Below are 144,179 nucleotides of genomic sequence, written 5' to 3' on the forward strand. Positions count from 1 at the left end.
TATGACATGCTGAAAGCAGAGGATGAAATCTTGGTTCCACCGATGTCCATGGGAACTCTGCCATGGATTTCAGTGCAGTCAGGTTTTCACCGAAGGGGCTCAAACAATCTGAGCATGACATGAAAGATTCCCAAGTTAATATGTGGCAGAGTTCCTGGAAATGTCCTTACTTCAGAATCTAGAGTCTCATTGAGGCTTCATTTATTCACAGTCTAAAATAATAGGTTTTTCTCATGAACCTTTGTGGGACAGATGATTTTTTTTGGCATCACAATTGAGAAACGCTAAGAAAAAAAATCACAGGGAATACTTTTTTGACTAATTTCTGCACTTTATCTGCCTACAAGGAATTTACAGTTTCCTCATACTCATACTGAAACTTATAATTTTCTTACATTGTTCAAACATTATTCAAAGTGTGTGTGGGTGTGTGGTTGGGATCTGTAGCAAGCAGTTCAATGAGAATATAGAGCTGATTCACAGCTTTAAGAATTGCTAGGTAAGTTAGGCTCAGACACAGCATTCACTTCATGCAGCTGAATGCAAGCTCCTAAATCTCTGCAAAAAGGAAATAGACCACACAGGACAAGGCCTATATCAAGAAGAGTGGTGGTTCTGGAAAGGAGAAAGGATCATAGTTGGCACATCTACATGTGTATTATTAATATGCCATAATTACCTTGCATCATGTTTAATACCTGTAATAAAAGGTACTAACTTTTAATGCCCTGTAATATATACTACTGCCCAGTAGCACTGGCACGCATCTTTTACGTGACACTAATGCACGATAGACTCCTTCTACTGTGCATTAGTACATTACCATGGTTTTCTCCACGATGTGCTAATGCACAGTAGAATGAGTCTCCTGCGATTTTAGGGTCTCATGTAGGTGCGCCCAGTAGGTACCACCTAACCAGGAGCTCCCAGTGTGCTGATGAACCTTGTGTGATGTATAATCAGAAGACTAGGAAAGAAAGGAGATCATATTATACTTGTACGAAATGTTGATGTAAACATTACTGGAATACTGAGTCAAATCCTGGAATCACCAAAGCCAGCTTGAGTTCTACCACTTACATCAATGGATCTATGATTTTACTTACTGTCTAGGTTTGGGGTCAATAAAAGGATGCTGAACAGTTAAAGGTTTAGAGAGTAGCTGCAAGAATTATTTGTGGCCAGGAAAGGACAACTGACAATGACAGACTAAAGGAACACACTCTTCAGGCTAATGAAGAGAAATTTAAGAGGCAATTTGATAGCAGTCTGCACATCCCTCTGACAGAAGAGGTCTCTTTAATTTTTCAAACAAAGACAGAAGAAGATCCAAAGTTGAGATATGAAGTCAGAAAAACTGAAAGAAGGTAACAAAACTGGACTGAAAATAAAATTGAACAGCAAAAGTAGTAAAACACGGAGAGTTACCCAAAATAGTGAAAAAGTAAAGTCTATAAATCAACATCATTTCACAAAACATGCTGTTGGTCATCCAGGAATTACTAGGGTGTATGTACAGATCACTGAGTGAGAACCTCTGCCTGCATGATGCAGGAAGTTGTGCTGGATGATCATACTGGTCTTTTCTGACCTCATATCTACACATCTATGTACGTACTTGCTGAATTACTTCTGCAATTTTGCCTTGGTCTGTAGACTATGCATCATTATCTAACTGAGAAGTCACTGCTTATGAAAAGGAGGGTTTTTTGTTTTTGTTTTGTTTTTTAATTTGAATAGTGCTGGCTCTTTTTAAGTGGACAGTGAAATCATATGCTTTGCTCCTGCCCAATGACTAGATCAGTATCTCCTGGAATCAGTGAAGATATTCATAATTGTATTTAATCTGAGAAAAAGGATCTGCATGAGAACAAAGAGCCATTAAGTTTCACAAGCTGTGCACATAACCTTGTCCTGGCTCTTTTCACAAGAATAAGCTTCAGCCTTAAATGAATTCCCTTTTTTTTTACTGTTAATTCTATTCCTCCCAAATTATTTGTTTCTGTAAACATTCCATCAGCAAACCCACTGTGAAAGGTGAATTCAAAAGCACTGCTGTCACTGCTCAGGTGGGTTCAATTTTTATTTGAGCAACTATGCATGGAAGCTGTTTTGAATTATTCTCCTAGCTCAAGCACTCATGCCCAGCAAGACCTGAAAGCAGTCATCCATAACTCAGCCTTTTACTAGCTTTTTACATGCTAGAATCTGGGTAAACAGCTCACATTGTTTCTCATTAGTTCATATGATCAGGACAGTGTCTCAAATAAGGATTTAATCAACAATTAATATGATGGCTCTTATAAAATGAAATATTAATTGGAAAAATAAAGTTTCAGATTTGTTGAGAGGAGAGAAATCTATCCATTACACATTTAACTTAATTACACAAGTGCTTTCCAATTCCTGGATTGTTTAATATATACAAATCATAAGGAACTGACATTTAACAAGGGAACTCTGGCAAATTAATTCCATTCAGTGCTAAAAATGCATCTTGACATTTGGTAGCTGGTATGTTAACCAGTGTCTCCTCATCAGAATTGCATGTTTAGCTATGTGCTAATTAAATGCCCTGTTATTCCATTTCAAGAGGATTAAAAAAAAAAAACAATTGGGATTTAATGTATTACTAATAAGTGGCATAGTGCCAACTAGGCAGTGTGCCTGATTCCAGACAGAGGGCAGAGCACCCACCTATATCCTCTGCATTTTGTTTCAGGTTAAATGAAATAGTTCAGGGTGGACCCAAAAAGATTCTCTCAGTTCAGGGTTTTTCTGGCAAAAAGTCTCATATTTTTGCTTTGATTCAAACAATTTTTTGTCTAAATTTTGTTGGCATCAAACCTAATAATCCACTATTTGTCCTCTTCTACTCTCAGCATCACAAGAGACATCTGGAAACTGGTATCACGTTCCCCACATACCATCAAGCTTGGGGAAAAGCAACTCCTCAGAGAATTTGTAACAAGCTGCTCAAGTTAATGGAGTCCTCCAAAGGCAATTCAGTCCTCAGGGTTTTACTCTATGCCCCCTAAATTGAAATAGTGGGCTTTTAATTGAAACTCACCATATCAATTTTTCTGTCACGTTACAGCAAGGGACCTGATCCTTTTTTTTTTTCGGTCAGAGCTGGAGCCTGCCTGCAGCCGGGGGGCGAACTGCCAACAGGCCATGCAGCCTCTGAGCTGCAGGGGCCCCGGGCCTCCCATCTGCAGCAGCAGCACCCCCTGGGGCCTCCCGCGTGGCCTTCTAGCAGGCTGGGTGCTGCTTCAGATCAGAGGCAGCACCTCGCCCAATCCAACTGTTCCCCGAGCCTCCCCCTATCTGGGGAGCAGCACTCAGCAAGTTTCCAGTGGGCAGGCTCAGGGAACAGTTGGATTGGGCTAGATGCTGCCTCTGAGCTGGGGAAGCACTCGGCCTGCTAGCAACCTGTCTGGGCAGCCTCAGGGGGCATCACCACCATGGAGGGACAGACTGAGCCCCCGTCACAGCTCAGGGGCTGCTCCCCCCCCCCAACTATGGGAGATGCAGGCAGGCTCTCCCTAAAAAAAAAAACAAGAAAAAAAGGCAGATGCAGCGATGGGCCTGATACTTTTTTTTATTTATTTTTTTTGGCAGAGCCTGCCTGCATCTTCCATGGCTGGGCGCCGAGGTGACAGCTCTATCATTGCAGTTTGCAACCATGCAAACTCATCTAAAACCCCCAAAACTGGTGCATGTGTAATGTGTGATGCCATTAAGCCACACAGATAACATTTTCGTCATGTGTACATCATGATGACAGTCATGTGTAGAAGCACCCCAAGAGCTTAAAGCCTGGCTGAGTCCATGAGTTTCTGAGCTCTGTGTGGGACTCTCATGCTTCATGTGTGATACAGGTTGTAGAGCCTGTGCTGTTAACAAGCTGTCTTGGGGAGGAGACTGAAACAGCTGGTGGCAGTTGCAAGAGTTGGTCACTGGAAAAATCTGAGGCTGTTCTCATGAAAATGCCATGGAAGACATAGGCTACTGTATTTGTCTTACAGATCCCTATTCCTTATCCACCAACTTCTGAGCCCCTTTAACTTCATCTCTGCAACCTCTACCCCAAGTGTTCAGCTGTTATTTTCTCCATTGTCTGGAGAGTTCTAGTGAATGTAACGGGGTAGCTTCTCTCTTCTTGAGCTGGGGGATGAGGAAAGGGGAGGGGTTGAAGCAACCAGTCCTGTTTGGCTATCTGGCTCAGAAGACAGTCTTTCCCTTGAACAACATGGAGTGCAGGAGTCCCAGGGGCCTTCATCCTGCACTTCAATTATCTCCATTGGATTCAGTCACAAGCAAACCTCCCTCCTCCAGCCAAGTCTCTCAATCCTGTGTAGGCATTTCCCATATGTGTTTGATAACTGAGTAGGCTGGCTGGTCTGTGAAGGGGCAAGGGACATTGTTACAGAGATCTGTACAGGCAGAATTAACTGCCAACCATCAGGCTGTTTTTTCTGATATAAGCTAGGCCTTGGTGCCCCTGGAAGATAGATGGGCAGTGCTCTTAAGTCCTGCTTCAGTTGGGGCTGTGGGAAACATGGTACTGGCAATAAAAAGCAACATCTCAGGATTTGAGTCTGGCCATCAGGCCTAATTGAAGAAGGCCCTCTAGTTTCACCCAGTCCTATCATTAGCAGACCATTAGAGCAGACCAGGAATGATCCAAGGCCCATCTGGGGGTTTGCTCACACACCATTTTTGCAACTACCACTGCCACCATTCCTGACTGATATGGGCACGGGGAAGCCCCAGAGACACTCCTGCCTTGCTCCAACCATGGGCTGTGGATACACAGGGTGCCAGGATGAGTAGGGGACAGTGGCACCAGTGGGTGAGTTTCTTCTTTCAGCATCTGCTGCCTGCCACTCCCCCAAGTCCCCCCCACTGTCCAGGAGCAGGCACTGGAAGGAGGAACTCACCCACTGCCATTGTTGTGCTTTCCTCAGCACAGCTGAGGGGGATCCCCAGAGCTGCTCATTCCCTGCTCCAGCTGAGTGGTGAAGGGAGCAGCTGTGCATGTAACCAGATAGGGACAGCAGAAACAGCACACAGGTTCTTCCTTCTGAGTGGGAGGAGGCACTAATGGAGGACAATTGGAGGAGGAAGGTGGGCAGGGACCAGGCTCTCAAAGTAGGAACCTGTGCACAGACATCACTGTCCTCAGCTAAGCTTGGCCTCCTGCACTGGTGCTTCCTCACAGCCACCAGCTGGAATGGGGCAGGAGTTTCTTTAGAGCTCCCCCCATGTCCAGGTCAGCAAGGGAAAGTGCTAGGCAGTGGATGATGGGTGGATTCCCACCCCCTTCATACACCCCCTTCATATGCCTGCTTCTTGCCCAGCTCCCTTTTGTCTGCACTCAGCCCAGGGGCTCCAACCATGCCTTACTCCCATCCCCTGTGGTTTGAGGAGCAGTGTGCTGCACCCCAGAAATCCTAAATCTGCCCATGAAAACAGACAGATAGGAAGTAAGGCACATTGTAGTGTCCATTTACACTTCTAGCACATAGACATCTGCAGTAGCCAAGATCAGGAAGACTCAATTTCTGGGGGACATGACATTGCTCCCATCCCATCTATCTAAAGAGGCTAGCCCTTTCTCACACACTGTCACTGACCTGCTCACTATCAATGTTAAAAATGAGCTCTTTGCCCTGATCTTTAGGACTCGGCATACCTTAGTCACTGCTTTTGGTTCTGCATTTATCCCTTACTCCTCCCCTTTCCCTCCCCTCACCTTCTCCAGAGGGCTGAAGTAAGACTTAGGCCTCCTGCTGGCACTGTATAGTGGTGTACATTTCACCCTAATGTGAGTGTCTATCTCCTGCATCCAGAGACAGCCTCTGCTGTACCTTTCTTCCCCACCTGTACAAGTCATCCCCTGGGCACACTCCTTCATGGCTATGCCAAAGCTGAATGAAAGGAGAATTCTGTAATGTGCTTACCAGCCAATTGCTTTAAAGACAGGAAACTAGTAGAAGTGCTGCTTGTGAAGTTGTGAGCTCGGCATGTATGCACTGCACATCATAGCTTGTGCGCATTTAGGGAATTACAGCACACTCGCTCTGTTCATCAGAAAGCACCGGGTGGTGTGTGGGCCAAAGATTAAGAGCATTCCAGTGCTTATAATTTAATTTCTGTTCAGCACTTTCCTTCAGCTACAGAGTGCCTTGCCTCTGAGATGCATCCAGCTGCATTCTAATGGGGCCAGAGAAACTGGTGGAGTTTTGCAGTACATGCATGGGGCTGTTAACCTGAGTGCCTCCACCTTGAGCTCAGAGCCAGCAGCCATCTAGCAACTCCCAGCCCTTTTGTCTCCAAACCCTCATGCTTTTGTTAGCACTATTGCTGGGATTCTGAAGGAGGTTTTCATTCAAATTAATCAGAAAACAATTATGCCTTGTGCAGTCTGGATGTTACTGGCTACTCAGGTTTTCAAAGTGTTCTGGGTGATATCACTGAACCCCTACTGTTCCACCAGGCTCTTCCTTTACCCTCATTGCACCTGTTTTCCCACACAAAGGCAGAAGTGGCTACTGCTCCTGCTGTCATCACTACTGTGGCTACTGTAGCTGCACAGGCTCCCTGCACACAGGTGGCTGTTTCCTGCTCCCCAACCCTAGCTACATTACTGCTGGACCTCAGCATGTAAAAAGCACTTGCCACCTGCCACATCATTGTTGTCTATGCTGATCTTGTTGTCCACAGCCATACTTTGATTGGAGACTTCCAAGGAAAGTACATGTTTTGGAGGGACTATATTTCAAAGGAGAAATAGAACAGAGCCTCTATATTAAATGTACTACTTCATATCTATTGGGACTGTACTTAAAAATCAGATGTTTACCTGAGTGGTCTTCAAAAATCTTCATCAATACATAAGGCCAAAATGTCTTTTCTGTTTCCTTGTTGCCCCACAACTTTGTGACATCAGAAGCAGATCAGATAATTACCTCTCCCCTTTCTCGTTGCTTGAACTCACCAGTGGCACTGTGACATCAGAGGAAAAAAAGCAGCCAGTTAAGACACTGTGTCCTATGTTTCCACATCTCTACCTGATCTGGTTACAATCAATCATTCACCTCTTTGAGTGTCCTTGGTGCTGTAGAAAAATCACATTGCCTGGCTCAAGGAGTTCATGATCTTAGGTTCCTGCAAACACTTTCTCCTGTGAATGTTTTGTACATGTAGGTAGAGATTAGTTATGCAAAACATTGGTATATCTGTGATTGCTTGTACATGGAATCAGAGATGATTCAATCACCGTGCAAAGCCTAGGGCAAATGAGTCTGTGTGGGGCCCCACCACTGGACGCAAGGAACCTGGCAGCAGATTTGGCAGTGGTGGCAAGCGGCCAAACATGAAGCCGGTGGCAGCACAGGGTCACCGCAGCTTCTCCACCCAGCTCTGCAGGACCCCCCCCCAAAGTGTGGGGCCTGGGGCAGTCACCCCGATTCACCCCCCACCCCTCCCTAGGGATGACCCTGCATGGAATTATACTTGCAACAAAAAGAAACATACGGCATATTTTCATAGTCAACAACCACTTGTCTGATTACAGGTGTCCATATATTCAGTCATGATAGCAAAGGAGCTGTGCAACTACACAGAAAATCTACAGTTACAAGAAAGTACTTGTAAGAAAGGACTTAGTTCAATAGCAGACAGTAGTTATGGAAGTTCTTGCAAAAATTGATTGTTTAAAGCTTTCAGAAGGACTCTACCAATTAAAATCTTGGCCATACTAAAACCAGTCCCTTCTGTCACCAAACATTACTCATAATTAGCATTAAAGTTCTAACCAAAACCACTCTCAGAATGTCATATTTTAGAATAGGAGTAGTTACATTTTCACTTTGTCACTCAGAATCTTAACAGCAACATAGTGAACAGTAACACTGCAAATTACTATCCTATTCCTCCACAGCTCTTTTCTAGTTATTGATTGGAGTTGGTTGAATTGATTAGTATGAATATCCTTCCAGATTAATCAGGTCTTTACCTTTGTGAATTGTTCTCAAGCAGTGAAGTGGTTTGGAGGGCGTTTATAGGAAGCTCTTTCCAAACATGAGTACAAAGCACAATATACATTTGAAAATTTAGCCAATGGACAGTAAGGATGGCAATGCTGGCAAAGTGGAGAGGAGAATCAACAGCTTGAGTGCCTGTACATGAGTGTGGGGGCTGCTCCAATGTACTCCAGTGCATCTGAGCAGACTCAATTAATCAAGTGTGCTGGAGCATGGTAATTACTGTGCTCCAGCAGCTGCCTGCATCTTGTGTATCAGCATCCCCTTGCTTCAAAATGGTATCAGGGGCACCTGAACTAAAGGTCATGGAATGAGCTTTAGTCCAAGTGCCCCACTGCCATTTTGAATCACAGGAACACTGATACACGAGATGCTGCAACACTTTAATTAGAATTACTCTTGGAGCCACGCTAATTAAAGCTCCACCCCCGGCCCCTGGAGCATGTCTAAAAGTGCCCCTGATAATACATCTGGTATAACCCTATTGCACCGGTTACTGTGCAGACTGCCAGGACAGAATCTTATTTCTTTATGGGCACCTATTCACGTGCCAGATGTCTGCTCCAATGTGTACTAGTTAGTAGGGCTGTGCGAAATGGCACCCTTCCATTTCGCCTTGAGTTTTGACAGTTCGGCAGAACAGTGTTTCGTCTCAAATTTAATTTTGAGTCGAAACAGCTGTTCTATTCCATTCCGTCAAAACAGAAATTCTGTTTCAATGTTATTTCAAGTTTCGCTGGGGATGGGGAGTCAGACCAGCTGGGCTGCCTCCCCATTCCCAGAGCTGGATCATACCAGGGTTGAGAGGCAGCCCACCTGGACTGCTTCCTTGTCTCCCATGCTAGATCACACTGGGGGTGGGAGACATCCCAGCTAGGCTGCTTTCCCATCCCCTGTGCTAAATCATGCTGGGGTCAGAAAGCAGCCCAGCTGGGTGGCTTTCCACCCCCGGTGCGATCTAGCATAGGGGATGGGAAAGCAACCCAGCTGGGCTGCCTCACCACTCCAGGTGCGATCTAGCACCCCATCCCCTAGGCTGTAATTACTCATTACTAATTAGCACATTCCAGCAGTCTCTACATCATATGTATTCAGCATCTCTGCACTTCAAAATGGTGATGGGGGTGCTTTAACTGAAGCTCATCAAATGAGCTAGGACCCCACTATCATTTTAAAGCATGGAATGCTGAATACACATGACACAGTCGGTGCTTTAATTAGAGTAGCTCTTGGAGCAACTCTAAATTAAAGCACCCTCCCACACCCCACACATTTAAAGATGTCCGATATGCCCAAGTGTCACTTACCCACCCATGTAATTACTGGCTTTAGCACTTTGGCACTTTGCAATCCTCCTCCACATGCATCATACATATGCAAGCATTCACTTAGCTATTGTACGCACACAGTAGCCAGGCAGGTACACAGGTCCATAGCTTCATACAGGGGTGAGCATTAGGCCTGAAATTGTAGTTGGGCAAAAACCCATGACTTGGAAATATTAGACAGAGGATGATGGCCCTTCTACACAATAGTTGAGTAGGCACTTGCTCAGAAAGTAGGAATCCAGAAGTCTGGGTTTAGGGTCACTAAACCAAACAGGATTTGAACCTATATTTTCTCTCATTGTATAGCACATGATTTTAACCACCAGTACACTGGCACAGGATTAGGCAGACCTGCCAGCAGTCCTCTTCTTTAAGGTGAGCCACTGCACCTTGCATTTAATAGTCATTAGACAGAGGCATGAAAAAGCTCCATTAGGAGTAAGATTACCAGCTAAAGCAAAAGGCCACTCTCTCTTCTAGGGCCCAGCCGAACTGAGCCACACATTTTAGCTTAGATTCTTCCCCCTAGCTCCATATACCTCCCTCTCTTTGCTGCCAGGAAGACATGTTCCACCCTAAGAGAGTGTGCTGCATCAACAAGCTATTTTCCTATTGGAGGGGTGGGCAATTATTTTGCCTGGATGGCTGCTTAATGGTTTTTGGTGAATTGTTGAGGGAGGATGGGGGGGGGCTGTGGGGACCCACATGCTCCCCCCATGGTGCACAGCCCCTGCTACTGGCAGCAGCAGGAGGCAGGAGCCCTTGGGTTGCTCATGGCGCTGCTGCCTGGTGGTGCATGGATCCAGCCAGAGCACATGGCAGCAAGGAGCACAGCCAGGCTGGGCTGCCTGTATTATGTGGGCCTCCGCATGGCACACGTGCAGCTCCTGGCACTCGTGCACCACAAGGGGATGCCCTGCGCAATGCAGCCAGCTGCCACCATAGGAGCAGGGGGCAGGGCTCCTCATCATTTCCAGTGGAGTCCCAGAAACTGCATGTGGCAGGGAAGGCAGCCAGCTCCATCACACAGGGCTCCCCTCAGTAGCACACGAGTGCCTGGAGCTGTACATGCATCACAGGGAGCCCTGTGTCGTAGAAGCAGGCCAGCCTGGCTGCACTCCCTGTCGTCATGTGCAGTTCTGGCTGGAGCTGTGCACCACCAGCCAGCAGCTCCACAAGTACCCCTGCCTGCTTCTGTCGCCAGCAGCAGGAGCCGTGTGCTGTGAGGGGAGTGTGGGGAGTCCTCACAACCCCCCCACCCTCCCTCAAACCCACACCCTTCCCATTTGAACTCCACGTTCCCACCACTCCCCTGGGCATGGGCTCTGCATTCCCACCAGCTCCAGTATCATGCTCCTGGCTACTGCCCAGTTGCAACTACTTCCCCTGCTCCTGCTGCAGCTACCCCCACCCCCGTCGCTTCTCTACCTGCTCCCCAGTGTCAGAGCTGCAGCAGGGATACAAAGAGGAGCTGCTGTAGGCCGGAGAAGTGGAGCAGGTACCCCAGTGGCTGCAGCAGTGGCAGCAGCAGTCCCACCTTCAAGTTGTGTGCTGGCTGGGCTGGGCCCTTCCACACACCAGGGTGGGAGTGAAGCATGCAGACTGGGTGCAGTAGAATTAATTGGTGGACACCCGTGGGCCAGATGGAGTTGCCTGGTGGGCCAGATTTGGCCCCTGGGCCATATTTTGCCTGCCCTGGTCTAACAGATAAGACAAAAGGATGGGAGAAATGAGGCTCCAAACTATTTATTTTAGCTCTTTGCTGTTCATTTGGTGTTGCATGCAACTGATCACTAAAATCTGGTTTTGTTTTTGCTTACTATTTAGATAACTGGATCTTTGCCAAAAAGAACCTAAGAAATATCAGTTGGGAAATAGAAAAATGCTCTTCACTGGGGGAGATTCAGCTCTGTTTAGAGAGGCCAGAATCAATAGCTCAGGTCTATGCACCACTTCATCCACAAAGCACAGCCATTCCACATATATTCAAGCACTCAAAATGTCATTCACCTGTATGCTTATTAATGGAGCCAAACATGAATGAATATTGACACTTTTATAAAGTGCTTATCCAGCCTTGGTCTTGATCTAAACAGGCTGTCATGCATTGAATGCCTCCAATGCACAGTACTTAGTGAGTCTCTTTAATTCTAAATCTTACAGCTACCTTCTTGCCAAGGACTCTAATGCTGTTTTCACCAGTACGTAATGGTGACTTTTTCCAAGTCTGGTTTGAAAGCTGCTACCTTCCACCACATCTCTAACAGAATCTTGTTTATCTTCCACTTGCTACCTCTTCTTCTTCTGCTACCCTGCTACAATCCAATTCCCTTATTAGCCTCATTGAACAAGAAAATATCAAGAGGGAAAAATAAGATACCAAACTACAATGTCAATAGTTAGAGAAGGAAGGATCAAAATCTGTCATATACTTAGAACAATACTTATCAGCATTGTCCTTGTTATTGCATCTGACAACAATGCATAATGTACACATCCATAGTGTACACATGATGCATGCAAATTGTCCCATATTGTATTAAAATGGGCCCTGAATGAAACAGAAACACATTTAAAATGCTTTGTTGTGAAGGACTTCATACTATGCGTGGATTAACTTCATAGTGTCCTTGGCATCCCACAGCGTTCTGCTTCCCACGCTCCCACAGCCTTGGTGGCCCTTCTGTGACTCACAATTCTACCACTCAGAGGACACAGGATGTGCCATGCATGTGACCACACCTTTTTAAAGACAAGCATGAAGGTACATCATTGCAGCCATTTTCTGTACCATCAACCTAGGAACTTAACTCCTAAAATGGAGTGAATTCTAGAGCACCCTCTCACCCATCACACTCCTCCACCTCTCCTCAAAAAAAATGTCTGTGAAGAACTCCATCAAGTAGACACAAGCAGATATCTTAGATCTTCTCCCATCTGAGGCAAAGAGAACACCTATAAAAAACCTTAAGAAAGGCCATCAGAACCAGGCCCTGCATGACAGCATTACAGCAGAGATGGCAGATTATGGGCAGTCATGACTGGTATCAATGCTAGGCCCAGAAGAAGGTACAAGGGTATCCATGATGTTAACTGTTTTAGATGTTCAGCAGCTGACATGTCTATATTATGAGAAGCTCTCCCAGGAACTTTTCAGGAAGGACCCATCAAGCCACAACTTCAGCTCTGGTTCTGATGGACTCAGAGCTGTCTGATGACAATGATGGAATAGACCTAAATCACCATGAGGAGGTTCCAGATCAAGCACCAGCTGAAATATAGTCTAGGGAAGTGCAGGACCATTCTAGTGAATCTCTTCTTCTGGGGACCACCAAACAGTTGTATCAAGCTTAAGACAGGAGAGCTGTGATGGCACCAATCTCTATGGCACTACCTTGCAGGTTTTGCACCCTCTTCTTCCCTTCTGCTCCTTCTCCCCAATGGCACCATAGCATCTCCTTCTCCAACTCCCCTTCTCTTTCCTTAGAGTATCAGATCACATCCCCTCATTGCCAGTTTCTCATTCCTGCTGAGTCATTAGGTGTCCTCACTCTAATTCACTCCACATTCCTAAATGTGTCCATTACCATTGCATGCTTATATTCTGAGCTGTGAAAGTACAGTGGAGTAACTGCAACCCCTCTATTCTCCTTCAGTAAACTTCCCCTCCTTCTCTCACAGGTTCATTTGCCATTGGAGAAATGGCACACATCCCTTTCTCATCTACCTTCTAGCTGAAGTCCCCCCTACACTATCCACAAAACCATCAAAGCATCACAAGATATAGAACCAAGGATGAAACTACACAGAATTTTGGCCAAAGACATGTTTATATTTGCCCATGTAAATAAGTAAAAGCAAAGTGAATCCTTTGAACCATAGGAGAATACTCACTAAGGCAGTGTTAACCTGAGAATCTGTAAACAACCTGGCCAATTGCCCCTTGCTCCCTGGCATTCAGATTTTCCCCACAGTTTCTTCCTTTCTGGAAATGTTAGCAACAGCATACATCACAACAGCTCAGAGAGAAGAGCAGTGGAGAGTGACTTCCCTTGGGAACAACTGTGCTAGCAGCAATCGTAGCCCTCATTTCTAAGGGGAATCACCAGTGGACCAGGATGCTCTGCAGTTCTGTTGTGCATGGCTGAAGCCAGCAGTCAGGCCATTCAGTTATAGAATCCTTTTTGTTGCACTTCCAAATGCCCCAGGAAGTTTGTCAGCTGTTGCTTGAGAAGGTCAGCATGCACCCAGGATGGCCATTTCCAGGCGCTCTGGTGACAATAGTGTGTATTTGGCAGGGGCTGGGCGGGGGGAAGAGGAGAGGAGGTGGGGGTGTTGGTTATATTCCAGGTTCTGGCACAGACATCTCCATGTGGCCCTCAGTGATGCATTAGCACAGATTTTCCATAAAGGAGGGAAGGCAAACTGCAAAGGATACACCTTGCAACAGGTGTGCCAGTGTTCCTTGGGAGGCAGTGCTGGAGGCCATCGGAGAGTGTATGGTGTTCTGAAACCCTTTCATTCTAGCAACAGTCTACAGTGCATGGCATTGTCATCCCATCCTAAAGGGGCAATACTGTACTTTGTCATAACACTGAACTGGGAATTGATTTGGACTTTACCTGTGCTTTGGGTATCTAACCACTAGACCAGGCTGCCCACTCTGGTGCCTAACACTGGGGGGTTAGAAACCAAGCAGGATGGTGTTTCCTTTCCCAATCCCACAAAGGACTTTTTGTTACAGCAGACACAGCCCTTTCCCCAGTAGCATATTTGGGGTGGGTGCAATGAATGGGGCACAAAGTACGGTTCCTTTGGAACCAACACCATGGGGCTGCAGATGTCTAAGCTGATCCTGCTACAGCAGCTGCCTTTACTCTTACCTGTACAGGCTTTCTAAAGATGTTCCTGCTTTTCATTCTGTTCTTTCCTTCCTCTCCCCCCACCCCACCCCCTTTCCCCCAACCCTTTACAAATGGCCAGCATACTGTCTTGCTCCTCTCTAGATGTTGAATGAGCTCGCTATGCCTCTGCTCTTCCTGTCCCACATCCAAGAATATTTCCAGGTGATTGTGACAGAGTGAAAGGTGCACTGGGATTTCTGCTCACCAGCCCCTTAGCTCTAGAGCACCACAGCAGCACCAGTTTTGGTACATCATACTTTAGTATATGGGTAGGGGACACTGTACTTGTGTATAGTGTTAAACCCTTCCAGATTAGAAACAGAATTTGGACAGGATTTGAAGCATTTTACATGTTAATTTGCCCATACCCTCTGGGGCCTCTACATTTTAAAGAAGCATATATGAAATAACATATTCAGCACTGAGTTCTGTAAGAGTTATGATTTCAGTTCAATGCATAACACTTTCCCTAGTATTTGTGGAAGCCAAACAGTGTTTTATTTTCCTGAAGCCATCATTCACATATAACTTTATAACAAGGTGGCAAACACAGAATGGTTGCCACAATGATCTTGACAATACCTCCCTTTGTGAAATAGCTTCCCAAGGATTCTGGCTAGGATCTACATTTTTTTAATAGAACACAGCTCACTTACCCCACTTCCTCTTGGCCTGTGCAGTAAGCGCGGCTGCAGGTAAAAGTCTTTCTTTTATAAAATTAGGTTCAACTGGGCGGTTTAATAACATCACACACCAATAATAGATGTTCTGACATTCAGTGCTACACTCTCTTATCCAGTCTCCTTACCATTCACTTCAGCTAGGTCACCCCTGTGCTATTCATCTCAATAAAGCAAGGGTAGCTTGTCTTAAACTATTATATAGAAATGTGTAAGTCAAACAAGTTGTTTGGCTCTTGGATGGGGTGTAACTGGGAGAAATTCTCTGGCTTATGTTAACAGGTAGCCTTACTCAATGGTCTAATGTCCTGCCCCACCCTGGCCCCCTCCAGCCATGCCATCTATGAATGTATAAATTACTTTCTTTACATACATTTTTCAGAATTCTCATTTGAGCAGAGATGGAAACAACTGTTATCTGAAGCCTGCAACCCTCTGGCCTGTCCCGTCTCCCATTATGTAGAGCGATCTTTGTAACCTTTACAGCCAAAGCCCACATGCTCATTCCGCTGAACTCTATTATTTCCTTCCCCGAGTCACTTCACTTATTTTGCACTGTGATATTCATTGTATTTGAACTTCTTGCCCTTTGTTTTAAAGGCCCAGGTCTGTCTGTGAGCCCTTCCCTCTATTAAAAAATGAAACAGTAACACATCAAATTTTCTATGCTGACCTTATGGGAAAGTGAAGTTCAGCATCCTTCTGTAAGAAATCCCTCTGGGTGCAGTTACACAAGACACTTTACTGCTCATTAATCTAATGAGCAGTAATGCATCACTGTCTACACATGTGCAGGACTTAATGCACATTAGAGTAGTCTAATGAGCCATTTTCTAGTACCAATACATACAGGTACTAGATAAACACTGCATTAGCTAATGCGTTGTGGCACATGTGTAGATGCTGATCAGGAAATTGCTCCCAGTCATCCCAGGCAGCAGGGGACCCACTGCTACCTGGCTAAGCCCTGATGCAGGGTGATCTGTTCCAGCTGCAGTGGCAGCTGTCTCCCTGCCATGTGGGGATTGGTCTGGACTGGGCTACTCCTGTCAGGTGCAATTTGCCCCTGACAGGAGCACATGTGTAGATGTGCCCCCAGAAGCACATTAATGAGCCTGAATTGTCTGCACAGAAAATTCAGGTGCATTAGCAGTCACTTTAAATATGTTAATAGCCATTAGTGGCATGAACATGAGCCATCCTCTCCATATGACATCTTCATACCCTTTCACAGTGCGTAAAGCCTGAGCCAGTATAAACAACCTTTTCACTGTAATGATCAAAGTCAAAGAACCTTGAAAACTGAATGTCTTCCCAAACAGACCTTTCCAGCTACCTTGTAGAAATCTAAATAAAAACATAAATAAAGTAGTAGAAATCAGTTTAGAACTAGTTTATAACAACCTCTAGCAACAGATAGCACTCCTCTTCTGAACCTGCAGTTATCCAGCTGAAGAACAGGTATGATGCCCTGGAACTGAAGAAGAAGAAACCTACTCCGGCGGTAAGAGAAGCCAAGTCATGTACTCCCTGGGGTAGGAGAACTGATACCAATGCCTCCAAGAGGAACCAACACAGGAAGCAGTCCTTAGAAAGTCACAGTATATAAAGAGGTCTGCTGGAACCATAACAAAGGTTATATCATACTATTACACAGCAGATCCAGTCATGGGCAGTACATTTTTATGAATAAACAGGAAGAATTGAAGATCCTAGTACAATGGTAGAATTATGACATAATTGGGATCATGGAGATGTGGTGGGATACTTTGCATAACTGGAGTACTGTCATGGATGTGTATAACTTGTTCAGGGAATAAAGGCAAGGGGGGAAAAAAGGAGGTGTCACCCTATTTATGTAAAGGAGATGTATGCATGTCCTGAGATGCAGTACAAAGGGGAAGGAGGGCCTATTGAAAGGTTCTGAGTGAAGGTCAGAGAGGAGAGCAGCAGGTGGGGTGTCATAGTGGGCATCTTCTATAGGCTACCAAACCAGGAGGAAGATATGGAGTTTCCAAATCACAGGACCTCGTTCTCATGGGGGACCCCAATTGCTGTGACATATGCTGGGAGGGAAACACAGAATTGCACAGGGAGTCCAGCAAGTTCCTGGAGTATGTGAAGGAAGGGGTGGATCAAGAGGGGGGTACAGTGATACCGTCCCATCCCATCCCCTGCCCTTTCAGACCACACTGCAGTGGCAACTTTAAGTCCCTGAAGTAGGTAAGACTGCTTCCTTTCCTTCCCCTTTGCACTCAATGGCATATTCCCTCCCCAGCTCACTGCTGCCATTGCCCCAGCTGAGCTGGGAGTGAGGAGAGATCTTCTTGCACAACTGCTCCCTGAAGCCCTGGATAGAGTGGGACAGGAGTGACCAGGATAGATGTACTGGAAGGTGGATCTCCTTGACCCCTTCCTATGACCAGAGGCATAAGTAGAGAGGGTGATGAGGGTTATTGTGGGGGAGAGTGGGACGTTTGGAGATGTGCTGTTGAGTACAGTGGGGAAGGGAAGGTGTGCTGAGAGCAGTGGGTAGGGATTCTTATCTGAATCAGGGTCTTAAAGAAAAAAAAGTGGCTGGCTGCTGTTCCCATGATGTGGTCTGCTCTCCCAGGTAGGAGGCTGAGCATGGGGGATGCAGCTACCTCTGAAGTGTTGATTGCTGCTCCTGCATTCCCCTCTTTCAAAAATCCTGTATCTGCCCATGTGTGGGTGATCTCTTCTTGGTAGAGGTGGTGAAGAGGCCAGCTAGAGAAGAAGCTCTTTTTGATTTGTTCACTAGAAGAGAGGAAATGGTTGAAAAGGTGAAGTGACCACAAAACAATAGAGCTGTAAAGCAAAGAAAGAAGCAGAGCAGCAGAATACTGGAACTGAACTTCAAAAAAGCAGACTTCAGAAAACTCAGGGAACTCCTTGGCTATATCCATGGGGAGACAAGTCTGAGAGGGAAAGGAGTCCAGCTGTACTTTAAGGAGGCTGTTTTACAGATTCAAGGAGAAGCTATCCCAAGGTTACAGAAGAGTGGGAAGTACAACAGGAAGCTGGCCTGGTTAGACAGCATTCTCTTTAAGGAGCTGAAACTCACAAAGGAACCCCAGAACTAGTGGGAAATTGGTCATAGTACTAGGGAAGAGTATAAATGTATCACATGGGCATGCAAGGAAAAACTTGGGAAAGCCAGGGCATGATTTGAGATGCTGCTGACAAGGGACATAAAATGCAATAAACAGGGATTTAATGCTTTAAAAATATATATATTTCATTTCTAACCAACTTAATTTCCTTCTATGAACAGATGACAGGCTTTGTGCATGCAGGGAAAGCAATAGATGTGATATACCTTGACTTCAGCAAGGTTTTTGACATTGGGCATGTCTACACATGCACTTTCAATGCGCAGTAGCCAATTTGAATTTACGTTAGAGCATCATGACAAAAACCATGCTAATGAGCAGTACAATTAGGCTACTGCATATTAAGCATCACTAAAAAATGTGCGCTTTTGCTACTGCGCATTAGAGCAGTCTAATGCACATTTAGTTAATACCTCACATCAGAGGTACTAATCTTAATGCGCAGTAGCAAACACACATTAATGAATGTGTAGATACATCCACTGTTTCCCATGACATTATCATTAACAAACTAAGGATATACAGACTATATAAAAGTACTGGAAGGTGGGCCATCAGCTGAATATTAATGAACACTGAACTCTTGTTTTTTGGGGGGGGGTTGTTTTGTTTTGTTTTGTTTTAATAAATGGTAGGATCATCATGCTCAACAAGTAGTCATCAGTGGCTCAATGTCTAGTTGGGAGGAGATATCAAGTGGGAGCCCTCAAGATTCTGAACTTGGTCTAGTATTGTTTAACAACTTAATAAAAGATTTGGATTTTGGGACTGAGTGCATGCTTAGCAAATCTGTGGATGACAGCAAGTTGGGTGAAGTTGCAGACTCTCTGGAGGATAGAGTAGAATCCAGAATGCCCCATATAAACTGGAAAAATGGGCTGAAATCATTGCATGAAATTCTGAAGTTGGGACAGGATAACTCCATGCACAACTACAGAATGATTGACTAGGCTACAGTACTGCAGAGAAGGGCCTTGGAGTTACAGTGGACTATCAGCTGAATATGAGCTAACAATGTGCTCTTTTTTTTTAAAGCAGACTGGGTTGTTTCTTGCAAATCAAAGGAACCTGGTGTTTCACTCTATTCAGCAAGGATGTGGACAGATTGGAAAGGGTTTATTGCAGAGAGACAAAGAATGATTAGGGATCTGGGTAGCAAGATTTAAGAGGAAAAGCAGAAAGCATTAAGCTTATGGATGCAGTCTGAAGAAAAGAAGACTGGGGTTAGATTTGATAAGTCTTCAAAGACTTGAAGGCTGATTATAAAAGGGGATGGAGATAAACTTTTCTCTTTGGCTTTAGGAGACAGGACTTGGAACAATGGCCTCAAACTGCAACAGAGGAAATTTAGGTTGGAGATTAGCAGGAATTGTCTCAATATATGAGGGTGGTCAAGCACTGGAACAGGTTACCTAGAGAAGTTGCAGACATCTGTAAATTTCCAAGAGTGGGTTAGACACTTGGCTGAATAATTTAGTTAGGGACAACCCTGCCTTGAGCAGAGGGCAGGACTAGATGACCTCTTCCACTCCTACTTTCCTTTCATCCTATGAACTTTAACTTTGTATACAAAGTTGATCACAAAGATGGCTGTCCCAGGACTTGACTAGGTAGGGAATCTGTACCTGAGGAGAGTATAATTCTTCTTCTATTCCTACATTACTCAGAAGGGTGGCATGGAGAACAATACCATCTGTAGTCTGAAGCAATTCCATTATTTATGGACTTGCAAGGTTCTCTCTCTTAGCATGGGAAATAGATTACATGAATTATGTATTTCTTTGGTATAATCCCATTCATTTACAAATAAAGTCTTTAAGCTCGTCTTCCCTTGAACATAGGAGGAAAAAACAACACTAATCAGTTTCATAATTACTAACAATCCAAGCCAACACACACATGTACGCACCTCTTCATGTCCAGCAGGCAATACCCCAACTACTTCATTTGTAATTGCCCCACTGAAACTGTGGGCAAATCATGTTAGTTCTCCCTGGGTGTGTCTATATGTGTGCTTTAATGTTCAGTAGACTATTTTACTGCCCATTAAAGCATAACATTTAAACAAAAACAGTGGCATTACACTAATGGGCAGTAAAATAGTCTACTGTGCGTTACACATCACTTGAAAACCATGCAAATGTGCTAATGAGCCTTAGGGCAGCCTAATGCACATTCATGTAGACAGTCCCCCTCAGAATTTCTAATGGTGTCCAGGGCTTTAACAGCAGCAGCTTCAAGGTGTTCAGCTGTCCCTAAAATAAGAAATTATTTAATTGCTCACTCATTTAAACTGGTGGGAAGGTTTCTAATACACACTTACATATACTTTTACACATGCTTCAGAGAGGTCTATGCTTGCCTCTAAATGCAGCACGCCTTTTTTCATGACCCCTACCAGTCTCTAAAATAGCAGTAAGTTAATGCACCCTCATACCCACCCTTCCTGCAGCTGCTCTCCATTTGCCAGTGCATTGGGCTGTGGGTAGCTTTGCAAAGGCTGACCTCACTTCTTACCCACTCTCCATCTACATCCAACACTGGCCCTGAACAACCTGCCCAAACCCACATGGTCTCAGCAGCTGCTCATACAAGATTTGGGTTGGAGTTTATGGCTCCTTTACTCCCCTGCAAAATTTGCACTAAATTAGTTAATATCTCTATATCCTTTCCATTACATCACTGGACAAAGCCCCTATTAGATGCAATAAAATCTACACTGTAAGAAAAATGTTTGAAAATGGGACTTGAAGTCATAATTCACCTCAATGCTTGTGATCACTTTATTCCAGCACATCTCAGGCTATGTAAGAATTTCTGAAAATATACTTTAAAACACTAGGCAAAATGAATCCCATTTCTGCATGAAAGCACCATTGATTTCAGTGGAGTAACTCCCAGTAGGAATAGTATTCCACTGAGGAATGGGAGGGAGCTGCACAATTCCTACAGATCATTTCAGCTACTTCCACTTAAAACCATCAGTTTTGTGTTGATACTCTGCATGTGGGGAATGCTACCCCTGCTGATTAAAATCAATAAAGCTTAGCCCTGCTGTAGATGGAAGGATCAGAAGAACCATAAAAAACAACCCAACCCAGCTTCTCAGTACACTTTATCTCACCCTTGTTTCACTGAGCCAACACTTTCCACTTGCTGCAATGGCTCATTTTGGTGAGAGGATAACAATATGAACTGTACGTAATAACTAGGCCTGGTATGAATGTGCTCCTTTGAAACTTTCCCTAGCTACTGGGTGCATCTACATGAGATGATAATTGTGCAGTAGCCCAATAACACTGCACAGTAGCATACGGGGCACAACCTGTGCCAATACACTACTGTGCAGTAGTATTAGTCTACTGTGCAGTTAGCACCTGTAAACACCTGTGTGCCAGTGCTATTACGCAGTAGCACCAGTTACTGCACATTGATTTAGTGCTTGGTTATGTAAGTAATAAACAACATGCAGTAACTACAGTGCACTAATGAACATGTAGATGCACCCTCTATGTATTTATTTGAGCCACCCAAGTTTTGCCTCTTTGTTTATTGTTCAGCAGGAGACCATTACCTAAGCAGGAATATGATTATGACACCAGTCACAGTTATGCTGGTAATGATCAGCATTCTTCCAAATTTTAATGAGGGATGGCTATTCCCAAAGTGGACACATAGGGGTTCAGTAGTTGACAAATTCCATTCCTGCAACCTGTTTGTTACTTCAATTTATGCATCCAAATATTTGAGATGTCAGGTGAGTTTAGGATGCTTCCTCCCTTCTGCTTTTCCCATCAGGAATGGGGCCTGCCAAGTATATATCTCAGGGTGTGAGAAGGTTCATAGAGCACACACCAACTGCTGCAGCTTCCTTAGCCTGACGAAGGGTTTTTGAAACCAAAAGCTTGCTTAATAACTATTCTCCAACCATTTAGGTTGGTCTAATAAAAGATATCAAATTCACCCAAGGAACCTTGTCTGCCTATATCCTTAGACCAACACAGCTACAACCTAAACCCCTGCATAGATTTCATAGACATTAGGGCTGGAAGGGACCTCAGAAGATCATTGAGTCCAGCCACCTGCCCGAGGGGCAGGAAGTCCTCTGGGGTCATAGGATCCCAGCAAGATAAGCATCCAAAGTTCTCTTGAAGGTGTTCAATGTAGGCACTTGAACTACCTCCAATGGCAGGTGATTCTAGACCTTGGGGGCTCGGACAGTAAAGAAATTCTTCCTTATGTCCAGCCTGAAACGGTCCTGCAGTAGTTTATAACCGTTCAACCTAGTCATCCCTTGGGGCGCTCTGGTGAACAAATGTTCCCCCAGATACTGGTGGTCACCCCTGATAAACTTATAGGTGGCCATCAGATCACCCCTGGCCCTATGCTTTTCCAGGCTAAAGAGCCCCATAGCTCTCAGCCTTTCATCATAAGGTCTGTTTTCCTGACCTCTGATCATGCACGTTGCTCTTGTCTGTACTCTCTCAAGCTTCTCCACATCCTTTTTGAATTGTGAGGGCCAAAACTGGACGCAGTACTCCAGCTGCAGCCTCACCAAGGCCGAGTTCAATGGGAGAAGGATGTCCTGGGATTTGCTAGAGAAGCATCTATGTTGTCATATAATTTGCTTTCCAGTTCACCTTAAAACAGCAATCAGGCTATTTCAAACTATACCAGCTCACAATTATCCAAGGGGCTTCTGTGATATTTGGGGAACAGCTACACACTGGAAACATCTACACATTTATTAATGTGTTTATTTTAATGTGCATTAAATCTAGTACCTCCATTATGAGGTACTAGGAAAATGTACATTAGCCTGCCTTAAAGCACATTAAATAAATAGCACCAGGCACCTACACACATGCAGGGAGGCTGCTTCGATGCAATGTAAAGCCAATGTGTCAGAGCAGAGTTGAGTGAGTCTGCAGGAGTGTGGAAATCAACATGCCTCCACTCAGGGTTAGACTAATCTCCATATTTGAGGTCAGGAAATAATTTTACCCTGTGGTCAGATTGGTAAGGACTGTCGGAATTTTTGCCTTCCTCTGTAGTGGGGGATTTCATGGACTTCATAGACATTTGGGCTGAAAGGGACCCCAGAGGATCATCGAGTCCAGCCCCCTGCCCCTGGGGCAGGAAGTCAGCAGGGATCACAGGATCCCAGCAAGATAAACATCCAAATGTGCCTTGAAGGCATTCAAAGTGGGTGCTTGAACTATCTCCAGTGGCAGTCTATTCCAAACCTTGGGGGCTCGGACAGTAAAGACGTTCTTCCTTATATCCAGCCTGAATCAGTCATGGTGGAGTCTGTGACCATTCAATCTTTTTTCCCCTCCCAGGTTTACATGTTTAAAAAACTGTCAGCCACTGAATATATTTCCACTTCTTTGAAAGATTAGATCTCACTTATTTCAACTCACCTGGAGGACGGGATGGAGGATGGGATTCACCTCCAAGGAGGAATATTCTGCACTGTTCTGGTCCTGCAGGGAGCAAACCAGGAAAGCCAAGGCAGCAACTGAACTCCAACTAGCTTTGAGTATCAAGGAAAATAAAAAGTCCTTTTTCAGATATGTGGGGAGCCGGAGGATAAGCAAGGGCAGAACCAGATGGGACATGTGACAACTGACACCCAGGAAAAAGCCAACCTATTAAATGGGTACTTTGCATCGGTCTTTCATCAGTCCCATGGGACGCCCATGCCCACTATGGGACAGGGAGGTCTGGGTGAGGGAGATTCCCTGCCCTCCATCAATGCTGACCTCGTGAAAGAACACTTTGAGAGGCTGAATACCTTCAAGTCAGCTGGCACTGACAATCTACACCCCAGGGTACTCAAGGAGCTGGCGAACATCATAGCCCAGCCCCAGGCATGGATCTTTGAGAACTCCTGGTGCTCTGGTGAAGTGCCTGAAGACTGGAAGAAGGCCAATGTGGTGCCTATCTTCAAGAAAGGGTGGAAAGTGGATCCGGCAAACTACAGGCCCATCAGCCTGACCTCTATCCCAGGGAAGGTCTTAGAAAAGTTTATTAATGAGGCCATCCTTAATGGACTGGCTGACGCCAACATCCTGAGGGATAGCCAGCATTGGTTTGTTGCGGGTAGGTCTTGCTTGACCAATCTCATTTCCTTTTATGACCAGGTGACCTATCACCTGGACAAGGGAGAAGAGATTGATGTCATATATCTTGACTTCAAAAAAGCATTCAAACTTATATCCCATGATCACCTCTTGATGAAACTGGCCAACTGTGGCCTTGGGTCCACCATGATCCGCTGGCTGGGAAATTGGCTCCATGGTCAGACCCAGAGGGTGGTAATTGATGGAAGTCAATTGTCATAGTGCCCTATGACCAGTGGGGTCCCCCAAATTTCTGTCCTTGGACCCATATTGTTCAACATTTTCATTAATGAAGTGGACATTGGTGTTAGAAGTGGGCTGGCCAAGTTTCCCGATGACACCAAACTCTGGGGTAAAGCATCCACACCTGAGGACAGGAGGGTGATCCAGGCAGATCTTGATAGGCTCAAGAAATGGGCGGACAAGAACTTGATGGTGTTTAACACTGAAAAATGCAAGGTTCTCCACTTTGGGAAGAAAAACCTGCAGCAGGCTTATAGGCTCGGCAGTGCAACACTGGCTAGCACAACAGATGACGGGACTTGGGGGTCATGATTTACCACAAAATGAACATAAGCCTTCAATGTGATGCTGTGGCTAGTAAAGGAAGCAAAATGCTGGCTTGCATCCATAGATGCTTCTCAAGCAAATCCCAGGGCATCATTCTCCCATTGTACTCGGCCTTGGTGAGGCTGCAGCTGGCGTACTGCATCCAGTTTTGGCTCCACAATTCAAAAAGGATGTGGAGAAGCTTGAGAGAGTGCAGAGAAGAGCCACGTGCATGACCAGAGGTCAGGAAAACAGACCTTATGATGAGAGGCTGAGAGCCATGGGACTCTTCAGCCTGGAAAAGCACAGACTTAGGGGCAATCTGGTGACCACCTATACGTTTATCAGGGGTGCTCACCAGGATCTGGGGGAACATCTGTTCACCAGAGCGCCCCAAGGGATGACAAGATCGAATGGTCAGAGACTCCACCACGAATGATTCTGGCTGGATATAAGGAAGCACTTCTTTACTGTCTGAGCCCCCAAGGTTTGGAATAGACTGCCACTGGAGGTAGTTCAAGCACCCACTTTGAATGCCTTCAAGACACATTTGGATGTTTATCTTGCTGGGATCCTATGATCCCTGCTGACTTCCTGCCCCTAGGGCAAGGGGCTGAACTCGATGATCCTCTGGGGTCCCTCCAGCCTAAATGTCTATGAAGTCTATGAAATCCCCCACTACAGAAGAAGGCATTAACTCCGACAGTCCTTACCAATCTGACTACAGGGTAAAATTATTTCCTGACCTCAAATATGGAGATTAGTCTAACCCTGAGTGGAGGCATGTTGATTTCCACACTCCTGCAGACTCACTCAACTCTGCTTTGACACATTGGCTTTACATTGCATCGAAGCAGCCTCCCTGCATGTGTGTAGGTGCTTGGTGCTATTTATTTAATGTGCATTAAGGCAGGCTAATGTGCATTTTCCTAATACCTCATAATGGAGGTACTAGATTTAATGCACATTAAATTAAACACATTAATAAACATGTAGATGATTCCAGTGTGTAGCTGTTCCCCAAATGTCACAGAAGCCCCTTGGATAATTGTGAGCTGGTATAGTTTGAAATAGCCTGATTGCTGTTTTAAAGTGAACTGGAAAGCATATTATATGACAACACTTTAATTTTTTTTTTTATTTTATTTTTTTTTACTGAATCATGCATCAGCTGTCTCACTGTTTTACCAGGAATCAATGTCAAACTAGCAGGCTTATAATATCACAGCTCATCCCATTTAGTCTTTTACCATATTGTTACAACTTTTGCACTCTTTCAGTCTTGTGAAACTTTCTCAGTATTCCAAGAATTATTTGAAATTGACATCAGCCACTTGGAGAATTCCTTAGCCAATTCTTTTAAAATATAGCAGTAAGTCATCTAGATTTGCTAATTCAAAATTGTTTAATTTAGTAGCTTCAGCTTAACATCTTCAGTTTTTATTGAAAGAGTTTCTGTTATCATTATATAATGCGCTCACTTAATCCAGTATTAATATATATTAAACATTTTTGGTTTTTTTGGGCAAGATTGACAATTTTACTACTGCCATCTTGTAACAAACATAAAAAAAAAAACTGCAAGGGATCCTTCTGTTTCAGATTTTGTTTTAAATTTCCCCTCTTATGGCCCTTAACCCTTTTAAACTTAGACAGTGTATTAATGCCTTTAGAATGGGGTGGACAATTAATTCAGCTGGAGAGTCACTTAACGATTTTTGGTGAACTGTCAATGACCACAAAAGTAGCCCCAACACCTTGACAGCTGTTGCCTTCGGAGAGGGTGTGTGTTGCAATCTTGGAATTGGAAATAAACAAAATCATTTACTAAAAATCAAATATCTGTTATATATTTTAATTTTATTTCAAAAAATATTTTTGTACTGACTTGCATGTGTATGGTATATATAGCAGTGATTGTGTAACAGCTCAAAATAAAGTCTTACTTTTGTATATTGTGTGTAGGGGGTATGGTGTGGGTGGAGGGGTTTGTGAAGGGGTGTGCATGGGCATGGACAAGGGCATGGGCAATTATGGGGTTTGTGGCTGGGTGTGAAGGGGATCTGCAGGGGGGGGAGTATGTGGGTGGGTGTGGATGGATGTGGTGTTTGCCCCCCCCACCACATCCGCAATGGTTCACAAGCCCTGCCACTGTCAGCAGTAGCAGGCAGCAGCCTCTCAGGGCACTCTTGGCCAGCAACAGGCAGAGCCCACACCCCTCCCTCCACCGGCAGCACATGGCTCTGGCTGAGTCCCAGGAGCTGCACATGGCAACACAGAGGCCTGCTGGTGCATGCCTTCAAACCAGACTATGCTGGCTCCATGGGGCTCCCAGCACTGTAGGCAGGAGCTATCTGCCATCAGGCCAGGCTGGGATGGCTCCATGCCAACACACTGGGCTTCCAGCACTCCAGTGGAGAGTCGCACATGGAGTCTGGCTTGATGATGTGTGCCAGTGGGCCTACCGAGGCCAGCTCTGTGCCACTAAGTGCAGCTGCTGGAAAATCACCTGGTGCAATGTGCCACTCAGGGTCGCTGCCTGCTTCAGGCCATGAGTACCCCAAGGGCCTGCTGCAGCTGCTTCCATGGGTGGAGGGGGCTGTGCCATGGGAGAAACATATGGAGGGGGTGGGGGTCCACACCCACCCACAAGCCCCACACTCACCCAGACACATCTCCACACACCCCCTTCCCCACATGTACCATTGGGTCTGGCAGGCTCTGTGCCACCACGTATGGCTTCTGGCTCTCCTTCTGGGAGCTATGCTGTGCCCATGCCAGCACATGGGGCTCCAAGCACTGAAGCTGGGAGTGTGTGCTGGTTCTGTGCCTCCACATGGGGGTTTTAGCATGGCAGGCACCAGCGCCCCTCCCCACTCACCAGCTGTTCAGTTGTGAAACATCATGTTCAGTGCCTCCACATGGGGCTCCCAGCTCTTCTTTGAACAATCTATGGGGGGGGGGGAGGGGGATGAGGGGAATGGGAATGCTCCTGGGCTTCTGAGTATTGCATTTTACAACGAACTCCACATGTAGCTACTCCTAAAATCATCCCTGACCAATGTTTATCCAACCTCTTCTTGAAAACCTCCAAGGATAGAGATTCCACAACTTCTTTAGGCAGTCCGCTCCACTACCTCATTGTTTTAATTGTGCAGAATTTTACCTGATATCCAGTCCAAACCTAGTTTGCTGCAGCTTTAAGCCATTGGTATGTGTCTTGCTCTTTGCAACCATGGAAAATAGGTGTTGTCTTTCTTCTTTATGGCAGCCTTCAGATATTTGAAGACTGCTACCATATCCCCTCTTAAGCACCTTTTCTGCAGGATCAAAATGTCTATTTCTTTCTGCCTCTCCTCATATAGCTTGCTTTCCAAGCCATATGAAGCCAGTTCCTTCTCATCTAATGAAGTAAACCACTGCTTATGAAAGCTTATGCATCTCTGATTTAGTTAGGTGTAAATATCCCTTACCTTTTGCTTTTTAAGGCTTTATTATTTTTCCCCCACCTCAGGACCCTCTTTAGCTTCTCCATCTCCTTCATAAAATGTGGAGCCCCAAATTGCACATAGTACTCTATATGAGACCTAAACAAAGTCAAGTAAAGAGGCACTTTTACTTTCTGTGCCTTGCATCGAATGCTTCTATTGACATGACTGAAAAGCACATTATGAAAAGCACGGGGGTTACAAGAAATAATGGCCACAAGCTAGCAGAGAGCAGATTTAGATTGGACATTAGGAAGAACTTCTTCACAGTTCGAGTGGCCAAGGTCTGGAACGGGCTCCCAAGGGAGGTGGTGCTCTCCCCTACCCTGGGGGTCTTCAAGAGGAGGTTAGATAGGCATCTAGCTGGGGTCATCTAGACCCAGCACTCTTTCCTGCCTATGCAGGGGGTCGGACTCGATCTATTGAGGTCCCTTCCGATCCTAACATCTATGAATCTATGATTTTTGTACAGCTGCATCATACTGCAGACTCATATTAAGTCTGTAGTCCACAAAGACTCCTAGATCTGTCTCTGTAGTGCTCCCATTCAACCAGTTGACACCCATTTTGTATTTGCTTTTGATTTATTCTTCTTGAAGTATAGCACCTTGCATTTGTTAACAATTAACATCATTGTGTTAGCTCCAGCTCAGCATTCTAACCTATCAAATTCCTGCTGTATTGTACTCCCATCCACCAATACATTCACAATCCTTCCCAGTTTCGTGTTAGCTGAACACTTTCTTGAGAAGGTTTCTATTCCAGCATACAAATCATTAATAAACATATTAAACTTTACCAGGCCCTGGACACCTATAACACTCCACATGAAGCCTCCTGCCAATCTGAAATGGACCCGTTAACAATTACTCCTTGCTTGTGGCTATTGAGTTGGTTGCCTATCCACCTTGTAATGGTTTTGCCTATCCCATATTTCTTCAATATGTTTACAAGAAAGTTATGTGAAACTTTGTCAAAATTTTGTCCCCTCTGCGGGGTAACCCACTAGGTGGTGAGGGATGATGCTATCAGACACCCCATCCTCACTTTTCACTGGGGAGGCACAGGTATGGCATTTCTTGGAGACTGGCTAGCAAGGTGTAGTTTCAAATCATACCGCAGGTACAGAAATCTACTCCATCCCCATAGTTCCTACCCTGACCTCCAGATGTTCTGGGAGCAACAGATCTCTGCCTGGGTGATGTTACTTTAGCTGCACCCATGCGACAACTGCTGGCTCTGCTCTCAGGGCCTAGTTTTATACCCAGGCTGCCCAGCCCTCCACTAATCAGGCAGACTCCTGATTGCCATGTGACCACTTTCAGGCTGGTCTGCAGCCTGTTCTATCCCTTAATGTGGCAGGCACTCAAAGGTGCTTCGCCACAGACCAAATTAAGATGTGTGCAGGTGATGGCTTTATGGAAACAAAGGAATATGCAGACAGAACAGAATGTGGATAGTATGAGGACCACTGGGAAACCAATCAACAGTACCCGGAGATTAAGAGGCATCAGGACAGAAAGAATACAAAAAGAGGGATATTCAGAGTAGCAGAGGTGGGGGGAGTACCTCCCTGAGGTCACCATGGACAGAGGGCACACAACCAGTCCATCTCACCTACCCCATTAGAGAGGGTGGGCCTTGACCCTTGACCTCCAAGACCACTGACATTCAAGAAAGAACCACAGGGTGAAGCTTGCATACTGGCTGTGAGTACCTTTCCTCTGTGAACCCTGGAACTAGTAAATAAGTAGCATCAGGGGGATTATTTTGTTTGCTTTGCCTTAATTACTTTCATCTGGTATCGCTGTGTATCAATAACATTTGCCTATTATTGAATGGAAGAAGTCATGGTCAGTCTGAGGGTTTGGGTTTGTCTGGAACAAGGTATCTGGATCATATATCCAGTACCAATACAAACTAGGGGCCTCAAAGTGATTGTACAGAAAGCAGATTGTACAGAAAGGACAGGTCAGGGAAGAAAGGGGGGGGAGGTTGCACTTTATGTCAGTGAGCAATATACATCTACCCTCAAGACAGAATCCAAGGTTGAGGAAGTAGAAGGATTGTGGGTTAGGCTACATGGGGGGCAAGGAGAAAGGGATTTGGTGGTAGGGGTCTGCTACAGACCCCCACATCAAGGGGAAGAAATAGATGCAGGGCTCCTGAGGCAACTCTCAGAGACCATAAAAGCTAAAGAGGCGGTAGTCATGGGGGACCTAAACTACCCGGACATCTGCTGGGAGACGCAGACAGCAAGGTCCCATCGCTCACGCAGGTTTCTAACCTGTGTACAGGACCTCCACCTCACACAGGAGGTACATGGTCCCACTAGGGGGAATGCCATACTGGATCTGGTATTGGCAACAGGGGATGACATGATAGGGGACCTCCAGATCGGTAGCCATTTGGGAGACAGTGATCACCTAATAATAGAATTCAACATAAGACGGCGAGTGGGTAAGGTAACTAGTAGGGTGAAAGTGCTAGACTTTAGGAAAGCTGATCTCAATGCACTCAGGCGATTAGTCAAGGACGCACTGCAGAGTAGGAGTTTTGAAGGGATGGGAGCCCAAGAAGGGTGGCTGTGCCTTAAGGAAACGATCCTTTGGGCACAAAGCAAGACGATCCCCGAGTGAGGCAAAAAAGGGAAAGGGGCCAGGAGGCTTCCATGGCTGACCAGAGAAATCCAGGGCAGCCTAAGGGCCAAAAGGGGAGCACATAAAAAGTGGAAACAGGGTGAGATCACTAAAGATGAATATACCTCCTCTGCTCGTGCTTGTAGGGAGGCAGTTAGGCAGGCCAAAGCTACCATGGAGCTGAGGATGGCAACCCAAGTAAAAGACAACAAGAAATTGTTTTTTAGATATATAGAGAGTAAAAGGAAGGCCCAGGGAGGAATAGGACCACTGCTAAATGGGCAGAAACAATTGGTGACAGACAGGGGGGACAAGCCTGAACTCCTCAACGAGTTCTTTGCCTCAGTGTTCCTAAGTGAGGGGCACGACAAGTCTCTCACTGGGGTTGTAGAGAGGCAGCAGCAAGGCACCAGACTTCCATACGTAGATCCTGAGATGGTGCAGAGTCACTTGGAAGAACTGGATGCCTTTAAGTCAGCAAGCCCAGATGAGCTCCATCCGAGGGTGCTGAAGGCACTGGCCAACATCATTGCAGAGCCACTGGCGGGAATATTCGAAAGCTCGTGGTACACAGGCCAAGTCCCGGAGGACTGGAAAGGGGCTAACGTGGTCCCCATTTTCAAAAAGGGGAGGAAGGAGGACCCGGGCAACTATAGGCCAGTCAGTCTCACCTCCATCCTTGGTAAAGTCTTTGAAAAAATTATCAAGGCTCACATTTTGGCAAATTATGCTGAGGGAAATCCAGCATGGGTTTGTGGCGGGCAGATCATGCCTGACCAATCTAGTCTCTTTCTATGACCAGGTTACGAAACGCCTGGACACAGGAGGAGAGGTGGATGTCGTATACTTAGACTTCAGGAAGGCCTTCGATACGGTATCCCACCCCATACTGGTGAACAAGTTAAGAGGCTGTGATGTGGATGACTACACAGTCTGGTGGGTGGCCAATTGGCTAGAGGGTCGCACCCAAAGAGTCGTGGTGGATGGGTCGGTCTCGACCTGGAAGGGTGTGGGCAGTGGGGTCCCGCAGGGCTCGGTCCTAGGACCGATACTCTTAATGTCTTCATCAGTGACTTGGACAAGGGAGTGAAATGTACTCTGTCCAAGTTTGCAGATGACACAAAGCTATGGGAAGAAGTGAACACGCCGGAGGGCAGGGAACAACTACAAGCAGACCTGGATAGGTTGGACAAGTGAGCAGAAAACAACAGGATGCAGTTCAACAAGGAGAAATGCAAAGTGCTGCACCTAGGGAGGAAAAATGTCCAGCACACCTACAGCCTAGGGAATGACCTGCTGGGTGGCACAGAGGTGGAAAGGGATCTTGGAGTCCTAGTGGACTCCAAGATGAACATGAGCCGGCAGTGTGACGAAGCCATCAGAAAAGCCAATGGCACTTTATCGTGCATCAGCAGATGCATGACGAATAGGTCCAAGGAGGTGATACTTCCCCTCTATAGGGCGCTGGTCAGACCGCAGTTGGAGTACTGCGTGCAATTCTGGGCGCCACACTTCAAGAGGGATGCGGATAACCTGGAGAGGGTCCAGAGAAGGGCAACTCGTATGGTCAAGGGCCTGCAGACCAAGCCTTATGCGGAGAGACTAGAGAAACTGGACCTTTTCAGCCTCGGCAAGAGACGGTTGAGAGGCGACCTTGTGGCTGCCTATAAGTTCATCACGGGGGCACAGAAGGGAATTGGTGAGTATTTATTCACCAAGGAGCCCCCGGGGGTTAAAAGAAACAATGGCCACAAGCTAGCAGAGAGCAGATTTAGATTGGACATTAGGAAGAACTTCTTCACAGTTCGAGTGGCCAAGATCTGGAACGGGCTCCCAAGGGAGGTGGTGCTCTCCCCTACCCTGGGGGTCCTCAAGAGGAGGTTAGATGAGTATCTAGCTGGGGTCATCTAGACCCAGCACTCTTTCCTGCTTATGCAGGGGGTCGGACTCGATGATCTATTGAGGTCCCTTCCAACCCTAACATCTATGAATCTATGAATCTAGGGGCCGTGCTCTTCTTGACCTGCTGCTTACAACCAGGGAAGGTAGGGAGTGTGAAAGTGAATCACAAGTTAGGCAGCAGAGACCACAAGTGATTCAGTTCAGGATCCTGAGGAAAAGCAAGGGAGGAGAGTAGCAGAGTAAGGACCCTGGACTTCAAAAAAGCATATTTCAACTCACTCAGGGAACTCGTGGGCAGGATCCCCTTGGAGGCTAGTCTGAGGGGGTAAGAAATTCAGGAGAACTGGTTGTATTTTATAGAAACTTTACTGAGGGCACAAGGATGAACCATGCCAGTGAGTATGTTACTTCTCAGCTCTGTGTTCTTGAGGAACCCTGGCATAGTACACAACCTGTCTGAGTCACAAAGAACTCTCCCCCTCCCCACCTTGGCCTGAACAAGAACTGATTAGAGGAAGGACTTACAAAAAACAAGGATGATGCAGTGAGAGACACACCTAAAGCCCTCCAGACAAGGGTGATAAGAGTGAAGCAACTCCCCTGGTCTCATTTGCATCCAAGATGGAACCAGCTGAAAACTCATTTAAATGGGAAATGGGACAGGCATGCACCTTCATTAGCATTTAGGATGGAGAACAGAGATTCCAAGGCAAGGACCACACTGAATTCTGGGACCAGAGAAGCAGGGGAGAACTGCATGATGGGGGATCCCTGCTCCAAATGCTAATCAACCCACACCTACACACACCTGGCTCAGCTTTTACAGACCAATTCTAGTAATGACTCCTTTATTGGTATCCAAAACACTGAATCTGCCTGTCTGTATTGCGAGCTCCCTCAGAGTAATGCTAGCCATGGCCAGCAGTGATCAGTTCCTATTATCCAGCATATGAGCCATTGTTTACCCTTAAACAAACCTAGTGTTCTCCCTTGAGCCATTGGTAGTTCTCTACAAAAACCCCGACCCAAGCTCAGGTTTCTGTCTTGGTGCTTGGATCCAAAGCTGCACCAGTTCCACTCCTTTTTCTGCCTGGAATCCCTCCTTTAATCATGCTGAGGGCTCTGCCTGTCTGCCAGCTCCAGCAACACCTGGGAACTTCAACTGGTTCAAGCTTTGCTGAGTGGTGAGATCCCAACTCTCTCTCTCTTTCTCTCTCTCTCTGACTTCAGGAGCCTGACTTTTAATCTCTTACTCCAGGCACAGCTTTCTAAACCTGACTTTTGCTAATCAAACTCAAGCCAGACTTCCCCAAAAAACTAACAGAAACTATGTAATATTGTAACTGTTTATTTCTCTCTCTCTTGTATGGCTATTATTACTGGTATCAGCATAAGTTCATATACCTGGAAATAAATGACTTTTATAGTCAAGCTGGTAGCTATACTTTCTCTCTCAACCTCACTTACTCTATTTTCCCTTTGACCTCCCCATTTGCTCTGCAGCAATGCTTCTTTTACCTAAGCCAACAATCCCTGTAATGCCCAAAACCACAGGGGGATCTGCTTATCAAGGGGGTTACTACTAGTACCATTGTGACAAGAGATTGTGACGTGCTAAGTTTTGAGGCGCACGAGGGTATCAACTGAAAGTGCTGACCGTACCCAGACTGCTCAGATGTACTCTGTTAGCATATGTGTGTGTGTGTGTGTGTGTGTGTGTGTGTGTGTGTGTGTGTGTGTGTGTGAGAGTGTGTCTAACTCCATTTATTATTGTCCTGCTAAAATAAAGGATGAACTGAGTTTAAGGCACATGAGGGTATCAGCCTATCAATGGTGAATAGTCTGGCCTGACTCAGATGTGCTGTTAACCCATGTGCTTGTGTAACAGAACCACATTTTTTCTTTTGTATTTATTTTAGAATGCATTTTTGCATTTATTTTATTTTTTATTATTTATTTATTTTAGAATGGATTTTTGTATTTATTTTAGAACGCATCCCCTTCCCCAACCATTTCTGACCTTTTCTCTCCCTCTCTATTCCCTATAGATAACTATAAGTGAGCTCAGACTTAGGATAAGCTTTAAACATTTCTATTTTGGTTGCAAGTTTTTGGTTTTGGATTTCCACCATTTTATATTGTATTAGTATTAGGTTTGTATTGATTTTTACTGTTGTATATTGTATTATTATCATTTTCATATTGATTTTTATTTCATATGGATATTGTATGGTTTAGGCCTGTGTTTGTAAGTGAACCAAAGTCATGTCAAGTTTCCATATTTTTATTTCAAGCCTTCATCTTCTCTCTTCTGCCTGGGCATCCCATGTTGCAACTGTATGAGTCACGTACCTCCCCTGTAAATTGCTTTTCTGATGAATGAGTGTGATTGGGAATGATTGAAATACAAATCACAGCAGGCCTCTACTGAATGTCCTGTAACAACTGGGCCATCACCTCGCATTGATTCACCCAGGAACCACGGACCTCACCCAGGAACAGAGACAAGACCAGCATTTGAAAGACAAAAGACCCTGCAAAACCAGCAACTCTTACCATTACAGACACCCAAAACTGAACATCCTTGCATGGAGCACACATGCTCAGTACACCAGGGGCTGACCCTTGCCTGGGCATGCCTCCTGTCACTAGGGTCACACAAGGTCTACCCCTATAAAAAGGGGCAGTGAAGACAGACTCAGTGGGGACGCCCTCTCCACCTGGACCAGCCCCATGCCACACCACCTATCCACCCAGAGGCCCTGCCGGCGACCCCCCACTGGACAACATCTACTGGACAAGGACCCCTTTCCAGCCTGGATAGGTAGATATTACCTGCATACCTCCTCCTACAATTTGGACTCTCTTTCTCTCTCTGTCTCTTTCTCTCCTCCTGGACTTCAGTGGACTTCAGCCCCTGCACCAAGCCTCTCTAACCCTTCTGCCATTGTGTGTGTGTGTGTGTGTGTGCGCGCGCGCGCGCGCGCAAGGGAACCAACTTGACATTGTGTCACCATCTCCCCTATTCAATAAAACCACTGTCATTTGCAACCCTGAGTTGGGTCATGTTTTACTGAATCCCAGTCCCTTTCCTATCTTAAATTCCAGCCTCACTTTCTCTCTCTCTTTCTCAGCTCCAGTCTCCACCCTCTCTGCTACTTTCCCGATCTCTTCCCAATTCTATCTCCTTTTTTTGACACCTCTCAGCCTTCCCTGCTCCTACTGCCTTTTCCCTGTGACTTTCTGCTGCTTTCCCTGTGATTTTCTGCTGTCCATGTCTCTGTTTTCAGGCTTCCCCCGCACTTTCTGTAAACATCCCCCCAGCCCCCCACAGCTTCCCAGCTCCTCTTAGCTATCTTGCAGTTTGCTCCAGCTTCCACCACCTACTGCCGCTCCCTGCAACTTCTCTACCTGTCCCAGAGCCACCCTCTGGCTCCCCACACCCAGAGCCCTTCTTTAACCCCCACACTTTCCCTTAGTCCCATTATTGCCTCTCCCTACCTACCTTTTCAGCTCCCCCATAGCTCTGGCTCCAGTCCCAGACTCTGTGCTGGCATGCTTCCCTGTTCTGCAGGCTTTGGGCATTGTCTTTTAATCAATTAAGTTCAATTAACCTAAAGTTACCCCCGAGCCTCAGTTCTTCAGTCCAGGCCCCTGTAGTCTACCGGTTCTAATCCTGGTAACTTTACTCCATACACTTCTACTTTCTTACCTTAACCTTTCCCCAGGTATCCCAAGTACACCAAGCACATACATACATACACAACACAACACCCAACTTAGGAACTCACCTGTGTGTATGTGTAGGTGGGTGGTATATGTGTGAATTAGTGAATACACATATATATACACATATATAGAAATCAGTGTGTGTGTGTGTGTGTGGTATATGAATTAGTAATCTACATATGTGTATTGGATGTGCAGGTGTTGGTAACTGGTAACTGATTCTGTCTAAATGTGGTGTGTGTAGCGTGTGTGGGCTTAAACTGGTGAGAGATGTGCATGAACCTAAACTGGTTATTCTGAATGTGTGTGTGTGTGTGGGTGTGTATGGCATTGTGCGCATGATATACGAATTAGTGATCTGTGTCTAACTTTTGGTGTGTGTAGTGTATATGCTTGAATTGGTGTTAAGTATGCATGTGCCTAGGCTGGTTTGGATGTGTATGTGCCTGAGCTGGTAGAGAGAGAGAGAGAGAGAGAGAGAGAGAGTGTGTGCGCGCGCACGCGCGCGCGCGCATGCGCGCACCTAATTGGTTTGTGTGTGTTTTGTATACGTGCAATTGTGTCACACTCTCCTGTCTAACAGCACAATATTGAGATCCTGAGAATTGGCCTGACCACCCCAGGGCAACATTTGTGCCTGATTGCCTTTATTATTGTTGCCCTGATGAACTGAGTTCAAGGCATATGAGGGTGTTAGCCTGTCAATGCTAAATAACTTGGCCTGGCTCAGGCGTGTCCTGTTGATCTGTGTGTGTATATGTGTGTACTAGAGCTGTGTGAAATGGAAGTGTTCCATTTTGACCAGTGTTTCAATGGTTTGACAGAACAGCATTTTGTTTCAACTTCTGTTTCGAGTGGAAACGGCTGTTCTGTATCATTCCATCGAAAGAGTTTTGCGTTTTAAGCCTGTTTCGAGGTTTTGCCTATAGGATATAATGGGGAAGGTCGAAAAAGGCTATAACAGGCTGTCATTTCTCACCTGATTTTGATTAAACTTGCAGGAATGGTAGCCCCTTCTGAGGGAATAAAGGTCTTCCAAGTTTCAAGGAGATAGGTGTAGGGAGTTCATAGAAACTGCACCCCAAAATCTTGAGAGCCAAACTCCTGTCACTTGTATGTGTGAAGCCACAGTGGGGTCAAAGCTTCAGGCTTGCTAGCCCCTGATGAGGAAATGAAGCCTTCCAAGTTTCAATGAGATAGGTGTAGCAGGACTCTGGGTTCTGGGGCCCTGCACCTCTGGCTGCTGACAGGCAAAACTCATGACACTGTGCATGTGTTCAGGTGTGCCCTTCCTAGTGCTGGGGCTTCTGCACTACATGGCAGTATGCCCCAGTGAGGCCTCCTCCTCCCCTACAGCTTCATCTCAGTCCACTACTGTAAACAATGGCAGGTGAAAATAATGTAGCTGGCTCAACAGCAATAGCACCAGGAGAACCAGCAGTATCTAAGGTAGCCAAATGGAACTGTGAGGCCCTTCTTTCCTGCCAAATAGGAGCACCTAGTGCGTGTCTGTTAGGTGAACCCTCACTGTGAGACTGTGCACGTGTCACACTCAGGTGCACCCTTTCTGGCGCTGGGCCTCTGCACAACACGGCACTTTGCCCCAGTGAGGTCTCCCCCTCCCCTACAGCCTTGGCTCAGTCCACCACTGTAAACAATGGCAAGTGAAAATAACATACCTGGCTCAACAGCAATAGCACCAGCAGCATATAAGGTAGCCAAATGGAACTGTCACAGAGCATTTCTTGTTATAAAGAAATTGGCAGCAAGAAATAAAGATGTTGTGTTAGATATATGTTACTCATGATGTATGAGATGGCTTATCTTGTATTTTTATATTTATTATGAAAAAAAAAATGGAATAGTTAGAGAAATATCTCTTAGGAAGCTTTCAGGTTGAAAAACCCTTTGTCAGGCTGAGGAAGTACCTGCAGTTGGTGTGTCTTCGTGTCCTGGATGTAAGGAATAGTAAAGAAGCCAGAGGCTGGCCTGGAACACAATGCAGGCAAGAAAGCCAGTCAGTGAATATAGAAATGGAGGCATCAGGGGTTGAGAGACAGGCTGGGGTGGGGGGTAGGGGGGAAAGGGGGATGTAGCAGCAAAGGCAAAAGTGCAGATGTACCTGCAGAGTCAGACGTCTGGCAGGTTGCAATGTGTCAGATTTCCACTGTCTAATCTATATTGAGTTCATGAGTTTCTGTACCTACTACTTAGGAGGCTGATGAAGTGCAGTTCATAGGCCCAGCTCTGATAAGTGGTTTGTAATTTCAAACAAGCACCTAACCTTATCACCAGAACTGAAGCCAACTTCCTACAGTTCAAAGCACAAAACTTGCCAACTATCTCCAGTACCCCTACAGACTGCACACCAGAATCTATCAAACACAACAATACCTACTTGTGGGGGCACATTCCTCATAAAAAAAAACAAAACAAAAACACTCTGCCTCTAGTCTCTCAGGCCTGATCCTGAAAGGGAACAAATTACCAACTACTTTTCACAGCCAGGCATATGAACCTCACTTCTTCAGTCTCCTAAGTACAAAAACTCATGGACTCAATATAGATTAGACAGTGGAATTCTGACACATTGCAACCTGCTGGATGTGGCAGAAGGCCACCTGTGTTTCTCCCCAAAAACTCTGCTCTGTGAAAATTTGGTTAGGATGGGCCCAGCAGAGGATATACACCTTACCCTATCTCTTTAGGTAACCTGAGTTGGATACATTCCTGAGGGAGCGGGGAAAACCTGCTCCCTCTGCCTACATGACTGGCATCACATACCTGGGTGAGGGGCTTGGGCACCCTGGTGGGCTAGAGACTGCCAGTCTTCCCAGCAACCAGTAATGCATTTCAAATCTGTTGACTGACAGCCAACAGGTGCTGGCCTCTATTGGACTAGGTAAATGAGGTCATAAGGGCTATGTAAGTTAAGGACTGCCCAGGAGGAAGGTGCAGCAGCCATGAGAAAAAACTCAGAGAGAGAGAGAGGAGCTGCACCATCTGAAACTTGCTCTCGCTCTCAAAATTCATGAACAAGGAACTACCTGCTTCCAGAGGGAATCTCCACCTGCCTCTGGATGATACTTGTGATTAAGCTACCTGAGATCTAACTAGATATATAGCTTGCAGTAACTCAGATGCATGATCAAGGGCTACTCCAGCCACCCTGTTTGCTCTATGGGATTTCTCTCATACTACTCAACTCTGTACCCTATTCCAGCTCTACTCCTTGTAACCAATAAAGTTCTCCTTTGTACCTAGCACGGGAGACTTATTGGGAGTGGGTCTAGATTATGCCTTGGGGTCCCCTTGGTTCAGCTGACTAAGGGAGACCACTACTTGTGCTTCCAACTGAGGGAAGCACCCCAAGTTCTTGAAGTGAGTTAAGTACCCTCAGGCCTACTAGGCCTGTGTTTCCCAGGGAACATTATGCCAGAATCAAGTCCATCCCTGGGTGGTGGCAGCTCCACCCCCAGGTTAGTGGGTGTGCTCCAGGAACAGGGCCAGCCAGATGTGAAGCGCCCCCAGGGAGGCACTCGGAGCCTGGAAGGTGGTCGGGTGAAGGGAGGTGGGTGGCTCAGTGCAGGAGCACCCCCTACTGGCCCTCTACACCCGACATCTGACTCTGCAGGTACCTCTGCGCTTTTACATTTGCTGTTACATCCCCCTTTCCCCCCTACCCTCCGCCCCAACCTGTCCCTCACTCCCTGATGCCTCCATTTCCATTTTCACTGACTGGCTTTCTTGTCTGCACTGCGTGCCAGGCCACTCTCTGACTTCTGGTCCTGGATAGAAGGAATAGTAAAGAAGACACACCAACTGCAGGTACTTCCTCAGCCTGACTAAAGTTTTTGCAATCCAAAAGCTGGAATCCCAGGAATCATAGAAGTAGGGTCGGAAGGGACCTTGTAGATCTTTAAGTCCGACCCCCTGCCTGGGCAGGAGGAAAACTGGGCTCAAATGACCCCAGCCAGGTAGGCATCGAGCCGCTTCTTAAAGACCCCCAGGGTAGGAGCCAGCACCACTTCCCTTGGAAGTTGGTTCCAAATCCTAGCCACCCTAACTTTGAAGTACTTCCTACGGATGTCTAATCTAAACCTACTTTCCAACAACTTGTGGCCGTTATTCCTTGTTTTCCCAGGGGGCACTAGGGGAAACAAGGTCTCCCCCAAACCCTTCTGATCCCACCAGTGAGTTTATAGACGGTCACCAGGTCCCCCCTCAGCCTTCTCTTATGAAGGCTGAACAGGTTCAGGTCCCATAGCCTCTCATTGTAGGATCTGCACTGCTGTCCCCGGATCATGCGGGTGGCCCTCCTCTGGACCCTCTCAATGTTGTCCACATCCCTCTTGAAGTGGGGCACCCAGAACTGGACACAGTACTCCAGCTGTGGCCTGACCAGTGTCACATAGGAGGGGGAGGATCACCTCCTCGGCCCTACTTGAGATGCACAATAAGGTCTGGTTAGTCCTGCCGACTGTGACCTCGCATTGTCGGCCCATGTTCATCTTGGAGTCAATGATGACTCCAAGATCCCTTTCTGCCTCCGTGCTCTCAAGAAGGGAGTTTCTCCATCTTATAAGTGTGCTGCCAGTTACTACTGCCCAAGTGCAGCACCCTGCACTTGTCCGTATTCAAAGGCATCCTGTTTTTGTTAGCCCACCCCTGCAACCTATCCAGGTCTTTCTGAAGCCTTTCCCTCCCCGCTAGCGTGCCCACCTCACCCCAAATGTTGGTATCGTCAGCAAATTTGAACAGGTTGCTTTTCACCCCATCGTCTAAATCGCTGATGAAGAAATTGAACAGTGTGGGCCCAAGGACCGAGCCCTGGGGGACTCTGCTGCCCACTTCCCCCCTGGTCGAATATGACCCGTCCACCACCACCCTCCAAGTATGACCCTTCAGCCAATTTGCAATCCATTTGACTGTGTTGGCATCAATGCCACAGTCGCCTAGTTTTTTTAATGAGAATGGGGTGGGAGACAGTGTCAAAGGCCTTGCTGAAGTCCAGAAAGACTACATCCACGGTGACACCTGCATCCAATGCTTTTGTGACCTGATCGTAAAAGACAATTAGGTTGGTCTGACATGACCTGCCCCTAATGAAACCGTGCTGGTTGCCCTTGAGCATCATCCCCGATGCCGGCCCATCACAGATGTGCTCCTTGTTGGTCTTCTCAAAGAGCTTCCCTAGGATTGAGGTAAGACTGATGGGCCTATAGTTGCCCAGGTCCTCCCTTCTCCCTTTTTTAAAGGTGGGGACCACATTGGCTATCTTCCAATCATCTGGCACCTGGCCCGAGCACCACGAGCACTCGTAAAGCCATGCCAAGGGCCCAGCAATAACCCCTGCTAGCTCCCTCAACACTCTGGGGTGGAGAGCATCTGGACCTGCTGACTTGAACACGTCCAGCCCCTCCAGAAGCACTCTAACCCTGTCCTCCTCAACCTTAGGTCTTGAGGCGTTCCCTTCGAGTCTGTCTTGAAACACGGTGGGGGAGTCCTGGTCCCTGCACAAGAAAACTGAGGTGAAGAATTTATTAAAGAGGTCTGCCTTCTCCTTTGGCGCAACCACCAGATTGCCCAGTGCATTTTGCAGGGACCCCACATTTCCCGGTGCCTTCTTCATCCTCCCTATATATTTGAAAAAGGACTTCATTATCTTTGATCTTGGACGCTAGTCCTAGCTCTATGTCCGCCTTAGCTATCCTAACAGCTCCCCTACAGGCCCGAGCAGTGGAGGTACACTCCTCTTTGGAGATATCCCACCCCCTTCCACTGGGTGTACGCCACCTTTTTGGCGACCAAGCATTCCCGGATGTCCTTGGTGAGCCAGGGAGGCTTTTGGGCGCTCTTGCCCCCCTTGCTTCTTGTTGGGATTGTCACCCCTTGAGCCCCGAGTATCGTCTCCTTAAGGAATGACCACTCATCTTGGGCACTGAGTTCCCCTGCCCTCGAGAACTCCTGCACCTCTCCCACCAATCTCCTCAACTCATTGAAGTTGGCCCTCTTGAAGTCTAGGGCTACCGCCTTACTGCAGGCCCTTGACACCCTGTTAGGCTGAGCACACTGGGAGCCTCACAACAGCACAACAACCAGCAAGTGTCAGGCCTGTCAAAGACATGACAGGTCTGGGCTTTTCCCAGCCAGGACTATGTGCATGCATGTGTTAGCTAGAGGTTGTGGTGCCTCCCACTCACCTTTCACCAAAGGATCATTGGTCCTGGCATTTATAGGGCTGCCATGCTGCCAGCAGTCCCACCAGGCTTCCCTACCCTGGCAGGGTGCAGTTTTAGTGGTCATGCCCAGGACATGGGGCCTCCTCCTTCCTCATAGCCCCATTCCATGCCTCCAAATTCACCCTGGGATGGATGCTTAGCAGGGATATGTTCTTCTCCTGCTGGCTGGTGATGCAGTGAGTGCCGCCTCCAGTTCTGAGTGTGGGGCATTACCTGTTTTTTTTTAAAAAAAGAAAAGATAAAATAGGTGTTCAATGAGTGAAGAGGGTGGCATTCAGTCCATCTGCACCTGGAGCTTGGGGAACCTCAGCAGAGAGAGGTTAACCTTCAGGAACACCAGCTGCTCCACCAAACCAGCATCCAAGCATCCAGGTGGGGTGTCACTACATTCCTAGTGATGCTGAACACCCTCTCACTTGGCAAACTGGTCAGTGGACAGGACAGGTGTTGCCGGGCATCTGTGGCCAGATCTGGCCACACTGTGCTGTGGCTTGCCCAGTAGGCCAAGGGGTCATGCAGCAGTGGCTGCAAATCCTCAGCAAGATAGGCAGCCACCAAGGCATGAGCACTACCTGCCTGATGCTGGGGTCTGGTGCCCTTCGCCCTTGGGTCACACATGGCAGCCAGCACATGGACTATACTGGACCGCAAGGGATCAAGCCATTTACTGATGCCCTCCTTCAACCTCCTCACCAGTGCCTGCACATCTTGTGATGGCGGCCTGCCCAGCTAAGAACATTGATCCCCTGGAAGCTCTCCATTTGGCTCTGAAGTTCCCTCACTACAGGGATCGCCTGGCTAAGGAGGGCATTGTCAGCACTGAGGGTCTTGGTAGCCTTGAGGAAGGGTTTGAGGACCACCAAGATCTGGGAGATGGTATCCCACTCAGCTCTGTTCAGGGGGCCACTGATCCCAATCTCCCTGAGCAGGGCCATCTCATGGATGGCCTTCTGTTGCTGCACCAGTCTCTCCAGCATCAAGTATGTGGAGTTCCACCAAGTCTCTACACATTGCATGATTTTGTGCTGTGGGATGTTCAGCTCTGTTTGTTTGTCCCACAGCATCTTTCCCCCCTTGATGCTCTGGTGGAAGTAGCCTACCACTTCCTGCATTTGGAAATGAATTTGCAGGTGGTGCTGGCACCATCACTGGAAGCCCTGTCCCCCTCCAAGGCAGCCCTGACCACAAGCTGCAACTTCTGTGCCACACAGCAGATGCCAACAAAATTGGCATCATGGACTGCCTTTGACCATATTGGCTCCATTGTTGGTGACCATGAAACCGCGAGTGAGCTCGTCTTGTCCAGTGAGCCACACCTGCACCAGGAGGTTCATGGCTTCCATGATTTCTGCTGCTGTGTGGGACTCATCTACCACCTTGGCTTGAAACCTACAGTTCTCCCTCTACCCCCTCTTCCAACCCTCCCTGAAGACTGGCCAGTGTGGCCACCTGCCTTTCCACCATACTTCATGATGTGTTTCATGTCTTGCTTTTCAAGAAATATATATAGGGACATAAATACATTTATAAACTGAAAACTGTAGGTGTGGTGCAGTGATGAGATTTACAAACCAAAGAGAAATATGGCTGTGTGTGTAGATCAGGGTGGGTAAGAATGACCTCATGGGCCGCATTTTATCTGGCCCATGGGGCCCCTAAAATTTAGAAAATTAGTATTTATCTGCCCTTAGTTCCTGTCATTTTGCTCTCACTTCTAAAGTGAAAGGTAACAAGAAGACTTTCTACAAGTAGGTCAGCAGTAAAAGAAGATTAGGGAAAGTGTAAGTCCTTTATTGAATGGGTGAGGCAACCTAGTGATAGATCACGCAAAAAAGACTCGAGTGCTTTTGGGGTTAGAAGGCTGCCATTTTTATGCACAAAGGGAAACCACATTCCACCCATAGTGTATATTTTTGACTGTCGGCCTGATATTTTTGTGCTCAACCATCCCGTTTCCCAGTTATATAATGTTTTTCATTAGTAGATATCACTTTTCTTCTGATATAGGATAGTTTTGTGGTATACATGGTCAAACATCTGCCTAAATCTGGTGAGTAACTCTGGTCATCATACACCAGTTTCTGTAGCCAGTAGTACACAAGGGAACAATGAGCCTAGCATCACCTTTGGCTGAATGACCAGGTATCTATTCAAAGGGAGCTGAATGCAGAGGCAGCTTTGGCAGAAGTCCAGGGGGAAGCTAGAATTCATGCTTCTGCAGCTGTCATAAGATGCCTTAATTTCTTTGCCACTATGCCCCATACAGATTTATTCTCTGACTCAAAATGGAGATTTTGAAAGGGAGATGGGCTGGGAGTAAGAATTTTCTGACTTTAAGTATCTGAGATTAAAAAAAAAAATAATCATGGGAATATTCTAGTATGTACTGCTTTTTTAAAATGTTTATAGATCCCTGTGAAGTTTAAATCTGTTTTAGTAAGGCCTTCTTAGGTAATGTCCTTATTTTTTTTTTTAAATTAAAAATTAGAAAGCAAACCCATTTTCCCATCTCACAGCATTTTTATATTAACTTTCTGAAGAAAAATATAAATATTAAAAGTATCATATTAACCTGCATAGACAGCTAGGAAACTTCCCTCAGGGCAATTCAGCAGTGGCCAAAATCTAAGTATAAATATAAGTGCTAAATTAACAACCCTCAAAGCAAACATATAGGTTTATACATATATACAGTTGATCAAGTAGAAGTAAGACTGATTTGGGGAGTACCAGAAATGCCAACCTCCAGGCAGGCAATGGCAATTTTTGGGTACCAAATGCATGGAAGTTTCAATCAAAACTCTGATCCCATGATGTTGAGAACAAGTTCCTGCAGCTTCACTGCTACAAAGCATGCAAAGTTCCACAAGATGCTTTATTCAGGGGTTTTCCTCTGTTTCTGCACAATTCATAAACCTAAAAGCCCACAGATAGCCAGCATGGGTTGGAGCAGACACGCCTACTTGGTCTGCAAAGGCTGTATGGAATTGATAAACATTTCAAGGTTTCTGGATCTTTTGCTCCTGCAGAGTTTAACCAGAGTCCTAAGCAGATGCCTGGCAAATTGTAAAATCCAGTGAGTATTCACCTAGTTTCCTGAGCTCAAAAGCACCTATGACTTTTTAAAATGAGCCTCCAGACTCTCCATGACTCCAAAGTATCACATTTCTATCAAGATCACTCCCATAAAGGGAAGTCAATATTTTGATATTCAGATATAAGACTGTAGTACCAGGGCCAAAACTTGGAGTTTCTAGACTAAGGTTTAAGGCATGATATTGCAAATAAAGTTAGAACAATGTTACAAAACCAATTACTATACAGGAGTTTGAAAAATGCATCTCATAACTGCTTTATCTAATTACTCTCAATCTTTCCAGGCAATGCCCTTCTCTGACAGACTATACACCAGACATTTCAAATGGAAGACCTTAGCTTACAAAAGGTAAGAGTATGGCTACAATTGTCTTTTTTTCCACCCTAGTTAGTCAAAACAATCTGAACTATGGGAGTTACTACTATGACTCTATGCTGCAAGTAATATTTGATGCATATTCATAACAGATTGTTGGCTTATCTCTGAGAAGCACTCCCACATAGTGCATACTTGGTTTCTTGTTTTTTTAAATGCTTTACATATAAACACTTAGTCACAGAGTTGTTTAATGTTGTTTAAATTGGTATTAATAACAATTGTATCTAAAGGCTTTTTTATGCTATTACACAAACTGCACTGTGTGATGCATATGGGCTTCAGATCAATCATACTGAACCCAAGACTACCAGGTTCTCACTTCTCAGAGCTTCCCAAAATTAAAAAGGTGCATCTAAGGCTTCAAGTTGTGTGTTCTAAGACACCCATAAGGGTCCAGAGACAACTGTCTGAATTCCCTTCCATCAAGTAACCGAGACACTGGAAAATATGTGCATGAATAAGCAGAATCAGGAATACAGGTTTACAGTAGCAGCTATTTAAGCAGAACTCTGGGAGGATGCAAATGTTCCTAGATCTCTTGTAGCCTGCTGCTGTGGGTGACTAGTCCTAGGTAGCTGTCTATAGTCAATACCTGAAGTATGTCATGCCTTCTGAAGCCTCTGGAGACAAGAGCTGCAGCACTGCATTACTCACGTAAGCAGAAAGACTTGCAAAAACATCTCTGTAGAAGGATACAATGTGATGAGGACAAGGACTGTTGGAAAAGGCTTTATTTAATCATACTAGAGCTTCTAGGACACCTCTATAAAATCCAGATTAAAAGGACCTTGGTAAGGCTTAGGCAGTAGGAGATTATAGAGGTCCAATGGTCATATAACCTCAGCACCTTCCTGGGCCTCTGAGAAGCTACGACTAGGATTTAGACATACCCATGAACCTGAGTTTCTGTAAGGTCCACACTTAAACAAGCCTCTCAATAAGAGAATAGAATGGTATTTGAAAGTTGTTTGGTATCATTTTACTCTGTGAACCACAGGGCTCATCTACACATGCACTTCACTGAGCATTAGACTAATCTAATGTGCAGTTAAGCACCACCATCTACATGTGACACCAGTTACTGCACAGTACTGTATATTATTTTAAAGTGCCATTTGCTAGTACCCGCAGATACAGGTACTAGAAAACTAACGTGCCAAAGTGCACTTGTAGATGCTCACCTGGAGCAAATTGCTCCTGGTCAGCCCAGGCAGAAAGAGGCCACAACTGCTTCCTGGATAAGCCCTGAGCTCCGGGAAGGAGGGAGGAGTGGGGTGGGGGGAAGCTCCCAGCTGTGCAATGCTTGAGATCATAGCCTGGCTCAGCAGCACTGGCTTCAGGCAATACCCCATGCCCAAGCAGCAGCAGTGCCCTCATCTCTCATGTTGCTTTGTTTGCAGGCAGTGAAGGAGGCCATATTGAACTTGCTGGATCATCACTCATCAGGAAAGATAAGAAGGCATCCATCTACTTGGTGGCCTTGGGCCCAGCTCTTGGCAAATGCCATCCCTCTGCATCTTGGGGTCACTTTACCTCCCAAGACACATAGCCAGAGGAAGGGCAGCAATAAGCTAGGATCCCTGAACCCATGCCCCATGGCACAGCATAGCACAGCACCCTCAAACACTGCATCCTCCTCTGCCAGGGAGCAGATGTGGGTCCCCTCCGTCCTGGTTCTCCTCAGTTTCTGCCTCCCCTCAGCACTGGGCAGGAACCGGGGTGTGGGCTGGGACTGGGGGAACTCAGTTCATCACTGCCCTCCCTCCATCCATGTGTGCTGGGAGGCAGAGTAACCCCAAGGCATAGAGGATAGCGCTCACAGAGAACCGGTCTCTGGGGCCAGGTCTCGGTGAGCTTGGTACAGGGCCCAAGGCCACCAAGCAGGTGGACACCTCCTTATCTTTCTTGATGACAGACTGATGCAGCAAGTTTATCCCAGCCTCCTCTACCACCTGCAAGCAATGCAAAGTGAGAGATCAGGGCACTGATGCTGCTCAGACATGGGGCATCACTTCAACCCAGTGCTGTTGAGCTGGGCTGCGATCCCGAGCTTTGAGCGACTGGGAGCTTCCCCTGGAGCCAGGGACAGCTACCCCCCACCTCCCAAAGTCCAGACCTGACCCCCATGCCCCCTGCCAGCCAGGGATGATCCCAGAGCCAGCACCCAGGGGATACTGGAGCTCCTCCTTGCTGCTGAAGGGGAGGGTAGGGAAAACAGGGCAGGAGGTTCAATTTGCTTCCAACCCAGATACATGTGTAGATGTGTGCCCAGGAGCAGTTTAATACACCTGAATATACTGTGCAGTAACATACTACTCTGACATCTGTTACCTCTTTGACGGATGGCTGTAGATGTTTAGAGCCATCCAGATCAACAAAACCAGTATCTGAGAGCATAAGTATGTCTTTTAATGAAACTTGATCTATTTAAATAGATGTCTGAGACCTAGAACAGAAGGGAAGAAACAGCATGCATGATGTCTTTTCCCAATATACTGTTCCATTTCAAAGAATTGCTTTCATGGAACAGTGCTATCTCAAAAAATGTTTTCACTTAGGGAGTAAAGTTGGTCCCACAGAAAATGTAGCCTAGGCCAAGTATAACAGAATTGACACTACCAAGCAGTATGCTTTCTGAAGACTGCAGGTTTGCTTGCAAGCTAAGAACCAACTTGCAGCAGCACTACCTGCTGAGACCTGCCAAACACACTGTTTTCTCTGTCTATAAAGTAAGAAAGAATATGCTTGCAGTTAAAGACTTGACAGAGCCCACAAGAACTGTGGCAAAGCCAGAAATAATGCAAAGAGTCATTGCATTCCTTCTCATTTCCCTCACCTAAAAAGTGGGGATAATAATGTCTTCCAGAACTGGGCAAGATGGGGTTGTGAAAATAATTCATGTTTGCAATAGGCTACAAGGTCTTTAAGCAGAAAATGCTGAAGGTGTTAACTATAATGTCAACAATATACAGAATTATGCAGTGATTGGGAAGTTAGCTGGAGCATGATTGAGTGCCATATAGCATCATCAAATGAAATGCAAGTTAGGACCATATAGCTTCTTCACTAGCTCAATCAAGATGCAGCAGTCACATCACTACTGAAACTGAAAACATCTCTTCCTGTTCTTTCTAAAAGTGAGCATCAATAGCCTAACTAAGGACAGGTGACTAGAACACTAGCCCACAATATTGACTTTCAACACTGCCCCCAGGTCCCTTCCACCTGCATCCATCTATAAATTTCCTTGATAAGAGAGGTGTAATTAGTAAGGTTTTCACCCCAGAACATCCCCCTCTTCCACATTATCCATGTATTCCTCTTCTCCTAAATGGGGGTACCCTAACTGTCCTTTTTCTCTCACCCCATTATTGCAGTTACCACTTCTCTTGCTGCTGAATTCCATACCATTCGAAGCCAATGGTAAGGGGAAACAGTGGCACTCCCTTTCTCTGTGCATTCTTCCACTTTAGACTGCTTTTGAGCAACTAGCCCTGCTCTTTCTCTGTTGGGGTTCGTAGCAATGGAAATTGGCAGCAGTGGTAGGGCGTGCTGCTGCAATGGTGGCAATAGGCAAGTGAAAGAGAAAGCAGGCCTTGACATAAGTGCTATGTGGCAGCAGGCAGCTTGGGGACTGCAAAGAAATAATTCAGGGGGAAAGGGATGCAGAAAACAGGGTGGAGAAGAGGGCCCAGGGCAGCAACTGTACTAGTTATGCCCTTGGTGAATATATTCTTTAAACCATTTTTCTGACTCTGGAGCTTGGTCAGAGATGCTGCACTGTAGCATGGGACTTGTTTTATAATTCCCTTAAATTCTTCCCTTTCTTTCTCCTTCTCATCCCTGCATGCACTGCCTTCTTACAGCAGCACGGAGACTTTCTAGAACTCCTCAGCCCAGCACCCCAGTTGCTTTCACACACAGTCCTTATTTGATTACTATGTATATAACCTCCCTCATCCTCTAGATATTCATATGATTTACCATGGGCAAGTCTGGGGAGGGAGCCTCTGCATAATAGTTATGACCCTTCCTTATGTACTGAACTGCAGGACACAGAAATGTGAAGCCTGTGCACTGTTTAGCAGACATTCATATGTCCTGTGTTAATGAGCTGGGTGCCAGACAGCACATGGTATGGGCGATGAGGGCAGATCATCCCAATTTTCTTCCTGCCTCCCATTTTCATTACTTAGCTAATATAATGAGCATCATTGAACCCTGCTCAGTTACTTGGTAATAGTGAAGCATGATAGAACAACAATAGGAGCAGAAATAACACAAATCACCATCTATTGGGGAGTGGTGATCAACCTGTGGCACCAGTGTTACAAGAGACACAGGCAGCCTATGTGTGGCACATGGCAATTTGGGAAGGTGATAGGTAACAGTGGCAGATAGGGCAGGGAGCAGAAAGCTGAAAATCAGAGCAAACAGGGATCACAAAGCAGGACAGCAATTTAGGGAGCACAGAGCAAGGAGCAGAGAGTTGAGCAGCAAATTGGATGAAAGGAAAGGGATCATGGTGGGACTTGGGGAGGGTGTAAAGCCAAGTCTCATGCCCATACCCCAACTGAGTTAGTACAAGCCAGGTTCCTCAGAAGGGCCTGCTAAAAAAAAAAAAAAAAAAGTTCTAGTACCCTGGAGTAACTATACCTATACATGGGCTCAACCCCTGCTCTGACACCTGCTAATTAGCAAACATCAGAGCAGAATAGATTAATCAAGTCTGTTGGAGCATGCTAGTTAGCATGCTCCAGCAGCCTCAGCACCTTGTGTATTCAGCACTCCCATGCTTCAAAGCAGCAGCAGGAACTCTTTAACTAAAGGTCATTGAACTAGCTTTAGTTAAAGTACCCCTGCCACCATTTTGAAGTGCAGGACACTGAATACATCAGATGCTGTGGGCACTTTGATTACAGTGGCTCCCAAGAACCACTCTAATTAAGATGCACCCTCCATCCCCACCCTGGAGCATGTGTAAAGATGTCCTAAGATGCTAGTCATCCCAGTGCAAACAGACAGGGAAGATGAGAAGGAACATTAATTTGGTTGGCTCCAAGCAGGCAGAGTACAGGATTGCCCTTGATGAGTTTACTTTGCAGTAACACTCAAGTGCCTGTGCTTCACTATTTCAGGGATGTATTTGGTAACCATGTTTGTCTCAGATCAAAAGAAATGCAAAACTCTAGAACAACTTTCTTCGTTGGTCTAATAAAAGGTATATCATCTCTGAACTGAGAGTTAAGAGTTTTGCATTTCTACTTCACTGGGCTTCTCTCTCAGGGTAGCCAATGAGCTGCAGTTTTGTGGGGTAAAAAAAAAAAAAAAAAACAACCCCCCCCCCAAAAAAAAACCCACGATTTTTTTTAGAAGTTAATGTAAGCAAGAAGAGACTTTTAAGGATGTTTCAGGTCATTTATAAAGTAGAAGGAAGAAATTTTGCTTTTTGTGTTTGTGTGTGCCGGGTCTGACCCCGGGTCGCTTTCGTCGCTCTGCACGCGGGCTGTGGCCAGCAGCCCGGGCAGGCCGGATCGGAGAGGGCGGGCACCGAGCTAGAATTAGGCACAGACACGTAACGATTGATTTTAAGATTATTTTACTTACACTGAGATGGTCATGGTGTAGGCTGAGAACTTGCTTGAGTTGCGGTTACAACAAAAAAAGAAAAAAAAAAAAAAAACACGAACACACGTGGAGGTTGCAAGGCTCCACGCAGACAAACTCCGGATGTCCAGGACAAGCGCGCATTAAACTCATCGTTACGTCTTATAGTAGGCTCCGTTCAAAAACGGGAAGAGGTGGGTGGTGGATCAGGCTGCCAAACCCCTCTGAGAGACACAGGGTTTCTATTACCCTGCCGCGCACACCCAGAGTCCCCACGAGATGGATGCAGCGTCCTCTTCGGCTTGGGCGGAAACTGCTCAAGCCTCTTATAAGGCTAGCAGGCCAATCGCTAGCCGCCATGTGTGAATAATTTAGCACTAGCCAATTGCGGGGTGCAAATTTGCATACGACAAGCGGGAAACCTTTGCACCGTGCATTTCTGTGCTGCAAAGGAAATGCACCCTGTAAAGATCGCTGCAAAGTGGTGGGAACACTCCCCTGCATGCAGGTTCTCTGCACAGCAGAACTCCTCCGTGCAACGAAGCGGTATACCCACGGGGATAATTCTTAGTGCCGAAGTGCACACAAAAAGAAAAAAAAAAAAAAACAGACCTTTGGGTCATGACAGTGTTATCCATATGTTTCTATTATCCTGACAAAGCATACAAGTAAATCCCTAACATAGCACAAGGAGTTGGCAGGAGAATAATCCACATTGCTGCAGTTCTACACTGAAACAGTTTGAGGAAAACTGGCTTTTTGACCGAAGTAAATATTTTTGTGGGGAAAAAGTTGCCAGAAAACCATTTTTAATTAATTAAAAAGGTGGTTTTAAAAACTTTTTTCCTGGTTTCCATTTTAATTAGGAAGCTGAAAAAAAAACAAACAACATTTTAAAAGGAATATTTCTACAACCAAAACAAATCCACTTACAACATGACTTCATCCAGTGACAACATCAACAAAAATATTAATGCCACCCCCACCAAACCCCTCAGATTGGACACCTCACAGTGGACAAAATCCAAACTTCAACCACTATTTTGACTCTTTCAGAGAACAAATGAACAATGAAGCACTCAAACACCACTATACCAACCTCTCCCTCCCACAAGGAAGGGCCAGAGAATCTCTAAGATCCAGCCACCAAATAGTAATAAAACCAGCAGACAGAAGGAGGAGCTATAATTATCCTTAACCATAAAGACTACATAAAAGAAGCCAACAGACAACTCTGACACTACCTACTATAAAATACTAGAGGAAAATCCAACTCCCCTTTTCATGTCAAAACTCAAAACCACGATTACATCATTTTAATCTGAACTACAAGACAAACTTCAGACCCTGTTCCTTCCACTACCCAATCTGGGGGCATTTTACATGCTCCCTAAAATCCACAAACAAGGGAACCCTGGCAGACCTATCATTTCCAACTATGGAAACCCAACTTAAAAAAATATCAGGATTAATCAAATTCTTTCTAAAACCTCTTGTAACACAAAGACTGAGTTTTATCCAAAACAGACTTTCTGCAAAAATTAAAAAAAACATTGACCACCTTCCTGATAATACCTTCCTAGCCACCATGGATGTTACCAGTTTATATACCAACATCCCACACCAGGATGTCATCCAAGCCTGCCTCACATATCTACAAGAGCAAGATTACAACTCGGAATACAGACCTCAAGGTATCACTTAATTTATACACTTCATCCTCACACACAACATCATCTGTTTCAACAACTAACACTTCCTCCAGATCATGGGCACAGCTATGGGAACCAAAATGGTACCACAATATGCCAACCCTTTTGTGGCCTACCTGGAAGAATTCTTCAAGAACTGTACCATGAAACCCATGTTATACCTGAGATACATAGATTACATCTTCATCATTTGGGCTAAAAACCTATAGTCTGATTGATTTCCATCGCAATTCAATGATCACCTCTCCATCAGACTCTTGAATACTCCAACACCAAGATTTCCATTTTAAACACCATGATCAATATCCAAAAGGAAAAATACAAACCACCATATACAAGAAATCCACAGACCAACATATATATCTACACAGAGCCAGCAATCACCCTAAACACACCAAAAAGCTGTGATTTACAGCCAAGCTCTCCAATACCACTGAATTTGCGCTGAGAAGAATACTCGTGATTGTCACCTCACAAATCTTAAAAGGGCTTTCACCCAACCAATACACACCTCCAGAGAGCTAGATCACACTTTTTAAAGAGCCACCCAGATACTATGCAAAGAATTGCTGCAGTACAAAAAGAAAAAATCGCCACAAATCACACAATTATGATATGGTGGTGTCCTGTGACCAGTGGGGTCCCCCAGGGCTCTGTCCTTGGACCCATACTGTTCAACATCTTCATTAATGATGTGGCCACTGGAGTCAGAAGCGGACTGGCCAAGTTTGCAGATGACACTAAACTTGGGGGCAAAGCATCCACACCAGAAGACAGGCGGGTGATCCAGGCTGACCTGGACAGGCTCAGCAAGTGGGCGGACAAGAATCTGATGGTGTTCAACGCCGATAAGTGCAAGGTTCTCCACCTTGGGGAAAAAAAACCCGCAGCATCCTTATAGGCTCGGCAGTGCTATTTTGGCTAGCACTATGCAAGAAAGAGACTTGGGGGTCATCATTGACCACAAGATGAACATAAGCCTGCAATGCGATGCTGCGGCTAGTAAAGCGACCAAAACGCTGGCTTGCATCCATAGATGCTTCTCAAGCAAATCCCGGGACGTCATTCTCCCCCTGTACTCAGCCTTAGTGAGGCCGCAGCTGGAGTACTGCGTCCAGTTTTGGGCTCCACAATTCAAAAAGGATGTGGAGAAGCTTGAGAGAGTCCAGAGAAGAACCACGTGCATGATCAGAGGTCAGGGAAGCAGACCCTACGATAACAGGCTGAGAGCCCTGGGGCTCTTTAGCCTGAAAAAGCACAGGCTCAGGGGTGATCTGGTGGCCACCTATAAGTTTATCAGGGGTGACCACCAGTATCTGGGGGAACATTTGTTCACCAGAGCGCCCCAAGGGATGACGAGGTTGAATGGTCACAAACTACTACAAGATCATTTCAGGCTGGACATAAAGAAGAATTTCTTTACTGTCCGAGCCCCCAAGGTCTGGAACAGCCTGCCACCGGAAGGTGTTCAATGCAGGCGCTTGAACAACCTCAAGATGAAACTGGATGCTTATCTTGCTGGGATCCTATGACCCCAGCTGACTTCCTGCCCTTTGGGCGGGGGGCTGGACTCGATGATCTTCCGAGGTCCCTTCCAGCCCTAATGTCTATGAAGTCTATATACGATCCTTCCCTGGAACCTGTACAGAAAATCCTCAAACAGTTGCAACCCATACTAGAAGAAAACCCAATTCTTAAAAAAAAAGACAAAACCTTTTCAGATGCATCCATCCTAGCCTTTAAACAAGCATCAGACCTCATTAACCTCATCACCAGAAGCAAACTCCCCATGACTCAAACCACACCAAATGGATCCAGACACCCCACGACAGAAACATCACCACTCCTGGATCTTACACCTGCACCTCCAGAAATGTAATATATCTCATCCAGTGCACCAAATGGCTCAGATGGAAAATATGTAGGAGAAACCAAGTAACAAATGTGTACCGAATGAATGCACACCAAAAATTCCTCCAACACAAAAATATCCAATTATCTGTGGGTGTACACTTCTCACAAGACAATCATTCCCTCTCTGATCTCTCAGCTCTAATCTTTAAAGGGAACTTACAAGACACTTTTAATAGATAAGACTATGAACTTCATAAGTCTACTGGATACAAATAATCATGGACTAAATATAGACATTTGGTTTATGACACACCAGTGTCATTGGTCAGGGCCCCCAGGGGTGGCTGTGATGCCTCTGGCATCTTTATGACCATGCCAGCTTTGGCCCAAGGGCACCCTCTTGTCTTACCTGTCACATCTCAATGGTGAAATAATAAAATGGGGAGGCTGCCCATGGGCCTTTGTATGGCCCTGGTCCCCTGACCCCCACAAGAACTCACTGGTCTTTGGGCCCTTTGCCAGACCTCACTCCAGTACTGTGCCACAAGGTGCACCTCAAGCCTTATAGGCTAATTGTGTGGCTCCAAAACCTCCCCTACACCATGCCCCATACCCATGAAAATGTTGCTCCCTGTTGGTGCCTTGGCCTTCTCAGCCTCCAGCCCTTTAATCTAGCTAGGCTTTCTAATCTAGGCCCACTGTGCTGGACCTCCCTTTGAGACACTAGCTCCAGCCTATGCCTTCCAGTCACCAGACCCTTGCCTGCTGGGTGCTCTGGCCCCTGTGTGGCTGCACCCCTGTCTGCTCTGTGCCTTGCACTATCCACCCGTGATAGGCTCACTAATTACTCAAGCCTTGAGTCTGCCCTTTTTAAAAATTCCTGATAAAATAAATGGTGCTGTCAGTCATTTGCATCTCTCACATTCACTCCACCAGCTTGGGAGTCAGCTATGAGTGGTGCAGCTTCCTTGCACAGCTGGGGGGGGGGGGGGGGGAGAAAGAATGGGGGAGGCTAGAGCGGATTTTTTTTTTGGGTGGTCTAGGGAGGTTGGGCAGGGGGGTGAGGTGTGTATAGGAGGCTGCCTGCATCCTAGGTCCCAGAAGCCAGCTGGGGGTGAGGAGAGGGAGGGAGCACAGCAAAGGAGGTACATGCAGCAGTGCAGTGCTAGTGCTGGTGCAGATGCTGGTAGGGTCAGCCTCCCCACTTCCCCCCTGCCTGGCCCATGGCTGCCCTGATAATGCTCTGCATGGGGCTTAGTCCCACCTGCTCCATCCTGGGGCAGCCTGCACCACAGTCTCACCTGCATCCACGCTGCACCCACTGATGGCCCTGGTCCCTGCCAGCACTCATCTCACCAGGTGGGTGTAGTGGGTAGAAGGTGGCCAGCAGCTGGAACTACAGCTGGAGCCCTGCATGCTGGGGCAGAAGCTGCCTGGCTGAAGCTTCTTCCATACTGCTGCTTCCCTGCTCAACATGCTGCCCAGAGCGATGCAGCAGGGGCAGGAGGAGAGGGAGAAGCTGGATGCCGGGCAAGCCAAGCACTACCTGGGTGGCTGCTGCAGCAGCAGCAGTAAGAACCACCCCAGTGGGAAGCTGTGCACACTGGCCAGGACCAGGCAAGGGTGGTGCCATCAGTAGACATGGGGCAGATGCAGGCAGGAGCAGGTGGGGTTCAGCCCCATACAGAGCACCAGAGGAGCAGCTGCAGGCTGGATTTTGCCAACCCTTGGTGTAACCCATACGAACACTGTTTGGTTCTTAATTGCTGTTTCAGGATAAGATCAGGTGAGTCTGGTGTGGACAGAGCACAACATGTGTGGCTCCTTGAAGCAGGAAAAAGTTGTTATTTTATGTGTAGGGGTGCAAAGCCTCTGCAAAGAGTTAGGTTGGCAGGTCTCTTTCCCAGAATTAAGGTAACTTTATGGTTTAACCCTTCACAATTATATTAGGTCTTCTCATATTGAGCCAGTTTCCTAAAGTAGGAACACAGCCTGATCTTCTCTTCTACACGTCCGATTCATCTATTCTATCCAGCCCCACAGTACACTCTCAGTTCACCCACACAAAACAAAAGAGATGGGATGAATCAGACCCTGGGGCTAACCAACATCAGACTTTGGGTGAGAGAAGCATAGCTCCGTGCTGTAACTGGGACTAGGTGTGGAAAAAAAAAAAAAAAAAAAAAGACTTCTCTCAGTACCGGTACACAGATGCCAAACATACTGCACCCAGTGCAGCCCAGACTGCACAGCAGTAAGTCAGCATTCCCAACCAAAATTGTCAATCCATCCTGAACATGTTTGCCTCTGAAAACTCATTGTACAACTCCAAGCCAAGCTTTTTAAAACCAGTAAGCGGAAAGGCCTCTTGCTGCCAGAATTTGCCCTTGCCACAACACCCCCACAGGCCTTTGCATATTGGCTCCCTTATACTCCCAGATGAATCCATTTTATTAACAGCTCTTCATAAAGTATGTCAGCATTTGAAAGGCTGCAATGTTTGCCTCTGAATATCAATAAGCTGAAGCCTTTCCAGCCTAGGGAAGATCTGAAGGAAGAAAGAGTGAAACTCTGAGGATCAGTGATCAACCCTGGGCCCACAGGGAGCCCAAGTTTAGGAGATTTGTTATTGAAATATTAACTGAATTCCTGCCCAGAATGTGCAGAGTGAGCGCTCTGATCTGAGTCTCTGCTCTGTGAAGCTACTTACAAAATATAGTATGTGCCCAGTGCCACCTCCTAACTGAAAGGGCTGGGTTTGGGGATGCACTGCCATTCTAACATAGGTGGTACCATCGTATGTATCTCTTCCCACTGGGGGAAGGATACTGCATTATAGTGCCAGTATTGGGAAAATTTGACACTCACCTTGGCCCATCAGATAAACTGTGATTAGAAGGAGTCATCATGTCTCCACTCACTGCCCTGGATTCCTCAGCACAGCTAGAGAAGCAGCACAATAAAACATTAGTATGCAAGCTCTCTCACTGCTGAGGAGTCCAGTGCTTGAGACATTCACCCAGATTATGGTCTGCTTGGCTATAGTTCCCTGTTCTGTCATAGACTCCCTACATGGCCTTGGGCAGGTCACTAAGGCTCCTTGGGCAGTAAGTCCTATGCATACAATGTGGAGAATAGTGCCACTACACAGCCTGTTCTGAGATGAGAAATACAGATAGGAGAGTGAGGTACTCAGGCACAGAGCTGGTCAGGAATGTTCTGACAAATCAGTTTCTTTGGAAAATGCCTGATATTTCAAAGCCATATCAATGTCAGTAACATTTTCCAAAAAAAGGTGTTTATTTGGTCCAGAATTGAATTACTGGTAATAATTGAATAGCCATGAATAATAAAACCAGGATAGCTAGTCATTCAGTGTTTGGAACGAATATTTGAGATGTGAAAAGTGATGCCAAGTAACCAGTCTGAAGCAAAAAGCACAGTAGTGTGAACTTGATCTCCTATATTTCAAGTGAGTGCTCTGACCTCCAAACCATTTTCTATTGTGGGGTGGATACCCACCTTCTCCGTCTCTGCCTCTGGCTCTCTGCCTCTGTTTTTCTGACCCTCTTTTTGAGCAAAAATGCCACCCTGGGCCTTAGAAGCACTTCCCACTAAATGTTTCAAAGAAATTGCAAGGAAAAAACATAGGGATTGGCATTTTCTGACAGTATTTTAGGGCCCCTATACACATTCCATTTATGCCATGATTAATATGTTAATCATGGCATAAGTAGGAAGGGTGCTACACATGCACTCAATTTATAGTACTATAAAATGGCAAACTAACCACAACAATTAAAGAACATTCTTATGGCTTGTTTGGACCTTAAACTGAAGGTATATCATGTCAAAAACAAGAGTCAGCTAGTTGTTATCCCCAGTGCTGGACCTATGGGAATCCAGACTCCCTGTGTACTGCCATGCTGAAAATCTGAGATTGGGATCTGATCCCCAATCCAAAAATTCAGACTCCTGCTATGCACATGTGGCACGAGAGGAAGTGTGGTTATTAGGATTAGGAGACAGATCTCATTGCACCTTTACATAAATGTGTGCCAAGGGCCCTAGTCAAAAAAAAAAAAAAAAAACAACTTCAGATGGCTCTATCCCAGGGGTTGTCAACCAGGGGTACCAGCACCCCTGGAGGTACTTGTGTGGCCCCTAGCGGGTATGTACGGGCAAGAGGGGATGCAGTGCTGCCGTCTCCCAGGAGCAGGGCCGGGGGTGCGCAAGGGCAGTGGTGCTTCTCTCTGGGTCACACAGGTGCCACACAGCCGGCCAGACATGGGTGGGGGGGGGGAAAGCTTCCCACCGCCCCACACTGCCACTACTCTGATCCTTTTTAGTAAGTGTACCCTGGCTCTACATCTGGCTGCACACCCAGCCTTAGGCGACACATGCCCCCCCCCCCCCCCGATTGGCTGCCGCTGAAGCTGCTGCCAACATCTGCAGGTGGTCACCGCCCCTCTCTTGCTATCGACATGGCTGCTGACAGCACAGATGGCGGCTGTGGGCAGTCCCTGCTAGCTGCCCGCTGTTCACCACGCCTCCCCTCAGCCGAGATTGCTGTGTCTACCAGTGGGCAGTCCCCACTCAACCCACCCTCACTGCTGGCATCACCATGGCTGCCTGTGGGAGGTCCTGCTTGCTGCCACCACACCCCCATCACTGACATCATTGCTACCGCCTGCGGGTGGTTGCTATGCTCCCCCAGCCTCCAGGGGCACGCGTCGTTCATGCACCTGGTCACACATCGCACCTGGCCATGTACCACTCCCTCCTTCCCTGGCTGTCAGAGGTATACTTACTAAAAATGTCCAGCCACCAGGGGTACACTTACTAAAAAAGGTTGAAAACCCCTTCTCTATCCAATCATTTCCTTCCAGATGCAACAGCCTCTTGTTCTCAGGTCTTCCCAATACCTTCATCTCCCCACTCCAAACACTGTTGCTACTAATAGCATCTCCTATGCTCTCCATTTAATCAGTTCTGTGACCTGCTTTTGCCTGGCCAATCTGCTAAGTCCATGCTGCATTGTTTCCAGCTGATGTACATATAGTAGTACAGACAGGTACAGTAGTAAACATCACATTCTCATAACCCACTTTGGGTTTATTTGTACCTTGGCAGTGATAATTCCCAGAACTGGCACACTTCAGCATGCTTGGTCCATTCACACCTACAGGCAGACACCATGCCAGGATGTTTGCCAGGAGCAATACGCTGAGCTCATCCCTGTGCACACTCCCAAGCCCTCCATCTTTAGGGTAGCTGGGAGCAAACTCCTGGGAATGAGCTTGGATCAGAGCTCCCAATGAACTGCAGGGGCTGGAGTGTGCCTACATGGGTGGGCAATGTGTGTGGTGGGCAATGTGTATTTGTGGGCACCAATCCCTGGACTTGCCACTGCCATGGTATAAATAAGCCCTGTAAAGCTCCCAGCCTGACGACCCCAACAGGAATGATGTAATGTCCAAGCCCTCTGCACAAGAGGTAATTGTAGGCTTTGCTCAACTCTGGGCCTGGTTCTTCTGTGCCATGGCACAGCTACATGAAAATGTGGTGAAGATTAGCCACATGAGGAAGCCCTTCTTCCCAATGCTGATCTGTGGAAAAGAAAGCAGTGGGTGTCTGCTTATATTCTATTACTGTGGTCAACTGATGCTAAGCTGCCCTTTTTAACTAAACTAAAGCTCTTCTGTAATGTTGATGTCATTCACACACTCATCTGCACCTTCACAGATCAGTGCACACAGAGCTAAAACTGTTGTCTGGCTCTGCTTTCTTTGTGCTACAACTTACACAGATGGATGGTCATAATACAATTACTATTTACCTCAATCAAAGATGACCCTGAGTTTAAGATGGCCCCCCAAACATTATATTCTATATGTAGAAAATGGATGCATGTGTTATATAATTTTCCATGTATGAAATCTAATTATTGGAGGATCATTTTATATTTGCCCCCCCCCCCCCCACAGGTGGTAGGGGTACAGGCAGTAAGGGAGGCAATAATGGGGCAGGCCTTGTGGGGGACAGACAGTGGGATAGGTAGAAGTAGTGGGGGAGCAGGCAGTAGGGGACAGGCACTAGGGGGAAGGTGGTAGAGGAAAGGCAGGCAGCTTGCCCCCAGGCTGCCTGTCCCCTCTGCACTTACCCCTCCTTTGTGCCTTCCTGCTGAAGCTTGAGGCCCCCAAGCCCTGCTTCCTTCTATTTCCCCTACTCTGAAGTCTCTGCCCCTCCCTGCCCTCACCTTTGCTTGGGCACCAGCAGGCTCCATCCCTGCTGCAGCCTGGGGCATTGCAAAGCCAGCATTGCTGCTACAGGGCTGGGCTGGAGCCATGCTCAGTGCCCCAGGAGACTGTGAGGACAGAGTATGCTGGTGTGAAGAAATCACCCTCTTTGTCTGCCTCCCTGATCCAAGTCTGCCCAGCCCCTCTGTTCAAACTCTGGGTGTTGTGTATCCACCTAGGTGATTCCATTGGGAGCAGGGAACTTGCTCTCCCTTTCTTCCCGCTTCCTGCCCAAGATACCTGGGAGGCAGTGATCATTCTACCTGAGATTGCTGACATTTTCCAAACTGACCAGCCTGTATCAGTCGTGGTCTGAGAATACTGGTTTATGGTTGGAACTTTGTGATGAGGTCACAAAAGCTTTAAGAGAGGGTCGCTCCATCTTGGAAGGGGCAGACTATTTTGGGACACTGAACCAAGTAATCAGCCTCCAGACCTCTGTCAGTCTATGGATGAGCATGTAAGTAACTTACCTGAGATTTAGCTAGTAACTTAAGATTCAGTGAACTTGACGCATATCAAAAGGGCTAACAAACCCATTCTGATTTGCTCAAGAGGGTTTTCTATCAATTTTCCATTGGTTTGTATTCCTTCCTCATTCTCTCCCTCTCTGATCAATAAAACTGTCTGTTATAGCACACCTCGCTGTGTGTGCGCGCGCTTGAGAGGGGTGAAGCAAGTCTTTTTAGCTCCCTTTTGCTAGGCTGGCTACAGTGGCCATGGCTTTTTACTTTCCTCCCATACAAAAGGTTACTTGTGAATGCTTCAGAGTAAAAGGAAACACCCCAAAGTACCATGGTGGGTTAAGCACCCCTAAGGTCTACAGGGTCTGTGTACCCTGGGTTTCATAGAGCCCCAACAAAGACCCAGGCCTGCGTGGTAGCTGTGGTTACCCCAGGCTTGTAGGTGTGCCCCACGAAGGGGGTTGGCCAGAAGTAGGTGCCCCAGGGGAGACACCTAAAATGTTGGGTTTTTGTTAGGTGCAGTGAGGCAGGTGGCTCAGCACAGAAGTGCCCCCTACTACCTGCCATGCCTTGCACCAGAGCAAAGGTAAGGGGTGATGAAGTAAGTGGGAAGGGGAGGGAGAAGTGGTGTTAAGGGAAGACAGGAGGTGGCAGGGGCCTGAGGCTGCAAGGGAGGAATGGTGGTGGGGAAGCAGAAACAGCAGGGGACAGGCAGCAGCTGTGGCTCCAGCTCCAGCCCAGGATTGTGGCTAGAACCTGAGCAGAGCTTCAGCAGCTTCCTGCCATGCACTCTCTCATACTTATTTCTAAGACAAGGGACTTCTTCCCAATCCATGTTAAATGGAGGGGGGAACCTCATCTTTTAATTAAGTAAATAAGGTACAAGCTTAGTTTGAGGGGCTTTGTCAAAGGAGGTTAAGGTAAAACAGGTAGTATTTATGCCATGGGCCAGACCCTCGGGGGTGAAGAGAGGGGCCCACTTTGGCCCCTAGCCTAACATAAAGCATCCCTAAGATTGCTCCAAGTTGTGCCAGTTTGTGATAGGTTTCTATTGCCTGGAAAGTATAGACTTTTTGTGCCCGAGGAGAAGCTGTGAAGAGCTAGAAATACCAGCTTTATTTAACTTGGTGTTTGTTCCACTCTAGGAGAGCCCTGGGGAGCCAATTCAAATCAGCTGCAAATCCCCTTTGCGCTGCCAAGGCAGGACATTGGTCTGATTCCACTAGGGTTTTAGAAAGCTTTGCTTTCCTGGTGTCCCTAATGAAAACACTGCAAAAGCACAATCAGCACCTTCTGCCTTCTCTTTTAGGTCTTTATTTACTCTTTATTTCTCTCATGTTGAACAATTAAAAAAAAAAAAAATCAATGTGGTTCAGCTCATTCCCACCAAGAGCCACTTTATAACTCTCTTCATTTGACTTGTGATAGTGGGGTTCACATACAGCAAGGGAAGACTGACTTCTTTGTGAATAGATCCTTATGGTGGGAATTTAAATGAATTTACATTTCAAGCCCCATTTAAGCTAACAACATTTCTTTAAGAAATCCTGCCCTTCTCCTGACATCAGGCCAATAATACACATTGTCTTCAAAAGTATCAAAGATTTCCACCCTTTCCTCCTACAACCCTAAGTGACCTATCCAGCTAATGTGGTGCCGGTTTCTGCATCCATTCTTGCACAAAGGAGTAATTTGCTTAGCATTACAATTGACCACCTTTCACCCTCTAGTCTCAATGATCAAGCATCCATTTACAGCTGGGTAAATTCGTACTTTGTGATCTGTAACAAGATACCTTACCTGGGCTGCCACTGGTGGCTTGAAAGACAAAAAATATTTTTTAAATGTTCAACAGGCATTTCAATTCCCCAGTGAGGTTTATGGAAAAGAAAGAAGGTAGACAGACAGATATGGAGATTACATTAGGTAGACAAGTAGGCATGTATGGAGAGAGAGAAAAAAAAAAATACGGTTAAACTGCTTCTATGGGCTGAAACACACACAGGACTAAGTATGTATTTATTCTAGCAAAGAACCATAGAAAACAGAAATCATTCCTTTCCCATTTAAGGCAATATTGAGCATCCCGACACTGCTCCTATGGTCCCTACACCACTCTTCCGTTCCATTTTTGTTGGCGGCTTGCCCAGGATAAGGATAATATTTCTGACTGAGGAAGAAGGTATTTAGCATGTTACAGAGTAGCTGGGTCAGCTGTGGCTAGGAAGGGTGCGTCAGTGGTTTGGTGATGTCAGGTGTTCACTAGGATTTAAAGTCATCACTATGAAAAGTATGAGAACAGGCCCCAAAATGCAGAAATGGGACTTAAGAGTTGTCTAGGTTTTTGAGGGCTTAAATGAGGCACAGAAGGGTGAATTTTGCACTTTGCTCATTTCTGGGTTCTACTTTCTACTTGATCATGATTGGCCGAGTGGTTGAACCCTTTAGGCAAGGATATTCCTGCACATAAAATAGCACTGAAATCTACTTTCTACAGTAATTTGGACTAGATGGGACAAATGCTAATGGAGGCTGATATTCAACTTCATCCAGGGGGACAGTAACTGAAGGAGCCCTCACCACAGCTGTTCTAAATGTATGGATTAATTTCACCCAGACAATGAATAGGTATATCATTTGTGAATATGGCTGAAGCCAAACCAGACAGACAGACAGCCAGCCATGAAAAATTCCCTCCACTTGAATACACTCTGTTGTGAGCAGCTGTCCCCTTCCTGCTTGTTACCTTGAACCATCTGGTGGGTAGTCAGTTTAGGTCAGGGGCAGGCAAACTCTGGCCCATAGGCTGGAAATGGCTGGCAATGAACTCCATTTCCCAGTAGTCCCTGCTCATGTGACTGGGGCCAGTTTCCATGGAGACCAGTGCCGGCAGCAGGGGCAGGCAGCAGCCCTCCAGCCTCTTTCAGCAGGGGGCTGAGAGGGCTGTGCTGCAGGCAGTAGCAGGAAAGGCTCAGGTGCTGCCACCTGTGTGGCATGGGCAGCAACAATGATGCTGGGTGGGGTGGCTCTGGAGAATTTGTGGGGGGCTACAGCCCCCCCCCCCCCACCTCCTAGTGCTGACCCTGTTGACAGGGTATGTGGCAGGGCATGGAGCTGCTCTGGAGCTTGGCTGGCATCTTGTGGCAGTGACTGCATGTTCCAGAGACAGCCCAGAGCCATGATCTGCAGCCTGCATGCTCCATTCAGGGGCATGCAGGCAGCAGACTGTGTCTCTGGCCCAGCTCCAGACCACACCATCATTGCTGCAAGGAGTCGGGGCAGAGCTGCAACCCACTGCCTGTGCACCTCTGCCCAGAGCATGCAGGCTGCAGATCGCAGCTCTACCCTGGCTCTGGATGATGCCGTCACCACTGCAAAATCCCAGCCCAGCTCTGGAGCAGATCTACACCCTGCCACACTCCCTGCCAGAGCTGCTGGGGCCAGTCTCCACAGAAACCCCATCATCGCACTATCACAGGTGGCTGCTGCTGGGGTCTCCATGGAAACCAGCCCCAGCCATGCGGGCAGAGGCTGCTGGGAAATGGAGTTTGGCCACCAGCCAGATCCACCATTTTGCCCACCCCCGGTTTAGTTAATAGAATCAAACCTAATGAACCTTTATTAAAAGACCCCACTCATGTTAGTTTAGCCCAGTGGGGGCCAAACATTTTGGCAGGCATGCTACAAATTAGCCCTGCATACACCCTGAATGCCACTCTGATCTCTTTCCCTTATTCAAGCTGGTGCTCAACTTTGTTTCCTGCCTTGTTCTTCTTTCTGCTTGATCTGATGCTCTGCTTTCTGGTTCCCACCCTATCTGCCACTGTGCTGTCTGTCCCTTCTCCAGTCTGCTACATGCCACACACAGGGGACAGCCTGTGCCACTTGTGGCACCCGTACTGCAGGTTGGTCACCTCTAAGGTAGGCTGCAGTCCAGTAGAGCAGTAGAAAGGAATAGAGATTCACACTGCATAAGCACAGGGTTCCAGCTGCTCTCTTGTGCCTTGCACTTACTGGTCCATGAATGTTTGAGTTCTTCCTGGTCTAAGAAGAATCAAAAGGATTTTATTGCCTTCTTTCTCCACCCCTGTTTAGCTGACACTCCTACTCAGTTGTAATACCTCTTTCTCTAGGTATTACATGTTTATGATGCAAATGCATCTACCACACTCACTTGTACTGGCTCTTCCCCTCTTTTGACAAGCTGGCCAAAGAGGCACATTGTGCAGACTGTCCCTCTTCTAACAGACTGCAATTTCCTATAGTTTGTGGAATCACTGAAGCATCCCCAACTGCAGAGCTGTAGTCTCTAAATGTTGCTAAGAACAGCCAGCGTGAAGAAACATCAAAGAGGGACTTTCCACCCTGCGCTTTCTAAAACACAGCATTAAGCAGCAGCATATGGGAGCAGTAGTTATTAAATATGCATAACCTAGTGGATCACAAGGTAGCGCTTAGCTGTCCTCTAATTAAAAGGAAACTGCTTCCTAATATAGAGAGAAGAGTTGTTAGTGGAAACTGCATTCAGCTGGATTTACTGCAATTGATAACTGAACTACAGGGAATATTCCAACCCTTTCTGTCCAGCTCAGAGATGCCATGGGGTCTTTTCAACGTAACAGGTTTGTAGAGATGCAGCTTCACAGTCTCTCTCAGAATCATAGAGGGTCTTCACAAAGAAGGAAGGGAAGGTAGGTCCAACTCAACTGAGGTAGAGACGTAGCCCAGGGTAGGGTTCAGACCTTGAGCTTCACTCTCACTGCAAGATTGATCTGTTCAAAACGGGGTAAATCTTGTCACCCACATATACTCCCTTCCAGATCATTCCCTGCTTATCTGTGATGGCTGAATTAAGGAGTAAGAGGGGTGTTGGGCAATAAGGCACTGAGTTGGCTAGGCAGGTGACTGCCTGTGACAGTAGAGAAGGGAAGGGGGTGGCTAGGAATAAATACTGGTGCATGAGCCAGTTGAGGAAGTATGCATTAAAATGCACAGAGGTACACTGCAGCACTTTCTCCCTAGTGCTTACCAGCTTTCTTCTTTTTATTTCCAGCAGTTGGCACATGTATGCAACTGCCCAGTAAGCTGTATCCCACATTGGCACATAGTTAATAGGAATGTTCCATGTGATTTTCCCTTACCACTGAAGTTTCTATGCTAAAGGAAGAACTTGACTGTAACACTCATTAGCCTGCAGTCTACAGTGTGGAGTGCAGGGCTCAGAGAATTTGCCCTGAACATTAGATCCCTACAACAGTAACACTGCATAACTCTAGATGTTCTTTCACAGTGGGCACATCTACACAAGACACTTTCCTGCACAGCAGGCTAACTTGTGCAGCAGTAAAGCAGCACTGTCTACACATGTACAACAATTAGGGTTCAGTAGACTAATATACTTCACTGCCAGATAGTCCTGTCTGATACAAGTGGTGTCCAGCAGACAGTAACTTCAGGATTAGTTTACTCCAGCTCATATTGAGCCAGAGTATATTCAGTCACAGTAATTGTACATGTAGATGCACTTAGTGTGTCTGTCTGGCCTTTGGGTCTGCACATCTCCCAACACACTAATCCCAAGTATTAAAAAAATCATTAGTCAGACCCCACAAATCCTGAGATTATCTCCCAAATCATGAGATTTTTAAAATATAGATTACACTGTTTTGTTTTCATTTTTCCTGCTCTTCGTGTGTGACAGGTAATAGAATTATGTCTTCTGTCATCCGTAAGGTGGTTGTGGCCTTGAAGCTGGCTTTTCATTGCTGGTGGTCACGCAGAGTGCCCTGCACCCACCATTAGTCAGCCCTGTGCTTCAGCCTTGCATCTACCTCTCAGTCCCACATCTACTCCTCCCCATTCCTTCATTCTCCTTTCCCTTGGTGCCATATCAGCCCCTCTTCCTAGCTCCATTAGAAAGTAGACTGGGCCTCAATCCAGTTCTGGGACCATAAGCTGCCTGGTTTCTTTCTGCAGCTGCAAGTCCCTTCGCCATCCCCAAAGCCTAGTACCTGGTGCTGGAAGGAAGTATGGGAAGGAGCCCATGGCTTACAAGAAGGAAAGGAGCGGACCCACCCTGAACAACTGGGCTTTTTCTGTCCCTCCCCCCCTGTGAAAAATGAATCAATCTGCTCTCCCCTCCTCTTCCCCCACTCCAGATCTACTTTTAGTTCCTGACTGGAAGCAGGAGTGGTCTGTCTGCTTCAGTAACAGCATTGATGTATCGCTCATTCCTAAGAAGCAGGCTGGTGGGGAAGAGAGCCAATTCCTCTGCTGCAGGGCTCCTCATGGAAAAGGCTGTGGAGCCTGGCTACAGTTGCATGGCTGAGACTGTGGTGAAGTGACAGCTCTGAATCACATGGGGGAGGGGGGTAGACTGCAAGTGACAACCAAGCAGAATTGTGGCAAGCTGTTTCTGGGTGGTCAAGGATAGATCCAGGCAGGGGTGAAGTGGTGCAGTCATAACCCCTTTCTGCTGTGTAGCATGAAGAGCTCTCTGCTTCCCTGCCCCCAGCCAGCAGAGGACAGTCAGGAAGGTCAGGCAGGGAGCAGGTGCAAAAAGGGGGACCTGCCCAATGATGCCACTGTCCATGGCTGAGCTCATCACCTGTTGAAACTACTCCCCACAGCACCCAGCTGGGGGACATGCAGAGGTGCCAGGCAAAAAGAAAATGCAAGAAGGTGGGACCTGTCAACTGCTCCTGCCACTGTCCCTATTTAAGCCCAGAACCCCACTCAGCCACTCTCTATAGCTGGAGTCCGCAGACCTGTTGTGTATGCCTGAGGAGGAGGGGGCTGGGCAGGGAGTAGGTGCAGGAAGGGGAGACTCACCTGCCACCACAGTCCCCAGCTAAGCTAGTGGCAAGGGGAGCCCCAAGATTACTTCTGTCCCACTCCACCAGGGACATCAGTGGAAAACAGGTCCTCCCTTCCTGCATCTGCTCCCTACACAAAAACCTTCCTTCCTCACCAGTCTAGGGGCTCCAGCTACACTTCACCTTCATCCCCTCATGGTCCGAGTTGCAACACCACTCGTATCTGCTGAATCCTACTTTACTATATCCTAAATCCACCTGTGTGGTTGAAGGATAACTGCACCAGAGCTCCAGACACCAGCATACCATCATCTCTGCCTACAACCCCACAGAGGCCTCCAGTTCCCAGGAACTTCCAGCCCAAGTGTGCAGCAATTAGCTTCAGAGGGTTTAATCAAGACTATCAAGTTACTGAAAGACATCCCTATGTAGGTATATAGTCTCAACCAGCTCTTGCTGCATGAAGGAGCAGACTATAGCTGAAGTCAGAAATGCATTGCAGCCCAGTACTCCCCTACCAGAGAAAGTTAAAGGGAGAGTCCTAAGTGCATGAGCCAGGAAAAGCCAAACGTGTGAGAAAAAGAGGCATATGCATTTCAGACTGGTCTAGGAAAATGAAAGGATCTAGGGAAATCCATATGACCCTCACACCCAGCAGAGTGAATGAGTTGCCTAACTGGCCTTTCCCTGTCTCCCACTTCTGTGACTCATTTAGAGTGAGGAATATACAGAAAGGGAGTGGGGGAGGAAGATGGTAGGATGGTAAGTGAAGGCAATACTTAGGAGGAAGGTATATAGCTCACCAAGTAGGGAGGCAGCTGCCTCCATCTGAACCCCATGATTATAGCCCCACACTAAAGGCAGCATTTGGAAGAGGAACCACTTCTACCTTTCCCCACTGACTGCTGAGTGTGTGACTACAGCAAAGTGCTCTCAATGATTTCTACATTGGCTTGGGCTGTCTCAGGAATAAATCTACAACATTATGGGGGCTTACAGAAGGTTTGAATTTAGCACAGTGTATTAATCTGGCATTGCAGTGGTTAAGCAAAGCAAATCTTTTGGAGATCTATGCATGCTGTTGCATCAGTTCATTGATAGAAACACTTTAAACCAGTAAAAGTTGAACTGTTGCAGTGGATCAGTGCCTTTGGTGGACAGAGAGTCAAAGCTGCTAGAGTACTGTGGTGGTTTATCACTTGGCTGTTATTACAGATTACTTAATTTACATTACTGTAGTAAGTATGAGACCACATCACAGACCAGACAGATGGGAAGTGCAAAAAAAAAAAAAAAAAAAAAATTACAAAAATGCTGATCATCATTAGGCAGTGGTAGCTGCACACCAACAGCTAACTATTGTCAGGCTTCTTTGCAGGCATCATGGTGAAGGTGACCTTGAAGGCCAGTCACCCTATTGTTTGGTTCTCTCTTGCTTCTCTTATAGAGAGTGCACCAGATACTGAAGAATCCATTTGAACACAGCTCCTGCATATTGGTTTCCGCAAAAGCAAGGAGAGATTGGAACATTGCTCAGATCCTTTATAGTGCCAATAAGAAACAGGGGAGGTGTCATAGACTGATTAAAATCAATTAGACTTTTGCCCTTGATTCCAGTGGGAACAGGATTTCACTTCTGTAAAAGTAACATGAACAGCCTATACAGTTTTTTGTATGTTCACAGCCCCCCCCCCCCCCCCCAATTGCTTTGAGCTAGGCAAGATGCTATTCCTGGCATCCCCCCACCCTACCCCAAGCAATGAGTGCCCTGCAGAAGTCAGAGGCTTGAGACTAGACAGCAAGGAGCAGCGTGCAAGTTCTCATGCTCAGCACTATTCTCCACGGCATTGTGGGATCAAAGAGAAACTGACTCACAGTCAGCAAGACGCAGGTTGCATGTTAAGTGGTTGCACACAGCCCCCAAATGAAGCTTCCTCTTAGCAGAAACGAAGTCATTAGGGATGAGTCTGTTATTTATGCTCCAGCAGAACAGAGAGGATGCTGAGGTGCTAGTCAAAAATCCTTCCCATTCCAGCCATAATGATGCAGAGCCCTCTCTCTAGCCTTGCTGCTCCAGGGTTTGGCAACACATTACCAATCTTTACTAGCAAGCAGGAGGTGGACAGGATGGAGAAGTGGACTCTGGGCTAAAACATATATTATCACCCATAGAAAACTGCTTAGAAAATTAAAGGTAAATATGGTGAAAACAAAAATTCTAAAAATATTGAAAACAATTTCTCACTTTCTTAAAAATGTAAAGAAAAAAAACAAACTGTTCTTTTCCAACCCAGTGCACTGAAAAGAAGCTTTTTATTTCAATATATTTTATGATCCCCATTTCAGTAAAATAAAGAAATAAATAGTGCCCAGTTGGACAAGTGTACCTCAGGGTTGCATGAACACGTCGTAAAGGGCCCACTGAAGCCAGTGGGTCTGCACAGTCCATAGACAAAGTAAAACACATGCAGAATTTTTTTCAGGATCAGGGCCTGACCCTGTAAGCAGATCTCCAATGTGTACCGAATAATATGGGAGGCAGAAGAGTGCCGATGCTATCTGCACAACCCCTTCAACATATGTGGTCTGATAAATCTGCAGGTGTTTGGCAGATGTAAATAAGACAGAGAAAGGGGTTATTTAGGATGAAATAGTTCATGATAATCAGCAGGGGCTGAAGTTAAGAACTGAAGAGCAGAAAATAATCTCTGACAGTGAAATCATCTCCTTGTGGCAAGGGAGGAACCCCATTGCCTCAGGTACGTGATGGTACCCAGCACATGGAAATATAAGGGTCTTGTTACACCTTGCACTCTGAGTTGTACAAATGTTGATGGGTGTTAGTACTAACTCAAGTTTGAAGTAGTTACACTTCAGGTCAGCAGGAGTATGGAGGACTGAAAGGTAAGAATCCCTTCCTCCACCTCCACTCCAGGCTTCTCTCCTTCCCCCACCTCTCCACCAGCGCTCCCCTGATTCCCCCAGCCTCTTGGGCTCTCTCCCTGTCCCTCAGGGTCTCCCCCCCAACCCCTCCACCCTCTGCACCTGAGGCATTGTTTACTTGTGACTGCCCCACTGTATCCCAAGAGAGAAGACGGGGAAGGGTTAACCTGGCTGTCAGATACTGCTGCTGCCACCTGACTGCTGCTCTTCTGGCTCAAAGACCAGCATCAGCAGTGGTGGCCAGGCAGGCAGGTTAGTTGTTCCCTGTCAGCTTCTTGGGGACAGATAGTGTGGAGAGCCACAAGTAAGGGGTGGGGGGGGAGCAATAAATGGGGATCTGGGGTGCTGGGGAGGGGAGGGAAGACAGCAGGCCTGATTGGGGCTAGTGGGAAAGTTGGGACTGGGGAATGTTTACACTAAGCCTGGCGGGTGCTTGTCCATGTAACACATTACCTAGATACACCTCATGAAATGGCGGCCAAAAATTGCCATTTCATTAGCTTAATCGCGTCTGGAGATACACATTGACCTGGTTTAATCATGGTAAATTTCCAATGTTCATGGTAAATTAAAACACCTCTGACATGTTTTCTTCTTAGTGTGGGAAATTGTGCCAACAGGATTATTGTTACCATAATAGTTTTTTAGATGTGCGTTCGAGATACAGCCAAAAAACAGGATTTTCCCTGCTCTGCCATGATTTCTCTACCAGGTGCCACTTGGCTTCACTCAGAAATCCATGGAATTTCTGTTGCAGTGCAGCTACTAGACACCAGATGCTATTCTTGCAAATCTTTACTGGTCAGGCAGTTCAAGCTTCAGGTTAATAACAAATACTATTTTTTGGACTGAACATTTCTCCTTGTGTTTGCATTTGGTGCCCCCTTGGATCCTCCAAAAGGTTGCTGACACAGCACCCCTGCAGTACATCCCTTCCTTCACAGTATAGCCAGGCCATGCACACAGTACTGTTGCTGGCCCTGCCATGACTTTGGTGCTCCCCCCACCCAGGGGCAATGCACGTTCTTCCCAGTTACTGATTATAAAACCCAAAAACCTCACCCAGCACTCAAACATTTCTGTTGTTGGTGTTCACATTAGGTGCTCTCCTGGACCCCCCAAAAAGTTGCTAACACTGCACTCCTGCAGCACACCGCTTCCTTCACAGCACAATCAAGCCAATGGTTGGCCATGCACACAGTACTGTGGCTGGCCCTGCCATGATTTTGGGGCTTCCCCCCCACCTTTCCCCAGTTGCCACTTATAAAACCCAAAAAAACCTTGCCCAGCACTCAAATTTCTCCTGGAGTTCACATTACTTTTTTTTTGCAGCACACAAACAATTGTACTGTACAGATCCAAAACTTTTAGTAACAGAATTTAAAGTAACAAACATCAATCAATAATTCAATCAATGAAACAAAGAAACAAGCAAACAAACAAACAATGGTCCTGAAATAGAGAAGTAAACAGCAGGGCTATGCAAAATTTCACCGGCTGTTTCATTTTGATGCTGTTTTGACTCATTTCGAGTTCAAAACAGCAAAATCAAAATAAAATGAAGGGCTTCAAAACATCCTCAAAATGAAGTGAGGGCAGTTGAAGCATTTCAAATATTCCAAAATGTTTTGAGTTTCAAAGCTTAAGCTGGGCTTGCCTGAAGGGCAACAGAAAGTAAGGAGAGGAAGGGGGAAAGAGGGGAGAAGGACTGCTCTCATATTGACTATGTAGCTAGCCAGTGACTGTGACCCTTCCCTGAGGGCCTTTCCAATCCCACTGCTCTGGGGTAGGGATGCAAAAACAGCATAAAACACAGCATTGTTTGAACTGGCCTGCTTTCTGCCTTGGGGTCTGACAGTTAAATGAGCTATCTTCCAGAAGCTCAGGAGCATTAGACAGCAAAGGCTACTACTACCATTGATTTGATTTCCTACTTGCTAGACTAGCAAGTAGGATTCACAATATCTTTTGCTTTCTTTCTAGACCCATTTTACTTTATAATTATGTTAATTGATTTATTCTTTTAAATTTCATAATGATAGGAAAACACATATACATTTATATATTTTGATAAATATAGGACACTGAAACACCATGAAGTGTGGTGAAAAGGCAGCTGGCAAACCTTCAGGGAGGGGTGAAACGGGGTAGAGGGAGATGTGTAAATTCCATCCCCCTCTCTGAAAAGAGATTCAGTCTTTCCTACAACTAGCAGGGATGAGGCTTCCAGTTCTACAGGCAGCAAGGAGAGGGAAGCAGTGCCACTTCCAGTGCCACAGTCTGCATCCCCTCCAAGAGCACCAGCCATAAGCACCCCCTACCACCACAATAACAAGCAGCAGCACAAGCACCAGCATGACAGTCTCCTCCACCCACATTTCACTTCCTATACTGAGCCTTCTAACGTCAGAGCTGGATCTGGATTTAAGTGCCTGTAACAGGAGGGCCTGCTCGGGGCTGATCTCCTTGGCCCACCCACCTGTTCCTGGGGCAACCACCCGCCTTCTCATCTGCCATGCCTTGCTGTTGATTGGTTAATTGATGTTAATCAGCAGGAGGCTGCCCTTTTACTGCCCCGATGCCAGGGGGCACTATCTGCGGCTCCATTTCCTTCCCTACACCACAGCCCATGCCTCGCCAATGGAATTGACTCCAAATGGTCTGGGCCTTTCTAATCTGGCCCCTTTTTCCCCTCTCTGGGCCCTGCGCAACCCTGTCTTCCTCTGCCCCCCCTCCTGGGGCTTCCCAAAGTGCAGCCCCCCCTCCTGGGCCTCTCAACTAATCCCCTTTCTGGGGCTGGGGTCAGTGTACCAAATGCTGTGCCCTCACTGGCACTGAGGTCCTCACACAGATGCATGCCCCCTATGAGGCCTCCTCCAAACCCTAATAGCCTCACCCAAACTGCCGGTATTTAAACAGCAACAAAAATGCAAGCCCCTGGGCTGTAACATAAATTAAAGCCACCCGGCTAAAACATCAGTCCTCAAAACACCCCATGGATGCTCCATTCTTTACCCAGCTCAGGCGGTACCTGCAGTCAAGCCCCTCCTCTCAGCTTTGGTCAGAAAGAGCTCCTTCCTCTGTGGCTGCTGGTAAGGAACTGCCAACCTGGCCTCAGCCTCTGGGCTTTATATGGGAGCCAGGCCCTGCCCCTTCTGGTCAGCTGACCTCTTCTGGTTGCCCTGGCAACCCACAGCTGTGCTCATCACTCCTGGCCAGGACTCTTCCCCTAGCAGTTTTCACCCTTCTTAGGAGCAGGGCACCTAAGTGCTCTGCAACAGTGCCCTATCAAGGGAAATTCTGGGGAAGGAATGGGAATCTGCTGAGTTTGTGCTCCACACCCCTCAGCTTTCCCCTAGAGCCAGGTCTTCTTCCCCAGAAGGCACTTCAGAGGAGGCTGAGGTAGATATTGCAGAGGCAAGCGGCTCATCTGAGTCTGCTTCTCCTGTTGCTGTGCCTCTGCCTGCTGAGGAGGGGGAAACTGCAGCATCCACACATGCACCTGCACCCCAGAAGCGAGCAGGTAGTGTGATCTGGGATCATTTTGAGCTGGCAGATGATCGCACATATGCCATCTGCCTGCACTGCCAAGCCAAAACCGGCTGAGACAAAGGAACAAAACACATGACCACCACAGGAATTCTGATGCATCTCTGCAGGCACCACCCCCCTACCTTTGCTCCTCTTCAGCCTGGCACCAATCGGAGCGTGCCCAAAGGGAAGTCCCCCTTTCACTTCAAAGCCCCCATCTCCACAAAGCAGAGGCAGGCCACCCTAAAAGAGTGGGGGAAAGGTGGACACAAAGGGGTGCACATTGCAAGGGTGAGCAAGATCAGCCAGAGCACTGGGGTGATGCTTGCTGTGGATGGCCAGCCCTTCTCCTTAGTTGAGCAGCCAGGGTTTAGGCGGCTTATGGTGCTCATAGACCCATCCTACCAAGTGCTCACATGCACCGCCGTCAGCAGGATGGTGATGGCCTCTCTGCATGAAGCATGCAGGGAGTACTTGAGGAACAAGCTGTCCAAGGCAGATCCGCAGGTGGTCTTACACTTCACCTCGGACATATGGAGAACCGGGGATGGAGATCATGCCTACCTCTCCCTCACAGGGCACTGGTGTGACCAGTCAGGCCATTGGTGGGCTCTTCTTCAAGCCAAGGTGATGAATGAGTCCCACCCATCAAAAGAGATCATGGGGGCCAGGAAACATTTGATGCAGGGGTGGCATGTTGGGCATGGTGAGATCAACTTCAGGTTCATCATCACTGACAATAGGGCCAAGGGAATATCGTCAAGGCATTCTGTGATGCCAACTTTGTTGCCTCCACTGTGTGACACACAAGTTCCACCTCATTGTCAGGGATGCCTTGGAGGGGGACAGGGCTGCCAATGACAGGGCCAGCACCATCAGCAAGCTCATTTCCAAATGCAGGAAGATGGCAGACTACTTCCACCAGAGCATCAAGAGGGGAAAGATGCTGTGGGACAAACAAGCAGAGCTGAACATCCAGCAGCAAAAAATCATGCAGGATGTAGAGACTTGGTGGAACTCCACATACATGATGCTGGAAAGGCTGGTGGAGCAACAGAAGGCCATTCATGAGATGGCTCTGCTCAGGGAGTTTGGGATAAGAGGCCCCCTTAACAGAGCTGAGTGGGATACCATCTCCCAGATCTTGATGGTCCTTAAGCCCTTCCTCAAGGTCACCAAGACCCTAAGTGCTGACAATGACCTCCTTAGCCAGGTGATCCCTATAGTGAGGGAACTTCAGAGCCAAATGGAGAGCTTCCAGGGGATCAATGCTCCTGGCTGGGGCAAACCACTGTCACCAGATGTGCAAGCACTGGTGAGGTGCTGAAAGAGAGCATCGGGAAATGACTTGATCCCTTGTGGTCCAGTACAGTCCATGTGCTGGCTGCCATGTGTGACTTGAGGGTGAAGGGCAGCATATGCAGCAGTCAAACCATGGATCAGTGGTCAGGCGGGATGGTGAAGAAAGTCAGGGAGGTAGAATAGTGGAGGTGGGGGAATGTGGAAAAAGGGGATCCAGTGTCCACAGCTAGCATGCCACCCACAAGCCAGTCTCCTCCACCACAGGTGCTGCCAATGTGGACCAAGGGCATAGCTACCATGGTGGGGTCCAGAGGCACCAGACCTCACCATCAGGCAGGTAGCACTCAGGCCTTAGTGGCTGCCTATCTTACCGAGAACGTGGAGCTGCTGCAGTGTGACTCCTTGGAGTACTGGGTATTATGCAGCCAGATGTGGCTGGATCTGGCCACGGTTGCCCAGGAACACCTGTCCTGTCCACTGACCAGTGTTCTGAGTGAGACAGTATTCAGCATTGCTGGAGATGTAGTGACACCCCACTGCACCTGCTTAGATCCTGGTTTTGTGGAGCAGCTGGTGTTCCTCAAGGTTAACCTCACACTGCTGGGATTCCTCAAGCTCCAGGTGCAGACAGAGTGAATGCCACCCTCCTCACTCCATCCACATCTATTTCTTTTCCTTTTTTTAAAAACCATTGAATGCCCCACTCTCAGAGCTGGAGGGGGCACTCACTGCATCACCAGCCAGCAGGGGAAGAACATGTCCCTGCTGAGCATCTCTGCCAGGATGAACTTGGAAGTTTGGAATGGGGCTATGGGGAAGGAGGAGGCCCCAGGTCCTGGGCATGACCACTAAAACTGTACTCTGCCAGGGTTGGGAGTTCCTGGTGGGACTGCTGGTGGCACAGTAGCCCCAGGAAATGCCAGAACTGAGGATCCCCCTGGCTAAAGGTGGGAAGGAGGTGCCATAACCTCCAGCTACCACATACACACACACAGTCCTGGCTGGGGAAAGCCCAGACTCATCCCATATTTGACAGGCCTGAGACTTGCTAGTTGCAGTGGAGTTGTGAGGCTCTAGGTGAGCTCACCTTAGCTGCCTGGGATGTTAGCTTTTGGGTTGAAAAACCCTTTGTCATACTGAGGAAGCACCTGCAGTTGATGTGTGTGCTCTTCCTGCATGGAAGGAATAGTAAAGAACCCAGATGCTGGCCTGGCATGCAATGCAGGCAAGAAAGCCAGTCATTGAAAATGGAAATGGAGGCATAATGGGGTGTGGGACAGGCTGGGGTGGGCAGGGAAGAGGGATGTAGCAGTGCAGGTAAAAGTGGAGAGATACCTAGGGAGTCAGATGTCCAGCAGGTTGTAGTGTGTCAGAATTCCACTGTCTATATTGATTCCATGAGTTTCTGTACCTACTACTTAGGAGGTAGATGAAGTGGAGTTCATAGGCTCACTTGTGTGATGTGGTTTGTAAATTCCCTTTGAGGATCAAACCCAAGAGATTGGAAACATGTGGTGTTCTGTTGTTGTCTTTGATAGATTTTTGATGTGCATTTATTCTGGTGCATAGTTGTTGCTTGGTGTCTTCACATATTTTCCAATAGGGCATTTGGTGCCCTGATGGAGATATGTATTGTGAAGATATCTCCATACTGGAGATATTGTTAGCAGGTTTTGCGTGTCTTGTCATGACAAGGCCTGGATCCATTCAGTGTGTTTTGGGCTCTAGGAAGTTGGCTTCTGATGATGAGGTTAGCAAGGTTCAGTGCTTGTTTGAATCTACAAACCACTTTTCACAGATTATCAATCTATTATGAAAGATTATCTAGGGTGTGTTCTACTGCCTTTTGTAAAGGACTACTTGCTGGTCATCAGTGACCATTCATTAGTATTTTGAGGTACAAAGTGCCCTTGGCTACCAGGCACAAAGGCACAGTTCATGAGCAGGCCCTAAACTGGCTGTCACCAGTCTCCTGATTCATATTATGGGGTCCCACCCTGTTTCCCCCCACCTAGCCTCACATTAGGGAATTGAAACATGGGCTCTTCCCTCCTCCCTGTGCAGCTGTATTGGGCTTCCATTTCATAGTTTCATAGTGTCATAGTTGGTAGAGTGAGAAGGGACCTAAGCAGGTCATCAAGTCCGACCCCCTGCCATGGGCAGAAAAGGATGCTGGGTCAAACAACACTGGCTAGATGATTGTCTAGCCTCCTTTGAAGTTCCCAGGGTAGGGGCCTTCCCTAGGACATTGGCTCCAGCTCCTAGCCACCCTGACTGTGAAGTAGCACCTCCTGATGTCTAGCTTGAATCTACTCTCAGTTTATGGCCATTATTCCTTGTAACTCCCAGTAGTGCTCAGGGTAACAATGACTCTCCCATTGCCTGCTGGTCCCCCTTGGCAAGTTTGTAGGCGGCCACCAGATCACCTCCCAACCTTCTTTTGTGTAGGTTGAACAGGTTCAGGTCCTCTCATAGGACCTACCCTGTTGCCCCCTGATCATGCGAGTGGCCCTCCTCTGGACCCTCCCAATGCTATCCACATTCCTGCTGAAGTGTGGTGCCCAAAACTGGACACAGTACTCCAGCTGTGGCCTGACCAATGTTGCATAGAGAGCGAGGATCACCTCCTTGGACTTGTTTGTGATGCATCAATGGATGCAAGACAAGGTATGGTTAACCTTCCTTACTGCATCCCACATTGGCAGCCCATGTTCATCTTGGAATCAATAGTGACTCCAAGATCCTTTTCTGCCTCTGTGCTGACAAGAAGGGAGCTCCCCAGCCTGTAGGTATGTGTAACAGGGAACCCTAGCCCTGTCACCAGAAGACTGTTCATATTTCTTTTTTTTTTACTGAATAACACCGGTGGTTTGGGTGAGGCTATTAGGGGAAGGAGGAGGCATGGGCCAAGGCCCGTGGAGGTGAAAGGCCCCAATATACAAAATACAATAGGCAGTCTCCCGCTTACAAGAACATAGGCATAATAGTTTCCATCAAGACGTGGCAGATGAGTAGAGAGAGGGACATAAGAACCTTAAAGCGGACTCCAAGGGCGCCCCATATAAGGCGCAGATTAACAGGGAAGATGGTGCTGGGGAGGGTGACCTATTACAGTATGCTGCTGGTTTTTCATCCCCAGGTGCAATACCTTGCACTTGTCAGTATTGAAACCCATCCTGTTCTCATCCGCCCACCTCTGTAACCTGTCCAGATCTAAGTGTAACCTGCCCCTCTCTTCTAGCATGCCCAAGTCTCCCCACATCTTAGTGTCATCTATGAACTTAAACAAGGTGCTTTTCACCCCCTCGTCCAAGTTGCCGATGAAGATATTGAACAGTGGGGGCCCGAGGACCGAGCACTAGGGAACCCCACTGCCCCACTTCCCATGTCCCTCCAGGTCGAAAATGACCCGTCCACCACCACTCTCAAGGTGCGGCCCTCCAGCAAATTTGTGACCCATCTGACACCATAGTCACCTAATTTTTTAATGAGGATGGGGTGAGAGACGTTGTCAAAGGCCTTCCTAAAGTCCAGAAAGACTACATTCACTGCGACACCTGCGTCCAAGGCTTTTGTGACCTGGTCGTAGAAGGCCACCAGGTTGGTCTGACAGGACCTGCCTCTAATAAACCAATGTTGATTGCCTCTAAACATAATCTCCCCTGCTGGTACCTTGCAGATGTGCTCCTGGATAATTTTCCTGGATAATTTTCTCAAAGAGCTTCCCCAGGACTGAGGTAAGACTAACGGGCCTATAGTTTCCTGGGTCCTCTTTCTTCCCTTTTTTGAAAATGGGGACCACATTGGCCCTTTTCCAGTCCTCTGGAACCTTGCCAGAGCACCACGAGAGCTCATAAAGCTGTGCCAGGGGTCCCTCAATGACCTCTGCCAATTCCCTCAGCGCTCTGGGTTGGAGATCGTCGGGACCTGCTGATTTGAACACGTCTAGTCCCTCCAGAAGTTCCCTAACTAGGTCCTCACTGATCCTGGGCCTGGCTGCCCCTCCCCTGGGTCCATCCAGATTCCCAGTGGGGAAGGATGTCCCTGTCCCTGCTCAGGAAAATGGAAGAAAAGTAACTGTTAAAGAGATTAGCTTTGTCACCTGGTGCTACCACCCGATTACCAAGCATGTCCTGCAGAGGCCCCACATTACTTGGTACCTTCTTTTTACCCCCTATGTATTTAAAAAAGGTCTTGTTGTCTTTGATCCGGGTCTCTAGTCCCAGTTCCAACTTTGCCTTAGCCTTCCTAACAGTCCCCCTACAATCCCAAGAAATGGAGGTATAATCCTTCTTGGTGATGGCCCCTCCCTGCCATTGGGTGTACACCTCCTTTTTGGCTTTGAGATGTTCCTGGATGATTTTGGTGAGCCATGAGGGCTTTTGAGTGCTCTTGGCCACTTTGATCCACGTGGGGATTGTCACCCTTTGGGCTTGGAGAATCGTCTCCTTAAGGAATGACCACTCCTCTTGGACTCCCAACTCTCCTCCCCTCCAGGAACTTAGTGCCTCCCTGACTAGTCTCCTTACCTCACTGAAATCCACCCTCCTAAAGTCCAGGGTTGCTGCCTTGCTGCAGGCCTTTGATACCCTGTGCTGTATGGTGAATTCCAGTAGGCGATGATCGCTATCGTCCAGGTGGTCGAGCACCCACAGTCCACTCACCAGGTCATCGCCTGTGACCAGGACCAGGTCCAACAAGGCATTTCCCCTGGTGGGACTGTGCACCTCCTGGGTTAGATGGAGGTCCTGTAACTCGGCTAGGACCCTATGTGAGCGGTCAGACCTGGCTGACTGCTCTTCCCCGCAGATGTCCGGACAGTTTAGGTCACCCATGATGACCGCATCTCTTGACTTGACTGCTTCCGTGAGCTGACCAGAGAATTCCCAGTCTAGCTTTTCCCCCTGGTTAGGTGGCCAGTAGTAGACCCCCACCATTAGGTCCCTTTCCCCCCGACCCCCTGTATTCTGACCCAGAGCACCTCCATCTGCCCTACCTCAGACCCAGTGCTGTTTGCTGAGCATCTGTATTGCTCTTTGACATAGAGCACCACACCCCCACCTTTCCTCCTCATTCTATCCTGCCTATACAGCCTATAGCCCTTGATGTTTACCACCCAGTCGTGCATTGGGTCCCACCAAGTTTCAGTGAGCCCCACTATGTCTGGGTTTGTGTTAGCTAGGAGAAGGGCAAGTTCCTCCTGCTTGTTCTCCATACTATGAGCATTTGTGTAGAGGCATTTAAGGCCTCCTGAGGGTGTATGCGCCCCCCTCTATCCCAGGACTATCTATCCCCTCTATCCCCTCTATCCCAGGACTATCTGGGCCCCTGTCTCTTACCTGGGTATTTCTTGTGGTCATCGCCTGTCTTGGCTGGGCTATTCTTGAAGGTGTCTCCTGGTTCAGTGTTCCGTGGCTCCTTTTCCCAGAACCTCATCCCATCCTCATCTCTCCTCCTAAATTTTTGCTCCCCTGGGCATTTACACAGTCCCCAAAACATGGAAGGCACAGCATGGGGTCCTTACAGTGTCAGTTGCTTGTCCACCGTCCCACTCAGCAACCCCGGACCCCTGACAGCTCCCAGCTCCCAGAGCGGCAGACTCTTTACTGGTCCACCAAGTCATGGGTTCCTGGGTTCCCTGCAGGTGAGAGCTGGCCAAGCCAGCCTTTCACATTTCCAGAAAAGAAACCTCCCACCTTTGTGTGTACAGCACCATTCCATGGCTGACCATTCACAACCGTGTTTCTCTGGTCAGTTTTCCCTCACCATCCCAGCTTTTTGACACTGGTGGCTGTGAACAGCCATGCATGCTTTGCCACTCCTCTGTAGTGCCCAGAGCTACCCAAGGGCTGTTGCACTCCGGGTGCTTCACACCTTGTCTGTCATCCCTGCTTGTTTGCTAGTTTCAGGGTGTCTCCAGTGTTCCCCCAAGCATTTCCCACATTGATGTAAGAGGTATTCCTGAGACTGAGCCCCAAGAAGTCTAATTCTACCCCTTCCCACCCTTGCCTCTTCCATGCTGTTGCTGCTTTTGGATTTTTCTTGGGGTTCCTAAAGTGCTTTCCTTTCCTACTGTGTCACACATAAATTTAAATTCATGGTACTAAACTAGTATACACCAAAGAAAGGGAGAGACATTCATCATTGACATTATTAATCTTTAATGATTTCTTTAACATAAGTTACATAACCACAAAGAAATGACATCACTTTCCACTTAAACATTGGTTGTTTTTTTTTAAAACAAGGTACTTCAGCTTTTTCAAGACAAGGTATTGAAATCAACTTATTGAACACAGCTTCCTGTACCATTTTTAGTTTATTGCACCCAGGTCAGATCGTGCACCCCATGTCAATAAAATCTGCTGAGGCGAGACTGGCTGGTGTAGCAGAAGAGGGAGCATCTTGAACAGGCTAAACTAAAGTTGCATGTACTTCTCTGTTAAAAAACATAAACTGTAGCATCTCTTGAAAGTTATTTGTATTATTAATGAATTAATTATATATTTCAATTCACCAAAACAGTAAAAAAGTCAAATTTTAGCTGTTTACTACCTTCTCGAGCAAGCCTTTCCTGACACACAGGCACAGAGAGATACAATTCCCCAAACCTGCAGATGGAATAGGGCCAAAGGGACCAGCCACCCTGCAAAGACAATTTTGTATGATTAAAGATTTATACAAGCCTATTGATTTGTAATTGGGAAACCACCCCCCCAAAAGGAAATACTAGCTGCTCACCCCAATCTCGGGCAAGCCTGCCCTGGCACAGGCCCAGAGACCTACAATTCCCCCACCCCACACAGGGAACAGAGCCAAAGGGACCCAGCACCCTAACTTTGTATGATTAAAGTTTTACATAAGCCTGTTGATTTGTAATCAGGAAGCCAGCACCCCAAAGGGTAGCTCAGACAAGCTCCAGGAGCCCTGGCACACAGGCCAAGAGACATACAATTCCACACCCTACACAGACAGAGAAATTGAGGCAGCAGCTTAGATTGTCAACTTATTAATTCTTTAAACAAGTAGTTTTCGATTAGTTAACATTAGAGTATGTTTCATAAATACATTAAGGCTGGGAGCACCAGACACAATCTATTGCTATTAATTAACGTTAGAACACACTGTGATCATTCTTTACAAATAGGATGACCCAAAGCAATCTGCCTACTCATCCGAGCTCAACTGAGACGTGTAACTTGGAAGTGGTTGGATGCATGAAAACCTTTGTGGGGGGCTTGGCAAGGAAGCTGAGGGGTGGGATGGTGACACTTTTCCTATGACCATCAGGCCCAGAATGGTGATAAGCACACCAGCCAGGACCTGTAGATCCTATCGGTTTGTGTACTTCTTTTTGTTTCTTGCTTCATCTTGTGAAGCATCCCAGTGCCGCTTCCCACAGACCAGCAAACTTGTCATACGTTTTCCTTGATCCATTCTGTGCATTCATTCAGGCTCTTCATGATCCAATCAGTTTGCAAATCAGAAGCACTATTGGTCCTTCTAATTGTTCTAGGAGGAGGGGTAGCAATCAGAACTGTAACATGAAACACAAGTGATTGAACAATAATCATTTTATGAAAGGTAGAACTCTTTCTAAAACATAGCTTTCTCAACATTGCAAAAGCTGCCTGCAAGTGTCTGCATCCCTCAAGGTTTTCAGAGTGCCAACTCAAAACCATGAGTGAGTGGAGCCTCAAAAAAGAGCAGACTAATAGCACCTGGTTTTGTGCTCTGTATTTTTGACATATGACATCACCTGTCAAGGGACAGGGCTACTCATGCGGTCCTTGATGACTTGCCAAAACTCAGTAAGTAGCCCTCCACCTGAAATAATTGCCCACCTTGACCTAGATGGTGACAAAGCAGAGGTGCTTCTACAGTGAACCTTGAAGGGCTGGGTTTGCGAGCCATGGTCTGCAGCTCATAGGGGACCCCAGGCACCCCAGAATTGGCATACCATCATAGCTTGTATGGTGCTGGGTGCTGCACATCCTCAGCCATGCGGGGTGCAGAAAAGTGGGGTGCTGGCATGGCAAAAGCCCAGGGCTGGGGGCTTCCTGCCAAAACCATGTGTAGGCTGGCAGATGCAGAAAGTATTTTTGTCTGGGGCCCTGAACAGTCTGGCAGAGCCAGGTCAGTCCTGGGTTGAGCTGTTTGGCATGGGGCAATCAGGAGACAGTGCCATGATCCACTGGTGTAATCGGTGTCACAGGGGGAGCCGTAATGGCAATAGGGGTCCTGGCTGTCTGAGTACTGGGGTGGGTGGGTGAGCCTAACACCCAAACCCCACAAAGGCTGCTGGGTGGAGGTGTAAAGCTCAACCACCCATTGGAAAGCTCAAAGGGGTGCCTCATGCTCAGGGTGTCAAACGGTGCTGGGCAGTGCTGGCATAGGCATCTCCCATTGCCTTGCAGCAGAGCCTGCACTCTTCAAAAGCCCATATGACACCCTAAATTGCTGAGGGACCTAGAATCTCTGACGCTGAGAAAAAGTCCTTTGGGGGGGGGAGGGGGAGGGTTGCAGTAGGGGCTGTAAGAAAGAGGGAAGGACAAGAAGAGCCGAGGCAGAAACAAATGGGTTTGGCCATGGTTTGCTGACCAGCACTGGCATGGTGTAGCCCTTGGGGTGCCTGACGATCTATGCCACGTGCAACTTGGGGAACTGTTGGGGTGCCCACGGTGATCCCCTAATTCAAAGATCGGTGTCCATTTTTGACTGCTGGGTGAAGCAACTTTGCATGCTTGGTGTGATCACATCATCTACATAAACCCAGGGTGGGTGCTAGTGGGGAACCTCTGCCTAGAGGGTAACAAGGTGCGGCGGGTGTTTCTAGGGTGCTTCCCAGTCCTGGCATGGTGCAGCCCTCGGGCTGCCTACCTGTGCCATCCAAAACTTGGGGAATTATCGGGGTGTCGGAGTGGCCAGGGGATTCCCTAATTTGAATAACGAATGACATTTTTGGCTGCTGGGTGAAGTCTGATACTTGCAATTATGCCTTGAAAGGTGAAAGGAGTTTTGGGCCACTCTTCACCTGCAGCTGTGCCAGGGAGGGATCAGGAGAAAGCACCAGGGTGTGCTGAGTGGATGAGTCTCAGGGGAAGGGATTTATGTTGTTTGGGGACTAGGGGGAGGAATTGGTATGGGTACTCTTTGGAGAATGAACAGAGGTCATTTTAAAAGGGAATTTACACTTTGTCTTGTTTGGAAATAAACAGTTCTGCAGTTTCCAAAGTCCTTCTTTGAACTTTATTTCGTTGACTATTTCACAAGCACTAATAAAACAGTTAAACCAACAGTAAGAGTAACAGATAGGGAGTACACCTAACCACATATTTCCAAGTTCCTAACCCCCTAACCACCCCTCCCCCCCAGCCATTAATCTTAGGGAGACATGCAAGATAGAAGGATAATGTAATTTCATAAGCTGAGGTGAGAGCAAATGAGATAACAAAGCCTACCACCACAGGGAGTACTACAGAATCCCATCACTCCTGTTTTGACATATATCCTCAGCTACTTAAAACTGGAAAAGGTACATGCATTGACTACATAGTAATAAAAGGTAATAAGAAGTTAGAGCACTGTTACAGCTTGATCACTGCTGACTGCCTGTGGACTGGAAATTCTAATAGGACATTGCTCAGCTTTGGGTACAATCAAGCTTTTTAGGGACAAGAACGTGATGCCCCACAAGATGCCCCTCTTTTGATCCACTGGGGCTGCTCTGTACCCTCCTCCTTCTCTTCATCCCTGAAGCGTACTGGCACTCTCTGCTTGTGGATAGAGGAGAGACAGCTCTCTATCAGAAGAGAATGCACAGAGGGTTGGGATGGCCTAGTCTCAATATTGCTCTCAGTAGTATTGCCATCGGCAAAGCCTGCTAAAAGCTGCTGTCTAAACCGTGCCTCCAGATGCCCTCTACAATCAGCATCCTTACAGAAACGCTAAACAATTTGTAAGATTTCAGTAGTCCTGCTCTCCATAAGGTCGAAATTGGCTTCCTCCTGCCTCAATAGCTGATTAAAGATATCATTAATGTCACCTGCCATTCAATCATTGCTCATAGATATGTTTTGGGATGCTTCTGTCAGTAGCTGAAGAATGTTTTCCTCAGTTTTTTCTTTGCCTTGTCCTGTAATTATGTTGACATTCAGCATTATCAATTGCTGTTGATGAGCTAGGAACTACAGCTTCAGTACTAGGTGTAGCTATAGCAAAGAGAAAAAGAAAGCTCTCATAAGGTCTAAGGCTATTTAAAACATTTTAGGAAGCCACTATTTTAATATATTTTAACAGGACACCTTCAACAGGAATTACTAAGTGGACTCCCACTACCACCCACCCATGTTATCATATCAATCCCATCACCAAACTATTTTAATCAGCTGATTTGGATGCCAGAGATTTGATTTCGAGATCAGAATAATTTTTCTGATTCAATTTGGCCGAATCGCTTAGGAAGATTTGGAGCCGATTCGGAGATTGAGCCATAGAGTATAATGGGGAATCAATGAAATATCTATAACTTTGTTGTATTTTGGCTGATTCAGATGAAATTTGCTGGAATGGTAGTGTCTGCTGAGAGCAAGATGTGTACCAAGTTTAAAGGTGATAGATGCAGGGGTTTCTGTGAAACTTCACCTCAATGTCCTGAAAGCAAAACTCATGTCACGTGTGTGTTAAGCTACAGTGGGTTGAAAACTGCCAGTATGGTAGCCCCTGCTGAGGCCACAATGCCTGCCAAGTTTCAAGGAGATAGGGGGAAACTGGGTTTGGGGGAAACTGTACCTTAAGCTGCAGACAAGCAAAACTTGTGACATAGGTGACACCGTGTGTGTGTAAAGGTGAAGCAGGGTGCTACAGGCCTTCTAGCCCCTGCTGATGCCATGAAGTCTGCCAGCTGTCAAGGAGATAGGTGAAGGGGCCAAGACAGACATGGTTGCACAAGTACCCATGTCTTGAGTTTTGCCTGTCAGCAGCTAGAGGTGCAGGGCCCCAGAGCCCAGAAACCCCTGCACCTATCTCCTTGACAGCTGGCAGGCTTTGTGGCCTCAGCAGGGGCTAGCAGGCCTGCAGCTTTCACCCTGCCCTGCTGCACCTTAAGACACACAGTGTCAGCCATGTCATGAGTTTTGCTTGTCCTCAGTTTGAGGTATAATTTCCCCCAAACCCCTTCACCTATCACCTTGAAGCTTGGCAGGCATTGTGGCCGCAGCAGGGGCTACCAGCCCTGCAGTTCCCCCCCCCCCCCCATGCTTTAACACGCACACAGTGTCACTTATGTCATGAGTTTTGCTTGTCAGCAGTTTGAGTTGCAGTTTCCCAGAAAACCCTCCACCTATCACCTTGAAACATGTCATGCATCCTTCTCTCAGCAGTGACTACCATCCCTGCAAGTTTCATCCAAATCAGACAAAAAACAACAAAGTTATAGATATTTCATTGATTCTCCATTATATCCTATGGCTGAATCGCCGAATCTTTTCCGAATCTTTTCTGAATCGATTCGGAAGCTCCAAATCAATTCAGAAAGCCTAAAGCTTCCAGTGATTCAATTGAGATTCATAGATGTGGCCTCCAAATCATCTGAATCATCTCCGGATCTGAATCGTAATCCAAAACTTTGCACAGCCCTACATGGTACCTCTCTGCCGGGAAAAACACCCAACAGCAACTGCCCAGCAGGGAGTACCTGAGATTTAGTTAATACAAGTGAGCAGTCTCCCCCAGCCTGGCAAACTAAAAATGCCCATGGCAAAAATATTGTGGCATGATTTCTAATGCCACTGCTATAACTTACAAGTGACTGGTCACAAGGCTTGTAGGGTCTCTGGCACTGAACCAAATGATCTATCTTGGGAACCTGAAGACTCCTGCGAGAGAATATTGGTGGAATCAGTGTTATCATCATCCTCATGAACAGAAGAGCGGTTTCTGAGCCCCTGCTGAACACCATCCTGCGAATATGGTGCCAAAACATGTGGGGCAACAGTAGTAGAGGGCAAGCTCATTTCTGACTCTGTGCCAAACAGGTTCTTTCAGCAGTCCCAACCAAGGTCATTCATCTGTGACTGAGGCTGATTGCATGCAGTTATGGAAGTGGCTGCTGATGTACTGTGGTGCTGGGGAGGTGTGGATATGCTTTCAGGCTCCTCAGGCCGCAAACCTGTTGTTCCAAACTCATCCATGCAAACCTCTGCAGCATCAGTTTTAGGGATGGCAGTCAGCTTGCCTAGAACAGAATCATTCTGCATGAGGCACCAGAACAAGAATTATTGTCCTTAACACAATGGAAGGAACACTTTAAGGACTTGATCTTACTCCTACACTGTTTCCAGTCCTAATTGTAGCCACATTCCTTCAATAGGTCTGCAATAGTCGCATACACTGGCTTATTTCTTCAGTTTTTGAGTTGCATGAGCACCTTCCTTTCACCTGAAATCTCAATCAGTGCCTCAACTTCTGCATAAGCCCAGTTTGATCCCCGGCCTTCAGAAGTATCTGGGATGTCTTCAAAATGTTGCTTTTTTTTTTGTCCCCTCCATAACCAAAAAGTGTGGTAGGTGAGAGCAGAAGAGAGAGCGGAGTTTGCAGAACAGACTGTTAGCACTTGTTCTTGTATATGTCTAACAACCTAATACCTGTGAACCTTTTATGAAGAGATGCATAGTAATACTACTAGTGTGATTTGTGCAGTCTCCAGAGATTTGTAGCAGTTTTTTGTTTTTGCTTTGGGAGTCTAGGCATTCGCATTTACAAACATACTCAAAAAACTATTGTGCTGGTGCTTGTTAAAATGGTGGGTAATCACTGCAGGCAAGAAAAGCCACCATGTTAGAGTAGACCTTGATGGAAAAAATATTTCCATTAGATATGCAAGCGATCCAACTCCTGCATGAGCAGTTTCCACAGGGTGGTCATGATTTTTACAATGTGGGAGGAGGTGGGTACTGTGGGGTTTGGTTGCACAGAATACAAGAAGTTAAATATTCCAGGTCCTTCAATGTAAATTGTGGAAGCCCCCACCTGTGCCCTGGGGGCAGGTGTCAGCCAGGCTACAGGCAGGCAGTGAGTCACAGGATGTTTTGCTGGCCAGCCTTGGCAGACTCCACTCCTCATGGTGCCTTAAATGTGCCATGCATGTCTCGGGGAACTGATGGGGTGTCCTGGGGAGCCCCTAGTTCAAACACCATAAAAAAAGTTGGCTGCTGGGCAAAGCAGCACCCCTAAATTCACAGACCATTTCAGAGTAAGCAGTGCTGGGGGCAGCCCAATGTCAGGCATGCAGGGCTCAGAAAGGAGGGGAGCTGGAAGGGAAACAGTGTAAGGAAGGCTGCTTCCCACCAAAACACTGTGCACACTTGCTCATTGCACCACGGGGGTGGTGGTAAGGAGGGGGGTGGGTGCCAGGCTACAGGCAGGCAGTGAGTGAACTTTTAGAAGACAGAGATTGGGAATAGTTAGCTGAGATATTTTGCTGGCAAGCCTTGGTAAGCTGTACCCCTCATGGTGCCTAAATGTGCCATGCATGACTAAGGGAACTGATTGGGTGTCCTGGGGAGACCCTACTTCGATTACCGTAAAAAAAATGTTGGGTGCTGGGCAAAGTGGCACCTCTAAATTTGCAGACCATTTCAGAGTGGTCAGTGTGGGGGGCAACCCGATGTCAGGAGTGCACGGTGCAAGAAAGGAGGGGAGCTGGTAGGGAAACAGCGCAGGGAAGGCAGCTTGGCACCAAAACACTTTGCACACATGCTCTTAGCACCCTGGGGTGAGGGGGGGCGCAGAAGGCAGGGGGCAGGGGGGAGGGTGCTGCCAGGCTACAGGCAGAAATTAGAAGACAGAATTTTGGAAAAGTTTGCTGGGATGTTTTTATGGGAAGACATGGCAGCCTGCATCCCTCGTGGTGCCTAAATGTGCCATGCATGACTTGGCGAACTGATTGGGTGTCTGGGGGAGACCCTAAGTCAATCACCATAATAAAAAGGTGGATGCTGGTCCACTAATGTTATCAGGGTCAGGGGCAATGGTGCTGACGATGGAGGACCTGCCTGGGTGACCAGTGTGGTGACTCAAGTGCAATTTTAAAAATTCTTCTTTCTCCAGTGAGATACTTGTTAATTTTGGTACAGAACCCTGTGTAGTGTCCACCGGGGTGTGGGGGGAGGTTTGGTTTGGTCATGAGTGTTAAAGCAGACAGTTAGTTTTCAGAAAAGACAGACCAGCCTAGCATACCCTTTTTTTTTGGGGGGGGGGGGGGAGGGAGGGGGAAGGATGTTTGGTGTGGCATACATGAAGTGTGAAATACCAGAAGGCTATGAAGGATTGTGAATTTTTTAGGAATGGCAATTTTGCCAGCTGTATTCGCAAAGACGGAAAGATGCAGTGAAGAATTGCAACAGGACTGTTCCCTGAGAATTTGTAATTTTTTATCAGAGAATTTCTGATTTTTTTTTTTTTTTTTTATCAGGGGAAACCAGGATCCCTGCCTATTATTTTGTGATTGAATAAAGTCTTTCTGAGAAACAGTTTGGGATACCTTGTTGATAAAGGATCTGGGGGAGGTATAGGTATCGGATGGGAAGAAGACATCCTCCCTGCAGGAGGGAGGGGGTGATGTGCGTGTGGGGCATGGGAGATGGGTCTGGGGTGGGTTGGGGTGTTGAGTCAGGCAGGTGCCTTCAGAAGGAAGGAGTTTTTACAGAAAACGGGAGAGGGAGGGCGGGTACATAACTGCAGGCCCTGAAAAAAAGAAATGTGTGAAGGCAGAGGTTTTTGAGTAAAAAGTGTAAAACAGAAAGAAAGAGAAAGAAAGAGAGAGAGAGAGAAGGGGGTTAATGCTGTGAGGTGTGCCAATAAATCCTAGGCAGGCACACCTGAATTGTAGTAATCAGAGATGCAGGACTTTGGAATTGACATGCAAATAGGGTAACTGATAAAACAATGCCTCTGCCTTACCCAAAAATGCTTCCAAGACCTGCAAAAGTTTTGCTCATGAGAGGTGTTTTCCAAATATAGTATCCCACTTTCTGCACCAAGGACCCCCAAACACCCCCCCCCCCATTTTTTTTTTTGGCCAAAACGATATCTGCAAGCATACAACAAGGCTTTGAACAGCAGGCAAAAATTCCTTTTAGTGTGGGAATTGGGGACTGTACTGGAAACCACAAGAGTGACACTAGTGATGGGAAGTGAGGTGGAGCGGGGGATGGGACATATGGGGTATGGTAGGGTGGTGATTAATGGCTGGTAAAGAAGAGATAAGCTATGCTTCCATGGTTTACAAATATTTTGTCTAGGGCGAAATTGAAGCATGCTTGAAGTTGTTTTTTTTAAAGCATACAAAGAGGATTCAACCTTTGGGTGCTGGAATTAGGGGATGGAGTGCCCACGCCACCCACAGCAGTGGAGGGAGAGTACTTCCTAAAAAGAGCACCCCACTTTTGTCCAAGATGCTTTGCCAAGCAGGCAACAATATCTTGCGGTGTGCGCATTAGGGGCTCAGCTCCACTGGAAACTCCAAGAGTCACTCCTGTGATGGAAGGGGGAAAAGGGGATACCATATACATTTGTCAGAGAGAGTACCAGGAGATGGCACCCAGCAGTGCAGGGAGAGTGCTTCCCAAGAAGAGTACCCCACATTTTGTCCATTCTGAGCCCAAAGAGGCTTCGCCAAGCAGGCAACAATATCTTGTGGTGTGCAAATTAGGGGCTCCACTGGAAGCCCCAAGGGGCAAAACAAAACCACTTGACCCAACCTGAAAAAATAAACCAATCGCTAAATACATTAATAAACTGCTCCCTGCTGCAATTTAGTACTGGGAGGTGAAGAGGATAAAATCATTACGAGGTGTCCCCTAGCGTCTTTTTCTAGTGATAGCATATTACTAATAAACATTCAACATCTTTATCAGCGACTTGGAGGTGGGCATGGAAAGTACTCTGTCTAAATTCATTGATGACACAAAGATGTGGGGAGAAGTGAGCACACTGGAGGGGAGGGACAGAATCCAGCTAGATCTAGTCAGGGTACAGAGGTTGGTGGATGAGAATAGGATGGAATTCAATGCAGACAAGTGCAAGGTGCTGCATCTAGGGAGAAGGAACCAGCAACACACCTATAGGCTGAGGAACACCCTTCTTGTCAACACAGTGGAAGAAAGGGATCTTGGAGTCTTTGTTGACTTCAGGACAGACATGAGCCGCCAATGCAAGGAAGTGGTCAGTAAGGCTAACCACACCTTGTCATGCATCACTACAGATGCATGCATCTACAGATGCATCACAAGCAGGTCCAGGGGGGTGATCCTTCTTCTCTATGTGGCATTAGTCAGGCCACAGTTGGAGTACTGCATCCAGTTCTGGGCATCGCATTTCAAGAGGGATGTGGCTAGCATTGAGAGGGTCCAGAGGAGGGCCACTCACATGGTCAGGGGGCAGCAGGTCAGGCCCTATGAAGATAGACTAAAGGGCCTGAATCTATTCAGCCTCCACAAGAGAAGACTGAGAGGGGATCTAGTGGCCATCTATAAACTCACCAGGGGGACCAGCAGAAAATAGGTGAGGCTCTGTTCCCCTGGGCACCACTTGGGATAAAAAGGAATAACAGTCTCAAAGTGATTGAGAGCTGGTTCAGGCTTGATATCAGGAGGCATTACTTTATGGTTAGGTCGGCCAGGCTCTGTAATGGGCTCCCAAGGGAGGTGGTGCTCTCCCCTACCTTGGGGATCTTCAAGAGGAGGTTGGATAGATATCTGGCTGGAGTGTTATGATTCCAGCACTTATTCCTGCCCAGGGCAGAGGGTTGGACTTGATGATCTGTTCAGCTCTCTTCCGACCCTAGAAACTATGAAACTATTAACCCATAATGAGACTTAAATACATTAAATTAGGTACAGGTTACATCATTCCTTGTGGCACGTTACCGGCAGTGAAAAAACCCCGTCAAATATCTTAAGCTAGAAAAAAAAGATAGCATAGACAAAGAGCAGAGATATTCTTGTCCTCAAGTGGTGGAACTCTGAGTTGCTTAACCAGTGCTTAAAATTAGTTTCATGTGTTAATGAGTGGACAATCCAGGGGTTAAGAGCTCCAGGAACCATCGAAAATTACTGTGTAACAAGGGCCTAATAAACTTTCTCAAACACAATGTACTTCCTTTTCAGATTTCAAAGTAATTTCCAAAAGCAGGGAAGTATTGTCCCCATTTCACAAGTAGATTAAGTGGCGCCCTGAGTGGCTAGTGATATTCTAATCACTGAGCAAGGCAGTGCTCAGATTGGGACTCCCTTTTCCTTGTTCCACAATATAAATGTGACCATCCAGCACTGGCAGAGGAACTAGAGAATACAGCTAAAATGCTTAGGATTCTCTGGATAGTGAAACTAAGCCCTAACTTCAGTGAATTGGAGCCCTGCAGGCAAAGGCACGTTGTACCTATAATGCTTGGAGAAAAGACAGTACTGCTTTCCCAGAGCAAAGCACCTTTATGATTGGAATAGCGCATCATGTATTTGCATGCATAGCTCCCACACATCAAGCTCTATCAGGCTTTCCTTATCTTTCCCATTAAGTTAGATTTCAGTCATTCACTTCTCTCCCAGTAGTAATACAGGATGCATCATATTTAGCTTGACCAGCTTTGCCTGGTGCCAGGTGGGGTGAGAAAAGTAATTGAATTTATGAGTAACCTTTTTGTTTTTCTCCTGTGAACTGTTTTCAACAGTTAGAAATCATTTGAATATTATGCAAATGCAAGTGACTTGGCTTCTAAATATCATGAAAAATGCCCACTCTTGCAGTCTGTGCCATATGGAAATTACCTCTGCTGAGTTGTTGCAAAATAAATCACCATTAAGGGAAGGATGGGTTGGTTGAAAGTGAACAGCTGACAAGCAGGAAACAAGCTCTTGGTTAACCCTTTCAGTTTTCTTCTATCTCTAGTTTACCAGACCCCCAATAAAAGAAAAATACTTCTAACACCTTATTTCTGGGCAGAGTCTTTTGCATGGCACAGAGTGTCATTGATCCACTTAGCAGCAGGAGTTAGGTGTACATAGATAGTTCAAGTGCTAGCAGATGGCTTTGCAGCAAGCATGCCAGTATAAGGGAGATCCATGGATTGCTTTGTTTTGAGCAAACTCTGGACAATGTGCAACTTCTACATACAGAGATCAGAAACTGATTAGCACAGAGTTCCTAAACAAGCTGATGCTATTAAGGGGATGCTGGGTACCAAGTCATTCTCTTTCTGAATAAAAGGGGGATTTGGGGTTTTTCTAGTTCAGAGATAGCAAAACCCCTTGCTGAAAGGAGTAATTCTGGGGGACGAGGGACTTCTGGGGGCAAAAGTTAGGTGTTAGGTGGCAGGACTTCCAGTCCCAAGATGGAGACCGAGGGGTGGGACACCTGTCAAGGGGTGGAGCTACCCATGCAGCCCTCGATGGCTTGCCAAAACTCGGTAAGTGGCCCTCCACCCAAAATAATTGCCTGCCTCTGGTATAGACAACTCCATTTGCCACTCTTGTCTAATGTGAGTGTCTCTTTGCAAAACCCATCTCCTCTTCAACTCAGGAAGATTTTAAGCCTAATCTGTTAATAACTCAGCCTGTTTGAGGAGGCAGTGGTTGTAGTGATAAAAGTTCTAATTTAAAAATGCCTCCTAATTTAGGAGTCTGAGAAAGATGATAATTGAGAGGTGGTCCCTTAGTTAAGCAGCTAGTTAGAGAGAGACATTAAGGGTGCAGACAGAAGTAGAGTTCCTAATGAAACTTAGAACACTTTGCAGGCAGTGTTTTGAGTTACAAGGATCTCCTGGATCAAACAGAAGTTCACTGTTGGTTCCAGGGTGAAGAGGAATCTAGCTGCTGGCTGGAGCCTACAGCCAATTTCCCCTAAAAATGGCCCCTCCTCTCTCCCAGCCAGTCCCTGTTTCAGAACAGGAGGGGGAAAGGGAGAAGAGGGAACTCATTCCAGGGGGTCCACAGCTAGCTCTGGAGGGTGGGTGGGTGGATTGGAGCCCCCTCACTTGTGGGGGTGGGGGGGCTCCAATACATACCCCGCCCTCCAGCAGGGTCTGAAAAAACCTTGCCTTTTCCCCTCCCATTCTGAAAACAGCTCAAGGGTGGCTGGCAGAGCAGACATAAGTTACAAAAGATGCTCTATTTTGAAATGAGGGTTCAGATTTTCACCCGATTGGCCATTTTTGAAGCTGTCTACAGCCATGGATTTGTGCTTGATCACGGCTATAAACTGCCTCCTGTGGCCAGATTGGGCAAAAATTGTATTTTTTGTCTGTGCCCTATGGGCCTGTGAAGGTTGCCTACTGTTGCCTACTGCTTCATAGTGACATTCACTGTTTAGTTCTTTTCATTCATGAGTCTGTGTTCACTGAACTCAGTGATCACTACAGTGCATAGGTGGAGGGAGAAAATATTGTTTTGGGGGGCTGAATACACACACACGTACATACACACATACCACTCAGCAGGTAAGTATGTGGAGCAGAAGTGGTGAGGAGAGAAGGAAGGGGTGGTGGGGGCTGATCAATGCCACCACAATGAGGGAGGGAGTGGGGCAGAGGCAGGGACTAGGGTAAAAAGGGTTTCCAGGGCAGTTCGTAGGATGGTTGGAGCCTGTGCAGCTTGCTAGGACACAGGGAGGCTCCTGCTGCTGTGTACACCCTGAGGGAGGCATGGGGGGCACATGTGGCCTGGATTTGTGCACAGGGCAGAAGTGGGCTGCTGCTGTGGGCTACAGCTCTGCACCCGGCTGCCACTGCCTCGGGAGCTGTGCAACACTATGTGACTGCTGCCTCCGGGCTGCATCGCGTCCCCTGCCCACCCAATGGTGGCAGGCACATGGCATTGCATGGCTTATAAGGCATAGGCAGCCAGGCACAGAACCCAGCCCTCAGTGGCAACGTGCCTCTGCCCCATGCACAGATCTGGGGAGCATGTGCCCCCCATGCCTCCCCTAGGGTGCGCGTAGTGGTGGGAGGCCCTCAGTGCTTCTGAATGAACCTCCCGGGCTCCAACCATCCCACAACCCACCCCGGGGCCCCATTCACCCCAGTCTGTGCCCCCACCCCACTCCCTTCCTCACTGTGAGTGCCTCAATCTGCCCCCCACCCCTTCCCATGCCTCTTCCCTTTCACAGGCTTGCCTGCTGTGGTGGGCAGTGCTCCACAGCTGCTGGGCTGTGATCCCAGCTGCGTGCAGGCTGCGCACTGTGTCTGTGCATGTCCCCTGCTGCAGCCACCCGGAGCCTGAGCCCAGTCTGTCCTGTGGCCCTCTGTGCTGCTGCCCCTGTTGTGTTGTTGCTGTAGCTGCTCATAGGGAGATGCATACACTGTGCTTTTCTCATCTCTCTCATGGAAATATATCTTTTTGTTCTGTCCTCTTCTTCTTTTGTCTAAAATCAAAGACCTTTTACACTAAGAGTTTCTGTTTTCCTTTTTTCATTTAGAAAAGATTAAAACCATTGCCAAAACAGAACAGGTAACACTATATATTGGCTATTCTATCAGTTCTGAACCTTGGGACTGTTTTATAGGGAACATTTAAGATTTAATTTAAAATAAAAATATTTATTTAGCATTTCTTCATTTGAAGCAAATATTCTTGAGGTAAATACTGTGGCAACAGCAGTCAGAATACACTGCAGCAAGGAATGTGCAATCCAAGAGATTTTTCTACAAGAACATATAAATTAGGCTTTGTCATATATTTTAAATGTGAAATTTTATCTAATCTCCATACATGGGAAGGAATCATCAAGTTTTGTCCAGAGATTATAAAGCAAACTGTAAATAAAGTGACAGATGTTTATGAATCTAACTCTTACAGCACACATTGTGTATGTACTGAAACAGCACAAAGGATTTTAGGGTGAAATCATGGGTGGATCCAGAGGGAGGTATAGGAAGTGGAACCACATCTTCTTTTGACTGTGGCACAGGAGCAGCAAACTCTCTGAGCTTGTCAGCATAGCTGCTGCCAGAGCCTGAGTTAGCTTATCTCTGAAAATGTGGCCCAACACAGGTTCTAGTAGTAGCCACAGTCATAAGCCAGTGAGCTCAGAGGGCTCATTACATGTGCCCTTCACAACTCCCTTGATTTACCTCTGGATGAAAACTAAAGGATTTTGGAAAGTGGGCATACGGGACCCCGTGACATGTGGTCATGCCATGAGATAAGAGAATGAATGGTTTGGGGGGATTGATAGAAACATGTGGAGTAGGGAGGATTGGGGATCGGATGAGGTAGAAGACATTTGGTTTGGCTGCTATTCCTTTTCTGTCTAATGAGTTGTTTAAGTACCAGCACTTGGCCACATCCTGGAGCAGCATACTGTGCCCAGGTCTCCGTGGCAGATATGAAAGAAAAGTGAAATGAGGGTTTTCCTGAGGAGGAGAGGAAGAGCCTGCAGAGTACAAAGGGAAAGATAAATATGTGCAGAGGAGCAGCTGGGGGATGGAATGAGTGAAGGTAAGTACTAGAACTAGCAGGCAAACAGTAGGAATGGGGTCAGAGGGGCAATGGAGGAGGGGTCTGCTGCCAGGATCTCAGTAATTTGAAACCTCATGTTGACAACAGGAGACAGAAAAGCAGAAGTGTCAGAAACAGCGTTGTGGATTGAATAAAGAATGCAGAGCCGCTCAGCCCACACAGAAACATGTGCCCGAGTTGTAGCAGAGTCCACAGATCCAGGATTGTCCTCATCAGCCATCTTCTGACCCACAGATAAGACAATCATGGAAGACAATCATCCTTGACTACAAGGGATGGCCAAAGAGTAAAGAAAAAGGATAGTCATATGGGAACATTTTGACTTCAGTAAGCAGAAAGATATGAGGCAATCCAGGAAAGTGATGGGTAAGAGGAAGAAGAAATAACAGTAAATCACCAGGATGCATATTATTATTATTATTATTATTATAGGAAGATAATGGAAACTAGATCAGAGTTGCTGAAATAAATTTGTGGAGAACCACAAAAGAGTAGTACTAGGGGAAAGTCAAGGGAGGAAGAGATCTTTAAGAATGGAACCAAAGGAATTCCCGAGCAATGACTGCAACATAAGTACTATGTAAAAAATATAGAACAAATAAGAAAGGCATTGATCTGTTAGTGCTTAGCTGAGAACAACTTAAAAAGTGAGAAGCAAACATTCTGCAGACAATTCTGCAGACAAACGTTATGGATTTTTGGGACAAGGGAAGATACAGACTGGACAAAGTGGACCAATGAATTCACTTTCTGGGCACTGTAGGAAAATAAAGGATGGACCACACACAGGAAACAGCAGAAAATCCCTGTGACTCAGAAGTTTGATAGCAGGTATTTTTCAACATCTGTTTCTCACTTCAGGCACATATGCCCTGCTCCTTTCATCATGTGGGTCTCAGTATGAGGTTGGCATGTGCATAAATGATACTACTGACTCTAAGAATTTGTCCACTCATTTTATAAAAGCAGCAACTGTAAATGAGGGGAAAGCCTATAAAAGAAATCATACCTCTTTCCAGCCTATATGTGCAGGCACCATGGAGAATTGCTATAAACAGTGAAACACCGCTTTCATCCAGAAGCCCTGAAGCACATACTAGAGTTGCTCTCTTCGCTAACATCAGGGATTGGATCGGAGTGCACCAGGTCTAAAAGCTCAAGCCTCTAAAGAGCTTATCTTCAGGTTCAGAATTCTTTCCAGGGTCCTGTCCAGTGAGAAGAACCAATTAAAGAGTCTGATTCCATGCCAAGTGAGGGATCTGAGTTTACATGGGATTTTTCAGTTCATTGACCATTAACCAAAAAAACAAACAAATAAATAAATAAATAAATAAATCAGGAATAGTAGTTGGGGAGGAACATTTTGTTTATAATTTTCCAGTAAATCAAAAGTTTAAAACAATATTTTAGGCTGAATTAAATAGTTTGCTGTAGTTTTGAGCATTGTTTTAAAGCTTTCTTTTTTTTTTTTTAATAAAACAATGGAATTCTTTAAAAAAAAGTCATTTGGGATTTAAAACGTGTCTTGTATTGAAAATGTGGTAGAGAACATTTCTATTTTTAATTTAGTATATATGTATATAATTTGGTAGAACAAGTTGAGTTCCTGAAACATTTTGTAGAGGGAGGTGAGATAGTCTATATTAGTCAGAAGTCAGGCAGAAGGTACAGCAGGGTGGCACCTTAGGCCAGGCATACAAGTTACACTTATTGCAAGATAGGCATGCATAAAGCACTCTACAGACATAACTGAACAGATGGGCAGGGTGCACAGAGTGCTTTAAAAATGGTGGATCCTGCTCTAAGATAACCCTCGATGGATTTCATAGATTTCATAGATTCATAGACATTAGGGCTGGAAGGGACCTCGGAAGATCATCGAGTCCAGCCCCCCGCCCAAAGGGCAGGACGTCAGCTGGGGTCATAGGATCCCAGCAAGATAAGCATCCAATTTCATCTTGAAGGTGTTCAATGAAGGCGCTTGAACAACCTCCGGTGGCAGGCTGTTCCAGACCTTGGGGGCTCGGACAGTAAAGAAATTCTTCCTTATGTCCAGCCTGAAACGATCTTGTAGTAGTTTGTGACCATTCGTCCTCGTCATCCCTTGGGGCGCTCTGGTGAACAAACGTTCCCCCAGATCCTGGTGGTCACCCCTGATAAACTTGTAGGTGGCCATCAGATCACCCCTGAGCCTGCGCTTTTCCAGGCTAAAGAGCCCCAGGGCTCTCAGCCTGTCATCGTAGGGTCTGCTTCCCTGACCTCTGATCATGCGCGTGGCTCTTCTCTGGACTCTCTCAAGCTTCTCCACATCCTTTTTGAATTGTGGAGCCCAAAACTGGATGCAGTACTCCAGCTGCAGCCTCACTAAGGCCGAGTACAGGGGGAGAATGACGTCCCGGGATTTGCTTGAGAAGCATCTATGGATGCAAGCCAGCGTTTTGGTCGCTTTACTAGCCGCAGCATCGCATTGCAGGCTCATGTTCATCTTGTGGTCAATGATGACCCCCAAGTCTCTTTCTTCCATAGTGCTAACCAACATAGCACTGCTGAGCCTATAAGGATGCTGCGGGTTTTTTTTCCCAAGGTGGAGAACCTTGCATTTATCGGCTTTGAACACCATCAGATTCTCATCCGCCCACTTGCTGAGCCTGTCCAGGTCAGCCTGGATCATCCGCCTGTCTTCTGATGTGAATGCTTTGCCCCAAAGTTTGGTGTCATCGGCGAACTTGGCCAGTCCGCTTCTGACTCCAGTGTCCACATCATTAATGAAGATGTTGAACAGTATGGGTCCAAGGACAGAGCCCTGGGGGACCCCACTGGTCACAGGACACCACGATGAGTGACTTCCATCAATTACTACCCTCTGGGTCCGACCCCGGAGCCAATTTTCCAGCCAGTGGATCGTGGGGGACCCAAGGCGACAATTGGCCAGTTTCTCCAAGAGACGATCATGGGACCCCAGATCGAAGGCTTTTTTGAAGTCAAGATATATGACATCAATCTCATCTCCCTTGTCCAGGTGATAGGTCACCTGGTCGTAGAAGGAAATGAGATTGGTCAAGCAAGACCTACCCGCAACAAACCCGTGCTGGCTATCCCTTAAGATGTTGGCGTCGGCCAGTCCATTAAGGATGGCCTCCTTAATAATCTTTTCTAAGATAAGATGTGGTATCAGACTTCAGCAATGTAGGTTAGAGCACACTAATGAATATCTATACCACGTCCCATCTCAACTCATGGTAAGTCACATTCATTTTGACAACATCCCATGGAGCATTGAGGTACCCCACTCACCCTGCCTCCCCGGGGGCTGGGATTCCATCCCCTGCAACTTGCAGCTGCCTGCTGCCCAGCCCCCGCTCTGAGACAGGGGCAGAGTCTGGCCCCCCATCCTCTACCCCCAGCAGCTGCCTGCTGCCTGGCCCTTACTCCAAGATCATAGTAGGGGCACTATCCCCTGCCCCAGAAGCTGCCTGTGGCCCAGCCACTGTTCTGAGATTAGAGCGGTGGCTGGGACCCCATCCCCTGCCCCTGGCCAGGGATCTCACAGTGGAGGCTGGGCACCAGACAGCTGCTGGGGCAGAGGATGGTGTCCCAGCCCCACTTCTGATTACCCAATCAGAGCAGGGGCTGGGAAGCAGGCAGCTGCCTCCAGGGGGGACTACTGCCATGCCTGACGAGAAACAATTCGCTCCCAGTCAGCTGTCTACAGATAAGCTACTGTGCAGTAAGCACTATGCAGTAAATCTGCTACCTGTAAATACAGGTAGTAGCCAGCTGCATAGTAGACTATTTTACTGTACATTAAATGCTGTGCACAAGTAGATGGTGACACTTTACTGCACAGTACTGCATTGACAAGCATCTCGTGTAGATGCACCCACTTTCTGGTATTATCACCTAGTGTGCAGTTTCCATCTACTCCATCTGGGCACTTGTAAAGAATGCAGCTTTTGATTAAGTGCTGTGTTGTTTGTAGACAATGCATTTACACAAGGGGCTGTCTGAGATGTTCAGCTATCTAGTGTTGTCCTGAAGCATCTGTATCCAGATTTCAGTCTTTTCAGCCTGATCCATGCTTCTCTGTCAAGGGTGTGCCCAGCTGGGGACTCATTTGGTATTAGTATAAAAAGCTATAGGAATAGATTTCAAACTACATTACTCTGAATAATCATTTCATTTTCATTCACCCCACAACTTATCTAAATTTAGCACAACATATAGCCATAGTACCCAGCTTGTTGGACTCTCCATGGGCCACAAACCTGGTAGCAAGGGAGCAGTTAGGGTCTGTCTTATGTCACTTGGTCTTATGTCCTAGAGAAGGGGTGTTCAACCTTTTTTAAGGAGTCCCTTTTGGCTACACTTCTGGCGGAGTGGCAGGAGGGTGGTGGTGGCTAGACATGGGACAAAGAAGGGTGGGTAGTAGTGGCTGGATGTGGAGTGGGGGGGGGGCGGCGAGTCTTGGTGGCCAGACAAGGAGCGGGGGGGGGGGGGAGGGGGTTGCATGCGGTGGCAGCAGCATGGGGTGGTGGATGGCAGCGGCCACTGGTGCTTGCCAAGCTCTCTCCCTTGCATCCGACTGGCTGGGCAGTGCCTGTGTGGCCCATAGAGGGGAGCTGCTGCTCTCCCCCCGTCCCCAGCCCTGATCCTGAGAGGTGGCAGTGCGGGGTGGGGGGAGGGGGTGCTCTGTCCCCATCCACCTGCGTGTACCCCCCCAAACCCTTTCCAAGTACCCCTGGGGGTATGAATACCCCCGGCTGACAACCCCTGCCCTAGAGTGCAGGGAATACATCAGTGTGTATGCAAGTTGTCCAGTTTAAGTACAGTGTTGATCTTTTTAGTGCAACAACTTCTGGATCATACAGTGACACAGGAATCTGCTCGGGCACATAGCATTGCAAGTCCAGTGGTTCTGAGAACTTTGAAGCTGGCACTCCATGTCATTCTGGCTATACATTTTAAAGCAGATATCCGTGCAGAGACTTTACTGCTGAGCTTCTGAATGTGATGTTTATAGATGAGGAAACAACTTAATATGACAACTTCTTTGTAGCTTGGGGTATGCTCATAGGGAAGGATGTGGTTGCCTACTCTGATATTCAGTGTGCTTTTGGCTCCATGATTGTCCAGGTGGAAGGGTGACTATACTGATTTATTGATGCTTCCCACTGATCTCATGCCTCTCAAATATGCCCCCCCCCCGCCCTCTGCCCCACCTCCATGCCAGTGCCTGGAATGAAGCAGAGGTGCCAGGGTCAAGAGACCCTACTGTTGTTGGGGATTTATCAAAATAGGCAACACATGGGGGAGGGTGTGGGAGGCACATGTGGGGTGTGGGGCTGCAGCCTGGCCAGAGACAGGGCCCAGCAGCAGCATGATTTCTGTGCTGACAGTGGGCTGCAGTGCTGTAGCCCAGTCACAGCCAGCAGTGATCAGCAACAGCGAGTGCAGAGTTGTGCGCCTCTCACTGTCAACACTTACTGGTTGTCTATGTTTATCAGTCTGTGTTACATTGAGTAGGGTCATAAATCTGGGTAATTGACAGCTGGCCGCCCCATCCCTCAAGGTTGCATTCCTGGCAGAGACCAGCATGTTTACCTGGATTCACCTGACAGAATCCCTAACCCACACAGATCCCAGTATACACTGAGGCTAGGGACAGACATTACACATAAACCAGTTTAAATTATCAGAAAATGGTTTAAACCTGTAACAGATGTTCAGTGCATGTAAACCAGTTTGAAAATGGCTGAAACATGTTTGAGATAAATGTAGTATCAGACTTAACTGATTTGGGTCAAACCGGTTTATGCAATGTCTGTCCCTGACCACTTGCTGCTTTAAATTAAACCAGACACCCCCACATCCCAGCATACTCTTTGAGCTGGACAGGGCTCTCTTCTACACAGCAGAGCTGGCCCCTCCCTTCTGCTCCCTGGCTGGAGCTCTGGCAGAGACTGTAGGCATCTGCCTGGCTTCCCCCTGCTCCCCGCTCCTCCCCGCTCCCTGCTAAGCAGGGATTTCCCCCATCCCCTCTGCCTTACACAGACACCTCTCAGCATTAGCTAGCATACCACATGCTGACTACGGTTGCAGGACAAAGGCAGAATCAACAGATAGCTGGTAATGTCCCTATGTTGTTTTGTTTTTTTTCTTCTTTTTTTAAATGGGCTGATAAACTCTGAGTTAGGGGTGGTAAATGCTGTGCTATCAATTACCTGTAGGGCTGGTCAGAAGGTGTGGGGGGAACCCCTCCCTAATCAGAGTGTCCTGCCAGGACCTGGCCACACCCCCTCAACTCAGCACTATGGAAGGGAATGGAGGGCTGCTCTAGTGCCCCCCTCAGTTTCTAGCCTGAGTCACTACAGGTATGTGCCTGCATTTCTGGGATGTCTGTGCAATTACAAACTGACTGTGCATATCCAGGTTAGACTAACTTGCAAAGATTGAAACAATTCAGGCTCAGGATTTTTTAATTTTTGTTCCTAGTCTGAAAGCTTTATTTGAGCCCCATGGCCGAGGTGTAATGAACAGACAAAGCTGCGCCTTTTCACCGGTGATCTTCCAGGCATAATTTGGCAGAGCAGCTATGAATGGGCACCACTGCCGGTAAGACAGTGGGAAATGGGACTTCTCCCTAGAATAACCAAACCCACTCCCTCCCTCCTCCTCTTTCCACAGAATCAGAGAAAGCTCATTCTTCTGGGTCCTGATGCTTGGATCTCCCAGCTCCCACAGCAGGGAGATGGAATGCTGGTGTCTGGGTTTTCCCAGATGGGAGGCAGAGCATGGGCATTTTGTGCCATGGTCAATGCAAGATCATGAACAGTTTTAAGGCTTTTGGCCCCAGGAAGAGGAAAGGGTCCAAACAGGGAACTCACCAGAGGTCCCTCAGTGGTCTGCACACTCCACGTTTGTACACAAACGGCCCAGTTATGGACCCCAAGATGTTGGATCCAGGATGGTCATCTGGAAACCTGCAGAACATTGGAGATGCATGTAGATGATGCCAGTGACATGAGGACCAATGGGGACCATTGATGTGGGAAGTACAATGCATAGCTCGGCAACTGCTTGCACCCGCAGTGCTGTGGCACTTTAACAAGCCACCCAGGCCCAGGAACATGCTGGAAAGGTCCAAGAACAAGGTCTGTGGCTAGCCAGCTGTTCTCTAAGGGATGTTGTACATGCCACTATGGAGCTGAGAGTTGCAGTGCCAGGATAAGGAGTTACTGCACAAGGTCGAAGACTGCTTCAGGTCCAGCTATGACACCCCTGAGTGGTATCAGCACCGCTTGCTGTGGGGAGACCACTCTCCTCGCAGACCAGAGGTGGGGCAGGCTAATGCCCACCTGTCCCTGGCATGGAGACCCCCACTCCAGAGATTCTTCCCTGGGGTAACATGCCCAAGTGTCTCACAGGGGCATCCCTGGATGGCATCCCCCCTGGTGTGGGGGAATGCTCCACACTGCATATTGATTGAGAGATGCTGGGGTGTAAACAGTGTGAGTCCTGGCCTAGTCATAATAGTGATTACGCATGCGTAGGATGGCTAGAGGTTAGAAGTCTCTGAAACATCTAAACTTTTGACATTAATGATGCTATGACCTACTTAGGAAACTGAGGCATGTACAGTTGAAACCTTGTTATATAGCCAAAGAGTGGGAACTTTATGTTAATAAGTTATGAAGTGATAATGAATATGAGTGGTCCAAGAAAATGATACTGTTGAGTGACATTGATTGATTGAGATGTGCAAGCAGTGACTGGACCATGGTATGGTTGGCAGGTGGCATGAGGCAGCCACTACAAAAGCCAGCATGAGGCACCATCTCGGTGTGTGTGTGTGTGCGCATGTGCATGATTTTTTAGGAGGGCGCATGTGTGCATGTCTGCGTATGTGGTGAAGAGTGCACGCACTGAGAAGCTGTGTGAGCTGAGTCTGAGATCCTGAGAGTTTTGAGTGGTGTTGAATTTGTTGGAGAGGCTGGGAAAATTGTGAGTGTGGGTGCTAAGTGGTGTGTGTCTGGGGACACCGGACTTCTCACCTGAGATACTCACCTTCATTTCCCCATAGGACGGGTAAAGTATCACCCTTCCCTTCTGAGGTCTTCATGTACTCCACTTGTGGAGGAAAGGGTAGAAATCCTGTGCCTGACAGGGATCTGACAGTAGGCTCTGCAGCCTTGGTGTCCGTGTTCTTGACTACCACTGCTGGTGACAGGCTGGTATGGCTCTCTGTATATATTTGCATATAGTGTTCTGTTAAGTGGTTCTTAACTAGTTCATGTTGCTATGATTATTGTTATTTTTGGCTTGTAATACAGATTGCTTATTAACCCTTACTATGGTGTTTGTATACATTAATAGTAGGCCTCAGGGTGGGGCTGGGCCACAGGCCAATACTCTGAGGGATTAACCCTTTCAGGTGCAAGCGAATCGTAGACCCCTGGCACAGTAGAGGCCTAACAAACCTCTGACTATAGCCCTTGTGCCAGGCCAGCCTTCAGGCGGTGGAGGAGCCTTGGAACAGGAGGTATGGCTTTCAGTCCACATGGGTGAGGAGCTACTCAGCCAGGGCTTCATGGATTCAGAAAACCTGCTGCTGTGCAGAGCCAGAGCCATACTGATCAAGAGGTTGAACAGTACAAGCCCCAGGACCGAGCCCTGGGGGACTCCACTGCCCACATCCCTCCAGGTCCAAAATGACCCATCCACCACCACTCTCTGCATGTGGCCATCTAGCCAATTTGCCACCCATCTGATTGTGTAGGCATCAATGCCACAGTCGCCTAGTTTTTTTGAGAGAATATGGTGTGAAACCATGTCAAAGGCCTTCTTAAAGTCCAGGAAGAGGACATCCACCTCGACACCCTCATCCAGGGACTTTGTGACCTGATCATAAAAGGAAACTAGGCCATGTTGGTTGTCCCTGAGCATTAGCTCCCCTGCTAGGCCTTTGCAGATGTGCTTCTTGATAATTTTCTCAAAGGTCTTCCCAAGGACCAAGATGAGGCTGACCGGCCAATGGTTGCCGGGGTCCTCCTTTCTCCCCTTCTTGTAAATGGGGACCACATTGCCCCTTTTCCAACCTCTGGTACCTGGCCAAAGCCCCACGACCACTCATAAAGCCATGGCAGAGGCCCCACTATGACCCCCGCCAATTCCCTCAGCACCCTCGGGTGAAGAGCATCTGGACCTGCTGATTACCACTGAGTCCAATGGAGGGCAACAAAAAATGGTTAGGGGGCTTGGGCATATGACTTATGAAGAGAGGCTGAGGGAACTGGACTTATTAAGTCTAGAGAAGACTGAGTGGGGATTTAACAGCAGCCTTTAATTACAAGACTACAAGGTTACAAGGAGGATGGAGCTGTGCTGTTCTCCATGGTGACAGATGAGAAAACAAGCAGCAATGGTCTCAGGTTGAAGCCAGGGAAGTTTAGGTCAGATATCAGGAAAAGCTTTCTCATGAGGAGGGTAGTAAAACACTGGAACAGGTTACCCAGAGAGGTTGTAGAATCTGGCTAGACAAAGACTTGGCTGGGATGATATAATTGGGGATGGTCCTGTTCTGAGCAAGATGTTAGACTACTAGATGACCTCCTGAGGTCTCATCTGTTCATAATTTTCTATGATTCTGTGATTCTAAGATTCTAAAAAAAGAAGATGAAGGAATTTACTTGGGGAGAGGCAGAGTGGGGCACCACAGAAAAGGTGAAGAAACCCACAGGGTCAAAAAAGAGTTGTGAAGTGATGCTTCTTGTGATAGGAAGAGAGGTTTTTCAAGTCTATGCCCTGTATAGTATTATTCCCCCATTACAAACACCAGGAGTAGAAAGAGCTCAAAGTTGCTCAGTACGCAGCAAGTAACTGACAGAGAAATAGACAAGTAAGTCTAAGGGCCTTGCCACACATTACAGGACATGTTAACTGCAGTTAAACACCAGCAGCCAGGGGTTCAAGCAGTAAAAAAAACATGCTAAGTGCACTCCTGTCATAGGAAAGCTGGGACTTCTCATGGCAGGGGTATCTCTAGATCATATTGAGCACATCTACATGAGACATTTACGATGAAGTTGACTAACTTCTCAGTTAATATCTTGGTGTCTACATTTGTGCCCTTCTTAGGGAGGACAAAGCTAATATACTCCCGCAGCATGGTAGTTTGTAAAATACAAGTACTACCCTGCTACAGAGGGGTTTTTTGTGCAGAGCAGTGCAAGTATAGACTGCCCTGGTTGGCTGGGGCACAGGGTGCCTCAGTGTAGGACTAGCCAGAAGGCAGTCCCTGCACACTGAGACAACCTGTACCCCAGGCAGCCGATCAGCAGCACATGAAGACAGCACCCCCTCCCCCCAAGATCTCCATGTGCTGCAGTGGGTGCGGGAAGAGGGGGCTGACTGGTGCCAGTAGCCCCTGCGCTGAGACACCCTGCTCCCCAACCAGCTGGGGCACCATCTACACGTGCACTGCTGTACACAAAAAAAACTTCAAAGTTTATTTGTGTATGTTAATCACATGTGTAGATGCGCCCGTTGAATAGCACATGTTCTTCTATCATTCAACTGCTCCATGGAGACAATATGAGCAATTTGCATTTCCAAACCCAGGACTGCACTGGAGTCTTAAACCAGCTCAGGTCCTGAGGCACCTGCACAATCCAACAGCAGAGGCAGCATCTTTTCCCATGCTTGGCTCCCAATGCCTCCCTCCACTTGCTTCTAGTGGCAAAGACCTAGTTCTCTAGAGCTCACTATGTAGTATGGGCTGGGAGATTATAGTAAGCAGTACTGCGTGACTGCTCAGAACACCTTCTAACAGTTAATAAAACACAGTAATGCTTCCTATGTCCTAAATAAAACATATGCTAATTGTTCCAAGTGACAAGGCCCTAAAATGGGATGTGCTTCAGTGTTGAAATCTGCTTGTATCCCTGTGCCCCTGGGCAGCTGGCAGGATAACGTGAGTTGGAGCAAGGAGTAGGACTCAGGGGGCATGTCTACACATGTGCTTTAATACATATTAGCATATTTTAATATGCATTAAAGAATCACAAAAAAACACTCTTTAGGTAATGCACATTAAAATAGGTTAATACACATTTTTCTAGTACCTTCCAATGGAGGGCATTTCTACATGTGTTGTGGGATGCGGCACTGGACACTTTAATTAGTGAGCTGCACTAATGAAAAGCATCCATGTGTCACGTGTATCAGCATCCCCGTACATCCCCACAATGAAAAAATGGTAGCAGGGCACTTTGAACTAAAACTCATCGAATGTGTTTTATTTTGAAGTGCCACACCATCACTTTTTCAGCGTGGAGATGCATGGGGACGCTGATACATGTGATGCAGAAGGCTGACAGAGTGTGTCAATTTCCTTACTGCAGCAGACTCGATTAATCATGTCTGCTCCAACACACTGGATTTCCAGGACGTCAGAGCAGGTTCCGTGCAAGTGTATAGGACTCTGGTGGTACTACAATTAAGCAAAAATTACCTAAAACACATTAATGAATACGTAGATGTGCACTTATCCTGAAATAGGCTTGTGGCAGGGCACCATGTGTGCCTGACACTTCAAGGGCCTGGAGCTGGCAGCCGCCAGGTGCCTAATGAGGGCAGCCATTTTAGATTCAGGGCTGCCCATATAAACAAGGCAGTTCTGCTGCTGAGGACCAGGCCACAACATCGCCTGGCTGGAGAACTGGTAATATCATCTGGCAGTAAGGGAGGAGCTATAGGGGATGGTAAGGAGGCTCCTGGTCCTGGACATGGCCTAAAACTGCACCCTGCCAGGACTGGGTGGCCTGGTGGGACTCCCAGTGGTGCAGGAGCCCCCAGGAAATGCCAAGCCAGTTACCACCCCGGTGAAAGGCGGGTCGGGGTGCTTTAACCCCTAGCGCCCACGACCGGGTTGGTGACCCCTTTGTTTGGAGGGCCTGGAGGGTGGAGCCTCGGAGAGTGAGAGTAAGGGCCATAGACTCAGACCTCTCTGTGTTTCCCCTGACTGGCCCATGCTGGGGCCAGGACTGGAAGGGTTGAAGGGCCTGGATCCCACTGCGAGGGACGCCCAAGAGCTGAGGGCCTGGGGTCCCGACTGGCCTGGAGGTGGGCCAGGGCTAGATGAGCTGAAGATCTTGGTGGGGGGACCACACCCAAAGGGGAACCAGTTCAGGGAGCTATGCTGCCTGGTATGATGGCAGAAGAAGCCACCTAAGGGGAGGAATCCAGGTGGGATTCAATAGGAGGATTCTGGGGCCCAGTGTGGGGGCCAGTGATTACAGGAACATCGTGATGCCATCTGTGAGGCTTGGGCTGCAGTGTAGGGGAGGAATGGAGCCGCAGTTAGTGTCCCCTGGCATCGGGGCAGTAAATGGTCAGCCTCCCACTTATTAACATCTCTATTAATCAATTAACATCAAGGCATGGCAGGCGAGAAGGCAGGTGGTTGACCCAGGAACAGGTGGGCGAGCCACTCTGAGAACGGCCCCAAGGAGGCCCCCTTGTTACAAGGCTCCTATGCTGTGACCTCTCAGGGCATTTATAGACAGACATGGGGGTTGGGGGAGGGGCACTTTAATTAGCATGGCTTCAAGAGCCACACTAATTAAATTGCCTGGAGCATCACATTTATCAGGCTCCCTGCACTGAAAAATGATAGTGGGGATGCTTTAGTTAAACTTGTCAAAACAACTTTAGTTAAAGTACCCCCATTGCCATTCTTCAGTGCAGGGACAATGATACATGTGACCCTGGAATCTGTTGAACCGCAGTAATTGCCACACTTCAGCAGAGCTCAATTAATTGAGTCTGCTCCAATTCACTGCAATTACAGCATGTTGGGGCAGCCCCCCTGCACATGCATAGGAGCCCTCAGTGCCTTCCTAGGATTGGAGACAATGGCAGATGTTCCCTGCCTTCCTCAGGTAGTGAGGCTTCTCTGACACATGGTTGTACAGCTCTTTGAAGTTACAATCTGCTTCCTAAGTGCTAAAGATTATCAGGCAGGTAGTTCTATGTTCATTTGGTAATGAAATCTTTACATTCCCCTGTAACTGGAAGCCCCTTTGATAAAGAGGACAACACAGATTCTTAGCTTCCTTAAATCCCATTATAAACATCTTCCTGATTTGCTAGCAGCTGAGCAGGTTTAAATTCACTCTGTCTGAGCCATCAATTGGACTGAAATCTCTCACCTCTCCCTCCCTGCTTCCCCAGTCATGAGTTGTGTTTTTCTACTGTACCTACTTACAAAGAAAGGCAGGGTAGAGGCTTCCCAAGAGAGCACACCTAGCCAGATGCCTTTTTGTTCCCTAAAAAGCAGCAGGATGCTAAGTTGACTGCAGCAAGTGAATCAGAAATTGCATTTCTGTTGCTCTTCATTCTATGTGAATTCTCTTTCCTCAGGCTAAGTGCTGGGCAAAAACAGGCTTTCCTGGCAACACCAGAACCTCACAATCAAAGCAAAGCAAAGGGCTAGAGAGTGACAAACAGAAGGCTGCATCTGAAATCTGTGCACTCACTCTCGCTCTCTCTTGCTCTCTCTCTCTCTCTCCCCCACCCCTGCCCCCACAACCTCCATCAGTCAATATCACCTTATATGGCATGAGACAGAATTCCTGAGACAGTGAGAAATTGGGAGGTTTATTTTGAAGTTTCCAGTTAGGGTGTGAAATTCAAATTGCATTCAATGGCTGCTCCTACACTCTTCAGGCACTAATTGATTTTGCTGGCAAGGTTTAATTTTTCTTTCCCTGCTCTACTTTTCTGCATGCATGTACCTCAATTCTTCTACACTGTGGCAGGATTTGTACCCCATTGTTGCACTGAAATGCCATAACCTCAAGCATAGATAGAAGGAGGCCAAGATCTCTACTGGAAATCTCCAAATCCTAATCAAATCGGGGGACCTATTTAAAGGTCTAAATTGATTCAAAGCTCTCTGAATCTTCAGAAAAGATTTGGAGAGCTTTGATGATTTGGGCAGTCTCCGGTGGCTGCAGCAGACAGCTGCAACCACTCTGAGCTGGTAAGTACTAGAGGCAGAGGAGGGGGGGCTAGGGGAGGGGCCCATGGGGGTACCCCTGCCAGCCCCACCCCCACCCCAGGTCCGTACTTCATAGAAAAGCCCTGACTCTCTGGGTGCTGCTGGGCGGGGGTGGGGGGGGTGATTCCCATTGCTCTCCACTGTCCTACACTCAATGGGGGGCTCTGTCACGAGCCGCCTGACCACTCCCCGCCCCACAGGTGCCCCGCCCAGGCCAGCTCCAGCCCTTTAAGGGGAAAAAAAACAAACAGAAAAGCCCTGGGACCCACCGCTCCTGGTACAGCCTCAGGGCTTTGAGGGCTCATGCAGAGACCCCCATGTGGTGGGGGGCAGCAGGGATTGACCCCTGCCAGCAGTGAGTCTGGGGGGGTGGGGGGGGTTGGTTATTTTTTATTTCTTAAGGAGCTGCAGCTAGTCCATGCAGGGCACCTGTAGGGGGAGGCTGGGGGGGTTCATGCAAAGCCCCCCATGCAGCATGGGGCAGTGGGGGGCAGCAGAGATTGCCCCCTGCCTAGCAGCACCCGGTGACCTGGGGGTTTTTATTTTTTTACAAGTGTCAGGAGCTGGGGCAGGTAGAGTAGCCAGTGCCGGAGATGGGAGAGGGGTGGGAGATGGGCCTGGCCTGGCTGATTCAAAGATTCGGCAGCAGCTGAATCTCTGAATCAGATTTGGATGAATTGAATTGGGACAGTGATTCAAATCACTGAATCGAATCACTGTCCCCCAAATCAGCCAAATCTGAACCTAATACTAGTTGCTTTGCGCAGGCCTACTCAATACCATACAACCTCCCACCCTTTTCTAGTACATACAAAACACAGCTCCTCCTCTAATCATTATGACCATGTCACTCAGCTTTGAATTCCTTCCTTGCCTGCTTGTTTGTCATCCTTCAGGGATCTTTGCCTCTCTATCCCTGCCTACTGCTTGCTTTTATCTTTGGTGACATCACTGCTTTACCCCGAAACCCTACAAACCATAATCTGCTATTTGGCCTCTTCTCTTCTATTTGTCCTTCCTATTTATCCCATACAGCCCTTTGCAGATGGAGATCTTCCCCAAACCTATCCTCAAGAGCATTACCTTCAACCCCTTCAAGTCTCCTTCATTGTGATGCTGCCAGCAATAATTTTATGCATGTCAATCAGTTGGGAAACAAGCTAGAAACCAGAGAAGCCAACAAAAATGGGGGAAAAAAGCCCAATAATTCAAAAAACACGAATGGACTGATTTCTGCAATGGTGTGATCTTCAGGCTGTTGCCTTCATTCTCTTTTTTACTTCCAACAAATTGTTTGTAATTCTCATTTTTTACATTCCGTATTACATAATGAGTTCCTTAGGGCTGGAACTGTCACTTATTCTGCTCAGAACAGTGCAACCCTGGCCCTAACTAGGAACTTTAGGCTTTCCCTTACTTGGACTTTGAGTTATAACTGGGATGCTGGTCTCTTTCTCACAGAATCATAGAAACGTAAGTCTTGAAGAGACCTCTGGAGGTTATCCAGTCCAACCCCCCCCCCCCGCTCCCCCACACACACATAGCATTCACAGAATCAGGCTTATCCAAACTGTCCTGTACAAAACAAATCCATTGTCTAACCTGTTAGTAAAAATACAGAATCAACCTTGACACAGTCACAAGACATTACACCCTAACCTGTCTGAGGTAAAGCAAGGAGATGAAGGAGGCCAACATCCTAGTGCTGTAAGGGTTGTTAAAATGTGTTCAAGAGATCCAAGGGAGATAGCCTTCTACAGTGAATAGATTTTTCTTGATAGTCTAAACCTACTATCCTGCAACTTCAAGTCATTGGCCCATGTCCTACTCTCTGCAGCAAGAGAAAGTGTTTTGCTCTTCATTATGGCAGTCTTTCAGATATTTGATGACTGCTATCATGTTTCTTCTTACATGCCTTTTCTGAAAGCTGAACATACCTAGTTTCTTCACCCTCTCTTTGTATGATTTCCATTCCAAGACATTCATCATTTTTGTCGCTCTCTTCTGGACCATCTCTAATTTCTCCGTGTCTTTTTTAAAATGTGGTACCCAAAACTGCACACAGTACTATAGATGAGGTCTAAAGAAGTGCTATAAAAGGAAGCATTATCACCTCTCACGTCTTAAACCTAACACTTCTATTGATGCAACCCAAAACTTCATTAAATACCACCAGGCCCAGGATAGACCCCTGTGTGACTCCACTTGAAACCGCCTGCCATTTTGACATGGATTCATTTATAATTATTGTTTGTTTGTAGCTATTGAGCCAGTTATCTCTCCACCTTATGGTAGCTTTGTCTAAGTCACATTCTCCAATTCGTTTATGGGAAGGTCATTTGAGACTTTCTCAAAAGTCTTGCTGAAGTCCACATACGCTATATCCACTGTATTCCCCTCATCTATCCAAGTGGTTATTTTGTCAGAGAAGAAAATCAAGTTTCCTTTGTTATGATGTGGTTGTAATAAATCCAGGCTGGCTGCTTGTGATTAGCTTTTCCTCCTCTAGATGCTTGCAAATTGGCTTTATTATAAGATACTTCCCAGGTATCAATGTAAGGCTAATAAATCTATAGTTCCTCAGGTCTCCCTTTTTTGCTTTTTTAAAGAGTGGCACTGTGTTGGCCCTTTTCTAGTCCTCTGGTACCTTGCCTGTCTTCCATGACTTCATAAATATTGTTGCCAAGGGCTTCAAGATCTCTCTCAAAGTATTAACAGTAATTGTTCTTACAACTATTATGTTTTCACCGAGAAAGCTTGGGAAGTGTCACGTGAATGACACAATTCTGTATAGAGAATATCTGATGGCAGACTAGAAATTTTTGATCAGATCAGCATGACTTTGATGGTCACATTATACACACTTGCATTGTACTGGTTATTCCATGAGAATGCCTATAAATCCTCCGTTCCATTTTACATCAGTGTAATTTCTACGAATGCTGCAAAGAAAGCTATTTAAGTAAAGACTTAGAGGCCTCCTCACAATATTGGTGGGGCAATTTCCTAGATCTGTGTACCAGTAAACTAAACTCTTTAATCCAAGACTGTAGGACTCTAATACAGAGGAAACATATAGGGGTACATTCTTAAACCTCTCATAATAACCCACATTGATTCTCTATACATTATATTTGAGACATCCTTTAAATAAAAATGATTGCATACTCATTTCTAAATTTTATATTTTGTGAGAGTAAAATTGTCCCAATCTCCACTCAGTGGTGAAAGGAAAGAGATGGGGCTGGGAGTCTTAGTCTTAACCTCACCCTTCTGATGCTGGAAAGAAAAAAAATGTTAATTTGTAAACCACCCTGATCTGGGGAATCTACTTGTACTGTCCTACTATATGCTTCTGGAACAATATAACTACTAGGAGAATAAGAAAAAAGCAAGTAGTAAATGCTCATATTGCAAGTGATATCTTAAAAGCATCACTGAGGTGGATTCACATAAAAGATAATGAACCACAGTATATTTATTACAAAGCTAAGCAGCCAATCTGACGTCTCCATGAAGCTACCGCTGTGCTAGCTATTTCCACTGACTGCATAATGTGCTGTGTTTTCTAATGAGATGCTATATCTAATTATTCACCAGGAGGCCCATTCAGCAGAAGTTTAGCTTATAGTGAGTATCACTGCCCCCAAGACCAGGATTATTATTAGTAGTAGTACTCTGGCAGTGTCTACAAGCCCCAGACCTTGTCTAGAACCCCACTGTGCTAAGTGCTTTTCACACAGAGATTGAAAATAGCCTCTGCCCCAAAAAACTTGCCCTCTGAATTCCTGTCATGTTTCGTCTTATCTGTGACGATCACACTTTACGCCCTGGCACTGGCTGCATTTAATTCTCCTTATTGAGAACCGCTACATGGTTCTGCTGTGTGCCATCCCAAGTTACCTTAGAAACTGCTTCCCTTTGTGCCATTGCAGCTTCCCATGACAGGTGCCATCCACTGGAACAATGGGACTGAGAATCAGTTCCCAAGTGAGAAATAGAAGTATATGGCATGGTGGTGGAATTACCCCCATTTCATTCTGGTGCAGCCAGAGACAGATTCTTCTTCCCTTCCTAATAAAGACACTCCTAGATATGCGACTGGGCTCTCCAACATCTTTTTGACCTGCACTTAAACCCATGTCGCACACATGTGTGGCATATAAAAAAACAACTTGTATCTGGATGAAGAGGCAATGCCTGGCCTATGGTCTGCTGTCAGAATTTCAAACCCTCTACAGAAGAGAGGGGCCTCAAGCCAAGGTCTCCTACTCCAGGGGCAACTACTCACCTTCAGGATCTTGGGCTGCAATATGGGAAGGCCTTCCTCCATTTTACTTCAGGTAAGTATTCACACAGGGAGATTCTGTTATATGAAAGGGAAAAATACAATTTTGAGCAGTGTGTTAAGTTGTAAAACTTGCCATTATGTGACTGAATACATGCACATCAGCCATGCAAAGTAAAATGGCTCCCAACCCTATATCTATACTCCCTGAGAAGGTGTATAAACAGACTGGATAAAAGTTGTCTTACAAACAAGTATAGAATTTAAATGGTACAAAGTAAGGTCTAGGCAGTACTAGAGGTTCTAGGGTGACTTTCACGAGGGATCTGTAGTTGTTCCCAGTCCTGTGCTTCATGAGGTGATGTGTTACATGAAAAATTTCTGATGTTCCTGAAGACTTTAAAAAGTTTAAAATGAGGGTGAGGAGGACAGGGAAGTATGATGTTGCCTGCAGTGTGGTACTTCCTCAGTGTTGTTGTTCATGGGCCAAAGCTGGGAAACAATGTCCTATAGAATTGCCTTCATCTCCTGAAATCATATTCTGCAGAATCCAGAATCCTGTCTGATTAAGTAAAAGGAGTTTAATTTTACAGCATCCCCTGCTGTGTCCCATTTGAAATGCCTCCTCAATTTACCATATTCATAGCTCTCAACTCACAGCATGTATATCTGTTCTTGTAGCCATAGGTGGAGGGGGAAAATATTATTTTTGGGGGGTTGACTACACAAACATGTATATACACATGCATACACACATACCGCCAGTGGCAACACGTACGGGGTGCACAGGGGTGCACGTGCACCCCCTGAGAGTGCCAGTGCACCCCCTGATCAGCCACACTCACCTCTTAGGCAATGGGCATGGGGGGGGAGCACTGGTGCCCCCAGTGCAAGTGCCAGCTGATCGCTGCAGCTGCTCCTAGAAGTGGCTGCAGCCACTTGCAGAAGTGGCTGCAGTGATTGGCTGCAGGGGAACTTCCTCCGGACAGCATCATCTGCCATGTGGTGTCCACCCCACTGGGCAGTGAGATCAGCCGTGGAGGGACCTCCCCTCCAGGAAGCAAGACTGCTTGGTGGGGCATGTGCCCCCCTGGACTAAGATGGCACCAGTCACCCATGCATACCACCTAGCAGGTCAGTATATGGAGTGGAAGTGGTGTGGGGAGAGGGAAGGGGTGGGAGGAGGACAGATCAATGCCTCTACCATGAGGGAGTGAGTAGGTCAGAGGCAAGGACTAGGGTAAAAAGGGATCCCAGGGCAGGTCAGAGGATGGTCGGAGCCTGCGCACCTTGTCCAGGGACACAGGGAGGCTCCTGCTGCTGTGGACACCCTGGGGCAGGCATGGGGGGCACGTGCCCCCTGCATTTGTACAGAGGGCAGAAGTGGGCTGCTGCTGTGGGCTAGGGCTCTGCACCCTGCTGCCACTGCCTTGGGAGCTGTGCAATGCTATGTGACTGCTGCTGCTGGGCTGAACCATGTCCCCTGCCCACCCAGTGGTGGCAAGCACATGGCATCGCATGGCTTCCAAGGCAGGGGCAGCAGGGCACAGAGCCCAGCCCTCAGTGGCAGCGTGCCTCTGCCCCATGCACCAATCTGGGGAGGGTGTGCCCCTCATACCTGTCCTAGAGTGCGTGCAGTGGTGGGAGCCCCCCGGAGCCCCTGGATGAGCCTCCCAGGCTCCAACCATCCCATGACCTGCCCCAGGGCCCCATTCACACCAGTCCATGCCCCTGCCCCTGCCCCACTCCCTCCTTCACTCTGGGGGACTCGATCTTCCCCCCACCCCATGCCCCTTCCCTTTCACAGGCTTGCCTGCTGTGGTGGGCAGTGCTCTACAGCCACTGGGCTGCAATCCTGGCTGCGTGCAAGTAGCAGCTGTGTGTCTGTGTCTGTGCATGTCCAGTGATGCAGCCACCTGAAACCGGAGTCCAGGCTGCCCTGAGGCCCTCTGCACTGCTACCCCTGCCTCACGTTTGTTGGGGCTAAGTCCCATTAGCCCAGGCCTTCCACTGCCTATGCTCCTAGCAGCTCATGGTAGTAACTATGAAACGGCAAGTGGTAGCTACAAACCATACATGGTAACTCAGGAGGAAGAGAGCAAAGTATCAAGCCCAGGAAGTTATTCTGATTTGCTGTAGACCTGTTTTCTAGAACTGGACAGCAGTTCCTGACCCAAGGTATGAACCAGTAATGAGACAGCTCTCCATAGCAGGGGTCTCAGCCAGTGATTGCACAGGAGACCCTTGCCATTTGGGGGGGATACGTTCCGGAGATCCCTGCAAATAGCAAAATCCATGAATACTGTAGGGGCTCCCTGTCAGACCCCACAGTCGCCCCTGCTCCACCCCCCATTGTTTGTAGGGCTCCCCTGCAGTGCCTGGGGGCTGACCACACCATGTACACTCTGAGTGCTGCCATGGCTGCCTCCGGGGGAGAAGATGCCACCGCCACCTCCCTCCCCATCCCCAGTGCTCGCTGTACACCCACCTCCCAGCTCTGCCCTCCCCCACCCCATGCATCGCTAGAGCCAGGAGGTCAGTGCAGCGCCCCAACCCACCCCAAGCTGTTGGTGCAGCGCACCACGAATATTTGAATCCCCGAATCCCAAGTTTGAGAATAGCGAGGGATTCCTGTACAATAATGTCCTCCACAGACTTGTGCATAGGAACTACAGAAGACATTTTATTTTCCTGCTTTTTCCATGCATCTCCGAGAGTAGAACTAAACTGCAGCCTGTCTGTTTAGGAACCAAATAAAAGTGACATCTTGAGCTGGCTTTTCTACTTGTATGCATAGACACAGGACATAACATCTGACTTGCCCAATGCAACGTATCTCCTGTGACCTGCTCACTGCCCTCTCCCTCTCTACCAAGGCAATAGGCTGAGTCATGAGGCCCTGACACTCTGGTGCACAGTTAATGAAGTTTGTACTCATTAATAAAGAGCATTAGGATAGTTTGTATCTATTTATGAGACCTAAAGAGGGAAAAAAAATATAGCAATCTGCACTGCTTTGCTCTGAGATTATTCCTTTGTTCTGTCCAGTCCTGTGCTTTCTGATAACGTGAGCAATCAAGAGAAGTGGAACATGAAGCAATCAAAATGCTAGTTGAATTAAAAGGTTGAAGCCATTGAAACTGGGAAGTTGTGTCAGAGCCAAACCAGGTAAGGATTGGATGGATGTCACAGTCCAAACTTTACATGAATGTTTAATAGGGAGAAATGATTACAGGGGAAAGAAACTAGAAGGAACAACCCTGGCTATTGAAGTGGCATTCCTACTCCTTCAATATTCCTCATTTCCTAAGAACATGCCACTGGGATGCAGCAGAAGTGCAGGAAGGAGAATTCACTGTGTGGTCTCTAGGATCCATGCTCAGTGAGGATGGAAGTTTGGAGAAATAGGAGCATGTTCACACTTAGTTGTGCATACATGATTTCCTCAATTTATGTCAGTCTAACTTTCAGGCTGGATATAGCACAGACTGTGCTCATGACCTTGGTTGATGATCTTCATCTGGACAAAAACAAGGGGAAACTGTATTCTGCTTATCTTACTAGATCTTTCAGTGGCCTTTGGCACAAATGACCACGAGACTTCTATTTATAAGATTTAAGGTGCTGATAAAGCTTTTACATGATCTGGGATCTGGTGCAGGTCTGCTCTAAATTGGTTATGCTCTTTCCTAGCAGGGAAGTCCAAGGGGGTCATGATAGGTGAGTGCTCAGCACGCTGTATGGTTCCCTAGAGATCCATCTTGTCACTTCTCCTGTTCAATGTTCATCTGAAGCTGTTGGGTGAGATGGCAGAAATTTGGAGTGCATTGCCATCAATATGCTGAGGACACCGAGCTCTACATTTCTTTCTTATCTGATCCAGGCCTTTCAGTTTCAGTCTGCTCTCAGTGCATGGCTACAGTTGGGGATGGGATGCAGGTGAACCAAGTAAAACTGAATCCAGACAAGATAGAGGTGATAGGGGTGAGCAGATGGCTTGACCTAGTATGTATTGGAACACTAATCACTGATAGGGTTCAACTTCCCCTTGTCACTCTGATTTGTGGCTTCGGGGTGCTCCTGGATTCTTTGCTGCATATGGATCTTTAGGCAGAAGCAGTGGCTCGGAGCACCTTTCACCAATTTCATGTAGTCAGAAGCCTATGACCCTTTCTTTTAGATCCAGATCTAGCTACCGCTATCCAAGTCTTTGTAACTTAAGGCTAGCCTAGTGCAATGTGCTCTACATAAGTTTATTCTCAAAGATTGTCCAGAAGGTGCAGCTGCTTCAGAAAACAGTAGCCTGTCTTCTGATGGGGGGTCCACCACCAGAAGCCCTTAACTCGAGTGCTCAAGAAAATGCACTGGCTCCTACCAGCTTCCCAGGTGCCATTTAAGGTACTGGTGTTGAACTAAGGTACAAAGTGGTCTGGGCCTTACATATCTAAGGCACGGTCTTCTAGAGCTGTGCAAAACAGCACTATCTCGTTTTGACTTCTGTTTCACCATTTTGACAGGACAGTGTTTCATTTCAAGGTTCATTTACTATTGAAAGCACTGTTCCAGTTTGTTTCATTGAAACTTTCGCTGTTTCAACGCTGTTTCGACGTTTCACCCGTAGGCTATAATGGGGAAACACAAAACTGCCTATACCTTTTCCATTTTCTGGCAGATTTAAATGAAAACAGGAGATATCATAGCCCCTTCTGCGGGCATTATGCCTGCCAAGTTTCAGGGAGCTACGTGTAGGGGTTTCTGGGAAACTGGACCTCAAAGCTGAGAAAACAAAACTCATGTCACTTGTACATTTGAAGGCACAGGGGGGTGAAAACTGCAGGGATGGTAGCCTCTGCTAAGATCACAAATCTTGCCAGGTTTCAAGTAGGTAGGTGCAGGGGTTTCTGGGAAACAGCACCTCAAGCTGCTGACAAGCAAAACTCATGACAGGTGTGACTGTGTGTGTGTGTTAAGGCGTGCCCTTACTGGCAAAGGGGCCTCTATGTGACACGGTAGCGTACCCAAGTGAGGCCTCCTCCTCCCCTATAGCCTCAGGCTGGTCCACCACTTTAAATAACAAGAGGTAATAATAACTTAATGAACAGCAGCACAGTAGCACCAGCAACATCTCAGGCAGCCAAACTGTCACAGAGCCTTTCTTTCCTTTCCTGCAGGAGCTCCTTCTCCAGCAGCTGCCAGAGAACTCTCCCTGCCAGCCCCAGCCCTGGGGCTTAGATGTGACCAGGGCCCTGCATCCTTCTGGTCAGATGCTAGGTGTGTTGGTCTAAGGACATAACACTGGCAGACAAGGTCCTTTGGGTCAATTTAACCTGGTATCTTTTAGCAGATCAACTTAGTTACAGAAATATATCTTAGCAAGGTTTTAGGTTGAAAAATCCTTTGCCAGGCTGAGGAAGTAACTGCAGTTGGTGTGTGTGCTCTTCCTGCATGAAAAGAATAGTAAAGAAGTCAAAGGCTGGCCTGGCATGCAAATCAGTCAAAAAAGCCAGTCAGTGAAAATTGAAATGGAGGTGCCAAGGGGTGAGGGACAGAATGGGGTGGGCAGGGAAGGGAAATGTAGCAGCACAGGTAAAAGTGGAGAGGTACTTAGAACCTGTGACAGAGGAGTCTGGGTGGTGGATGGCGTGCTGGCATGGGACAGTGGATCCCCCTCTTCCACATCCCCCCACCTCCATCATCCTGCCTCCCTGACTCTCTTCACCAGCACCTCCAACCACTGATTCAGGCTTTGGCTGCTGCATACACTGCCCTCCACCCTCAGGTCACACATGGTGGCCAGCACGTGGACCATACTGGACTGCAAGGGATCAAGCCATTTCCTGATGCCTTCCTTCAGCCACCTCACCAGTACCTGCACATCTGGTGAAAGCAGCTTGCCCCAGTCAGGAACACTGATCCCTTGGAAGCTCTCCATTTGGCTTTGAATTTCCCTCACTACAGGGATCACCTGCCTAAGGAGGGCATTGTAAGCTGAGAGTTTCGGTGGCCTCGAGGAATGGCTCGAGGACCATCAAGATCTGGGAGATGGTATCCCACTCAGCTCTGTTAAGGGGACCACTGATCCCAAACTCCCTGAGCAGGGCCATCTCATGAATGGCCTTCTGTTGCTCCACTAGCCTCTCCAGCATCATGTATGTGGAGTTCCACCGAGTCTCTACATCCTGCATGATTTTGTGCTGTTGGATGTTCAGCTCTGCCTATTTCTCCTGCAGCATCTTTCCACCCTTGATGTTCTGATGGAAGTAGCCTGCCACCTTCCTGCATTTGAAAATGAGATTGCTGGTGGTGCTGGCACCATCACTGACAGCCCTGTCCCCCTCCAAGGCATACCTGGCAATGAGGTGAACTTGTATGCCACACAGCAGATGCAACAAAGTTGGCATCATGGACTGCCATGACCATGTTGGCCCCATTGTCAGTGACCATGAATCTGTGGGTGAGGTCACCCTCCGCAATGAGCCAACCCCGCACCAAGTGTGGGGTTGGCCCCCATGACTTCTGTTGCCATGTGGGACTCATCTATCACCTTGGCCTGATAGAGAGCCCACCAAAGGCCTCTCTGGTTGCACCAACACCCCGTGAGGAAGAGGTAGGCATGATCTCTACTCCAGCTGCTCCATATGGCCAAGGTGAATTGTAAGGCCACCTGCAGACGCGCCTTGCGCAGCTCCTCCCTGAAGTACTCCCTGCATGCCTCATACAGGGTGTTACCAGATTTACCCATTACTTTGTGGTGTGCTCATTTATTAGGGATAGTTTCTAGGGTCTTGGTGATTCTGTCAATGTTCTGCTTGTGTTACTATACGGAGCTGTATCTCTCTCTTCTGCAAGCCCTCACCCCCAATGGAGCTATCTTGCAGGACTCAGTTTCAATGGGACTGGGTTCCTCCAGTCACCAAATCAGTCATACACACACAAATTAATGTGACACGCCTGACCTGGCCAGGTTGATCAGCATGGACAGGCTGACACCCTCATATGCCAAGAATCAGTTCATCAGAGCAATAATACACTGCAGTCAGACACAAGCACACAGGTGAACGGAATCCCTCTGAATCTGGCTGGGTGTCCAGCTGACACTGTCATGGGCCAGCATTCAGTTCATAAGGGCACGTCTGAGTCAAACTGGGTCAATCAGCCTGTACAAGCTGATCCCCTTATGTGTTGCAAACTCAGCATGTCCCAATCTTTGGCCTCTTGATGAGCAGACCCCACAATATTTTTGGGCTTCACAGGGATCTTTAGCTTAGGTAAAAGAAGCGTTGCTGCAGAGCATGGGAGGAAAGAGAAGCAGAGAAGAAAAAATGTACCCAGTTATTACCAGTCTAACTATAAAAGTTATTTATTGCTAAGCATATGAAATATATAATAGTACTAGTAGTAATAGACATGCAAAAGAAAAATAAACACAAACAATGACAATACTACCCTGGTTTCACTAAGTATTTGGGGAAACTTAGCTCAAGCTTAACTAATACAGTTCAGGTTCAAAAGTTTATGCCTAGAAAGAAAAGAGAGAGATAGCAATGGGATCTCACCAGTCCAAGGTACTCAGGCTGCAGAGCTGACAGGCACAGTCCGTAGCACAATTCTTGAAGAGAGAGACGATCTGTTCTTCCAGCGTCCCAAGAACGACAGGGGATGGTGTCAGCACAGGGGTTTTCTTCTTCTTTCTTCTTCTTTCTTTCTCTTCTGAAGCACCTCTCTCTTCTTCTTCTTGAAGCACACACACTTTTTACAGATTTTTATACCCTCAGTTCAGCTGCTTCGAAGCATCCTTAATTGTGTAAATCATTGTCTTTTCTATTGACAAGGGGTTATCTGGTTTGGAACATCTCAAGAAACTGATTGATAATCAGGAAACACTTAAGATTAGGGAGTAACCAAATACTTGGGAGCCAGCTTGAGATTCCTATGGATGGCAGATATACTGATGGGATATCTCATGGTTTCTTCAGAAACAATAGATAGCTTGCAGCATCAGGATTTTGGATTTTTACTTGTTGTGAACAAGCCTCAGCTTAGCATGACTTTTCCAGATTTTACTATAGTCTTTTAACAGACTTAAAGCAATTACTGGGGTGCTCATAACCTTTTGTGGAGAGGACTCCCACCAGTCGTCTCGGGAAAAGTATGACAACACCTGTGATTAGGGTTCCAATGGGCTGGACATTGTGATGAACCCTTAACCATTGTTCAAATGTTGCCCATACCCGCTCTGACTCGGTCTCCTGCCTCAGCATTCCCTAACCTGGCAACTGAGTTTTAGTCAATCAAGTTTAAATAGGCCTCCCATAGTGGGAACGGGGAATGTACGGCCCGAGATGCCTATCAAACTTAGAGGTGGGGGGGGGGGGGGAGTCCTTAGTAAATCCAGATTAGAACTGGTCTGATAAATGCTGAGCTGGATGTGCGTGAACATAGGTTGATTAACATTTGGAGCACAGATTCCCCATCATGCAATGCTCCCCTGCTTCTCTGGTCCAAGAATTCACTGCAGTCTCTGCTTCAGGCTTTCTGTTCTCCATCTCTCATGTAAATGAATGGTCATCTGGTTCCATCTTGGATGCAAATGAGACCTAGGGCAGTTGGTTCACTCTTGTCACCCTTACCTGGAGGGTCTTAGGTGTGTCTCTCACTGCATCTTAATCAGTTTTGTTTAGGTAGAGGAGGGGAGGGAAAGGGGGGTGAGTCAGACAGACTGCATCCTGTGCCAGGGTTGCCCAAGAACACACAGCTGAGACATAACAAGGGAGACCACCACCATCCTGCTGAAGATGGTGCATGCAGGCACTTGGTATGATGGGGCCACAGTTGCCATGAACCACCTGAACCCTGGCCACTTAACTAAGGAGAAGGGCTGGCCATCCACAGCAAGCATCTCCCCAGTGATCTGGCTGATCTTGCTCACCCTTGCAATGCACTTCCATTTGTGTCCACCTTTCCCCCACTGTTCCAGGGTGGCCTGCCTCTACTTTGCAGGGATGGGGGCTTTGAAGCGAGAGGGGGGCTTCCCTTTCGGCATGCTCCTGCTGGGTCCGGGCTGAGGAGGAGCAAGGGGGAGGAGGTGGTGCCCGCGGAGATGCATCAGAATTCCCATGGTGGCCATGTGTTTTGTTCCCCTGCCTTGGCTGGTTTTGGCTCGGCAGTGCAGGCAGATGGCATATGTGGAATCATCTGCCAGGTCAAAATGATCTCAGACCACACTCCCTGCTCAGTTCTGGGGTGCGGGCGTATGTGTGTATGTTGCAATTTCCTCCTCCTCAGCAGGCAGAGGCACAGCAACAGGAGGAGCGGACTCAGCTCAGCCACTTGCCTCTGCATACTCTGAAGTGCCTTCTGGGGAAGGAGACCTGGCTCTAGGGGGAAGTTGAGGGGTGTGGAGCACCAACTCACATGATTCCCCCTCCTTCCCCAGAATCCCCCTTGCTAAAGCACTCAGATCCAGATCCAGCTCTTCCTCTGTCACTGGAAGGCTCAGCATGGGAAGTGAAACTGGGGTGAAGGAGACTGTCATACTGATGCTGGTGCTGCTGCTTGTTGTCATGGTGGTGGTGGGAGAGGGGTTATGGCTGGTGCTCTTGGAGGGGATGCAGACTGTGGCACTGGAAGTGGAAGTGGCACTGCTCCCCTCTGCTTGCTGCCTGTAGGACTGGAAGCCTCATCCCTGCTAGTTGTAGGAAAGAGGCTGCATCTCAGTTTTGGGGGCAGGGAACTTAAATGTCTCCCTCTACACCCTCTTCCACCCCTACCTGAAGGCTTGCCAGCTACCTTTCCAGTAGGCTTCATTGCGTTTTTCATAGTGGCTTGTCTTTATAAAAAAAATACAAGTTCCATATTATAATATCCAATATAATTATGAAATTGAAAAAAATAAATCATTGAATTTAATAATAAAATTAAAGGGTCTAGAAAGAAAGCAAAAGGTATTGTGGAATCCCACTTGCTAGTCTAGCAAGTAGGAAATCAAATCAATGGTAGTAGTAGCCTTTGTTGTCTAATGCTCCTGAGCTTCTGAAAGATACCTCAGTAACTGTCTGACCCCAAGGCAGAAACCAGGCCAGTTCAAACAATGCTGCCTTGTATGCTGTTTTTCCATCTCTCCCCCAGAGCAGTGGGATTGGCAGGGACCTCAGGGAAGGATCATGGCCACTGGCCAACTACACAGTCAATGTCAGAGGAGTCCTTCCCCATCCCTCTCCTTAATTTCTGTTTCCCTGAAGGCAAGCCCAGCTTCAGCTTCAAAACTCAAAATGTTTTGAAATGTTTGAAACATTTCCACTGTCCTTGTTTCATTTTGAGGCTGTTTTGAAGCCCTTTGTTTCATTTCAATTTCTGTTTCATGCTCAAAATGAGTCGAAACAGCATTGAAATGAAACAGTCGGCAAAATTTTGCACAGCCCTACCTCTTAACTAAGCATTTCTTGGATCTGGAGACAGAAGAGGTAAAGTATTCTCTTTTTTTAAGGGACATAAGGGGCATGTATCACAAGTTTCAAAATCTCACAGTCCTGTCATGGCATAGGATGTCTAACTCTTGGTCTTAACCCAGTTGTGAATTTCCTATTAAGTTGGCCATGCCTAAATTCATTTACATTAAGTTGGCAATTCATTGCTGCTGTGAACACACATAAATGGAGCACAAACCCACAATTTGCAGTTGAGCAAAACCTACAAGTAAATATGCATATATTTTATCTGACCTACCTTTTTCCCTGAAGGGCAGTGATCACTCAGGACAGAGAGGATATGGGAGCCCCAGGTTCACCTCTGACCTGCTTTCCCATAGGATCAGACAGAACTGATGTTAGCTTCCTGTTGAGACTAGGTCATCAGGCAGGCAAGAGAGATAAAGGAAAAACAAGCAAGAGGCAGCCTTCCTGAGAGAGACTCTGGGCCCTAGTAGTACAGAAGTGAGCTTTTGCTTCCACTATGGCTTGTGCATTCATATTATAGATACTGAGAAAACTACATAAACAGCATTGGGGCAGACAGTAGGTTTCTGCATGTGGGGCTTTAGCCATGAATGACTAATGCCTCCCATGGCTGGGGTGTGGGGGAGGGGGGCACTATGGTGGCGAGCAGCAAGTGGAGACTACCCGCAGCTGCCGCTGGTGGTGTTGACAAAAGGTGGGGTGGTGAGCGGCGGGCAGTGAGCAGGGACTGCTTGTGGCTGCGTTGGAAGCAAGGAGGTGGGGTAGAGGGCCAGTGACTGCCTGCAGAAAGCAGCGGCAGCTTCAGTGGTGACCAATCTCAAGGGGGCACATTTCCCCCCCCCCCCCATGCCCCTTCTATGCATCGCCTATGGCTCCACTTGCTTGAAACTCTCTTTATGAGATTGGAACAGATACTCATACTGTACTATTTAGAAAGCCTTGTAGTAGCTAGCCTCATCACAGTATTACCTCAGGCAGGAAAAGCATGTTGCAAAAGTTAACCCAAGGAGGGGTGTGTGTCTGTATTTAGAGAAGAGAAGAACAAGCCTAGTTGACTGGCAATAGCAAGTCTCAAGTCTCTGACTTTTCTTTCAGAAAATAAGAAAATCCATGCATGTAGAATAGCTCAGTCTTCTCCAGAGCCTTGTCTCTCCCACCTCACCTTGTAGAGTAACAGATGACTCTCTCCACTATCAAAACTCTCCTGAAACCACACTTCTTCTGTGACACCTATCACCAAATATCCAGCTAACACAGAGGGATGGTGTAAGCCTAATAAAGACTGGTGAGTCCATTTGTTTCCAAATCACCCTGTGCACTGTAGGTCACAGTCCCTTCTCATTAATGCAATTCCATTGGGTCAGATCCTGCCCCCGTTAATAAAATGCAGTCTTGAATAGTGCTGTGATTTACAATGTCATGACTCTAGATATGCAGCAGTGTCTGAGATGCATTTGGCATTAAAAAATCTTTAGATAAAATACATAAGCAGCCTCGGGGGCAGCAGCCAGAACCCAGGCTTCCTGCCCTTTCATGGTGAGGTTGGACTCTCTTTCCTTGTCAACAGAATTAGATTTCCTTTTCTTTGCGCTCCTTCTGGCCCCCATGACTCTTTCCCTCTTGTCTACACAGCAAGCCAGCTTCAAGAAGAAAGCTCTGGAAGATGCTCACAGTTGTCTGTCACAGCTTGGCAGTTAAGCCATGCTGCTGGGCACTGGAAGGTATGGTAATACTGGGTGGTTATACTGAATGGAGCTGAAATAATGGTTTACCCTTTTATTTCTCTGCAAATTGCCCTTTATCTGGAGCTTATCAGCCACTACACATTTAGGGCACACTCCAATTTTACTTTATGTGCCCAGTTGGCAGTTACCTAGGCAAATTATTGACATTTTTGGCATTCAGACACACTGCGCATTTCTAAATCACAAAAAGTGTGGACACACAAGTATCCATATAGCTATTGAGCACATACAGTAGACTGCAATCTGGCACAAAGGGTATGCAGTTCAGCAGGCAGGTAAGTCTTAAAATTGTTGCCAGCAAAATACAAAAGTAGCACCCACTTGTGTATTTGCCCAACATCCCACTGTTTAGAGAGCTTAACTAGGAAGAGAATAATGCAGGGTCTATGGTGGGGAAGCAAAATATGACCCAGGGGCTGAATACATCCCACCAAGTGATTCTGACCTAGGCTTACCATATATCCAGGAAGCGATTGGCTGTTGGGGATCACGTGTTCCCCTCACGGACTCCAACAAGTCAGGTAAACAGAGAGAGAGAGAGAGAGACGATATGTGTGTGTGAGCAAATGTGGGCATATGCGCAATGTGGGAGCTGGGCTGGGGGTGGGGGGGAGGGGCTGTGGGTTGGGAGTGAGCAGCACTGGCAGTGCGGTGTCCAACACCAACATGCTCGGGTGTTAGAGTAAAACATGGGAGGGCTGCCCTCCTCTTCATTAGTTGTGGGTTTTTGCTAAACACAATGTTGTGATAGATATTCATGCAGGACCAGGATGCAGCCTACTGCACACATTCTGTAGCCATGTGGATGTTCACATCTCCACATTGCTCATGGAGTAGGATTGCAAACTGTGCTTAAGTGCGAAACAACAACAGTTCTTTGGCTAGGTAACTGCCATATGGGCCTGTGAAGTGAAACAGGATTCTGCCCTAGTGAGAGAAAAAGGATTTACCACATGTTTAAGTCTATATTAAAAAGTCCACATAGCAATAAAGAATGTGATAGATATAGTTGGGCAAAAGGTTTTGCAGGAAGCTTTTACAAGAAAAAAACAAAAGACAAAAGAACCACTGCACACAGCCAGAAGAGTTTGTGACTAAGTTGTCACTATTTCATTACAAAAATTAAAATAAAGTTCTGGAAAATAGAAGTTTCATTTTTTACATTTCCTCATTGAGCTACTATGTAATTTTTAAATTGTAATTAATTATTTTTTCAACTTCTTAATTCTTTAGATATTTTAAAGCAAAAAAAAAAAAATCTAAACTCCAGTATTATCTTTTCTTCATTTATTTGGAATTGCGAAAAACCAGAAAGAGGCATCATTCACCCAACAGTAATTACCATTACATTATCTTTCTTCTGTTGTAAGCATATGAGAGCTTTTCTCCTGTATTTCTTCAATCCTGTGGATTTAAATTCACAGCCTAACTTTAGGAGATTTAACAGAGAGCTTTTGCCTTTAATCATATGTGTTTTATTTAGTAAATATTTAGCCAACATTAGAAGTAATCTCTTCAGTTTCCCTTTAATCATCGAATCAGTCTTAAACAAACACTAAGGGAGTCTGCTAAGGACTCAGAAGGTACTAAACATACACATTCATTTGTGCTCATCTATTTACTGCTCTAGCAAAGTTTCTGGCATTTAATATTTGATCAAATGCCTAGTGAAGCATTATGTGCTGCCTGTGCACCTAATGCCTTCCGGCATCCTGTAGTACTCTGCTTCCCCCCATTTCTGGCGCGCACAGCTGTTTCTAAGTTCCAGTCTCATCTGAGTGCAGCAGAAACCAAGTGTGCAGGGGTGGAGGGGGGTAATGGAAAGCAGAAGGCTGTTGTCTCACCAGACAGCAAGAAGGGGATGAGCGGAGTGCTGCAGTGTTAGCTGACCCCTACTGGAAGCAGGTGTTGGAGGGAGAAACTGAGCTCTACAGGATGTTGTAGGACTGGCTACCACCATCACGCCTCCAAGCTGGAAAGCAGAGGTTTCTAGAAACAGGACCGTCATGGGGCTTTTATACATGCCATGCAATTTCCCATTTATGCTGCTGCAACTGCTTTTTTGTTTGAACGAGCAGGATTTTCTGCCACTTTAAAAGTCCTCTCGGCATGTTAAACTAACGCTGTTCGGACATGTTTTATTTTCCGGTGTCACTGCTTATGCGGCCCTATATATGGATTCATGTCGTGCAAACAGTGAGCTACTCTAAGACTTGTAATTACTTTTCTGCTCCACCAGCGGCTGCTGCGCTATTTCTGTAGTTCAGGCCTTTCACCAGTAGGTGCTGCTGTGATTTTATTTTATGTGGGGGCTGGGGTTTCTTCCCCTTCGTCCAGACCCTCCCTCCACCCTCTTGCCGCTCCCTGTTCCTGCTCCACAGCTGTACACAGGCACCCAGGGCACGGCAGGGGTGAGGGCACAGAGTGATAAATTCATACAGCTGTGTGAAGCTTCATTGGCTGTTTTGTTTCGACACTGCCTTGACTTGTTTCAAGCTTGAAACAGAAAACTCAAAACAAAATGAAGGTCTTTGAAACAGCTTTGAAATAAAACGAGGCCAGTCAAATGTTTCGAATTTTGAAGCAGGCAGCCAGGTGGCGGGAGGCAAGGGAATGCCAGGGCTGTGCTCTGAGCAGCTCTGCAGCCCCTTGTGGCTCAGCCCCACAGGGAGTGCAGATCTGGCTCTCCCTGCTTCCCGCCACTGGACTAAGCTCTATGGGGCTGGAAGAGCCGATTGGAGCACAACGCCGGCTCTGCCCACCTCCACCCACCGGCCTGTGTGCCAATTGGCTCCGCCAGCCCCATGGAGTCCAGCCCAGTGACGGAGGTGGACAGAACTGGAGCTGCGCTCCACCTCCTGCCACTAGGCTGAGTTCCACGGTGCTGCAAGCCGCTGGGAGCTGAGCCCAGTGGGAAAGTGCCTCCTGCCACCAGGCTCAACTCCCAGTGGCTGGCAGTGCTAGGGAACTCAGCTAGGTGGGGCGAAGTGCTTCCTGCCACTGGGCTCAGCTCCCAGTGGCTCACAGCACTGGGGAACTGAGCCCAGTGGGGGGAAGTGGAGAGCAGTGCCAGGCTGTGCTCTGCCTCCTGCCACCAGGCTCAGCTCAATGGAGTCACACTGGGTGCAGGCTGTGTCAAGCACCCATTCCAGGCTGCAGTGACAGCCTCCCATTTGCACCCCCAGGAGGGCTGCAGGGCTCTGGTGGACTCCTCCCGGGGGTGGAGGCCCCAATCTGCCTGCCAGATGACAGAAGGGCTGCATCACCAGGAGGAGTCTGGCAGAGCCCCCACAGCCCTCCCCGGGGGTGTGGGCAGGGCCCCAATCTGCCTGCTGGATGACAGGAGGCTGATTCTGCCACTTGGGGCCAGTGGCAGCAGCAATCTTCCCAGTGCTAGGTGTGGGCTGCACCCAGCACTGGTCCCAGGTGAGAGCAGCAGCCTCCTCTCATCTGGCAGGCAGATCTGGGGCCCTCACACCTGGAAGGAGTCCAGCACAGCTCCTGCAGCCCTCCCGGGGTGCAGGCTAGCCCCCGATCTGCCTGCTGGATGATAGGAGGCTGGTGCTACTGGCTGGGACCGGCACTGGGTGCAGCCCATGCCGGGAAGATCGGTGCTGCTGCTGGCAAACATTGCAAACACATTACAAACACATTACAAGCATTGCAACCCAACTGCCCACTCCCCCCTCCCCCCACACACACTGGGAAAGCATTAGGCATCTATTCCTATCTCCCGGGCAGCAAACACCTTTTCATCCTGATTATTGAAACTGACTGTTTTCCTCTGTGTGTGGATTGGAAGACTCACCTTGCAGTGGTGATAAATTCCAATGCTATTCATGCATGTGTGTATATGAGAAAAGGTAGGACTTCCCTCACCTGAACTTCTAATAAACAGGCAGGCCCAGGAAGCAGGCCCTGGCCCTGGCCCTGGCCCTGGCCCTGACTCACCCTTGACACCAAGCATGAGGAAGTAAGAATTCACATTTTTTTTGTTTGGTGAATCACAATAAAATGCAATGCTATTCATGTATGTATGTATAAGTAGTGTATACTGTGTAGTGTCCTATAGAAAATAGTGTATATAGTACAGACTGATAATAAGAGTCTGAAGGTTGAAGCAGCATCAGGATATGCAATAAAGTGAGCAAATCTTTCTCATTTTCAGAAACACAGCCAGAGGGCAATCAAGTAAGAGCCACCAGCCGTGGGCCAAGGGTTAGCTAGTCAGGGAGTTTAATTTTTTTAATTTTGGATTTTTTAAAATTTTGATTAATTTTATTGATTATGTGATTAAGGGAGAAGCTGAAATCTCAGTCCTCCCTGGCCTCCTTCTCTAAAGCTTTCTGCACACCAGGGTCTAAAAAGCACTGTCAATAGCTGACCTGCCTGGTGGGACACAGTATTCACAGAGAGCCAAGCCTGGAGCTGGCTGAAAAAAACTTTTTTATTTGTGAAGATAATATTATATCACAAAGTTTACTTTACTTTCCAAACTGGGACATGGCCAGTAACCTGAAAGCAGGTCCTTAAAACACCACCCTCAGGGCTAAGAGTCCACAGCCATCTGGCACAAGTGAGCTAGGAGGGAGGAGAATGAGAAATGGAGGAGCAAACCAGTACTGTGCCTATGCCTGTGATGTACTACACCCTGGTAATTCTGCCCCAGCCTGCATTCATGGGCGTTTGCAGACGACACAACTTTTAGTCCTCGTTAATTAAACGTGCTCTTAAAATTTTAGCCAAGGTTATTGTGGTGTGACACGTTTGTGTTTGAACGACATGCTCTTTCAAGCGACGTAAGTCCCGTGTGTTAGCCACTGCAGATTCCAGCGGGGGGATGCAAATACCAGTGTATGCCCCCGTAATGTCTTTCCTAATGAACTGCAGCAGGAGGTGCATATAAAGCAGCCTCCACAGTCCTCACCCCCTGTCCCTGCCCCTGTCCCTGCTTCCCTGCCCCTGCTGGAAGTCTCCTGCTAAGTCACCCCCACCCCGCAGCTGGACATGTTCACCCCAAAACCCTGCCATTTGCACCCGCCTAGGCTAGGATCTCCCAGTATGCAAAATCCACTAAAAGGTATACTAAATCCACCATGGATTTTGCAGACGAAATCCATTCTGGGAAGCTGCCAGACACATTTCAAAGTTCCTCACAGGGGCTGATGCCTGGCCAGTCTGCTCTGCCTCCAGGCCTTGCATCTGGCTGCCCTACACAGACCCCAGAACCATTGCACAAAATCCAGAAACTTTGTAAGCACACAGATACCCTACCCACTTTTCCCACCTTCTTTTTGCGCTCTTTTCCAGCCTGGTGCCAGGCTGTTTGGTTTTTGTTTTTTGTTTCTTTCACACCAAAATGTGGCTGGGGGGGGCAGGGGGGTGGCTGCCCCACTCAATGCCTATAAATTTGGGAAACAATGGTCGCACTGTGTGTTCGCAGTGTTGATGACAGAGGGGAGACAGATAGACACATCTAAACACCAGAGGCAGAAAAAGCCAGGAATAGAGCACTCGACAAGACTGAAGGGCACAGAACTGGGGTGCAGGGAATCTTTGAGTCCCTGGCTAAGCACAGCTTTGCGATGTGCAGCTTGAAAAAAATCAGCACTGTTATGCACTCATTGGTAAGTGAGGGTGGAGGGGGAGGATTTCAACTTCCTTGTAAAACCGGTTTGTTGGAAAGTTTTGTTTTGTACCTGGTGCATGTTGGTTTTCAATAAAAAATCCTATCCTCTTTTTCTATGCTTTCATGGTAGCTCCACAGTGGCTGCTCCCAGAAGAGGAAGAGGCCACTTCCTTCAGCATTCTCTGAATTATATGCCATGGTATGTATTACTTATATTACACTTCTATTATGTAGAGTTCTCTGGCGGCACGGAGAAACGGGCGGGGGTACTTGAGAAATGGTGTGCCACCACCAAGGCAGCCCTCCTGTCTCCTTCCCGACACAATGTGGGGTGCAAACACAAAGCAGCAGGGGGAGGCGGGGAGCAGCCCCGGCCCTGGCCCAAAGGGGAGGGGCAAAATGGCCCTGGCCCAAAATGACAGGGTGGAGGTGGGGGCTGGCCTGAAGGGGAGGGAGGACAGGGGAAGTGGGGACACAGGGAGGTGGGGACTGGCCTAGGCCCCAGCCTGAAGGGGAGTGGGGAGGAGGGGATGGGGGGAGGTGGTGACCGGCCCAGGCCCACCCCAGCCTGAAGGGGTGGGGGGAAATGGCCCAGGGCCCAGCCAGGGCCCCGGTCCAAAGCTGGTGTGGGGCAAATGCAGGCCTCTGTTGCCCCCGCCCCCCATCATTCTTGATGGGCAATTTGCTACTATTAGTATAATGTTATGTAATATTATATTATTGCGCTCTAGTGCTCCCTTCCTCCAATTTTTAGGTGCCATTCCCTTGCTAGCTACACACTGTTCCCAGAGAAGGAAGGAAGAAAAGATGAAGAAGTGGAAGAGCCTGAGAGACACTTCATTCATCATTCTCTCAAACCATATATGTAGTATAACATGTTTATACTTACAGTAGACTTTTATTACATAGACTCATGTATAGACTTATATTGTATATAGCCTGATGTCTGTAGATTTATATAGACTATATACTGAAGATTTATAACTAACTATAATATAATATAATATATAATATAATATAAGTTATGACTATGCAATAACTTATAGTTATTATAATTATATATAATTATAACTTACAGTAACTATAAGTTATTAAAAGTATATTTAGACTACATAGACTTATGATAACACACACACACATGTACATTTCCATTGAGGGAAAGAATCTTTGGACTTAGTCATTTTCTCTGAATTTCCTGACTGCTGTGTAGTTTCCTCCTCTGTAAAAAAGGAGTGAAAAAGGAGTTCACCCGCTGTCAATCCTTCCTATGCCCCACCGCTTTACTACCAATGGCAAAGATTAAATAAGTCATGGCTCTAAATCCCTGCTGGCTGGGCACTGTTCTGTCCCTGCTGCATGGGACACACACACACACTAATTATAAGTAATGATAAATAAATACATAATTCCCTCTATGCCTGTGACTGGCCTCCCCCTTCCTGGTTACTGGCCATGCCCCAGCAAATTCTGGCTGAGGGAAAATTCCCTCCCTGTCTCCTTGCTGCATCCTGGGGTCTTATCACCATCCTTCCTTACACATGGTAATTTTTGAATTGGTGCTGGCCACAAATACTGCTGAGGATTCTCTTCTGTCTCCTTAAGTTTCTTCTCTGAATTGTGGTGGCTTTCTTTAGGCAGGGAACTTCCCCTCCTGAGGTGACTGTTGCCCCATGCTTGGGGTCTTTTGCCCATCTCATTCATCTTCTGGGGAACATTCCCTCCCTCAGTCAGTCCCTCTATCCCCATGACTGCCCTCCCTCTTCCTGATTACTGGCTATGTCCCAGCAAAATCTGGCTGTGGCTAGGGGAATATTCCCTCCCTGTCTCCTTTTTGCATTCTGGGGTCTTATCACCACTCTCCCTTAGACGTCGTAATTTTCAAATTGGTTCTAGCCACAAATACTGCTGAGGCTTCTCTTCTTTTTCATTGAGTTTCTTCTCTGAATTGTTCAGGCTTTCTTTTGGAGGGGAACATTCCCTCCTGAGGTCCCTGTTACCCCATGCCTGCCTGCCTGGGACCTTATTGCCTATCTCCAGGGGAACATTCCCTCCCAAAGTCCCTGCCTCACCCATCTTGTGGCAGGGACATTCCCTCTATACATCCCTAACTGGGACACGGCCAGTAACCAAGAAGGGGGGCTCCCTCTCTCCTTCCCTCCCTCCCTAAGTTTTGTGGCCAGCAGCAATTCAAAAATTACAATTCCCTCCCTATCCTGGTGCCTGGGGCCTGTTATCACTCAGCTTCTAGCTGGGGGAACATTTACTAACCTATGGGTCATTTAGTAAACCTATGTAACCCATGTAAACCATATAACCCAAATGTAAACCATCTAATAAAAAGGTAAGTACAAATGTAAGTCACTCCTGCTTTTGCTATTGAAAACCAAATAAAGACAATAATGGATTGTTGAAAGATAATGACTGCTGTGATTGACTGACTCCTTTCTTTTGTGAAACTATGAGCAAAAATTTGTATCAAAAGAAAGCATCATCAGGCTGTATCACCAGAGGTTGAGTTTGGAGAGGTTCATGCATCACCTCTCCAAACCAACCCCATGAATAAAGAAAAAATGAAGAAATAAACACTCCCACCCATCCCCCATGCCCACCACCAGCCCCCCCTCCCCCCCCAGCCAATGCCACCCAACGTACTTAACCTTTCCACCTATGGGACAGTAGGTGCTGGTGTACGACAAGCTCCGTCCCCACACAAACCACTGCCAGCCTCCAAGCAGCAACCCCCTACCATGTGTAATGAGCCACCCACCCTGCTTGTCCTCCCATCCACACCCCCATCCGCTACACTGCACACCCCTGAAGACAGACATAGATGTTTAGTTGGTAAATTTTAAAAGAATTTATTGTACTGATAAGAAAGAGCACTTCCAGTTGCTGTCAGCAATATGTACTGCCAGGGAATCCTGAACAAGTGCTGTTCAACTAGCTTCTCCTTGTTGATATCTTCTTGGTCCCTGTGCTGCTGCCCAGCTATGTCTCTGTCTGGTCTCTGCCTGTCACACTTCTCCAGTCCATGACTCCCTGAAAACCTTTCCGTGTGTCTCATAGACGTTGTGCAGCATGCAGGTTGCCACTATAAATGCTGGGATATTTTCTGACTCCACCTTGAGCCAGCATGTAAGCACCCACCAAAGTCCTCTCAGTCGGCCAAAGGCACATTCAATGTCCATCCTGTAGCTGCTCAGACAGTTGAAAAGCAGCTTCTGTGGGTCAGAAACATTCCCTCAATAAGACTTCATGAGCCAGAGCTTTAGGGGGTAGGCAACATCTGCTAATATAACTGGGGAAACAGCAACACCATGGATCACTGTCTTGTGGGCTCTTGGTGCATAGTGTCCTTTCTCCACAAGGCCAGGGAGTTTCTGAACATGCGTACATCATGTGTGTTGCTGGCTCACCTGGTAAAAATATTCATGAACCAGCCCCAGTGGCCCACCATGGCTTGCAGTATCATGGAGGCAAATACTTTCATGTTTGTGAAAGACCTCCTCCTCCCTGAAGGGCACAACACTGGGATGTGAGTCCTGTCTAGAGCCCCCATGTAGTTAGGGAACCCCTTGCCATTGAAGCCATCTATAACCTGCTGTGGATTTCTGAGGCAGATAAATTTGTTTGTGGCAATGTCCTTTAGCAGCTTGCATACCTCATGACTTCCCACCCCGGCCATGTAGGGAGCCATGCTGAACTGGCTTGCAACATAGTGGAGGCTGCATGGGGTGGCCAGTTTCGTGATGGCCATTGTCTGGTGGGATAGCCTGACACATGGCATCCTGCCTCGTAATGTGGGGCCCCAGCATCGAGACAATATGATAAAACATCTCCCTGGTCATTTGTAACATCTCCAGCAACTGCTGGTCATTCCAAGTGGCCAGCACAATTCACTTCCACCAGTTCAAGATGTTCTTGTGGGCCCAGACCATGTGGATGCTGGTTCTGAGCTTTCTCAACACAGCCCAGTCATGTTTCAATGCATCTTCTCATTCCACTGTGTTTTCCCGCCACTACTCAGTACATGCCCGTTTTGTTTTTTGCACTAGTCTTCTGAGAGCTTGACTACATGCTAATGCTGCAACTGCTAGAATGCTTATCTGGCAGTCCCTGGTTACTGTCAGCAAGGTCACCAGTGCATCACATTGCCGTCTCAGCACAACCATCCTCTCCTTCTCCTGCTCCACCATCCTTTCCTCCTCCTGATCGCTCATGTCCTCCAGATTCTCCATGTCATAGAAGCCTTCTCTCACCACACTGTTCTCCATTCTCTGCTTCCCATTCCTCATGCATTTCCTCCTGATTCTCCATTTGTCCCCTCTCCGTCATGAGCCCCTTGTGACATCTCACATGTTTAGTATATCACCAACAGGGGGCAGGAGAGGGGGTTGATCTCTGTCTACCTTGCTGCATTTCATAGGTAACCACTGGTTTTTCAACAAGTAGTGCTGGGGCACGGGGCGTTTGTGCTGCCATGCTCTGCTGCATCAAGTCTTTGTTCAAGACAAGTTGCAAACAGAAGATTTTGCAATAGTCTTCTCTTGTTCATGTTGGACCGACCAGCTGAATACGTTTCCATGGTCTGCAAAAGCAGATTGTGCCTCTGCAATAAAATTATTTTATTAAGCAATAACAAAAAGGTCTTCATTGTGGGACTAACTCAGAGATGACAGGCCACAACACAAGCAGGCAAGGCAGGTGTGAATTGATTTTGGTAACATTCCTGGGTATTGAGCAGTCATCCCAATGGACAATGTCCTTCTGTATGCCATGCTCAACCCCATCAACAAGTCTTTTGTTGGTAATGGTGTGCTTCTTCACCTTTTGACACAGCTGATGGCTTCACAATCATTTGAATTTTGGTGGCATTTTTATAAAGCAGACCCCCAATCAGGGACCTTTCATGAATCACTTGCTGTTGACCATGAGCTGTTTCCCCATGTCGCAGAAAGTGAAGGCCAGCATTATGGTGGTCATGGAGCAGGAGGCTGATACCTCCAATGCATGTAAACCCAAATGGACCTGAGAAGAACTGCAGGACTTAATCAAAATTTGGTCAGAGCAAAGCATCATAGACAGAGTGGAAAATAGGAGGAATAAGTCTGTTTATGTCCCCATTGCAAAAGCAATGCAGGCTCAGGGGCACAATCATGACTGGACCCAGGTCCAGTGCAAAATCAAGGCCCTGAGATCTGCCTTTTACTATGCCAAAGATGCAAACTTTCACTCTGGGGCAGGGCACACAATTGCTCCTTTCTATGACCAGATTTGCATCATTCTCTCCAAGGATGCAGGCAACACTCTGCATATGGACACTTTAGGGATCAGGGTTGAGGAGGAGAGTGCACCGACAGAGGCAGCTCCTCCTAAGAGTTGTACCATGAGCATATTAGAGGAGTACAGAGACTGCTCCCTGCTCCCGGGGGGTGGGCACTCCCAAGAACAACAGCAAGTCATCCTGTTGCCCAAATGGCTAGTTTCGTGCCCCCGGAGGCTTTTCCGATTGACCTCAAGGAGAGAGTCACACACACTCAGGCTTGGTCCATTCCAAATTTATTGTTTGCACAAACAAGATCGACTAGGGGGCAAGTAGCCAAAGCAGAGTTGACCCCCGGTCTTTGTCCGAGGGTCTTTTTATAACCTACTTAAACAAAGAACCATAGCGTGTTATGCAGTTATTGGCTGTCTTACAGCGTCTACAAGCTTCTACAGTTTTGTCTAAATTTCCGCAAGACGTCAAAGTTTCCATGGTTACGTCTAAGTTTCCACAGGATGTTCATGCTATGCTCAACTTATTATGGGTTATGTTATAGCACCTGTGTGTTGTGTTTTTTTTAACAGGGGGTCTGCGGTAAACTTAATATCCTCTAGCAACCCCTTATCTTATGTCTTCAATCTATTTGCAGAAGCTAATGCGGAAGCCATTTGCAAGCCATGTTGAAAACAGGAGGCAGAAGCCATTTGCAAGCCATGTCGAATACAGAAGCATTTTGCAAAAAGGCATTATGTCTAAATTCAATCATTATGTCTAACCCCTAGTCGTATTTGCACCACAACTCCCCCCTCAAGATGCTTTCTATCTCTACAGATTTTAATAATCCTCAGCGAGGGCTAGCGCCTGATAACGTATAAGCATTTCACGATTGATGACCGACTGAGCAATTCGTCTCATAAGGGTCATGATGCAGGGTATAATACAGGGAAGCAGACAAATCACCAATAGTAGTAGAGTAAATCCTATTACGCCCCCCTTTAACCATCCAAGCTGTCCCCGAAACCAGTCTGTAAACCAATCAAAACTCCACCAATTCCACCCTTTCCAGGTTTGGACCGGAACATGTGCTACCTTTTCCATGTCATTTGCTAAGGCTTTTATCAATTCCCCATTATCATCAATTTCGACACAACAGTCAGACAAATTCAATTTCTTGCACACTCCTCCTTCACTGGCCAGCAGATAGTCAAGAGCTAACCTGTTTTGTAGTACCGTAGTACATAGCTGGGTGAGCTGATCGCCGATCAGGCATAGGGCTGCGGCTGTTTTGTTGGTAACTATCTCTACTACGGCTTGGAGTCTAATAATACGGTTTGTCAAGTACGTGGGCTCTCTACCAACTACATTCGGTTCCCAAGTTGTGGGACCATAGTACTGAATAATCCTTTCTGCTGGCCATTCTTCATCACCCCATTGTTGGCTCCCACCTTTGGCTATACTCTCAAAGGAATTATCAGCACTTTGTTTAGCGCGGTGAGTATTGGGAGATATTATCTTAGTACCAGCGGCTGAAGGCTATGTTATCCAAACACCGGGAATCAGAGCTCCCAAATAACAAGTCCCAGTCCAGTTGGAGGGAAGTTGTCTATATGCCCACTGCCCTCAAATCCACCATAGGCCACAGGACTTATTTGGGATACTAGAGCGGGAAAACATTAAATTTAAAGTTAATGAGCCCTTTTTTGTATCGCCTCGAACGTGTATGGTGCAGTTCTGCCAAAGAAATAGATTCTTACCCAAAAGGGAACTCTGGGTAAAGAGCTTCCATAGGCAGCCACAGTGTTCAAACGTATTGTTTGAGGCACCTGGGCTGGGACTATTACACGCCCAGGTGCTGCCCCCCCCCGAGGGCCCATTTTCTTAAAAATCCAAGTTTCTGGGCATCTTGATCTCCCTATTTCAAACCCCCCTCCTCATTGAGAAATACATACAGAGCCCCTAATTTTTGCCACCCTAAGTCTTTCTGAACTGGTGTAACGAAGGGAGAAATTGAAGTGATGGTTAAAGCCCCAATCTGATAGTATACCTGTCTTATTTAGGGGAATGGGTAGAAAGGGGACTCCTTCCTCACTAGAAGTAGGAGTAAGCGCACACAAAATACAACTATGATTAGTTAAAGCCCGGGCCGAGTCTTTGAGAAGGGTTACCCAGGAATTTCCCACCCATGGGTTCATAGGTGGGCCCCCAGGTTTCCGAATGGCAAAAATTGAGGGGTCACTTACAATAGTGGATATAGTCTCAACCCGTTGGAGGCTTGAAGGTCGATATTTGAGGATTGCCTCCCAGAGTTCCTGCTCCATCTTGACACACCTAACCATGTGGCCTATGCTGACCACGAATTCTAGCATAATCTCTTGACGAGGACAGCAGCGAGAGATGGGAAATAAGTAGGCTTTAGATATTGAAGACTTAGCCTGTTTGTAGGCGGTCTTAGAGAAGGGTACAGACCCATTTTCCTTACACTTACAGCAGACAGACCTCTCTAGGGTTGCTGAGTTTGATGCATCATAACTGGTCACGCATAGACAGGTACCTAAAAGAGGCAAGAGTGTTAAAATCAGGGTCCGCATCTTTGCAAACGTAGCTTCAGATCTCCTACTGGTTCGCTTGTCCACTTGTCAGCTTCTTGTTCCCGGGTGTTATCAGCTTCCGGAGTGACCACACCCTGGGAGTTGGTGTCCTCCTGAAGAAAAAGCTTTACCCTCAAACAGTGAATCCACTTGTCGTTGTTTGCTAAACTAACAGCCATGTGTGTAGTCAACAACACCTGGTATGGTCCTTCCCACCTTTCCGCGAGGGGATTCTTCTTCCACTTCTGTACCAGGACTTGGTCATCCGGTTTAAAGTTGTGGATCGGTGTATCAAGCAGGAGGCTCTGGAAGGGTGCAGCAAACCTATGTAGGGAAGACAAAACAGACTGCAAGGCAACAACATGTTTCCAAATCTCGGATTTGCCTAATTCTACAGTAACTGGCTCTCTCCACCCAGCTGGCAAGACCCTGGGAGGCATACCAAACATTAGTTCAAAAGGTGACAATTTAATCCCTCTTCGTGGTGTACTGCAAATACGAGTTAAAGCCAGTGGGAGTGCCTGCGGCCATTTCAAATGGGTCTCAGTACACAGTTTTGTTAGCATAGCCTTCAGTGTTCTATTCATGCGCTCCACTTGGCCTGAACTCTGGGGTCTCCATGGAGTATGGAGCTTCCACTTGATATCTAAAGCTTTGGACACTTCCTGTACTATTTTCCCCACAAAATGAGTACCTTGATCTGACTCAGTAGATTCAGGCAACAGAAATCTGGGTATTATCTCATGAAGTAGCACTCGTGTCACTGTGGATGCGGTAGCCGTTCTTGTGGGGTAAGCTTCCACCCATCCAGTCAATTGATCCACAAGTACCAGCAGGTATTGTACCAACCGGATTTGGGCAGTTCAGCGAAGTCAATCTGCCAAGCCTGTCCAGGATACTGGGCCCATGGTCTCCCTCCCATGGGGACTGGTGGTTTTGCGGACTTTGGATTCACCTTTTGGCAGGTCAGGCATTGAGAGGCCACTCTCTGGGCTTCCAAATGAAGTCCTGGAGCCACCATTTGACGAGTCAAGAAATCTCCCATTGCAGTGCCTCCCATGTGAGTGGAAGAATGCAACCGGTGGAGGACTTCTCTCAATAAGCTTTGAGGCATTAACACTTTTCCCCCAGGTACGATCCACCATCCCTGCGGATTTTTACTGGCCTTAAGTTCGGCGGCCAGCTCATCTGACCCTGGGCCGTACTCCACTTTACAATCCTCTAAGAAAAAGGACACTTCATGGACCGAGCCCTGAAACACTGCCTCTCCTCCCATTCATGCCGCTTCTTTGGCTGCTATATCAGCCCTCGCATTTCCTTGTTTCTGGCGCTCGTCTGCGGCCTTGCCATGGGCCTTCACATGTACCACGGCCACCTCTTTTGGTAATCGGAGGGCTTCCAACAGCTTCACAATTTGTGGCCCATTGGCAATCCGTTGTCCAGAGGCCGTGATGAATCCACGCTCCTTCCACAACAACCCATGGGCATGAACGGTGGCAAATGCATATCGTGAGTCTGTAAAAATGTTCACCCTTTTGTCTTTTCCTAATTCTAGTGCACGGGTCAGGGCAGTAAGTTCCGCTGCCTGCGCTGACCAAGTTGCAGGGAGTTTCTCTTTCCACACAATCTCAGTCAGCGTTACCACAGCACATCTCGTGTGTCGCTCCCCATGTATCATACTACTTGAGCCATCTACGAAGAACTCTTCCTCTGGGTCCTTGAGTGGGTCATCTGCCAAATCAGGACGGATTAGTATTGTTTGAGTCAACACCTCCAGGCAATCATGGCACGGGGGTCCTGGTTCTGGTATCAGGGCGGCTGGATTCAGAGCCGTGGTATGCTTGAAGGTAAGGCCTGGATTAGACAGA

General features: G+C 47.2%; 1 long non-coding RNA gene across 1 annotated transcript; it reads right to left on the reverse strand.

Annotated features, from left to right (window-relative positions):
• Positions 1 to 6,874: 6,874 nt before the first annotated feature.
• LOC132243448 (uncharacterized) lies at positions 6,875 to 75,035 on the reverse strand. The gene is made up of 3 exons (XR_009455024.1): positions 74,972 to 75,035; positions 7,104 to 7,189; positions 6,875 to 7,011 (listed from the first exon to the last, which is right to left on the reverse strand). It is a non-coding gene; the product is annotated as an uncharacterized LOC132243448 (long non-coding RNA).
• Positions 75,036 to 144,179: the final 69,144 nt, after the last annotated feature.

The sequence above is a fragment of the Alligator mississippiensis genome, chromosome 10, assembly GCF_030867095.1.
Source record: "Alligator mississippiensis isolate rAllMis1 chromosome 10, rAllMis1, whole genome shotgun sequence".
NCBI lineage: Eukaryota > Metazoa > Chordata > Crocodylia > Alligatoridae > Alligator > Alligator mississippiensis.